Source organism: Episyrphus balteatus, chromosome 3, assembly GCF_945859705.1.
Source record: "Episyrphus balteatus chromosome 3, idEpiBalt1.1, whole genome shotgun sequence".
In the NCBI taxonomy this organism is placed as follows: domain Eukaryota; kingdom Metazoa; phylum Arthropoda; class Insecta; order Diptera; family Syrphidae; genus Episyrphus; species Episyrphus balteatus.
In genome coordinates, this window is record NC_079136.1 from 14,220,091 (window position 1) to 14,355,449 (window position 135,359).

A 135,359-nucleotide genomic window follows, 5' to 3' on the forward strand; every position below is an offset into this window, starting at 1 on the left:
TGTCCATAATAATTGTCTCAAAGCCCTAATTGAGAAAATGAAAGACGCAGCAACAAAATTGAAGAAAATTGAAGAAAAAGTCAGAAACGTAGTGCACCTAGCTTTAAGATAGATGAAGTACCTCCTTCTATGCTCTTTATTATTGTGTAGCCCGGTCTCAAGGAAAAAGTAAGGTCCATTTTAGTGATTTGCATGTTTTCAAATAATGAAGTTGCCTTTAAAACTATTAATAAAATAAAATATTTTAATTTTTGGAAATTTAACTTTTGATAAAATGTTGACTTTGGCGATTGCCTGGCCGCTTAACTCATTGAAGTTGCATGAGTGCTCCATTAAGATAGAGTGGAGTTGCGCGAGCTTAGAGTATATAAAGTTGACAGACAGGCATAAATGCCATTAACCCTTAGTTTTTTTGTTTAACTAAACAGTAAGTTAGTTACAAACTAAAATCGAAATAAAACCTGCGGGGGCTAACTCACTGGACCATTTTAAGAATCTTGAAAACAGAAATTCGAAAAAAACTTTTGATTTTCAAGAATCTTGCAAAAAAAAATCAAATAAAACTGAAAAAAAAAATAAATTTTCCATTCAGAGCAATAAAACCACCACTTTTTCCAGAATCGTTCTATCTTCTATTGTGAACGAAGTCCACTTTAATTAAGTGGATTTAATTCCCATTGACTGATAATGAAACACAGTTACACCTTATTCCCTGTTTTGTCAAATAGGTCCTAAAAAATAGGCCCCAGGGAAAGAAATATTGGAAAAGTCATCTGGATCATCATCATTTAGGTTCTAGGATATTATATATTCTATGATTACAATTTACCCATGCTTCCTTCTTCACTCAAGTGTGTGACCGATTGGCTATTCTTAAAATTATAATTATCAGTAATAAGGAATACATGCACTTTGCGGATCTTTTGTTTCTTTTCAAGATCCAAGGTGCCTATACAATGGACATCCAACAAGCAAATTTTTTTTTTAACCAAACTATTTGACTCTTTGCTTTATGGCTGACTTCATATGGTACCTAACATTTCTAGTGCTTCTTAAATTTTCTAAGGCTTTCCAGACCGTGGATCGAAATAATTTGTGTGGTTTTCTTCTAACCATTAGAGGCGTTCCACAAGGTTTAACACTGGAACCACGTATGTCTATCGTGTATATACCTTAACGAACTTTATCAACAAGTATTATGTCCAAATAAATAATTCAAATGTGCAGCGATAATGTCCAGTTGCTCTAAAGAAGTCCTCTAGATCTTATCGAAGATTGCGCTAGCCGCATTTACATGGATTTTTAAACTCTGTCTGTAAAAGCTGCTTCCGTCTAAATAGGTCGATTAATACACTACAAACTTGGTAAGAGGATTTTTTTAAATAATACTCTTCAACTACAAATAACGGTACTTGCTTCAAAATCTACATAAGCTGTCACACCTAAAAAGTAAAAATTAAGCTTATATGTAATTCCAGCTTTCTCAATAAAATGGTCCACATCACTTTCATATCAAAATCTATTTCCATACTAATCAATATTTTGCACATTTTTTATTTTTTTTTATTTCCTAATAAAATTATGCATCTCTCATGGTGATTATGTTAAAATATTTATAAACAATGTTTTTTATTTTGTTTGTTTCTATTCAAATTAGGTATTCAAAATTATGTTAAAAATATAGTTCTTCAACCTTTTAAAGAGCAACAACCTAAAAATTATCTAAGATATAAATGATCTAAATTAAATATTGATTACGAATTCGAAATTTGCATTCTAATTTTACAAGAAAATGAAACGGGTCTTTGAAGATATTTTTTTTTCTAATCGCTTGTTATAGTACCTACATACACTGAAGAAAAAAACACCATAAAACAATATAAAACCAATGAAACCCACATTGTTTTAACTATTATTCGGAATGATTTTTCGTTGAAGATGTACATTTTAAAATCAACGTGGAAAAAAGGTTGATTTTTTGTTATTTCTTAAAGCAACATAAATCAAAGAAGTTAATTTTTAAAACAAAGACGTTAAAACTTACTCAGTGTAGTAAAGTATAGTTCTCATACAAATTTTATTAAAAAAAAAAAGTCATGTGTGCAATTCACACGTGGTTGAAGTGAAACCTTAAAAAAAAAATTTCTTGCAAAAAAAAAGAAAAAATTTACCTATGCATGTTTTTTATATGACAACCTATATTAATTTTATATCATCTGAAAGCTTATTGTTTCAGCTCAAAATATTTATATCGTCCATGTCTATACAACATCTACAAAAAGAGCTTATTTTTTTCAAACCAAATCACTATTCTTGATGAAAAAAGCAAAAAAATAATCTTTTTTCTCTTTTAACACCATTAAATATATTTTTTTTAAATGACAACCTATAGTAAATTTTATATCATCTGAAAGGTTATTTCACCTTTTATATGACGTATGAATCATATTTCTATCATGCCTAGAAAAAAAATTAGAATTTTTTAAAGCCAGCTATGTCGAAATTTCAAGTTGAGATTACGGTACTTCCTACATACTGGTAGCTGGTCATCGCCAACAGATCTCCACAGGTGTTTTGAGGTATTTTTGATTTTTTCAACTTAAGATTGTGTAACTTGTAGAGCACGTAACGTTATGTGTGATATATTAAATAAAAGGTTATGTTATCAGCATGCGTATTAAAGTTAAATCAAATTTGTATGTGCACTAGATCAAAAGATATAACGTGTGTTGGAAAAGAACATCTTTTTACCGTTATCTCCGAATTTTGAATATGAAATTAATTGAAATTTTGTACAATTATAATTTATTTAATTACCTGTCTACACTACAAATTTCATTTATCTATCTATTAAAACAAAAAATTTATAACAAGTTGAAGTCGTGTCGCGTTTTCGTTTCATCTTGTTTCAAATCACTACGATACTAAAGAAGTTTTCACTTCAAAAATATTGTGTTTGCTGTCACACATAATCTTTTGGACTTTTGCACACCTCGAAATGATATCCAACAGCGGAATGATATCCAAAGACACACCAAAAGGATAATGTCTAAGGACAAAGCAATTAAGCCAATAATGAGGTTAAAGTTTTGTAACTTAATTACACAATTTCCTTCATTAATCTCCCCATTCATGTAATAAGAATTTGAACACTTACCACTTTTATATTCCACCTTAGCCATCATTTCCAAAATCTTCACATTAGCTTTATTATTATCTGTATCACCCGTTAATTTTTTAAGGGCTGTTTCCAACCACGTTCTAGCCAGGTGATATTCTTTCATCTTGAATGAACGTTTCCCCAACACCAAACAGTCATTCCAAGTCATTTGCGTACTAAAAAAATAAACCCATAAGTTAACAAACTTCTAATTAACATAAAACAACTTAAATTATTCGTATGTTTTTTTTTTTATTATTCTCGATTTACCGTAATTTGATGCCATTGAACTCTCCATCATCCACCATCATCTGCTGCTGCTGTGAGGAAACAAGTTGATGAACATCTTCAGCTCTCACTAATCGTTCCAACACCTCATCTAAATCTTCTGCACTGGGGAATGCCAAAATCTCGCTTAATCTCGTTATGTTTTCAACGATATCTGTGTTCATATAAAATTTTTGGTTTGGAAAGAGGAAACATAACATTTTGATGATGAAATTCATGCAAAATTCTTACGTCCTGTCACATCCTGTGAGGCAAGAGTCCTCAAAGTCTCCCAGTCGTGGGACATGCGTTTTATCAAATGAAATGTGTTAATGGGATTTCCAAAATATTTGCCAGTATCATTTTGTGCGACATCGTAAATTCCTTGGATCTCTTGGGTCTTGCTGTTTTTGTGGGATATGATGGTCAAAGAAAATAATGAGATACATTTAGAGAGTGTAGATTTTATTATTATTGTTTTGTGGTTATTACGCCTTAATGTTGGTGATTTTGCTGTCTAAGGCATTTATGTAATTTCTAAGATTCTCGATTATCACTCCCTCAGTATGTAGAAGATCAGCTATTTGACTTGAATTAGGCCAATCTTCAGTAATACTGGTTTGGGACTTGGTGATGCCGATGATGATGGTGATTAGGAATACCACAAGAAGATGGAAGGTCAGTGACATCTTAGGTACTTTTGTTTGGTGTCTGATGTTTATTTTTAGTTTGCTATTTGGCCGGTATGTTTGCTGAAACGAATAAAATAAAATGCACGACTGGGGCCGCACGTACTTGCTCTTGCAGTTCAAAGCACTTTTATGTTAGCTTACTTGTAGGTTATTAGAGCTGCCTCTATATACATTTTTAAGAAATTTGGTTGATGTAGGGGAAGAGCCGGCATGGAGGCCAAATGTTAGTTAAATAAAAATTTTTTTTAATTGACTTGACTTTTTTGAGAAAAACTAAAAACGCAGTTTTACTGCAATTACTTTGAATATTACGTATGCAAAATTTTATCAAAATCCTTAGAGCCATTTTTGAGAAAATTGCAATAACTCCATAATAATGTACGGGAAGAGCCGACATCCGCGATTTAAAAAATTTAAAGACCATATTTCCACTATCCGTATTTTTTGAGAAAAACTAAAAACGCAGTTATGTTAGAACTATATACAGCATTACGTGTGCTAAATTTAATCGAAATCGTTAGAGCCGTTTTCGATAAAATTGCAATAACTCGAAAATTTTGTATGGGAGGTATACGTTCTAAGCGAGATATTAAAAAACAAAAAAAAACCAACCTTGGAAATTACGAAAAAAACATCCATACCAAATTTCAAGAAAATCCGTCCACTCGTTTAGGCTGTAGCTACTTGTACAGATGGACGCACGGACGCACCGACGCACCGACGCACAGACCGACGGACGTCACGACGAAACCCACTTTTTTGGGCTTCTCCATCATCGTAATGTTAGTTTTGATTAAAACCTCGAATTTTTTTTTTTACACGAAACCAATACTTGCCCTATTGAGCAAGTAAAAAGTTAAATGTTGTTGAGCATTGTCATAGAGAGGTTATTAATCGATTTATGGTGACAATAAAATGTCAAATTCAGGTTCGAAATGCTGATTTCAATACAAAAAAAAAAAAAAAAAACAAAAACAAAAAAATGTAGTAATGGATAGATAAAATGATCTGAATGAGAATAATTATGCTTTAAGAAATATTTAACTATCTGATTTTTTTTAAATTAGAACAATTTTACTAAATATGACAAATATTACGGTAAATGCTCACAAATTATAGCTTTAGGGTACTTGGTTTTTTTTTTTTTTTGAGTGAAAGAAATAAAAGTTATAGAATGGTCTCCATTGATAGAGTCTTGATATATGTATGTAACAAGATTACTAGATTATAACTTACACTCTGAAAAAAAAAAACACAAAGGCTTTTTGGAACTTATTAAGTACAAAAATCATGTCCTCAAAAAAAAAAAAATAAAAAAAACATTCTTTCACGCAAGATCAAGATATATCTATATTCTTGGTTTCTTTACCAGATATAAAGTGATGACTAAATTTCGTTAGGGTATCAAATATTATTTACTTATTTTTTTTTTTAATACCAAAAAAAAACACCCTTTTATGCAGGATATTCTTATTGACACTTTAGATTCTAGCCATGAAGTAAATATATTGACTTATTTTAATTGAAATTCCAATGATGAAAACAACCTTTTTAATGAAGTTTGTAAGGGTATCATTTAACCATGGATTTTTTGCGACTTTTCACGGATTTTCTTTATTTTCCAAAAAAACACCAGTACACTTAGAGCCTTTTTCTTCACTTAAAGTTGAAGTCAACTTGAGGATTTTTATTCTCAACTTGTGTTTTTGTTTTTCTTCACTCAAAGTTGACAGTTTCAACTTTTGATTCTCAACTCTCGAGTTTTTCAACTTCTGGTTTGCTCAACTTCCGAAAATAGTAGAAGTTGAGGGAGCAAACCTGAGAGTTTTCTGTGAAATGTCATAATTTGTATTCTCCTTTTTGATGGTGAATCGTGGCAAAAACTCTTTTATTTTTGTTTTCATGGACAAATAATTGAGAATTAAACTTATGGAAACATGTTTTTCAATTTATTCATTACAAATTTTCATCACATTTTCCAACCACACACACACACACTGTTGCCCAAAAATAATTTTTTTCCTTTGAAATTCATTGTTACTGAAAAAGAAACAAAGCAAAATGCATTTAAATTTATTACTAAAATGATTTTGACATTTTGAGAAAAAAAAAATTGCACCAGATTTATACAGAACTTCAATTTAAATGACATACTCGATTGCTTTTTTAAATTTGAAACTGACACTGGGCAGGTTCAGAAACGTTAGGGACTAAATATTTAGGTAATTTTTCGGCCTCTGATTGGTCAACTGTCAAACAAAATTCTTCCAATTTAGGTAATTTTATTGGAAAGCTGACTGGAAAGTTAGGCAAGAAATTTTTCCCTAACAAGCTAGGAAAGTTTTTTTTGTCAACATGACAGCTGATTGTTCTTAATTATATTATTATTTATTTATTAAAGTGCGAGCCAACTATTAGTATAAACTGTCAATAATATCCCAGGGATATTTTTCAAACTGGAAGTTAACCAACTTCTGTTTTTTTAAAGTGAAGAAAACAAATGCTCAACTTTTGATTCAACCTTCGAGTTGAAGTCAACTCTCAAGTTCACCAACTCTCGAGTTTCCTTCAAGTTGAGCAATAGTGAAGAAAATGGCTCTTAAACTGTTTTTTTAAACTACTAAGATTCTTGATTCTGTTTTAAAAAATAAACAACATTTATTAAAAAAAAAACACCCTTCCACCCAAAATTTTTGTAAAGACTTTTTGATCCTTCATTCTTATTGCAAAAGAAACTTGTTTCCCCAGTTTTTTTTAGTATGCTAATATTACCTGTCCTATAGTTTTCTTTCTTATTATTGCAGTAAAAACCTCACATTTTTTAAGAAATCTCAAAATTCAATACAAATATAGAGCTCGTCAAAAAAAAAATGTTCACTGTGGTGTATACGTACTTTTTTGTATTTTTACTCGAATTTTATTTTAATGAATCTTGTACATTACAATTTGCTAAGGAATATATTTGAGATTGAATTTTTATAAACCACAGATTTTGGGTTTATTTCGGTTACAACTACACTGACAATGATATGATTTGAATAATTTGAAAACGAACGTTACTGTTAATCATGCAACTTAAAACAAATACTGATCAAATAGCAAAATTCGTGTGGTATTTTCTTGATATGACAACCTATTTGCTGCTGAATACTTTATTGAAGGGTCAGGATAACAATTTACAAAGTTGACAGTTGGGAAGAAAATAAAATGCACGATTGGGTGGCACGAACTTGCTCTTAGAGTTCAAGTTGCTTACATTTGTAAGAATTTTTTTTATAGAAACTGGGAAAATGTAGGTACTATATAGATAAAAAAAAATACAAAATTCGTTTAAAAAAAAAATAAAAAAAATCTGAAATCAAAATGCCCTCCAAAACAAGTATGCAGTTTTGATTGATGTATTAATTTAGAAAAAAAAAATGTTTAAATCGTTAGAGCCGTTTTTAAAAAAACCGATTTTATTATAAATAATTTTTTGGAAAAAAAGTTTTAAAAATAAAATTGGTATGCCATTTTGTAGAAATCACTTATCAACATCTAAAAACAAAATTTCAGCAAAATTTAATGTCCCGTTTTCGAAAATTTGATTTTTCAAAAATAAATTTTCAAATTTTTTAAAATCCAAAAATTTTTTTTTTCAAAATTTTATTTTTGGCTTATATTAAAATTATATAAATGCTTCTTCACAATAATGATTTTCATTAAAAGATAGACCTTGTCTTAAAACGTACATTTGAATTTTTTTAAACAAAATCGTTGAAGCCGTTTTTGAGCAATTTCAACTTTACCAAAATCGGTATATGATAAGTGCCGTTGTTTTTGGTCCAAAAAAATTAATTAAAAAAACCCAGACGGAGTTCCGGGGACCCACTTGTGGGGTTTGTTAATGAAGAAGTCGTCAAAATTATTGTTTGCATATGGTATTGCGCTGAATCAATAAATTATTACTTGAAATAAACTTAAAAAGATTGTTATAATAGTTATAATTATAGCACATGTAAACAACGTTTTCAACGCCTAAATTATGCACTCATCATGAGATACATATGCTCGCTGTTAATGATTTATGGCGAGGGATAAACAAATAGGTTAAAACCTTATGTGGGCTAGGTAAACATTTATTTCTTTTATTACGTGCTATAGCACCATATTATATTTGACTAGATTAAATTTTAAATGGTTTTTATTTCATAAAATTAAAATTTCGTCTATCTTTCATAAGATGACATAACCTACATTTTAGATTTTTACATTTTAAAGATTACAGATATTTATGTAGGTAGGTACTCAGCACAGATTACACTGGTCAACAAGGCTTTGGCCAAAAGAACCAAAATATACTTTTCTATAGGTTTTAGCTGTGCTGAACTCGAATCTGAAGTCAAAAAATTGTATTGGCCTCCGTTTTTGAAATATTACCGTTAGAAAATGTCAAAAAACGTCATTTTGCCTGTTTTCAAGGTTATGTTATTATGTGGGGTAGTTCATAATGAATAAATTTGTAACTTCCCTGAAAATAATTTTGCATAAAAAATCACTCAGATAGTTTTTATATAAATAAAAAATAAAATTTTGAAAAAAAATAATTTTCGGGTCAGAAAAAAATTTTTTTTTTGAAAAATAGTATTTTCTAAGAATGAACATTGAATTTTTTTGGAAATTTTGGGTTTATGTTTTGATTAATAATAGCTAGCAAAAGGCATATCAATTTTATTTCAAAACTTTATTGTCAAAAAACTATTTATTTAAAATTATTTTATTTTTTAAACGGCTCTAACAGTTTTGAAAATTTTTTTTCAGAAAATTAAGTATAAAAATTAGTTTTTTTTAAAACAGCTCTAACGATTTTGAATTTTTTTTTCTTAAAAATGCATCTTTTTTAAAAAAATTTAAACTGGTTCCTGCGAGTCAGTCGTGAAATTTATTGTATTTTTCTTAATTCTCACAAAAGACAATTATTATATGCAAAATAATAAAAAAAACAAAAAATAATTGATATATTTTATAATAGATAGGACACAAATGTAAAAACATTATATTAATGATTTCAAAAGATTAATAATAACACAACAATAAGCTGTGTCTTTATAGTAACACTTTTCCTTTAATTTTTCAATGAAAAAATATCAAACAACAAACAAATCAATTAATCATTCCAATTTCAATTTACTGGGCTGCTATGAGTTATAGAATTTTGAGTATAATTAATGACAATTTGTCAAATAAATGGTAACTACATAACGTTCCAAGTTAATCATCTCAAATATCCTTCCAAAAAATGATAAATTGATTTATATTTGGGTTTAGAATTTCAAAATTCAGAAGTTTATTCTCTACCAAACCAAAAGAAGAAATCTATCAAACTAAAAGACATTTTAAATCGAAAGCAAAAAAAAAAAAAAATAAAAAATATATTTGATTGCATGAATGCACTTTGTTATTCGAATTGAAAAGTCTCTTTTATCAATTCATCAATAGATCTAATTCAACTCACTTCAATGAATTCAATTAAAATGGAACAATAAGCCTTCATTTTGAACATAATAATCGATTGACTTCTCTCAGTTTTCCAAACAAAACAAATTGAATATTAAGAAAATTGAACAATTATTGTCAGATTTGAACAGTATGTTCGTATTTTCAATTCAAAATGTATGTAGTTGTTGAAACAGTGTATCCATTTTAAGGTTAAGGTATGTCTAAACAATGTTTCTTAAATAGACTTATATCATTAGGACCGAAAATTGGTGAATTTATATTTGAGTTGATGGAAACAATTATTCCTAAAACTATGTACATTTCTTGAAAACAAAATTCTAAATTCTAGTAAAAATTCTTTTTGTATAGTATTTATGTTGGTCAGTTAATGGAAAACCGAAATAATGCCTGTTCTTATTCTTTCAGTGGATTTCATAATACAAACAGTTTATTTATATTAAAAAAATTATTACTTTAAAGGCTAAAGTAAATAATTGAAAGTTTTAATAAATATTATACCATTAAGAGCCAATTTTTCAATCTTCTAATAAACAGTCAGTTAACTGTTCGACGAATAAAGTTATTAGGCTCATAAACAATCAGATAAAAACATTGAATTTTTCAATCAAGAATAATTTATTCTTCAGAATAACAAAAAAAAATTGTCAAATTCAAAAATATTTAAAATTAAACGTCATTTTTATTCATGATTGTTTTTGTTTTCTTGTTTTCCACTGTATTTTTTTCAAAATTCTTTCAAAACAGCTTTGACAACTGACACAATATTTTTATTGAAATTATTCCTTAGAATAATTTTATTCGTCTCTGAAAGAAGCAGATAGAATTATTCTTAGGAATAAGCTATATCTGCCTGTTGAAAAATTGATTTTTTCTCTATCCTTAGGAATAAGTACTAACTGACTGTTTAACTGACTATTGAAAAATTGGCCCTAAATGACAAAATTAATAATTAGGTATTCATAATAATATGATTAGATTAGTATAATTAGATCGCAAACATTCAAAACAAAATTAATTTGAACTTTGAAGTGTTATTTTGCTAAATGTTATTTTTTGAATATTTTTATAATGAAAAATAAAACACGATATAATGAAGAAAATTAAATTAAAATATACAAAACAACATATTGTTTGTTTTAATTTTTTTTTGAAATAATAAAGATTCGCGAAATCGAAAAAATTTGCGAGTTTATACATATAAAACTAAGTCCAAAAACTTATACGCGAAATTAAAACATCTTAATAATGGGGAAGAAAAGATTTATGAGACAGTTAAATAATCATTTCGATGGCCACTCCTTAAATATAGTAACTGGAGAACCTATTCAATTTAATTCTCTTTGCATTGAACAAATCTTATTAGGAATTCAAGTTAATTTTCGTTTTCTTCCATTAGAGTTTAGATTTTTTATTTTAATATTTTTTTTTTATTTCTAAAAAAAAAAACAATAGGTATAGGTACATATAATATAAAAAAATTTATTCACCATTTACCCTTTACAGTTTCTCACGAAATAAAACATGTTATTGTTGTCTGTCGCTATTTGATTTTCGCAAAAATTCTGCAAGTTTTTTTTTGTAGCTATACAATACACAGAAAACCTTACTCAAGTAAATTTTGCATTGTGCTAAAGAGCATCAACTTCCGTTGCATCTATTTCATCGACAATACCCATAAAAGGGGGTGGTGGATAAAACAGTTACTAAAACCAATCATCAGACTCAGTCTAACAATCTCAATGATAAGCGGAATGACCCTGAACTTTGCAGACAATTTAATTTAAATAAAAAATATGCAACGATCACAAAAAAATCTTGGTGCACCATTTTTACTTGCGATATAGGTACTATATATCAAGTTATGCATTCGTACAAAAAAAAAAAGTTGGGATAACATTTTTCCATGACATTACGATGGTAGACAATGCCAAAAAAAAGAGTGTGTGTACACATGTACACGCGACTGAAGTTATACTTCTCATTCAGTATATGTAAATGAATTTCATTTGATATTTTTAATTTCTATTATTAAATTAATTAATCCACACTTCGTTTTTTTACATTTTTATCAAGTGAACAATAAATTAATTCTTTCATCCTCCTTGCGTCCATGTAGTTTTCAATTTATTCTGTGAAATTTACTCATGTTGTGCGGTTCAGAACGTACGGTATATGCTTAACGAAAGTAAATGAATTGCGCATAAAATGTGCGATATGGTAATTTTATGAGAATTGTGTGTGCTTCAGCACTAGTAGTAGCAATATGGAACTTGCAGGGTTGCTACGAAGCTCAAAAGTTAGCTCAGCTCAGCTCACAGCTCAGCTCAAATGTTTTTTTTAATAGTAAATATATTTCTATTTTTTAGTAAAATATTTCTTTTTTTATCATAAAAAAAATTCCGGTACAATCCGGTTTTTCGATTTTTTCAAAATTCCGAGAAAATCGCGTTTGAAAGTTGGGGTAAATTTTTTTTTTTGAAAAATCCCTGAATCTTTGAACGCTCCTGGAAGCTAAACCGCTTGAGAGCAATTTTTGGGAGTGATGCCAAATGATAGCTTGTGTCATGGGCCTACGCTTTGCACATTGTCAGATTTTTAAAAAATCGCCTTCCATGTTAAACCGCCACATCATGCCTATTTTTTCAGAATCGTGCTATTTTTTTTTTTTACTTTTAAGTTCTCCCTGTTTGAGAACGCGTGGACCTACAGGGATGAGAGTTGTACCCAAATGTAGGTTAAAATCCTCGCTACCTTTTGGCATCAAAAAAATTTTTTTTTCATTTTCTTCAAAATTCCGAGATATAGGCGTTGGAAGTTGGGGGCGCTAACTTTCAGCTCAGCTCAAATGAGCTGAGCTATGGTACCTAGCTCAAAAATGAGCCAGAAATTTGAGCTGAGCTGTGAGCTGAGCTGAAATGTGAGCTTTTTGCAACCCTGGCAACTTGCCACATGGAAATTACCACACGCAACTTGCCACATGCAACTTGCCACATGCAGCTTGCCACATGCAGCTTGCCACATGTAACTTGCCACACTCAACTTGCCACATACAACTTGCCACATGCAACTTGCCACATGAAACATGTAACTTGCAACGTGTTGTGTGTTTTATGTTTGCCGTACTGCGGCGTACTGCATTTTTAAATACTAAAGTACTGCGTACTCTAAAGGTGAAACGACAGCCCTGCTACCCAGGGTGATCGCGTCATAATCCCTTTGACATTCTTGTCAAAAAGTAAATTTTCATACTCACCCTCCCATAAGAAGTATAACTTCAAAAAGTGGGTCCCGGAAGTCCGTCTGTCTGTCTGTCTGTATAAGGAGCTACAGCCTAAACGGATGGACCGATTAATGTCAAACTTGGTATGTAGCGTTATTTGGTGACTCTCCAGAGGGGTTTTTTGGACCAAAAATAACGGTACTATACCGATTTTAGTAAAATTGAAATATCTCGAAAACGGCTCTAACGATTTTGTTTAAAAAATTCAAATGTTAGTTTTAAGCTAAGGTCTATATTTCAATGAAAAAAAAATTATTAGGTAACGGTACCTGCCATAGGACCGTTTTTTTTCAAATTCGAATATCTCCGAAACTTCTTATTCGATTTCAACGAAACTTTTTGTGAAGAAGCATTTATATAATTTAAATAAAATTTCCAATAAAAATAATTTTTGGATTTAAAAAAAAAATTAAAATTTTTTTTTTTGAAAAATCAAATGTTTGAAAACGGGACATTGAATTTTTTTGAAATTTTGTTTTTAAATGTTCATTAGTGATTTCTACAGAATGGCATTACAATTTTATTTTAAAACTTTTTTTCCAAAAAATTATTTATAAAATTTTTTTTTTTAAAACGGCTCTAACGATTTTGAAAATTTTTTTTCTAAAAATGCACCTTAATATATCAATCAAAACTGCATACTTGTTTTGGAGGGTAATTTAATTTCAGATTTTATTTTGCTTTTTTTTCCAAATTTCTATATAAAAAGTCTTAAAAATTTAAGCAACTTTAACTCCAAGAGCAAGTTCATGCGACCCAGTCGTGCATTTTTTTTTTGTTTGCCGTTATAGCTAAGTTTCTATTAAAATGGTCAGAAATGCCCTTGCCCTCCTTATCTTTGGACCCCTACTACCGCTACCGTTGTAATTCGTAAGACTGAACCGATTTTCTAAAATAATACGGCGGCGGCGCTCCCTTGATTTTTTTTGAGACGAAATTGTGAAGATATTGCGTGAATTACCACTCTTACTTTGGATTTATTTGTTAGAATTTGGTGATACTAGCAACCATAATCAAAATTGAGTTTTACTGTTTTTAAAATTGAAACAAAATTATCTCGCATAATTTGCAGCACAATGTGTGTGATAACTTATCTAAAAGATACAAATTTATTCACTTTTTATAATCAAAACGATAGGTAATCAAACCAATTTTTATCATTTTTTTGGAAACAAAATTCTATTTTTCTTTTTTGCAGTTTAAATTTTTAATACCATCAGTGCCAGATATTAAACTTTTTTTTAACAAAGAAAAGAAGCTTGTGAAGGCTTTATCGTAATATCTTTTTAATATTTCTAGTACTTATTGGTAGGTTTAAAGGTAATTCGATGTTTGATTAGAATCTGGAGTTTTTACTGCGAATGCATAACTAATTTTTATGGCACCCATAAGGCTTCAACTGGTCTATCACTTCAGCTAAAAAAAGATCTAAGTTTTGTTCTTTTATTACAGACACAAAGTAATGACAACCTCCTGTTTGTCTGCCCTGACTCATAGTGTAGAGTTAATTGTATTATACCCTGATGGCAATATTTTGTACTATACAATGTAGGTACCTGGACAAAAAAACATGCTTTTTTCTAACAATATAGAACAACGCCTCGCTACAAACACAGCCCCGTTTGTAAAACACAATTCAGCTCCAAGTGGCCATATACGACACCTGTAACATGTATTTACAAAACAAGCCCACCACCTGTGTTGAGAAATGAGAATCCCAACATCATACCCTTTAGGTCTGAAAATTTAACATATATGGTAGATGAATTGCATGCGTATACTCCCAGTTTTCATACTTTACAATTAGATATTATTTTGAGTTATTTTTTTTTTAATTTTTAATTTCAAAGATGCCATCACTACAATTTATTCTACCTACAAATTTTCGTGATTATCAGACAAAAAAAAAACCCCTTCAGATAAGAGAAGAGAAAAATATAGAAAACAAATTAAAAAATAAGTATACTCTACGTACAACGTTCTACTAGCTCCATTGTTATCATGCCTTCAAGCTTCATTTGTCGGGTATCGTCGTCGTCGTGGTCGTGGTTAAGATAGCTAAGGTGTTTTGAACAAAAAACAAAAAAAAAAAAAATATTAAAAACATTTTGCCAGAGTTAACTTTGCGATACTTTATACAACGGAAGTCTGTTAGAAAAGTTTCCCCCTGGTGGTATCTTCTTTTTATTTTCATAAAAGTGTTTCAGAAAGTTCAAAAACAAAAAAAAAAAAAAAGATCAAAAAACCACCTCCATCATCCACAACATGAAGGTTACCAGAATGAAACTTCTAACGGTGCTGCTGTTTCTAATTAATCTACTCGATTGCGTGCAACCGGAAGCTTTATCCTTATCCATCATCGGTCTAGAGAGCTTGGTATCCAGGGAAAAGTTATTAATCGATAAGTTGGAACTCTATCTGGGTGCTCTTGAGAAGAAGGCACACGTGATCCGCAGGTGAGAGCCTAAAGACAAAAATGGGTGTATCTTCAAAAACAACATTCTCTCTTTTTGAAAATAACGTTCTGCCTGTTCTTTCGCATATACACAGTAACCTGGAGCTGATGAAGGCTGAAAACCAAAAGGCTCAACTCGAGGGTGACGCTTATTTGATGAATCCCCTACAGGCATTCCCACTTATCCGCCGCCTACACTCGGACTGGGTAAACTGGCAGATCTATCTCCAGGATCCTGTTGGTCATGGTAATGCTTGAAATGGGTTGGGTATCCTCCCCAAAAACCCCTTTTTTGTTTAAAAAGTGAATGAATATTAAAACGGGGTTTTTATTTCATTTCCCTATGCACACACTCCTTCTCTCTAGAATATGTGCTCCAAATAGCAACTGAACGTCAGAATTTACCCTCAGAGGAGGAATTCAACGAAGCAGCCGATGCAATATTTCGATTGCAAGATACCTACGAGCTGATTCCGTTGGAAATGTCCATAGGGATATTAAATGGAGTGCACTATGATGAGTACGTGAAATATACACACACATAAACATTTTGTAGAATGAAATTGATTTTAGCCAAAATTGGTTATAAAAAAAAAAAAACTATTTTTGTTTATTATTGATTGCAACAGTGTCAGTTTATCTGCGATAGATTGTTTCTCCATTGGATATCGGTTGCATGGAAACGGTCAGCATGAGGTAGCAACAATGTGGTTTCAAGCGGCATTGACTGCATTCAACGAAGGAAATTCAATGTATGAAGTATTGGATTTTGATATGGGCAAAATTTTATACTTCTATGCCCAGGCTTTGGCTAAACAAGGTGAGTGTGCGGAAGTTTGGTTTGGAGGATTATAACTTTTGTATAGATAGAGATATTAGATTGAAATAACTGTATTCTAAGAATTAGTGATGTGATCCAATTAAGCAATTGAACTTGTTTGGCAGAAATGTGTAGGTAGAGTTGTTATGAATGTTTAATGAAGACATATTTTTGACTATTTTTGATGCATGAACTCTATGGAAGTTGATGTTGATTTAAAAATTTTTTTAATAATAGTAGAACCATACTAGCAAATTTTTGTTTTTCTGTAAAACAAAACTTTTTTTGAAACAAGATTTTATTGTTTTTGAACAGACAAGGTTTTATCTTTTGGCAATTAAATTGATACTTTCGAGTCCGTGAACTAAAAACTATACTATAGTGTTTTTAACAGTTTTTTTTTTTAATTTCTTAGTTAATTATTTTGTTTTCCAAAGGTTAGTTTAGGTTCGTTTAAAAGGATTTTTAAATTTTGTAAACTATTGACTAGAAGAATGTCTGCCTTCAAGTTAATGATTTATGTTCTTTCTAAGTTTGTATTTTTATTAATATTTCGTTTTATTTTTTTTTTTATTTTTTCTTCAAATTAGATAAACTTAAAGCGGCAATACCACTTCTCGATCATATGATCCAACTTGATCCAAGTGATGCAATTACAATTAAACAACGAGAAATGTGGCAAATGGAAATAAAAGCTAAGGAAAATTTCCCAGAAATACTGCCAGAAGTAAGTAAGAAATTTTACCTTTATTATAAAATGATTGTTTTCTATTTTGAACATGGGTGACAGTTGGAGGGGGTTCAGAATAATAATAACACAGCCACACAAAAAAAATAAAAGTTCTGACCTAGGGTTGCGACTAGATTTTTCATATAGTTTTTGTCAGATAAGAACTTTTTTTTTGAGTTTAGACATTTTTTGAGGATATTTCAAAAACCTGACGTGATACGGCAAAATAAACTTTGGATTCGATTTTAGCGACCCAAAAACTATATGAAAAACCTAGTCGAAAGAACTTTTGTTTTTTTTTGGTTTTGACATTTTTTCGAGGATATCTCAGAAACCTGACGTGATAAGGCAAAATTGACTTCGAATCTGGATTCAGCGATTCAAAAACTATATGATTAACATATTCGCACATCCAGATCAGAGAAAATTTTTTTTGTTTTCGTGACATTTTTTGAGGTTATCTCGAAAACGTGAAGTGATGAGTCAAAACGGACTTCGGATTCGGTTTCAACAACCCAAAAACTATTTATGAAAAACCTAGTCGCAACCCCAGGTCAGAACTTTTATATTTTTTTGTGTTGCTGTGTAATGGGTCAATTCCAATTCTCTACAGGTTGGATGTTTTAAGGTCTTAAAAAAAAGGTTTTTGTTTTATTTTAAATAGAATGAAAGAATGAAATTCAAAACTTATTTTAGTCCCAGAGGAAGAGTTTCCAAAGTTCACTTTAATGAACAAATTTCGAATGGAATTAAACCATTATTATTCTGAACGCCTCAGTTAACTCCTATTGAGATTGTCAATTTATTACTAATTTTTAACTTTAGTTGCATTGAAAACCTTGCAACTAAGAAGCTACTGCATAGATTTTGAAATTTATAGTTTATATACTTATATTATCATTAGATGGTACCTATAGGAAAAATAAGTCAAAAAATAAAACGATCCGAAAATATTTTGCATTCTAAAATAGTCTCTCTCAATATTCTTAAAACATTGTTTAAGAAATCTATAATAGAGCTTTCAATATGATTTTCACTAATAGTTCAGTACCTAATGCTTGGATATTATTTCTTATGAAAACTGAAATCTTTTAAGTTTGATTCACTAATCTAAACTAAAGATTTACAAAAGTAACATCTTTTCATTTTACATCAAAATATTTTTATTCAATTGAATTTTGAATTTTTCTCAACCACTACACAAAACTTAATACAATTTTAATTAAATTAGGAGAGGACCCTTTTTTTGAATTTTTTTTTAGGTCATGATTAATAAAAAAATATTTGTAAAAATTTAATTTTTTTTAAACAACAATAATTTTGATTAATTTTTTATGAAAGTGCAACTTAATAAATGAAATTGTATGTAGGTACCTACGTTTTTTTGAAGTTCAAGAATATTTTATATGTAAGTTGTTTTGTTTTTCCTTTCAATAACGAATTTTTTGTAGGTACCTATGTTCATATTTTTTATTATTTTTTTTTTTTTTAATTTATATTTACTAATTCTTTTTATGTAAAAAAAATTATTTTTTCGAAAATAAAATTACAATTTTTTCAAAATTTTGTTCTTAATTTATACAAACGTTATCTAACTTGAAGAAATATGACTTCAAATTTCTCTTAATAGTTGTTTTTTTTTTTGTCATTTTTGGAATGAGTATTGTTTTTTTTTTTAAATGAATAACAAATGCAACTATAATTTTCTGTTCAAATAAGCAACATACAAATTTCACGGTGTGTAAAAACAAATAACCAAAATAAATTAACCCAATTACAAAACATTTTACCAAATTTGAATCATCAACAGCGCATTTATGTGAAGCAAAAGAAGAATTATAAACACAAACAAAAAAAAACTGAATAAATATAAACAATATTTTTAACTGTGCCGGTAAAATGAAATCAAGTAGTAGGTTATTTTCTTAAACTAATAATAAAAACTAATTGTAATTTAACGGTGACACATTTTAGTTATAAATATACTTGCAATGAATAGAGTAAGGCGTAAAGGTGGTCTGTTTCAGCTATTCAATTCCTTTATTGATTTTGTTCAAAAATTGAAAATTGATCTTCAAATTCAAGTTGCTTAAATTTTTGAATGTTTTGTACTAAAATTTTGTAAAAAAAAAACAAAACAGATTAAAAAACTGTAAAATTATAATCCTTTTTGATTAAAATCTCGATTTTTTTTGACACGAATTCAATACTTGATTTAATAATTTTGATCAATTTTAAGTGGTAGTAAAAATTTATATTTTAGACATTGCACACAAAATAGTTAATACCAATAATAGCAATTTATTATTGCGGGAAGACCTTAACCATTTAAAAAAAAAAACCCATTTGAAAAAAAATTTTTAATCAGGACCAATTTTTCGAAAAATTTAACTGTCAGAATAGCTTTCCAAATGTTATGTTAAAAAAATGTTCAAACGTCATTCGTTATAATTGCATCAATCGAGTGAAGTGTAAAAATTACTCATTAAATAGATCCCAACAAATAGTTTGTGATTAGTTTATGAATAACAAATTACCTATGTATATAATTTTAATATTTTTTTTTATAAATTAATAGCTACTTATTGTAAATAAAGAGTTTTAAAATAAAATTATATCTAAATAAAGTGTTACAATTAATTTATTATAGTTTTATATGAAAGTTACTACAAACCATATAAAAGTAAAAGGGAATTAAAAGTACAATCCGGAGTAGAATTTTTCAAAAACAAAATCATAACAGATTTTCAGAAAAAAAGTTTTCTTTATCCAAACTCGAAAGCGCTAAATTAAAATGAAACTTTAGAAATCTATACATTTACTACCTCCCCAAAAAAAATAACAAAAAAATGTATCACTTTAGATATTTTTATGGACACTTTTATTACGTTTTTCTCATGTAAAATGAAACATTTATTCCAAATTTCATAAAAGCAGTCATTTCAGAGGGTGTTTTGGTTTGAGTTCCACATTTTCTCAATCTTTCTCTGGAAAAAAGAGATTTTACTAAATAATTTTTGTTTTTTATATTTTAATTATTTCAGGTAAAACCAGAAGACATTGGAAAACGAAGATACAAATGGGGCTGCCAAGGTAGATTCCCCGAACGAGTTGCCAATCTGCATTGTATCTACAATACAACCACGGATCCTTTTCTTAAACTTGCTCCCTTGAAAATGGAACAAATCAGTTTAAATCCATATGTTGTTCTTTACCATGATGTTTTATCAGATTTTGAAATTGAAGTCCTTCAAACAATGGCTAAACCAAATTTGCAACGAGCTACAGTATACAGTGAAAGTGAAAAACGATCAGTTCCAGTTTCATCGCGAACAAGTAAATTTGCTTGGTTTTCTGACAATGCAAATAATGTTACTCAAAGAATAAGCCAGAGATTGGCAGATATGACTGGTTTTGGTATGACAACTAGTGAGCAGCTTCAAACTATGAATTATGGCATTGGAGGGCACTATGATACTCATTATGACTTTTTTAATATTTCAATGGTAAGTAAGCAGGGTTGTAAAAAATCATTTTATTTTAAAATGCATTTGCTTTAAATTTAAATAAAAAAAATGTTTATTGCAAATAAAAACAAAAAATTTATTGCAATAAAAAAAAATTATTTGCAAAAATTTTCAACATAAGAAAAATTCAATGCAAAATGTGCGCATTAAATATTTTTTTTAATACTCGTCGAATTTCCTTTAATTTTGGGTATTTGACATAAACTAAGGTCAAAAAGTAAAAATTGCAAGAAGTTCGACGAGTATTAAAATTAAATATTTTATGCGCATATTTTGCATTAATTTTTTTTTCAATGCAGAAAATTTTTATTTGCAATAAATTTTTTTCTTTTAATGCAAAATATTTTTATTTGTAATAAAAATTTTATTTTCAATGCAATTTTTTTTTTCAGTTGTAATAACATTTTTTTTATTGCTAAATATTTTTAGTTGCAATAAATGTTTATTTATTTATTGCAAATAAATAATAATAAATATTTTTTGAATGCAAATTTTTTTCAATTGCAATAAATATGTTTTTTTAATTCAATATTTGTATTTGCAGCAAATAATTTTTACTTGCGATATAGGTACTATAGGGCAAGTTTAGGATTCGTAAAAAAAATTGAACTCGAGATAACAATTTTACATGACATTACGATGATGGAGAATGCCAAAAAAGTGGGTCCGGCAATTCTGTCTGTCTGTCTGTCTGTAAGAACCTCGAGCTACAGCCTAAACTACTGAAGTGTTTTTTTTAACAGTTTTGAGTGATTCCCTAGAGGACAAATTGAAGTTTTTTTTAGGACCAAAACTAACGGTACCTGTCATATAACGGAAACAGAAAAGTTGATTTATTTCAAAAACGGCTCTAACGATTTTGATTTAAATTTGTCTGCTTACTGTTACAGATAAGAGCCTCCTTTGATAATAAAAAAAATAGTTTTTGTACCGTTATTAACGGTACCTGCTATAGAACGGTTTTTTTGGATTTATGAATTTCTCATAAACGACAAAACAGATTTCGACCAAATTTTTAATACAGAAATCTAAAACAATCATTATATAAAAAAATTTTAAATTTTTCAAAAAACACATTTTTGGATTTTTAAAAAATATTTCAAAATTTTTTTTTGAAAAATCAATTTTTTGAAAACGAGTTGGTGAAAAATTTTGAAATTTTGTTTTTATGTGTAGATTAATTATTATTTATTCAAAATTGCATATCAACTTTTTTTTGAAAAAATGTTAGAAAATTTTTATATTTAAAAAATTATTGTTTTAAAAAACGGCTCTAACGATTTTCGAAAATTTTTTTTTAAAAATTCCTTTTTATTCTAGAAATAAAGTGGAATACTTAGTTTTTTGTAAAAGATCATTTAAAACGGTATTTAATTATTCATAAAAACAGATTTTATTTTTTTTGCACCACTAACGAAAATCCGTGAAAATATCAAATTTTAAATTTTCCCTTATTTTATTCAATGAAAAACTTTAACATTAGAGTAACTTTTTCCATACGAGCAAGTACGTGCGACCCCAGTCGTGCAATTTATTTTTTTTATTTCAAATGCATTTTTTTTTTTTTGAATTGATATTTTTACAACTCTGGTAGCAAGAATATCTTAAAAATTAAAAAAAAAATGTCTTAAAAATTTAAAAATATGAGAGCCTTATAATTTGCTTTTATTTCAAATTTAAAATAGTTTGAATAATTATACCTTAAAATCTAAGCATTTTTGAGGTAGGTAAATATTTTTAACCACTTGAACTTGAAATTTTAAGGATTCTTGGATTTCTTGGATTTCTTGTACCTATTCGTATTTAACAACTTTTTTGCTACTTGAAGTCTTTTTCCTTTTTAACCTCTTTATTATGTTCAAAGCTTTTTATTTTCTAATATTTTCTTTTATAGACCAACGAAGTTGTTAAATATGTTGGAGATCGTATAGCTACTGCCATGTTTTATGTAAGTCCCTTTTTCTTTTGTTCCTGACTGAAAGTAAATACATAATTTGAGTTCCTACTTATTTAAAAACTTATTTTTTTTTATCTTTAGTTGAGTGATGTGAAACAAGGAGGTGCTACAGTATTTCCCAATGTTGAACTTGCTGTCTATCCAAAGAAAGGTGCATGCATCTTTTGGCATAATTTGAATACAAGAGGAGAAGGTGATTCGAATACATTACACGCCGCATGTCCTGTCATAGTTGGTTCCAAGTGGGGTAGGTTTTCAAAAGTTAACTTATAAATTTATCTGAGAAATTTTTTTTTTTATATATTTCAAGTTTGTAACAAGTGGATACGTGAGAAGGAACAAATTTTTAGAAGACCTTGTATACGTGAATAATTAAATTCATAATTTTGTTTATCAGTGCGTGTGTATAAAAAGTAATGTGTGATATTTATAGAAATATTTTTGTTTGTTGCCAAATATTGATAGTAATAAAACAAAAATACCTGAAATAAGATTTTTTTTAAACAATAATTAAATACGTTTTTATTTCATAACAATTACCTAAATACATATTTGAGCTTTGTCAACTTCTCAATTTTGTTTGTTTTTCTTAAAAGAATATTTATGAACTTTGTTTGACTATCTTTCTAGTTGATTTTATCAAAAAGCTTAAAGATAAGAGGTTGTTTTTAAACATAAGAAATGCATTTATGCCTTGATAATTATTTTGTGTTTTTTTTATCATTAGAGATAACGATTTTGAAATTGGGATGATATGAACTTCCAATATTGCCAAACATAAAAATATACATACATCTTATCTAAGAATAGTCAATCGGCTTCTAAGTCAATGGTTTGTTTAAAAAAGCAAAATAAGTATATTGAAATGAGTTTCTGACAATTTAATTTTTTTTAAATATTTTATAGCTACACATTTTTTTTTTTCAAAAACGTATCTATTTTGTATTTTAAGAGCCCTCGCAAACTACAAGCTTTCTATCGGCCGACAGTTTAGTCGGTCTCTTAATCAGAATGAAAATGTATGAGAGTGCACACACTACAACGATTAAGTATCGGCCGATCAAAAAGTTTGTTTGATCGGAAAAAAAGTTTGTTTTGCTCAGCGTTGCCGCGAAGAAAAAAGCAGAGAGGGCCATTTCGGAATTTTTTGAGGGACATTTTACAAAAGTGTGGGCCAAAACATCTACAATTTATTTAAAATTGTGTTCATTTTTTTTTGTTTAATGCATTAATGGCATGTTTTTTGTTCAGTTAAATGACAGTAGAAAAGAGTCTGCCACATATAGATATTTTTATTGCTTTTAAGTCTAAGTGTTTTGTTATAGTTTACCCTACTATTCTGCTTCGAAACATAGATTTATGATAACTTTGACTATTTTTTTAATTTAATATCAAAATTCGGGTGCGAATTTTTGCGATTAACAAAATAATTTGCAAATGAAATTTTCACTTTTAGTAAAAATCACTCATACGCCCTACGTTTTTATTTACTGGTTGTTAACATTTTTAAGAAATTTTTTAATTGAACTTAATGCATTTGGATTCACTAAGCCTAAAAATCACAATGGTTCCTTTCTAGAAGCTCTAATACTTTAGATATTTTAATTTTTCACATTTTGGGTGTATGAAATTTCATACTATTTTTTCAGTTTTTCTTATCACAAGCGTTCTTAAAATTTTGCTAAAAAAAATTCATTTCATTGCATAAATAATAATTTTGAGCAAAAATAAATTGTTTTACTTTAAAAAATAATTTTGTCCAGGTTTGTACATACATACCTATTTATTTGTGGTGGAAACATATTGTAGTTTCGATGCATAGTGATGATTTATATTTAATTTTGTAAAGCCTTCTAATTATTACTAAGCACGATATGAAGATAAATCTACTAAAATTTGGATTCGTGGGCCATTTCTGATTGGCCCGGGCAAAGGGCCAAATTATAAAATAGGGGGCCAAATGGCCCGATCGGGCACTTTGTGGCAACGCTGGTTTTGCTACACAATTGCCTTCAAACTGAAATATTTCCTATAGCGACCCGACCGTTTAGTTGGCTGCCTGTGCGCTCACCGGCACACTGGGTGCCCAACCCGACTAAACTATCGGCTGATAGAAGGTCTGTAGTGTGCGGGGGCTCTAAACTCTAATAGTGAATTACAGTGTTTTTCATTAATCACGCATTAATTTTACACTTTCAATATTCGAAATACCTATCAGTTTTAGAATGAAATTTTTTGGAAATCTAAAACATCTTCTGAAAATCAAATTGACATACACAGAGAAAAATAGACCACATAAAATAGAACAAAAACAATAAGATTTCTCAATGGTTTTCATCCAAGAAGGAAACCTTATTTAAACAATCGGGTTTTCCTTATTGTTTTAAAATCTGCACTTGTAGGGTTTTGAAAGGATACGAAAAAAAAGACGACCAGGCCATGGATCGAAATGGGGCCTTTAAATCATGGGTCGCACTGCGCACACCTTACCACCTGAACCAACCTGCCATAAAAATATTGATCGCGATTTTTGTTCTAGTGCCAAGTTGAAAACAAAAATGAATTTTTCACTCAAATTTTAAGAAGATTTTCTCTATAAAAATAATAAGAAATCTCCTTAAAAAAACCTTATTAATCGTTGATTTTAATAAGATTTCCTCATATAATGTATGGACACTAAAACAATATGGCAATCTGTTAGTTTTTAGGGGGTCATATTATTTTCTGTGTAATATTACTCAACTGTCAAGAGTCATGATCCCAACAAACATTATCCCTTCTATGTATAAAGCTTTACAGGAGCTAAATTAACACCTGTAAAGCTTTATAGGGCAAATTTGTTAGTTAGTCGGGATATTAGCTTCCGTTCCTAACCTTATCGTCTCTGTTTTAAGAGAGTTTTCAATTCAGATTCTTAACAAATAGGAAATTAAACAAAACAGTTCAAAACAAAATTTTGAAAAAAAAAAAAAATTCCTCAACCAGCAAATTTATTTAAAAAAGATTGTATTTTTAAGAATATCGATGGATAACCACTTTAGAGGTATACCAAATAGTTGCCAATTTAAATGATCTTAGTTAAAATAATCATTGAATTTGAGAGATTCAAAATAAAATTAAAAAAAAAATTCTAAGGGAAAATGTTTAGGGATTTAAAAAAAAAGCCGTAGTATTTTTTTTAAATATATACCTATTAGATAATTGAAAAATTAATTTAAAGGCTAAAATTACACTTCATCAAATAAGAGATTTTAAGTTATGAATTTCCCTTTCAAGCACTCCAATACAATTTTTTTTAACGCCAGTTGGAGAAAATACCTGAAACTAATAATTTTTTTTCATTTAACTTTGTCCGCTACTACAGATTAAAATGTACGATAATTTTTGGATTAAAAAAAAGTAGGCAGCTATATTTTTTTTTCTGAAGAATCAATTTTTCTAAAAATTTCATTTTTTTATTTGTTTATTTGTTCATTAGTTTTCGGTGCTGATTAATTAATTAATATTAATTACAAAATAGCAGGCCAATTTTAAAGTTTAGAATATAAAACTTTATACTTGGGCCTAATAATATTTCAAGGTAGGTAGTGTATATTTATAGCTTCCTATTTTTTTTTGCACACAAAAAAACATTGTTCAAGTAGGTAAGCATAATTTCTCACAAATACCTTTTTTTTCATCACTTCCTGATTCAACTTCAACAGTCTACTGCAAAATTTCTTTTAATTAATACCTACCAGGCATGGAAAAGTCGATACAATTGTATCGAATTCGATACAAATGAGTTTGCTCGAGTACAAAAATACAATTTGTCTGAATTCACTACAATTTTTGAATCTGTCTCTTAAGAATTCTTTTGCAATCTAATGCCGACTTTTTACGAGTGGATTTTAGCCGCACGATAAGTCGGTCGACTAGGATTTTTCTATGGGGATTGTCACTTTTGTCGCCTGCGACTTACATTACATTTTTGCATTTTTTTTTTTTCATTTTTTTAATACTTCTTGTAGTCTTCTGTAAATAACTTTTTCCCATATATATTTTTTACCGAAATAAAATAAAAATTACTCTTTTACGCTGAAAATAACGAAATGTATATAGAAAACTTAAGAATTTTTGCAATTTATAACATTTTGATTAAATTTTAAATTAATTTCTCGTACCTATGAAAACTATATTTCAATACAATTGCACCCATTTCAGTACAATAAAAATAAAATTTTCAGTACAATTAAAAAATGTCATTTTCCATTCCTGATACCTACCTTCTACCTAAATATATACTCAAAAATGCTTTTCATACACTGTCTATTGGTTTATGGATGCATCACGAGAAATGTTGTGAAATAAAAAAAAAACTTCTTTAGCAGAACATGGTTTCGATCCACGGACCTCTGGGTTATGGGCCCAGCACGCTTCCACTGCGCCACTCTGCTTGTATTTTTGGGTGGCAAATGAGTAATAAGAACTTGGATGATTATTCTGATAATAACAACAGTGTGGTGTTGTGTATTGTGTTTGCTCGCTTTAAATTCTACCTGAACTGTGTATATATTTACATGTATGTATGTTGTAGGTTTGTAGAAAGATATATGTTGGTATGTATTTTCATGGAATTTTCTTCAGTAGACTTCGCCAAAAAGTATACTGTTTAGTTAGGTTTTATTTTGAAACTCTGATTCATAGCTGCCTAAAAGATGATAAATATATGAGAAAAGCATACTTTTCGCAGCCTTGAAACAAATGAATATTATCTCTCTACACCTACAAAAAAAGTTTAAAATTTTAATGAAAAAAAAAAAAAAAAAAAAATGTCAACGAAGTAGGTACCTTCATCTTTTTACATTTCATTGAATTTCGAAAACAGAAAGTTCGTCTTTAAACAGTTTTTATATATACCTAAGAATGAGGAGCTTTATTTAGTTCAATTTACAATGTTAAAAGGAAACTTCAATTCAAACCTCAAAAATAATTATAAATGAATCAGAAAAATAATTCTTTCAATTATTAACCGATTCCTTATAATTAAGTTATCACATAAATTCATTGAACTATTGAATATAAATGTAAAATATTTATTATAGTTTTCAGCAAATTAATTATGAAACACTAAATAGGTAGGTAGTATGTTTTGTTCATTAACTGGTTCTATAAATTTCAATCAATTCGGCCCACCTACCCACCTTCATATGATTTGTCTCAATTTAATTACCTTGGGGGTAGCTTTTGTTGGGAAATAATTAAAAACATTTTTTTTTTAATTTTAAACAATTATAGCAGGTAAGATGGGTATGATGGGCTGTCACAAACATCAACTTTTGAATTGTTTGGTTGAGTTTTCAATATTTTTTTTCTGAAAATTATTTCCTAAGGATTTTATTTATTAAAGTGAAATCAAAAACAGTGTTTTTATAATAAAAAGTTTCGCATTATTCTTTTGTAATTTAAATAAAAATGACTTGTCCTTAATAATTGCACAGACATTTTGCGTGGTTTTACAAAAGGATAAACAATTTTTACTACAATAATAACTGTGTTATTTAGTGCAGTGTGATAACTTCCCAAATACCTACATACTTTTTGAATGTGTAAAATTGAAAGCTTGTAAAGGGCAATTTTCAAATCACTGTCCTAAAATGTGACCGGGTTCAAAATTATACATTATTCTGTCTAAACTTTTGACAAATTAAAAGTTATTCAACAATTGCAAATTACCTATTTACCAATGACGGAAACAAATAAAAAAAAATTAATTTGAACATTTCTTGGTTAGGGCCTAATGGGGACGATATGTAAAATAATTTATTTTTTAAACATAAAATTCTTCTTCAAAGAAGCAAACAAACATCTATAATATCAATTATAATAAACAAGTAATTGGTAAAACTTTTCGGTCAGCAATAAAATTTTTATAATTACTTTTTAAATTGTTCGATATAATGTTACGCATACACCACAGTGACCCGGCAGTAGTTCGATTTTGCACTCTAATGACCTGAGTAAAAAACGTTTTTAATTCTTGATTTTCATGATAAATGTGTACACCAAATTCTTTAACTACTGCATTTCAAAAGGAACTAATATACAATACACAGCTCAGCTTTAAAGAAGAATTAAACACATAGTCTTAATATAATTCTCAATTGATTAAAAAAAATTAATAAAAATACATATTTATTTAAGAACCTACAAGTTTAATGTTTTTAGAAAAATGTACTAAATATAACTATTAGTAGAGTAACTAAAGCAAATTATTCGGGAACCCGGCCGAACAGCTCTGATTTTGACGATTTTTTTTTTCAAACGTGGGTAATTAAAAATACTTTAAAGTCTATAGATTAAAAATTGCCGGTGTTTGTTTTTTAAAATTAAAATTAATTTTTTTTTAACAAAACCATTTTTTTTTTTGCTTAAATTTCAAAAAACAAATGATAGCAAAAGATTCTCTAGGTAATTTAAAGAAAAAAAATATAAGGGAGTAGAGAACAATCTTCCATCATCTAAGCGATAAATGCAATTTTCTCACAATCTGTATTCAAACACAAAAAAAATATTTTGAAAACAACGGCAACACCTACAATATTTTAAAATACATTTTTAAAAAGCCAGAAGCTCATACTTATCTCTTAAATTTAAATCCACTAAATTTAATCAAGACTTTTTGAAAAAATGGTCCTCAAACTCAGAATTAAAAAAAAAAATGTTATTAGAAAAATTTAAAATGACTTTTTTCCAAACTTTTTCTAATAAAATATGAATTTATTTAAAAAAAAATGTTTGGTCATAAATATTATCAGTTGAATTTTGAAGCAAAAAAGGTAAAATATATCACACTTTTGACAAAAAAATGAAAAATTACTTCAATTTCAATGGTTTTTTTTTTTATTAAAACTGAATTTTTGCATTGAAATAATTAATTTTCTCAAAGCCTTTGGTAAATAGGAACTTTAAATTTTTGATATTTAACTTTCAACAATAAGGGTTATTAAATGAATAAAAAATAATTTTATGTTTAGATAAGTTAAAAAAATAAGTTACATTTTTTTTCAAAACTTTTATTAAAAAAAGTTCTTCGAAAATCAAATACTTTTTAATTTTTTTCATAAACCGTAATACATATTGACATTTCCTTTTATAATTTGAAATCATAATAAATGCGGCCAAAAAAATTTGAAAATAAATGCATTTTATATTACGACCAAGTTTAAAAAACGACATGTTAAAATTTTTTCAATAATTTTTTTTTTTTTCAAAAATCTGAGTTCAATTACCACTCTTTCAAAAGCCGTTCATTCAATTAACTTAATTTTAATTTTACAATTATGACTCGGCTTCTAGCTTTTTAATTATTTAAAAATATTAATTTAGTTCAAAACTTAAATGTCTAGAAAAGGTACACAAAAACAAAGTATGTACTTACTTGTGATTAACACTAAATACAAACAATTTATATTGGATTTTGTTACGCTCTTTACTCTTTAAATAAAATTAAAAAAAAAACACCTTTATGAAGAGGAACTCAAGTTAAAACACTGATTGATACAATCACCTTAAAAATAATATTCGTCCACCTAAAATAAAGATAACTCCAAAATATAGAAATTAAATAATCAAAAATATTTTTTTTATTGACATGACATCTAAACATTGAAACTGGTTACCGGTAAACCCTTATGTTTATCATTATAACTTTTATTATATCATTTGACCAGTCAGTGGTAGGATAAGTTCTTTGACCTTAAAGTATCTGCACCGGCACATAGATTAAAAAAAAAAAATATTTAAATTAAAACAAATTAACATCAACTACGAATATTCGGTCCAAGCGTTATAATGGGTAAAATCATAAATGTTTTGACATTCTGAGCCAAAAGACCAAACATCGTCGTAAGTTTAAATAATTGCCCTAGGCTTTTGTGATATAATAATCAAACCTCTCTAAATATTATGAATAAATTTAATCTCAAATTTTATCATCATATTGATTTGCATGAGCTTAAACAGAGTTAGGTATGAAGAATAACAACCTTTAGCCTTCGACACACAAAGCGCCGCGAAATGTTTTCATACTTGATTCAATCCCTCAACTTCTAGTTTCATTTCTAATTTAAACTTCAAAACTTTGACTGCCATAACAATTTTGTGATATAGAAAGAAAGTTTAACTCAAAGAGAGGGACTTTTAAAGTTTAACAAAAAAACACACAAAAATTACAAAAAAAAAAAAAGAAAATGAAAAGCAATTCATTTAGCCAAGTAATCGCATTTATTTGGCTAACAGTGACTTTGGTTAGTTGTGAGTTTTATTCGTCTGTGCATAAGCTGACAAAATTGGTCGACCATGAGCAATTTCTTTTGGAAAAAATGGAAAAATTCATAACACTCAACGAGAACAAATTGGATTATCTTAAGCAGTAATTTTTCTTCTTATATTTCTTTGAGAATTTTCTTTCAAAAATGAAAAGAAAATAAATTCAATAATCAAAAATAAATCTAAAAAAAAATTAAAATAAATTCCAGAAAGCTTTCATTGTTCGAAGGCAATCAAGAAGACAATGCAGAAGATCCCGAAGAGTATTTTAAGAACCCAATTAACACTTATTTGATGATGAAGCGTCTGTCGTTGGATTGGGAGAAGATGAGGAATTTCATGGATTATGAAAGTGGAGCAAGTGAGTGTGAACAAAAAGAAATGTTTAGTATTTCAAGAATTTTATTCCATTTTATGATGCGAAACTGATAGGATAGGAATTTATAAATCACAGATACAAGAAGAAAGAACTATGAACGAAATTATTCTGTTAAGGTTTCCATTTTCTAGTTTGAAAGAAAGGTTGTTTTATTTTCGTTTTTTGGATTGAATCCCCTTAAAATTCTATAGTAAAAAAAAAAAGAAAAAAGTTTTGAGTAGCAGTCTAAAAATTGAATATTGGAAAGAGTTTTGAACAAACGATTTCTTGAAATAAATTACAAAATATTCAATTTATGGATGAATTTGTGAATAAATATTAAAACTGAACAAAAACCGGATAGGGTTGCCGCCATTTATCCCATTATAGTTTTCGAGTCCCAATAAACAGTCTTTTAAACGTAAATTTCTTAAAAGTTTAACGTGAACTTTATACCTTATTAATTTTTCTTTTTTGGTAACAAATAATTAAAAGTTATGAAAATAAATAAGTATTTCATTATGAACATTTTTTTAGGGTTTAAACTCTTGATTTTAGGGAAACAAAGCCTGTTTTTAGTTTTTAAATGTTTAAAAATATAAATAATGTGGTTTTAAAAATTTAGTTTATATTATAATAATGTAGGAATAGAAATCTAGTTACAAAATAAAATTTTTGTTCATTTAACAAAAATAAAAAAATTGACAAATTATCTAAATTTTTGAAAGTTGATTTTTTACTATACTTACAATTTCCTGGCTGAGAATTATAAGGTTGTATGTAAGCTTTTATATAAAACATAAAACCTTATAATTTCCACGCAGCGAATTTACAAATTAACCCTCAAAACTAATTTTAAATATTTATCAAACCACAACAAGTCAGTTTTCGAAAAAAATTAGGTAAAAATTATCAACTTTTATTTTTATAGAAAACAAAAAAAAATGTTTTTTTTTGTAAAGGGTTTTCTTAAGTGTGTTTTGATAAAAATTAAATTTTTTAAAATCAATTATATATATATACATATTAGGGTGGGTCAAAAAAATCGAAATTTTTTTTTTTGATTTCGTACTCCGAAAAATCGATTGCTAGACCCCTCTAGAATATACACACCAAATATGAGCTCTTTATCTTAAAATGGGAAGGTCCTCCGCTTTTCAATTTTCCATTTTACATCAAGCTTCTACTAAAAAAAAATAATTTTTTTATTAATTGACTTTTTAGCAAATTTCTTTTCATATTCTTGGAGAAAATTGAACGCTCTACAAAAAAGGCCTTATACACTTTTTTCGTTTATCTAACCGTTGAATAGATATTTGAGGTCCAAAAATCGAGAAAATTTTTAAAAATTCGTTTTTTGTTCTTAATTTTGTAACAAATTGAAAAATTATAATAATCAAACGCGCAAGACATATTCTTATTGGAAATTGATTGCTCCACAAAAGAGGTATTGTTAACTTTTTTCATTAATCTAACCATTCTAAAGATATTCGAGGTCAAAGTTAAAAAAAATTATAAAAACATTTTATATTTTTAAAAAATTTCCAATTCACTGAAACTTCATTATTTTCAAATTAGCAAGATATATTCTTGTAGGGGCTTAAACGTTCTAGAAAAAATAGCTTGGAATCAAATTGATTGCTTTAACCGTTTATAAGATATTCGTATCCAAACCAATGCTCACTGATTTCAATAGTTTTCTTATGACTCGTATGCATTGCGATTTGGATACGAATATCTTCTAAACGGTTAAAAAAAATAATTTTTTATATATAAAAATTTTCTAACATTTTTCAAAAAAAAAAGTTGGTATGCCATTTTGAAGAAATAATAAATTTACACATATTTTTTAAAAATCCAAAAATGTGTATTTTGAAAGTTTTCTAAACTTTTAATATTGCCTTTACTTAAACGCTTTTATATAAAATTTTTCGTTGAAATCGGGTTAGTTTTGTACGAGATATTAAGAAAGCAAAAAAGCCGTTCTATCGCAGGTACCATTAATAACGGTACTCAAAGGAGCCATTTATGTGTTACACTACATACAAAAATTTTAATCAAAATCGTTAGAGCCGTTTTTGAAAAAAATTAAATTTTCTATTTCCGTTACATGACAGGTACCGTTAGTTTTGTTCCTAAAAACAAAATTTCAATTTGTCCTCTAAGGAATCACTCAAAACTGTTAAGTACCAAGTTTGAAGAAAATTGCTCCATTAGTTTAGGCCGTAGCTCGAGGTACACACAGACGGACAGACAGACAGAATTGCCGGACCCACTTTTTTGGCATTCTTCATCATCGTAATGTCATGTAAAATTGTTATCTCGAGTTCGATTTTTTTTACGAATCCTAAACTTGCCCTATTATAGTACCTATATCGCAAGTAAAAAATGCATTTCAAATAAACAAAAATTATTACAACCAAAAAAAATTTGCATTAAAAAAAATTTTAATTGGAAATAAAAATATTTTGCTTAAAAAAAATTTTTTTTTTTTCAAAGCAGAACATTTTTATTTGAAAAACATTTTTTTTTAATAAGAAATATTTTTAGTTGCAATAAATAGTTTTTTTAATGCAAATATTTTTCAGTTGCAATAAAAATTTTATTTTCAATGAATTTTTTTTTTCAGTTGCAATAAATATTTTTTTTTTAATTTGTAATGGAAAACAAATGCATTTTAAATAAATAATTTTTTCAACCTTGTTCAGTACCTATTCAATAAATACTTGCGAATTTTAAACATAACTTTCAGAAATCTGAAAAAATGGCCATATTCTTAAGCCCAGAGAAGCTTTTGTTCTTAATAAGAAACTACTTTGAAATAAAAAAAAAATGCAAATGTGGTCCACTTTTATGTACTTTTATAAAATACCCTTAATCGTTCAATCTGTTTCTTAAAAATTTAATAAGCAAATCAAAATAACAAAAAAATTTCATAGTTTTAAGAAAAAAAAAAAAAATGCTATAGAACCTTTTTTTTTTAATTAAAAATTTAAAAAGGGAAACTTTATAACTTGTATACTGAGGGAAAAAACGCAACGTAAAATGTTCAACGTTAAATTAACATGAAACTTCTTCAAAATAAAATTGAAACAACGTAAGAAATTTTTTGATTTTTGTCGGACTTCAGCTTTTGTTGCATTTTATCACTCTAATTTTCAACAGTGAGATAGCACGTTGGTAAGGCTTTCGCCTAGTAACCTAAGAATTGTAGGTTCGATCCCCAACGGCTGTCCAGTTTTTCTTTTTTTTTTTAATAAATTGATGCTTTTTTTTAAAGTTGAAACAACTTTGTTTTAAAGACGTTTTATAACGGTAAACCACTTTAAACTAACCATGTTCTACTTTGATTTTAAAATTTTCGTTTTCAACGCAAAATCATTCCGAAAAATAGTTGAATCAACGTGGTTTTCGTTGATTTTAAGTTGTTTTTTCCCTCAGTGTACGCAATTTCATTGTTTTTTTAAATTTTTAATGGCGACTTTAAATATAATGGGAAGTGAATAACTTAGGCATTCGAGCATTAAAAAATTTGTATTTTGTAAATCATTTTTGAAAACAAAAATTGGAAAAAAGTTGACAAGTACGCATTTTTGAAGTTCATAGATAGGTACACTAATGAAAAGAAAATGGTAGTAACTCTGAAAAATTTATGGATCCGAATAAAATTTTGCACTCATTTTTTCTCCCCTCCTTTCGATTGCTAAAATTTAAAAACTGTTTGTGAACAAAAAATGAAGTGACATAATATCTCATCCTTATATTCCAGTACATGTTTTCCCTTCATCGACCTCAAAACAACTTAAATTTGAAATAAACATAAATTATATCTGAAAATCCTTCAAGCATAAATTTACCACATTTTCACAACAAGATTTCTCTCCTCTGTTTCCTCTTTTCATTTTATTCTAGATGTTCTTAAAAATATCGATATAGTCAAAGACAATTACACTCCATCGGGACAAGATGACTACGAAGGAGCTATAGAAGGTATATTGCGTCTACAGCATATTTATCGATTGAATACCAAGGATATAGCACAAGGAGTCTTAGGTGGCATTAAATACAAGTAAGGAATAATGTGAGTTTTCTGTTTTAATGGATGTCATTGCGAATCCGGGTTACAAATCCCTCCTCCCTTCTATCACATCTGTCTTTCATCATTTTTATTACATATTTCATTTTACAGCATTTCAGAGTTGTTGTCAGCAAAAGATTGCTTTGATTTTGGCCAAGTTGCTTTAAAACTCAACAATTTACTTGCCGCACATGCATGGTTGTCAGAAGCTTTGGATAAGACCGAAAGTTACACCAAATGCCAAATTTCAGAAGTCTTGGAAATGCTGGCTGAAGTCAAATTTAAATTAGGTATGAAAAGAGGAGAAGTAATATTGTGATGTTATAAGTGAAATTAAATTGAAGCAAAATCTTGTTTGATTTATTGATACGGCCTATAGAGGATTTTAAGGGTGCAGCGGAAATTACTCACAAATTGAGGGATTGCTTTCCAAATGACATAAGGGTATTGGAGTTACACAAGAATTTCACACAACATCAATTAACTGAGAAATCGAAGGATATTGAGGATGAACATGAGGTGGGTTTTTAAAGGAATTTTCTGGTAGGTAGAAGCTTTCTTTAAGATTGATCAGTTCATCAAAAAAACTTGATGAAAAGTATGAAAAAAGATTAAGGCATATGCCATTGAAAGTTTTTCAAAGTTGTTAAAAGCATACCTTTGAGAAGGATGATTGATTTTCATTTTCAAGAACAAGTTTATATTTATTTCAGCCAATACCTCATGTTTTGAACTCATTGAACAGTTCTATTGCCTACCGTCTAACATGCAGCGAACACTTAAAACCCTCTCCATCTGATGAAAGTTATCTCCAATGTGGTTATCTCACCGAAACCCATCCATTTCTCCTGCTGGCACCTATTAAAGTCGAAGAATTATCATTGGATCCGTTGGTTGTTTTATATCACGATGTCATTTACGATTCTGAAATTGAAAAACTTATCGAAATGGCTAACAATAAAATGACACGTGCCACTGTAACTTCCCAAAATGGTTCGGTAGTTTCGAATGTCCGAACCAGTCAGTTTGTATTTTTCCCCAAAGAAGCTGATAAAGTCTTTCAAATAATTGATGAAAGAGTTGCCGATATGACAAGTTTGAATATGGATGCTGCTGAAGAACATCAACTTGCGAATTACGGTATTGGAGGACATTACAGTCAACATTATGACTTTTTTCCTTTTGTGGGTATTTAGGTTATTAGGTTTTGTTATTGTTTTCATTTTTTTTTTCATTTTTTTTAGGGAAAGAGACATACTGAGGATAATCGTATTGCAACTGTTCTTTTTTATGTAAGGATTTAAACTTTTAAGACCTTATTTAATTGTTTTACAGTGAAATTTCAATTTATTAACAGTTGTCAGATGTTGAACAAGGAGGTGGAACAGCTTTTCCATATATCAAAAGTCTGGTGAAACCGAAAAAAGGTGCAGCAGTATTTTGGTTTAACTTGCATACTTCTGGGGATGGTGATGCCCGGACAATGCATGGAGCATGTCCTGTATTGGTTGGATCTAAATGGGGTAGGTTGGAAAATAATACTACGAAATAAAAGAAAATAACTTTTATTTTTAAATTTAGTTCTTAATAGATGGATAAAAGAAAGAGGTCAAGAGTTTGCGAGACCATGTGATTTGATAAGCGATTCGTTGCCGAGTGCTGTTAAGTTTTAGTCATAGAATGTATAAAGATTCACTAACGATAAATAAATGAATACCTACTATTTGATTTAAAGTTTATTTTACACCGGACAAATTTATATAGGTACAGCATTTTTATTATTGGAAAGTCAGAACAAATTCCATTTGGGGCTTAGCCACTAACGTTAATAAACTGCATCAAAAATTCTTTTAAATTATCTTCTTACGAGATCAAAACAATGTTATTTTTACGGTGAATCTAAAAATTTACTATTTTCAGTGCAACAGAAACATATTTTCAAAAATAAACCTACTTCCCATGATGGTACAAAAATAAAATATGGTATAAAAGTTTCATTTGCAATGAGAATCAAGAGCCAAAAGAGTGCATCGGAAGAATTTAGATAAAAGGGTGGTTTTTTTTTAAATGGAGACAAATTTGAAAAATTTTGTTAAAATATTTGATGATCATTGAGATCAAGGTTGAAGAAAGACTGAAAATACACCCGACAAATTACATAGTGTAGGCTGTTCGTTTGGTGGAATAATGCATACAAATATTTTTGCTATATTTTTAGAACCCTCCATTTTTACTTGCGATATAGGTACTATACATATATCAAGTTATGCATTCGTAAAAAAAAAAGTTGAGATAACATTTTTCCATGACATTTTCTACCATACAATGCCAAAAAAGTGGGTTCCGGAAGTCCGTCTGTCTGTCTGTCTGTATAAGGAGCTACAGCCTAAACGGATGGACCGATTAATATCAAACCTGGTATGTAGCGTTATTTGGCGACTCTCCAGAGGGGTTTTTGGAATTAATTTTTTTGGACCAAAAATAACGGTACTTGTCTTATACCGATTTCAGTAAAATTGAAATATCTCGAAAACGGCTCTAACGATTTTGTTTAAAAAATTCAAATGTTAGTTTTAAGCTAAGGTCTATCTTGCAATGAAAACATTTTTTTTTTGAAAATCATTATTAACGGTGTACTGTTTTTTTCAAATCGGATTATCTCCGAAACTGCTTAGGGTAAAACTATACTATACGCCCCACTTTTTTTGAATCTTCAATAAAACCAAAAAAATAAAGGAAAATAATAGTTTTTTTGGTATATATAAAAAGTATAGTCTTTTTTCTTACTTTTGGAATATTCATATGTACTAAAATATGTCAGCATATATTTTATATAAATCGTTTAAAAAAAGTTCAAGTGGGGCGTTTTGTAACTCATTTGCTGGGTAAAACGACCCACACCAGTGACAAAACGCCCCTAAGGAAAAAGTAGGTACAAATGTATTAAATTAGAAAAAATAAATTATTTGATTTTGGAATATAGAATTTTGCGATGCTTTGCGGCCGCAAATGTTGCAATCTGGTATGTATACATGGTAAAAAAAACTCGTTCAACGCCATATGGCAAGATATGCGCTGAATACTAAACTTCTTTTAAACGGTCCTGTAATAATTTTCGTTTTTGACCATAATGGCCGCAGTGTCGTCCTTTTGTAATTTCATGCAATTCTTAAGCATATAGCAAATAAAAAAAAATATTGGTCAGTATTTTACTTCATAATCTACTGGGGCGTATTATACTCACTGTACTGGGGCGTTTTGTAAATTTCGAAGTGCAATACGCGCATTCAAAAATATAGCAACCCAAACTTATTTCAAGGAATTACCAAAAAAGAACTAAGAAGCCCATTTTTTGAACTTTCTAAATATATATACCAATTTGATATGGTCTTTATACTTTCTGAAAAAATGAAATTTTGTCTGCGCTCTCCGCAATATGTTTTGGTGCCAAATTTTTGTTTTGCAGTTTTTTTCTTTTCAGGGTACACAGAATACTACAACTCAATAACACAATTGACGAGCAACTTAAATTAGTTTGAACAGTTTTCGCTTTGTTTGCTTAACAACACCTGTGTGCGTACGAGACTGGTGGGGCGTTTTGTAAACTGGGGCGTATTGTATGGTTTTACCCTATTAGATTTCAACGAAACTTTTTGTGAAGAAGCATTATTTATATAATTTAAATATAAGCCAAAAATAAAATTTTGAAAAAAATAATTTTTGGATTTTTAAAAAAATTTTGAAAAATTTTGTTTGAAAAATCAAATTTTCGAAAACGGGACATTTAATTTTTTTGAAATTTTGTTTTTAGATGTTGATTAGTGATTTCTACAGAATGGCATACCAATTTTATTTCAAAACTTTTTTTCCAAAAAATTATTTATAAAAAATTTGTTTTTTAAAAAACGGCTTTAACGATTCTAAAAATGCATCTTAATATATCAATCAAAAGTGCATACTTGTTTTGGAGGGCAATTTAATTTCAGATTTTATTTTATTTTTTAAAAAAACGAATTTTATTTTTTTTTTTCCAAATTTCTATATAAAAAGTCTTAAAAATGTAAGCAACTTTAACTTTAACATCAAGTTCGTGCGACCCAGTCGTGCATTTTATTTTTATTTACAAAAAAACATTTTTACAGACTTTATGAGGTAATCTATCAATATCTTAGTAATTTTTTTTAACAATTCTCAATATGTTATATGTTATATGCAAAATGGGTAAAGTTGAAAGAAAAATGAGAAAAAAATCACTTTTTCAAGATTTATGGGATAAAAACCTACACTTAATTTGTTTAAACAATAGACTCATATACATCACTCAAAAGGTCTGAAAACCCTCTTTCCAAAAACATTATAACATATTGAGAGTTGTTAAAAAAATGACTGAGATATCTGTGCTATTACCATTAAGATCCAGTATAAATTTATATCAATAGAAAAACGATCTTTTCACCGATGATATGGTTATGGGTTTTATATTCTCGATTATCTTAGAACTATCCACTCTTGGAGCCCACAAAAAGATTGTCGAAAAAATCATCTTTTAGATCTTGGTTGGAGGATACTCAAATCAAAATGATATTAGTCCAGTCAAATCCCCATAAATCCGAAACTTGCATTACATTATTCGACTCCCGAAAATAACTTTAAGCCCGTTGACTGACTTGTTTCCATGGTAGATAGCACCTCAACCAAGATAAGGTTGTACCTCTTAATTTCTAGGAAAAGAAAACCCAACGCACTCCCGGGTAAAAATTAAAATTGATCTTTTAAAAAGTAATCTTTTTTGGCCGACACAGTTGCTGCCGTTCGGTGTTGGTTCGATGAAATAGAAATTTTTAATCATGGCGCGGCTGTTCGGAGGTGGTTAGTTGGTGTTTGCGATTGTATGGAGATGGTGTTGAGTTTGCAGAACAAAGGAAAATGGTAATTTTGGCCCTGAGACCAATAACGATGTGTCATATGTCATTGGAAAGGTATTTTTGCGTAGATCAATTGTTTATATGGCGCCAAGACTCAATTCGCTGTGGGAAAAAAGTTATAGCTATAAATGTAGAACAGGGTAAAAATAGTTTAAAAGACGTATAGGCGACCGTCGTACGACTTAGCTTATACGGATAGAGGGTAAAACAGGTGTCAAATGGAAGATAAGTTGAGAGAGAAAATGAGAAAATGAAAAAAATAGAGTTGAAACTTTTAAACCGTTTTTAAAATGGGAACTTCTATGTGGCAACCCTATTTTAAAAGAAAAAATGGTTTATTACATATATTTGTAGCATGATCAAGTAAGACAATTTTTGAAATGCCAAATGAAAGCTTAAATAAGGAAAAAATTAAAAATATGAAATAAGGAATGTTGGCCCACAGATATGGCAACCCTACTTAAATTGAAAAAAAAAAAAAAAAACAAATAAAATAATCTTTTTGGAACAACAGAGTACAATTTTTATATGGACTAAAAAGATAAACTCTGCTCTCATCTTTTGCTGTCAAAAATACGGGCAAATACTCGGCAACCCTACGCAAATGCTTAGAAATACTAAAAATATTATTTTTACTAGCCAAAATGTGTAATATCATATGTTATATTTTGACCTTTAACTCTATCAAATTCCATACATTTTTGTAAAAAAAAAAAGTTTTACTGTGTTTCTTAGCATTCATATAGGGTTGCCGAGTACTTGCTCATATTTTAGAGGTGGCAACCGACAGGTTTAAGATAGAAAAGAATATCCCAAAGGTTTGTACTTAATCTTTTAAATAAAAAAGCTCTTTTGGTGTGTTTTTTTCGATCGTTTTAATAGGGTTGCCATATTTGTAGGCCAACATTCCTTATATTATTTTATTAATTTTTTCACTATTTTAGCTTTCATTTGGCATTTCAAAAATGTTCTTATTTGATTCTACTACAAAGATATGTAATATACCATTTTTTCTTTTAAAATAGGGTTGCTACATAGAAGTTCCCATTTTAAAAACGGTAACCCTATTTTTTCATTTTCTCTATCAACTTATATTTCATTTGACACCAATTTTACCCCCTATCCGTATGAGCTAAGTCGCTCGACGGTCGTCTCTCCGTCTATTAAACTATTTTAACCCTGTTCTACATTTATGGCTATAACTTTTTTCCCACAGCGAATTGAGTCTTGGCGCCATATAAACAATTGATCTACGCAAAAATACCTTTCCAATGACATATGACTCATCGTTATTGGTCCCAGGGCCAGCTCCCATACAAAAATTACCATTGTCCTTTGTTGTTAATGCAATAAAGAATACGTTTTACAAACGCCACTCCCTTTTTTATATGATTTATAGGCGTATCTTTGCTACCGATAGATCGGAACAAAAAATTTTCCCAGTTGTACGAAATGTAAGAATTTTGTATTTTGAAGTGTGCTTCGAAAATCTTATATTCATACAAAGTTTTTTCCAATCAATGCGCTTTGTTCTCTCTTCGGTTCTCACTGACTTCTAATATTAAAATTCATGCATTGCTCTGCGATTTTCTCTTTTAGATTCTCGTTGAAAACTAATTTTATTTTTTTTCAATAAATTGCGCTGTTCTCTACGGTCCACACAGGTAAATTTTCCCAAAAACATGGCCAAAATTATTTTTTGTGTTTATTCAATTTATTATTGCATGATTATATCAAAATAAGATAATTTCCATAAAATTCACCATTTTTAAGTAAATTTACACGAAAATTCACAAAAAAGAAGCAAAAAATGAAAAAAGTCGTTTTTTTTTACTTTACGCTATAGGGTTTCTTTCATTTGACATTTAATAATACAATATTTATACATTCAATAGATTGAAAAAAACAGTTGAACAGTCGTTATTATAAATAAATAAATAATGCAGGCATAGATAACAACTATATACATAAATAAACATGAGTGTGAGTTTGTATGTGTGTATATCATTCAATGACTTGTGAGTTGTGAAACTGTAACTATAAGTCTGCTTGCTCGATCTCTGGTTCTATTAGAAACTGAAGTATTTCAGAGGGAAACACATTTTTTGTTTTAGGATTTAGTTTTCTCAAACCACTTATTAATGGGTCAGAAGAGACCAAGAGATTATAAAACACATCTTCCATATTTTGCTGCCTCGAAAATTTTCTTGAGAAACTTTCTCGAAACGCTTTATATCTTTGTTTCGTGATTCTTGGGCTTCTTCGCCGAGCTGTCCAATGAATGAATAAATTTTATTGAGGCTTAAGTTTGGATACATATGGTTATTATGAAACTAAGTTAATTTTCCTTCAACAACTATTGAAAGTGCTTCTTCTGCTGTATATGGAATAATTTTCTGGTCAATTTTTTTCAAAGCTTTTGATATTTTTCAGCACGTGAAGGAGTTGAAAATATTATATTTTTCATTACATTTGATGAACAAGTTTCCCTTTTTCTCGCAGTTGCATGGCGCAGCATAGCTTAATTCTTCGGCATTATAGTTAGAACGTAAATCTTCTGTTTTACGTCTCTTTGACCGTTCGCTTAGGTCTGAAAAATCCATTTGAGTCCGTCCAACAAAGCCATGGGCTCAGCATGGAAACGATATTTCATATTGCAACCAATTTATATTTTGTTTTAAGAAGGTGTTGTTATTTCTGGAGGCACTCCAGCCATCTTCTTCTATGTTCATATATGCAAAATCAAAATCCGTTAAATTTTTCTCTATTTGCTCCGAAATTTCAATATTTCAACCTTTGGTACCAACAAAATTAATTTTTTCTGTAATGTCACGTGACGAACAGCTTTTTAAAAATTCAGAAAGCTTATTTCTTGAAAGAAAAATGAAAGTTAATTACGATCCTGTGTCAAAAAAGAAAAATCTAATTAAAAAAAAAAAAAAAAAAAATCACCGTCCCCAACACCTTTTGAAGCCAATATTATAAAAAGTCGCAAAAAACCGCAATGTTTTAGGATTGTTTCCCATAAAGGAAACATTTAACTATTTTTCAACACTATTTTCAGTACAGAAAAACGCAAATCAACTTAACTTTTTCATTATCAAAGAAAAAAAATTTGTTTGTTTTTACTGCTCAAACACATTATCTTAAAAAGCTTTAAAATTTACTTTAGACTTAAAATTTTGCATTATCTTTGTCATTATCTTTTTTTAACATACCACTAGCAACAGAATCCATGTTAATTATTTTAAAAATCGCCAAAAAAAATTAAATAAAAAATAAAGCAAACTACTTCTTATAAGAAACCAACCTTGCTACTGCACTCGTTAATTAAAATGTTCTACTTTGAAAGCATCTACTGATTAAACAGTTACAATTTGCATCGCATGATCAATCAGGTTCTAAGCTTATGTTATTTGTAAACAACTTGGCATTAAAAAAAAACAACAAATCGCAAATTTTTTTTTTGTAGTTTTGGCCATGAATTTGGGAAAATTTACCTGTGTGCGGTCCTTTCCGCCAGCAAATAGTTGCAGAACCTTTTCGTAGAACACAACAAATATAGAAACTTCTTCGAACACATACGATGATAGGGTTGTATATCTTAAAAACGGATTTTCTAGGTGAGTTCAATAAAGACAAAATTGTTTCGACACATCCGCCCACTGCCACACCCACTTTTTTATATTATTTAGTTCTTATAAATCGATTGTAAGATTTTCGAAAACTTAATTTTTGACTTTAAATCATTTTTAAGAGATACATAACAGTAGGTAATTGAAGAAAAACAGTAGTTCTAGTAATACATATTGCGAAGGACAAAATATGAATTCTAAAGAAACACTCTAGTCTAAGGAATTGGCAATAGGCTATTTTTGAACCAAAGGCCAATAGATGGCTAAAATGATATAGGAGAACTCTTCATTGGAGACTTACCTTCAAAAATTGGCTTCGCCAATCTAGAAAATAAAAACAGTCTCAAGTTTTGTATTTTACAGGAGTTTTCTACTCCTTTTTGTTTTATTTAATTTTTATTAGTAAATCGATCAGTGTTACATAAACATTTTTTTTTTGTAAATTCAGTTTATTTCTTTTTTTTTTATTTAAATTCATAACAAAGATTAATTTTATGTTTTTTTTAGGTTTTATTCTTTGATTTTTTTTATATTTATCACACACATATAAAATAAAATATTTTTTTTTTTTTTGTTTATTAAAGACATCTCTTATAACATTTATTATATTTTTTTTTTTTTGGTTTATATATTTTGAAGTTTATAATTGTCTCTTTTTGTGTGTGTAAGTGTGTGTTTATGTAGAAATGTGTGTGAGAGAGAATAAAGGACACCAAGTGAATTGAGATAAAATTCTCTTTTACATTTAACAGCTCACAGTGAGAAGATGAAAAATTGATATAATTTTTATTTTTTTTTGTATGTAATAATATATTTTTTCTTAATTTAATACTGAATGAATTTTTTATATGAATGATATATTTTTTTAGTGTTTGCATTAGAAACCATTTTTTTTTTTTAATTTTTTTAATTGTATTTTTTATTTGTTTTAGATTTTTTTCCAGCATATTTCTTTTGAGGGTATTTCATTTTTTTTTTTTTGGAGATTGTCTTATGTTTTATAAATAATTATGTTATTTTTTATTCAAATCCATTCATCTCCTTCTTAATTAATTATAATATAAAAAAATATTTAACTAAATTGTTTTACTTAACTTTAATGATACGACTTCTTCTTCTCATTTGTATGTTTTTATTGAAATTACAGTTTCTTAATTGTTTTTTTTTTTCTTATTTTTTTAACATTGATTATACATTTATGGATATATATTTAATTCATATATTAGTAATTAACAAGGTGACTTAAAATTATGTATAGTTTTTTTGTTATCCAATTTTTTTTTTATATAGAAAGTTTACATAATATATTTATTTTTTTCTTATATTCTTTTTATTTATTTTTTTTTTTGTATATGTATATATTTTTTTTTCTAGTACACACAAGTCTTCTACATTTCACACTAAATATGTTTTTTTTATATATTTTTTTTTATTATTTTGTGCTAAAAATTGGTTCATTAGACAAAAATAAAATAAACAACATTCAGAAAATATACACATAAGAAAGTACTTTCCTTTGATAGGTAAATATTTTTTTTATTTGTTTTATTTAAGAATTATACTTCTTTTATGTAAAATACATTTTTTTTTCTTTTCTTTTTTGTTCTTTATAATATAAATTCTAGCAGTTACAGTTTTTTTTTTCAAGATAGGTTTTTGTATATTCTTGTTTTTATTTTAATTAAACATAATTAAATATATATATTTTTTTCTTTTTGCCAATGTCTATAGCAGAAATTATAAATAATAAAAAATACTACATACTTTATTTAAAAAAAAAAGATATCTCGGTGGAAAGACTTTTTTTAAATTTCATAGTTACGGAACTTGTTGGCAACTTCAGTGTTGTCTGTTCCCCATTCAGATTTGCGACTGCCATAATAGAGTGCAGCTCCACCTTCAGAAGCACGACGATGAGCTGGATTTGGTGCAGCAGCTGATAGGCCGCTAGTAGCTCCAGCAGTGGCTGCACCGGTTTCCTCCAACATCCGATCTTTGGTTTTCGGAGTAGCCCAGTGCATAGACTGAAAAGAAATAAAGAAAGAATTTAAAGTTTACTATAGGTAAATTTTTTCAAATTTAAATTTTACTTTGAAGATAATAATTTTATTTCTTAATTTTAATATTTATATCAAACTTAACACGCATAAAACCAAAAAATCTAATTCAAAACTCCTAATGCTAATGTCTTACGTAATTATGAAACCAATTTATCCAAATTTAAGTTGATCCCCTTACTTCATACTTAATCTCATTACGTAAGTCTTTAGTGATTGTTGTCACGGTATTTTATATACCTTATTTTTATTTTTTAAACTGCGTTCAACTACAAACGTTTCAAATAACGTAATGGATAGTGAGAAATTTTTTAAATCTATAATGCAGAGATAATAATCCTATTATTCTTAATTTAATAAAGTTCTTTACGAAATCCTGAATTATTCTAAGGATTTAGTTTTCTTCATTAAACACAATTCAGAAATATTAGTTACGTTAGGGTATTGACTACGAGAAATTAAAGAGTAGGGGAGAGTGGGGCACTTTTGAACACGGGGCACATTTGAACACTGCATATAAAATTTTAGTTTATCAATCTTTTTTAAAAGTAACTCGATATTTGAACCGTCAAATCCATAAACGTCAATGACTTTCCTTGGTTATCACAGCTGGCATTCAGATTTATAGGTGGAAGGTGATTTTCATAGTGGTTTTGCAGTATTTCAGTTTTTTAGTTGTAACAGTTAAAAAAAAATTTGGTGCGTGATTTCAAAACGCAATACAATTTTTGTTAACTAAATCACGGTGCATTTTTGAATGAATATATTATAAATGAATATGATATAATTTAAAATAAAAATTTTCATATTAAAAAAACCAATAAAAAGTTGAGTGTTATTTATTCATTCCAACGAAATTAATACTGATGTTCAAAAGTGACCCTTCCATGTTCAAAGCTGCCCCATACATGTAGCATTTTTGAACATAAGAGCCTATATTGGTTAAACATCAATATTTAATATAAATATTTCGTCTAACTAACCAAATGTTATTTAAAATCGAAGTTCAATGTTACTGTTCAATATTAGTAAACTTTACAGATCAAGAAAACGAACATATTTCGTTCACGCAGCTGCGTAAGCAAAAAGTTTTCAAATGTGCCCCACTCTCCCCTAAATAATTCGAGGAAAAAATATTTTTTGTACCAAAATTTTCATCTTTACAGGGGTAAAACACCTGAATGCTGAATAAATAAGCAAAAAATGCTAGAATAACATTTTTTGCTTACTTAAAAAGTTTAAGTAAAATGAATCAAAACATTATGAAAAATCGTTTTCAATTTATGAACTCAAAGAAAAATTTTAAATCTTTTGAATTCTCGACGTTTAAAGTTTTTGTATGTTATAGTACAGTCTTATTGCTGGAGTGCTTGCTTTTTAGAACCAATTACAGATTTTACTGTCACTTCGAGAAAAAAAAAACACACCCTTAAACCCAATTTTTTTTTATGAAAACTCTTTGTTCGTGCTATCTATCCTAGTAGAGTAACTAAAGCAAATTATTAGGGAACCCGGCTTTGATTTTGACGATTTTTATTTTCAAACGTAGGTAATTAAAAATACTTTAAAGTCTATAGATTAAAAATTGCCGATGCTGCCGTATTGTTTTTTTAAATTAACATTAAAATTTTTTTGAACAAAACCATTTTTTTTGCTTAAATTACAAAAAACAAATGATAGCAAAAGATTCTCTAGGTAATTTAAGGAAAAAAAATATAAGGGAGTAGAGAACAATCTTCCATCATCTAAGCGATAAATGCAATTTTCTCACAATCTGACTTCAAACAAAAAAAAAATATTTTGAAAACAACGGCAACACCTACAATATTTTAAAATACATATTTAAAAAGCCAGATGCTCATACTTATCTCTTAAATTAAAATCCACTAAATTTAATTAAGAGCTTTTGAAAAAATGGTCCTCAGACTCAAAATTAAAAAAAAAAATGTTATTAAAAAAATTTAAAAAAGATTTTTTTCCAAACTTTTTCTAATAATATATGAATTAATTTAAAAAAAATTTTTGGCCATAAATATTATCAGTTGAATTTCGAAGCAAAAAAGGTAAAATATATCACACTTTTGAAAAAAAAAAAAAAATGAAAAATTACTTCAATTTCAATGGTTTTTTTTATTAAAACTGAATTTTTGCATTGAAATAATTAATTTTCTCAAACACTATGGTAAATAGGAACTTTAAATTTTTGCTATTTAACTTTAAACAGTAAGGGTTATTAAATGAAAAAGTTTAAAAAACGACATCTTCAAATTTTTTCAATAATTTTTTTTTCAAAAATCTGAGTTCAGATACCATTTTTTCAAAAGCCCTTAATTCAATTAACTTAATTTTAATTTTACAAATGTGCCCTTAATTATGAAACTGGACTAAGTCACTCCTAAAAATGGCATCAAATCTAGCCTAAAAATAATTATTATTTAAGGGGTAAAGTTTATTTCAAAGCGAAATTGCAGTAAATAAACTTCTTTATTGCTCCTCTAGTGATTTCATAAAAAAAAATATAATTAAATCGTTATAAGAAAATTATTATGTAAGTTTTTCTTTAAACAATGCAAAAAGTGACTTAGTCCACTTTCATAATCATGGGCACAAATATGACTAGGCTTCTAGCTTTTTAAAAATGTATATTTAAATATTGTAGGTGTTGCCGTTGTGTTCAAATTTTTTTTTTGTGTTTGAAGTCAATTAATAAAAAAATTGCATCTATCGCTTGAACGATAGAAGATTGTCCCTCACTCCTATATATTTGTTATCCTTGAATTTCCTAGACAATCTTTTGGCATCAATTAGTTTATGAAATTTAAGAAAAATTTGTTTGTTCACAAAAATCTTCAATTAAATTCAAAAAATCAAAACGGCAACACCGGCAATTTTTAATCTATAGACTTTAAAGTATTTTTAATTACCGACGTTTGAAAAAAAAGATCATCAAAATCTAAGCTGTTCGGCCGGGTTCCCTAATATTGCCAATTTTTGAGCTTTAGTTACTCCACTATCCCATATGCAACGTTTTTACAAAATTTGATCAGGGCCCTATTTCACCAACTACAAGTTACAAGCACAAATTTGTAACTTGTAGATCATAAGTACAAATTTGTACAATGGAATTCTGTTTCACAAAGTACAAATAAGTAATTCACAAATTTGTGATAATCGAGAAAAAAAACTACAACTAACTTTTGAAAACCACATGTTTGTAGAATTACCGTTTCACCAAATATATTTTTTTCTTGTAAACAACAAGTTTATCTCACAAACTTGTAAAGCTCTTTATAGTTTTAGCGGTGACCGTTGAGTTACTTAACTCATAATGACAGAGTTAAAATTGGTTTCAAATAAAAACTAAGTTGATATTGAATATGAAAAAATAGGATTGCCATTTTTAAAACTTATGCAACCCTCTTTTAAACCAAAAATTTTCAAATAACTAGTACAGTCATATCTTAGTAGTTAGATCAAATAAGAAAATTTTGTAAGTGCAAAACAAAATTGTAAATATATATTAGGATTTTTGTATTGCTGGATTATTTTTATAATTATTTATTATTTTATAATGACATGGATTTATAGAAGTAAAACAAAAGGTAAAATGATAAAATTGTAAATAGTGAGGAAAATTAATAAAATTATTTAAGGAATGAAGAACTACAAATATGAGAAATAAAAACAAGCCTCTTTGATCAAAAGAGAACGAATTTTTACATACTTAAGAGACAGGTAATAGCGACCAGGAAAATTTTTTAAACAGATATTTGTGATGTTTTCATTCGATTTGAAACACAAATGCTCTACCAATTTTTAAAGCATTTGTTTTCCATTACAAATTCAAAAAAAAAATATTTATTACAAAAAAAAAAAAAAAAATTTGCATTAAAAAAATGTAATTGCAACTGAAAAATATTTGCATTGAAAATAAAAATTTTATTGCAAATTAGAATATACTAAAAACAAATTTTATCGCAAATAAAAAATTTTCTCAATAGATAGAAAAATCAAAGCAAAATGTGTGTGCATTAAATATTTTTTCTTAATATTCTTCGAATTTCTTACAATTTTGGGTATCCGACCATACCAACATTAGTTATTTCAACTACCTATACTATTGAACATTATCTAAGGCCAAAAAGACAAAACTGTAGGGGATTCGACGAATATTTAAAAAAATATTTAATACACACATTTTGCAATTATTTTTGCAGAAAATGTTTTATTTGTAATATAATTTTTTTGCAATGCAAAATATATTTATTTGCAATAAAAATATTATTTCAATAAAAATATTATTTTCAATGCAAATATTTTTCAGTTGCAATAATATTTTTTTAAAGCAAATTTTTTTATTTGCAATAAATATTTTTCAGTTGCAATAAAAATTTTTGTAATGCAATTTTTTCACTATGAAATTTTTTTACTTGCAATAAATGATTTTTTTTTAATTTCAAATGCATTTTTACAACCTTGAATAACAATAACACAGCTTTTCTAAAAATAATAATAATGGCCATCGGCGTAAGGCCATTTAATACGTCAATCACTCTAAATACGGTTTTTACAAACTTGTAACAAAAATGACATACGTCTTGACTCTTGTAGAAAATTTTCACAAATAAATAGAAACTTGTAACTTTTTTTTTTTGTGAAACAGGAACCCAAAAGAAACTTGAAAGCTCACAAATTTGTTACTTGTAAAATACAAGTTTTGGTGAAACAGAAAATGGATTTTTTCACAAATTTAAAATTGTAAATTACAAGTACAATTTTGTGATCACAAGAAACTGGTGAAACAAAATTTCTCGATTTTTTCACAAATATTGTGAAAATTACTTGTAATTACAAATTTGTAAGTTGGTGAAATAGGGCCCAGGGCCCTATTTCACCAACTACAAGTTACAAGCACAAATTTGTAACTTGTAGATCACAAGTACAAATTTGTACAATGAAATTCTGTTTCACAAAGTACAAATATGTAATTCACAAATTTGTGATTATCGAAAAAAAAAATTACAACTAACTTTTGAAAACCACAAGTTTGTAGAATTACCGTTTCACCAAATATATTTTTTTCTTGTAAACAACAAGTTTATCTCACAAACTTGTAAAGCTCGTTTTAGTCTTAGCGGTGACCGTTGAGTTACTTAACTCATAACGACATAGGTTAAAATTAGTTTCAAATGAAAACTAAGTTGAAAATGAATATGAAAAAATAGAATTGCCATTTTTTAAAACTTGAGCTCTTATTTGGCAACACTATTTTAAACGGAAAGTTGTCAAATAACTAATACTGTCACATCTTAGTAGTTTAATCAAATAAGAAAATTTTTTAAATGCCAAACAAAATTGTAAATATATGTATATGTATTAAGGTTTTTGTATTGCTGGATTATTTTATAATGACATCCATTGATTTATATAAATAAAACAAAAGGTAAAATAATAATATTGTAAATAGTGAGGAAAATTAATAAAATAATTTAAGGAATTATGAAGAACTACAAATATGATTTTTCTCATATTTGATAAAAAGAGAACGAATTTTTCATACTTAAGAGGCAGGTTATCAGGAAAATTTTGTAAACAGATTGTGATGTTTTTATTCGATTTGAAACACAAATGCTAAACCAATTTTTAAAGCATTTGTTTTCCATTACAAATAAACAAAAAAAAATATTTGCAACTGAAATAAATTGCATTTAAAAAAATACTGCAACTGAAAAATATTTGCCTTAAAAAAAAATATTTATTGCAAAAAAAAAATTTTGCATTAAAAAAAATATAATTGCAATTGAAAAATATTTGGATTGAAAATAAAAAATTTATTGCAAATTAAAATATACTAAAAACTAATTTTATCGGAAATAAAAACATTTCTCAATAGAAAAAAAATCAAGGCAAAATGTGAGTGCATTAAATATTTTTTCTTAAATTCGTCGAATTTCTTACAATGGGTATCTGACCATACCTACATTAGTTATTAGTTATTTCGACGAATATTAAAAAAAATATTTGATACACACATTTTGCATTTATTTTTTTTAATGCAGAAAATGTTTTATTTGTAATACAATTTTTTTGTAACGCAAAATATCGCACCCTCAGTGCAAAAGAGCGAAAACTCAAAAAAGTTCATTTCGAGAAAACGCTTCTGAAAATACATACCGACTCTAAACTTTCGCCTATAACTTTCCATGGGACAGCAATTTCCACAATGTCAAAGCTCTATTACAAGAACCATTATGTTTATTTTGTAGTTTTAATAAATTTATTTTTTTAAATTGTTTAAATTAGGAAAGAATTTGACTTTTAATATAGTAGGAATTGGATAAAAACAGTCATAATCTTTCGAATTTTTCGTTTACGTTAACAACAAGCCCTAGATTCCGAAGCTGCAGTGTTTCTAGTCCGGAGATTTATCTTCAGACTAGTTTAATATGTAATGTAATGTAAGATAATTTAAAAAGCAATATTTCCTCATCATTATCTCAAAAATGTCATTTTTTGACTTATCGCTCTTTTGCAGTGAGGGTGCGATATATTTATTTGCAATAAAAATATTATTTTCAATGCAAATATTTTTCAGTTGCAATAACATTTTTTTTAAAGCAAATTTTTTTATTTGCAATAAATATTTTTTTTAATGCAAATATTTTTCCGTCGCAATACAAATTTTTTTAATGCAATTTTTTTTCATTATGAAATTTTTTTACTTGCAATATATGATTTTTTTTTAATTTCAAATGCATTTTTACAACCCTGAATAATAATAACATAGGTTTTCTAAAATTAATTATAATGGCCTTCGCCGTAAGGCCATTTTAAGCACTTTAATCACTCTAAATATGGTTTTTACAAACTTGTAACAAAAATGACATACGTCTTGACTCTTGTAGAAAATTTTCACAAATAAATAGAAACTTGTAACTTTTTTTTTTTTGGTGAAACAGAAACCCACAAGAAACTTGAAAGCTTACAAATTTGTTACTTGTAAAATACAAGTTTTGGTGAAACAGAAAATGGATTTTTTCACAAATTTAAAATTGTAGATTACAAGTACAATTTTGTGATCACAAGAAACTGGTGAAACAAAATTAATCGATTTTTTCACAAATATTGTGAAAATTACTTGTAATTACAAATTTGTAAGTTGGTGAAATAGGGCCCAGGTGTTTCACTCAAAAATCACCTTTTAATGATATTCTGCGCAGGGTTTTGCAGTTCAATTTAAGAAAAATCTTTGCCCACGCCACGGTTAGTACGTTTAAAAAAAATCAGTAGTACTTTTTAAGACAGCTTTTGAATTAGGAGTTTTTCTACTTTCTTGAGTCAAACATCTCTATAACTAGAAAATTTATTGAAAACATTGCGTTTTCCACTTTATTTTCATTAATTTTGTCCTCCATAAGTCAAACTTCTGTTATTGGAATTTCTCTCTTTTTCGAATTTTATTGATTGCATTTGATGAAAAAAGGTCTCTTCAACTCAAACTTTTTCTCTAAATCAGGAAAATTTAGTTTTTTAATTTATCAATCTAACAGCAGTTTATTGTGATTAGTTTGGAGGTATTTGAAGTAATTAAAAAATAATTTTATCTCAAAGTTTTGCTCTGAATCGAATAAAAAAAACTCTTTTGTTTCAATTTGTTTGATATTATTTTGAGTCCAGTGTGATTATTTCAGAAGTTCGTTTATATTAAGAAGAAATGGTAGCTTTAATAATAAAAGTTACAATCTTTTTCCCTTGAATTTCAGTTTTAAACCAGAACTTATTTCTAATTTGCAGAAATTCGTTGCTTTTAATTTTGGGGTATTTCTGTTTTTCACAGTTTTGAAACATTTTTTTTACTTATTTCAAAAACCGATAAACCTTATTTCGAATAGAAAAAAAAAACATATGAACAATAGTATGAAAAAAACAAATATATAAAATAACGCATAATTTAACCTAAAAAAAAAAACAGTTCCATATTACTGCCTTTAATAAAGTGCCACCTGGAGCCTGTGTCCCCATTGTCCGCTTCCCTCACAACGCATCTACCCTTTGGAATTATTTAAGGCAAAGCAAAAGTGACAGAAAACCATATAACACCCAAAAATGAGCTGGTGAAAAGATTAAATGCAGCACAATAACATCAAGTTAAAAATATAACATTTCAATCACATATACAAAGTATTTCTGGAATTGAGGAATAAATGCAGCCAAAAGAAGGCATTACAAATATCCAAAAAATGTGATGTTCACATTTGTACGTACTTTTCTAACAAAATTTATGTAACTCCTTTTTATAATTTAACCCAAATGTACAGTACATTGTACATTAGGGTGGGTCAAAAAAAATCGAAATTCTTTTTTTTTTTATTTGGTACTAAGAAAAATCGATTGCTAGACACCTCTAGAATATAAACACCAAATATGAGCTCTTTATATTAATGGGAAGGTCCTCCGCTTTTAAATTTTCCATTTTTGCATCAAGCTTCTACAAAAAAAAAATATTTTTTTTATAAATCGACTTTTTTGCAAATTTCTTTGTAGGAAATTGAACGCTCTACAAAAAAGGCCCTACACTCTTTTTTCGTTTATCTAACCTTTTAATAGATATTTGAGGTCCAAAAATCGAAAAAATCTTTAAAATTTTAAATTTTGTTCTTAATTTTGTAACAAATTGAAAAATTATAATAATACAAGAAAACATCTTGTTTATTTGAAAATATTGAATTTTCAGTGAATTAAAAAATTTTGAAAAGTAAAAAATGTTTTCATATTTTTTTTTTAACTTTGACCTCGAATATCTTTAGAATGGTTAGATTATTGAAAAAAATTATTAAAACCTTTTTTGTGGATCAATCTGTTTCCTACAAGAATAAGTCTTGCGCGTTTGATTATTATAATTTTTCAATTTGTTACAAAATTAAGAAGAAAAAACGAATTTTTAAAGATTTTCTCGATTTTTGCACCTCAAATATCTATTAAATGGTTAGATAAACGAAAAAAGAGTGTAGGGCCTTTTTTGTAGAGCGTTCAATTTGCAAAAAAGTCGATTTATATAAAAAATAATTTTTTTTTGTAGAAGCTTGATGCAAAAATGGAAAATTTAAAAGCGGAGGACCTTCCCATTAATATAAAGAGCTCATGTTTGGTGTTTATATTCTAGAGGTGTCTAGCAATCGATTTTTTGGAGTACCAAATCAAAAAAAAAAAAAATTCGATTTTTTTGACCCACCCTATTGTACATGTTATAAATTTTGTGGAAAAACTATAAAATGTTGTGTAACTAAAAAAAAAGTTTAACTTTTTCCTCTTGGGTTTATATGACAACGTTGGGTAGTTCCGGACCTAAAAGTTCGAAAAACTATCCCTCATCCCCCTTATCGCATAAGTTTCCATTTATTTCACCTACATCCTAAATGTATCAAACAAAAACATGCCGAAATCTACAATTTGGCTATGAACTTCGGGTACACAACATCAGTTTATGTGCATTTAGGGAAATTATGTTGTGTTTCTTAAAATTTGAAACTATGGATATGTTCAGTTTCAATATTTTTGAAAGATAAAAAGATTAATTTTTATAAAAAAAAGAACAAGAATTATCTAAAAGTTGTTTTTTTTTTTTTTTGTAGTTTCATTCTTTAACATTCATACAACATATACTAATTTTGTACTAACATTCTAAATTGCTGCTTTTAACTACTTTTATGTGTTCAGTACCTTATAAATTATTCAAATTAAAAGTTAAAATTATTTTAAACTTTTATTTTAAATAAAAATTTATCTTTCCTGGGAAATAATAACTATGTTATAACTTTAAAACTCTATCTTAATTGAGAGTGTCATGAAAATTTCAGTATTTAATTGTTGGAAAGTTTCCACAAAATATAATTAAGATGATAAATTTTCAAAAACGAGATTGAAAAATAAGAAAAAAAAATAAATAAAATAGAATTATAAATCAAAAGAAAGTTGGAACTCAGATATACCTCACTTAATTCATAACGATTTTTATTCACATCATCATATCGACAAAAATAAAAAAAAGAAAAAAAAAAATAGAAAGATAAGTGTCAGCTATCCATTTTGCCAAAAGCAATCAAATTAAGTTTACCATCGCATCGAAATAAAGTGGTGTCAGTCACATATCGTGTAGCATAGGAAGAGGATATGCCAAGCGGTTCCTGTTTTGCCTTTACTCTTGTCCGTTCCTGGGTCCCGTTTCCTGTTCCATCCACATCAAATAACCAATCATAATTCCATTTGGTCTATTTGCTGATGTAACTATTTCTGCCTCGTTCAGTTTTCCCAACCAACAACCAGACAACCGCACCCAAAAGTATTATTTCCATTTCCATCATTATTTTTCTCTCTGTTGGAAATGATTTTTATTGTTGTTTTTGCTCTCAAAAACAACCATGACGCTAGCACTCGTTCTATCAACTTTTTGGAATATTAAGTTGTTATCATCATGAAACCACTCAAGTGTCAAAAACGCATGATGGATAGACAAGTAGAGTGTAGTGGATAGTCGAGTGCAATATTATGTGGGTGAACGCACGAATCCTACCAACAAAATAAACAAAACACTGGTTTATCGCAGTTATTATGCACATGAAACCGCATTTTGTGTTAACAAAATCCGGAATGCTATAGAACCTTTTTGTTATCAATCTACATAATACTTAGTTATAGTTGTTATTATCCTCTGCGGTCTAGGTCAAAATGAATATTTTCGATCAATTTCAAAGGAGGAAGGAACATTTTGTTATAATTTGTAACTGACTGAAAGAGGAAGAGGAAATAATAATTCATGAACCGAAAACAGATATCAGACTGTGTAATGGCCGATAGCTTAAATTTTCAATTAATTTCATTTGAAATATTAATTTTTGTTCATTTATGGTTGCAACATTTTTCTATCAAAATTGTTTTTGAAGTGTCTACGTATTAATTACATTTTTACTTTAGGCAGATGGCATTATGTAGGTTTCAAAGCAACTGCTAAGAGTACCGAAATAAATATCATAATTCATTTATTTTTTCTCTCTTGAAATATGCAACAAATAAGTTGAAAACTTTAAAAGCATTAATTGAAAGAAAATAAAAATGATTTACTAAGAAACTTTTCAATCATCTTCTATTTTAATGAAGGAGGTATTTTAAATTTAGTATTGCTCAGAGAAAGTTGATTGAAAAATTCACTGAACTCAAATTTTTGGAAAAAAAAATAAATTCGATTCGTAGAAATTCAGGAAGAATCTAAATAAAAAAAAAAGTTGTTACACTCATGAAACTTGGCAAAAAGTTTGCTTTTGGGATAAGAACCAAGTACAAAAAAAGTCTATAAAAAAAAGTTGGGTGGAAGGGTGTTTTTTCGTGGACAAGAAGGAGGGGGTGAAGGTCAAAAACATACTGAAAAAAATTGTTTGTCGAATATCATCATATGACACATGTTTTCAAGGTATTTTTGATGCTGAATCTAATGACATAAAAATAAAGTTATATAGCCGATTGAAAACAAGGGTGCTTGTTTTTTGACTTCAACAGGTAAAATATAACCGAAAACCATGGGAAAAACATGCTACACTGATGAAATTCGGGATGAAGGTCTTAGTTAAAGCAGGGACAAAGGATTCACAAAGTTCTTAAAACTATTTTTGGTGAAAGGGTGTTTTTTTGATGGGTTAAGTTGTGTGTGAGGAAGGTATAATAACAGCTGACTTAAATTTTATTAATTTTTAAAACTTCTTGTAAATGTTTTGGTTGGTATAAGAATTAAGAATCTAAAAAGTGTACAAAATTATCTTGAGTGAAAGGGTGTTTTTTTTTTTTTAAGAAATGATGAAATTCGGAATTAATTCCACAAAAACTAGGAAAAAATTGTTACACCAATTAAATTTGGTAAAAATGTTTCATTTATAACAGAAACCAAGAACCCGAACAGTCTATACAAATATTTTAGGTTAAAGGGTGTTTTTTTTTGGGAAATAGGGAAAAATCCGCGATAAGTCCGATAAAATCAATGGTATAAATGTTACCCTTACGAAATTCATTAAATATGTTCTCTTTCGAATAGGAATTACGAATAATGTAAGTCTATAAATTTTTTTATGTGAAAGGGTGTTTTTTTTAGAAGTAAAGAAAATATGGGTATATTTGAAAAAGTGTGTAATACTAGAGTAATATTAGTTGTACCCTATTGAAATTTAGCAATAATGTTACTTTTAAGATAAGAAACAAGAATCTTAAGTGTCTATAAAAATATCACGTAACAGGGTGTTTTTTTTGAGTGAAAACAAAAATGATGGGTCACCCTAATGAAATTTGGTAAAAACATTGATTTTGGGATAGAAAGCAAGAATAAAGAGTTTTCATACAAAAAATTTGGTAAAAGGGTGTTTTTTTCGAAGAGACAGTAAAATCTGTAATTGGTCCCAAAAAGCCAATGATTCGCGTAAAACGTGTAAAATCTTATTTATAAATGTTTAAATTGTCATCAAAACCATAAATAAAATGAATAATTGGCTTTTTGGGACCAATTACAGATTTTACTGTCTCTTCCCTATTTCGCAAAAAAAACACCCTTTAACCTAAAATATTTGTATAGCCTGTTCGGGTTCTTGGTTTCAGCGTACTGGTACCGAGTTATTTTATGAAAAGAACCCAAATTTTTTATAAAAAATCAATATCCAAACTATATTTTCAAAAATTAAACGAATTCATATATTTTGAATGGTAAAATTTGCTACTGACTGGTATCTACCTTGTGATAAAAACAGCATACAAAATTATTCGGTTTCGACTTAATTGACGAGTTTAGTCATAAAGAGCTTAAATTACTGAAGGCTGAACATTTTGGAAATGTACTTTTTAATTTTGTTTGCTTTATTGTTTTATTGATTTTGACAATCGAGAACTAAGATAAATGAGAACTAAGGATATTCATAAGATCAAAATTATAAACCTGCCTATGTTTGCCAAAAATCAGAACTTTACCCCTTTTAATAAATGTATGTCTTACCTAGAGTTTTTCAAACTTTTTAGAGTAATTAATTTTAAAGTAATAAAATTTTTAGGCATTTTGTATGTTGACTTTTATATTAATCCCAAAATTTTATCACTGAATCACACCCATTAAATAGATTTTTAAAGACTTAAATGAAAAATTACTCATATAACAAAACCGATTGGTGATGCAGTTGGATTCTAAACACTCGTTAATGTTCATATAATTAAATATTCATTTATAAAAATCATCTTTATAGCAAAATAACAGCAGTTTTATATTTTATCAGGGAAACAATATCAATTTCTGATTCAGCGAGTATCAATTAGCATCAATAAATTTTGTTTGAATATTTTGGTGGTTTCATTTGTTGAAATTTGATATACTTATATCAAAAAGATTGAAATAAAATTGTAAACTATATCTTTGAATGTAAATGGGTCACTGTGGCGTATACGTATCTTTTTTGTATAAACAAAATTAAACAGTTAATCTTAGTTTTAATGTGTATTTAAATCTTGAATTCTATCAACCTATTAACCTGTTTTGCGTTTGCGATGTTTAACGTTCGCCATTTCCGGTCAAAAGACTGAGGGGTTAGGTTTGTCTACTATTTTCTTTCATAAACATTATATGCTAAAAAGTAGCCTACCGAGTATTACTTTTCGAGTATTCATTTAACTTCCTTTATGGTTTAAAAAATCAGCACTTTACTACTGCGAAAAAAAACAAATTCCGTTCTGAGAGGGTACACATTTTTTTTAGAAAAACATTGCTGTTTCTGTTATTTATGGAATAATCTTAACAAATTTGTAAAATTTTGAAAAGAGAATTGAACACACAAACTTTTAAGGTAATTTGGCAAAATAGCGTTGTGCATTTTTTTTACACTAGATACAGTTCATTGAATTAGGGTCATGTAAAATTTTTGATTATAGGTATTTATAGCTGGGCAAAAAAGTGATATTTTTTATAAAACTGATTAGTTAAAAATTTTGAATGCATTTGTTAGCAGGGTTATTCAAAGTTCGGTAGCAAAAGAAAAAATTGAGAAAACTTTAGATTTATAGTCGCGGCACATGGAAGACCGTCACAGGGTGACCATTTTAAAACTTTCCATTATCAAATAAATATCAATTTAATAGGTTTTTTAAAAAGAGTGTAGAATGGCATTTATATACAACTAGTTTCAAATAAAACGACTTATATGTCTACTAGTATACCTAAAACTTACACAAATTAATAAAACTCTTAATCAATTATATTCATAATGTCTGCAGTTCAGTCAACAGAAACAATGATATTTAAAGTTTTTGTGAGAAATCTTTAAAAAAAAATCAATTTTCGATTTTGTTACCTTACTACAAACGTCATCGATAAATTAAAAAAACTCCCTATTACATAAGTTATATAAGAAAATTAAGTCTACAAAAAAGTTAAATAGATCATCATCAGTCATCACTGGTAAATCACCACAAACATTGGGTACTGTTACTGTCCCACCTACACATTTTTCGAAATGTCAGATGTTTATAAATTTTCCTAATGCAAATAACGTGTAATTGTCTTTGAAATGTTTCAAATTAAAACAAAACTCAACCTTTTACAAAATCCCTTATTTAGAAATCAAATTAAAAAAAACTCTATTTAACGAGCAAACTTAAATCAATGTCCTTTTAATTCCGCATTTTGCTTCGTACAATTCCATCCAACCCTCATTCCAAACGTGCACTGTTTTTTTTTTTTTTGTAATTTATCTTTACAGATTATCCCCTTGTCACTTACCTGTCCGACATGCTCTTTCATTCCTAACCAATTTTTGTAGCTCATTGCTATGCCACTGTTGCGCCATTTATCATAATTGGCACGCTTTTCTGGATCACAAAGTGTTTCCTTGGCTTCCTGCAAAAGGAGAAAAAAAAAAATAATATTTAACAAGGATTGAAGGATTTATTCTAAATATAAACAAAAAGGTTTTCTTTACTTTCTCTGTGTTTTTGAAATTAAATTCTTTTTTTTTTCGTTTTTGTTTCATTTAATTGAACATTGTCAGAAAGTTAAGTCAATTATAAAGTTTTTTTTTTTTTTTTTGTTTCTAAATATAATTCATGTTCTAATAGAATTTCAAATGATTTGGGTTATTTTTTTTTTTTTTTGAACTTTTTAAACATGGGTTGAAACGAATTGTATTGATTTATTACGCATTTTTCTTGGAAAGTTTAAAAAAAAAAGGTTGAAGGCCATAACCTTTTCCACTAAATTCATGTAACATGAAAAAAACTTAATATGCCATAAAGAATTTTTAAAGATTTACAACTTCAATTTAAAACAATTTTCCTAAAAAAAATCATTAAAATCAAATCACACCCTTTAGAGAGAGGGTTACATGAAACAACGCCCTTTAATTTTTACTTTGACTCCATCATAACCTGAGTTTCCCCTACAGCGTTTGCGAGTTAAAAAAAAATGAGATGAGATACAAATTTGCATCTCATTTTTAATTCACTACGCACCAGTTGTTCTTGCTTGTACACTATAAAATATGGAAATTATTTTTCCCCAATTGGTTGTGTAAAATTGTCAGAATACCATTTGCCAAAGTTATGCAAAAAGCAGAAATAAGGCAACCATCATATTTTCATTATTATTCGAGGCATAAAACGCGCCAGATGATTTTTCTCGAGAAAAATCAGGCTAATCATTTGGTTAAGTTGTGATGTTTTTGTTTGGCTGTGTTATATTGTTAATGGCAAAGACGTGCGATGCACAGATCAATAAATTCGAACTTTACTCGCATAATAAACTGAAATTGACGAACAAGATTGTTTTTCGATTTTTTTTTTTTTTAGAGGGATTTTGATGGAAATTTTTTTCTCCATCAGACAGAGAGGAGAGTAGATTATAAAGAAAAATGTATATTAAATGATGAAAAATAATGATGGTGAAGTGGGGTTGTTTTCAAGAAGAAGAAGGATATTTTTTTTATTCAATATTTGTCTAGACAACTCATCAAGATAAACACTTGTGAAAATAAATTGTTGCTAATAAACTTGAACGATGCAATTTGTCAAGGTTCTATTTTACAAAATTGAATGTTGTTTAAATTGACGATACCTACGTAAAGTCACTCCAAAATAACATAATAAAGTCCTCAAAAATCTATACTTTTTTACATGTTATAATTAAGGACATGTTCTAAGGTGGTCGTTAACAATAATATATCTTGATCCAACATGGATAACTTTTAAATAAAAAAAATTATGTTTACCATTCGAGTCGATGATGGATGTGAGCAGTTATTTAAGTTTCTAATTTTTGGTTAAAATTAAAAACAAAAAAATATTTCCTTGAAAAAAAAAACTGAATATTATTGCAGTTTATGTATCTACGACAATTCAAGTTAACAATTGCGTCTTTCTATTAAAGTGACGCAACAAACAATTCGTATTTAGACTGTTATAGCACAGCTTAAATTAATTAATTTGTATGTCATCATGTCACTTAGAGAAATTAACCTGTCATAACTGGAAGTCAAGCATATGCGTGCATTTTACTGCGGAATAATTGAAGAGATTATGTGATGAATGTGTTAAATGATATTTCGTCCCGTTTCTGCTTGAACCTCGTATAAGTACATTTTTTAAAGATTTGTTTTTTCTCTTAAACATTGCTCTCAAACTTACAGAAAGAATGGATACAATATTGTTTTAGTTAAGAAACAACTCAATCAATATGTCTTAAACATAACTTGATTTCCTTTTGTTCAATTTATATTTTTAATTTCAAGAAAAATGTATATTTATTTCAAGAACTGAACAAAATTTTCTTGGTAGATACGTGGTTCACGCAGAAACGGGACGATTTATGAAGGCTATATTCCTATGGGCAACTATCATAACCGGTGCAAAATAAGCAAAGAAGAAAAATATAAAGGGTGTTTTTTTTTTTGTACGAGCATAGTTATGAACATTTCCAGGAAGTTAGCATAAAATCTATATTTACAATTAAGACTTTCAAAATTGTATTTAAAATAGGTACCTATACTTTTTAGTTTATCAAAATTGTTTTAAGATCGAATTATACAAAATTTAACAATCTTTAAAATATTCCAAGGTCCAGTTTATTCGCTCTCTACTATATTTGAAGTCCTAGTTAAAAAATTAGAAAACTGCAAAATCGGTTTCAAACTTAATGGAGTGTTAATAAATTGGATCTTAGCAATTATAATCAAAAACATAAATTTTTCACGAAAATAATTGACGAAAAACTGAAAAGAGGTTATAAAAAATTATCGTTTCTTAGAAAGCAAAAGCTTAATCAAAATTCAAAACTACATAAGTGTTAAAAAAAAAACTTTTTAAAAATTCAAAAAATCATTAAAATCGAAATTTGAAAAAATAGTTTTGATGACAAAATTGTATTTGACTTATTTAGCAGCTTTTAAGATGGTAGCATGAAGCAAATTCAAAAATCGGTGTGAAAATAGAAAAGACTAACGAAAGCTATTGTATTTATGTTTCTTCTGTATTTCCCATTCGAAATTCTTTTTAAATTAACGATGAAGGTCAGGGTTCTCATACTTTTGTATAGTTAAAAGAATAAAACAATGAAGATGCTAAGACTTTATGTCATCTACATAAGAAGTTCACAAAAATAAAATGCACGACTGGGTCGCACGTACTTGCTCTTGTAGTTCAAAGTGTCTTTATCTTAAATATCTATTGTAAATTTAAGATTTTGTTAAGTTTCGAAAAAATTTTTTTTTTTTAAATCGAATGTTAAGAAAATTAAATTTTTCAATTTTTTAAAACTTAAAAAAAAAAATTTTTATTTTACATTTCAAAATGAAAAGAATTAGTTGTCTGTTAATTTTGAATAAAATTAGCTTATGCTTCGATTGAATATATGAACCTAATAGTCCAAGCGGCGACCGTCGAGTTACTTAGCTCATAAGGTTAAAATTATATTAGTAGGGTTGCCGAGTACTTGCCTGCATTTGCGAGGTAGCACCCGACATTTTTTAGATAGAAAGGAGTATTATCTAAAATATGGCGTATAGTTTAGCTTTCTAGTGCATAAAAAGTTATACTGTTTTGTTCAAAGAAGATTTTTGTCAGTGTTGTATTCATTTGAATGGGGTTGCCACATTTGTAGGGTTACGTTCTTTATATTATTTTATTATTTTTTTTTTAATATTTTGACTTTCGTTTAGTATTTATTTTTATCTGGCCAAATAACAAAGATATGAATGTATTAGTTAAGTGACAATTTTTCCTTTCAAATAGGGTTGCCACATGGAAGTTCCCATTTTAGAAGTGGCAACCCTATTTTTTTATTTTCAGTATCAACTTATCTTTCATTTGACACCAATTTTAACCTCTAACCTTATGAGCTAAGTAACTCGATGGTCGCCTCTCCGACTATAAAAAATATGTCAATTTTTGCAAAATGGCAACGCCATATCTCCATTCTCCGAATTTTTTGAGAAAAAATAAAAACGCAGTTTTGTTAGGATCTATAAGACCATTACGTATATAAAATCGTTAGAGCCGTTTTCTTGAAAAGTGCAATACCTCGAAAACGGTATATGGGAGGTATGCGTTAAAAAGGAGATATTAAAAAAATAAAAAAAAAAAGACCTAGGAAATTACGCAAAAATCATCTGTACCAAGTTTCAAGCAAATCCATCCACCCATTTAGGCCCTAGCTCGATGTACAGATGGACGCACAGACGCACACACGCACAGACGCACAGACCGACGGACGGCATGACGAAAACCAATGTTGGTTTTGATTAAAACCTCGAATTTTTTTTTCTGCACGAAACCAATACTTGCCCTATACACAGAGAAAAATGAACCACATAAAATAGAACAAAAACAATAAGATTTCTCTATGGTTTTCATCCAAGAAGGAAACCTTATTAAAACAATCGGGTTTTCCTTATTGTTTTAAAATCTGCAAAAAATAAAAAAAACGATGACCAGGCTGGGAATCGAACTGGAGACTTCAAATCATTAGTCGCCCACCTTACCACCTGAACCAACCTGCCATGAAAATATTGATCGCGATTTTTGTTCTAGTGCTTAGTTGCAAAAAAAATCAACTTTTCAGTCAAATTTTAATAAGATTTTCTCTATAAAAATAATAAGAAATCTCCTTAAAAAAACCTTATTAATCGTTGATTTTAATAAGATTTCCTTATGAAATGTATGGACGGTAAAACAATATGGCAATCTGTTAGTTTTTAGCGGGTCATATTTTTCTCTGTGTAGAGCAAGTAAAAAGTAACGAATTTAATAGTAGTCTTTATTTTAAAATTTCGATTGATTGAAATGTCTTTTTCAAGACTTTATTAATTGAATTTTTAAAAATTATAAAAATAAAAAAAGAGAACATCCATCTGCAATAATTATAGATTTTAATAAATCTCTTTAAATGTCTTACACTAAAACATAAGTCCTGAAGAAGCCTGTAATCACAGCCGAAAAGTCGAGGAAAACTTAAGAGAAGTAACAAAAATTACCTCAAGCCCACATAGGAGTTTATTACTAATAACAAAAAAAGTCACGAAGATAGAAATCATTTACTAAACCAATTTTATCGAAAATTTTTATGTCAAAGCATTTAAATAACCGTCATATTAAAATTTTAGAAAATTTTCAAAAAAAAAACACATTATTGGATTTTTAAAAAAAATTTGAAATGTTTTTATTTTTTTTGAAAAATCAAGTTTTTGAAAACAATTTCGTTTGTGTAAATTTATAATTTCTTCAAAATGGTAAAAAAAAAGTTTTTTATTGGAAAATATTAGAAATTTTTTATATTTAAAAAATAATTTTTTTTAAAACGGCTCTTTTTTCTAAAAATTCCTTTTTATACAAGAAATTAAATGGGATACTTCGTTTTGTGATCAAAATAATTTCAATTGGTGTTTCAATTATTAAAAAAAAAGGAGGAAACCTTAACATTTTGCAGCTGTTTTGGCGGTGTCGAATATGTGTTCATTCCACAGGAGATGTTTTGTCGTTTGCTTGGTTTCCTGACATGTTCCGCTTAAACAATATAGTTAGCACCATCGTGTTTTCGAAACATTAAATTCGACTCGATTTCTAATTGGAAAATACTTTCAAGACCAATGTGCTTGTATAAAGCCGTTCAAGATCTACATACATACATCCGAAGAACACACGAATATGAAAAAACTAGGGTAAAATCATCACATCAGCAAAATAGTTGAATGAATTAGAAGTTTCAGAAGGGAGATCATAATAAAAAATGAGAAAAAGAGTCGGAGACCTAACGGAGCCCTGTGGCATTCTAAAAAATTCCTAAAAATTGTTAAAAAAAAACATGGAAGATTGAAAAGAGATTAAGGCCAACAAGGTCGAAATATACAAGAACTGATTTCTGAAACTTTTGTGGGCTTTTATCTTTTTTGTTAGTCATTTCATTGAATTGGATCTAAAACAAGAAATGCTTAAAACTTTTTTAACCTGGAGGCGGCTTTAAAGTTTTTCATACAAAACTATGACATACAAAATTGAACTTTAGGAATTTTGAAAACCTCTATCTTCTAAATGATGGTTTACATAAAATGACTAAGCGCCACTCTTTGGTTCAGGCTTCGCTGCCCTATCACGTAATGCAAAGAAAACTAAAGAGAAAATAAATTCAGCAACCCATACATTTCCTCAGTAGAATGTTGTTTTTTGTTCGTTTTCGGAACAATTTTGGAAATTGTCGCTCAAAACATTCTAACGGAAAAGCATCGATATGTTCAAAAGATTAATGCGAATATTTCTTGCTATTTTTTCCTTATCATCTGATTGAACTAAGTCTTAAATTAACCTAATTTCCATATCATGCTTGTTTTAAAGAAAGTTATCAGAGAATCCCATCTATTTTCAAAATAGATGCCTAAATGCTTTTCTTATGAACATTTTAACAAATAAATTTAATCTCAATCCATTGCTATTAAGTTGCCATATTCTTATCTTCACCACAAAAAAAAAAAATAAAAGCAATAATACTGTTCACAATCCACTAACTTTAACCTTGCTTATATAACTTGATGGAGAATTAATTGGTTTCCTATATACCGCAGAGTAACCCAAAACAAGTCATTATTGATAACGAAATTTGCTCATAGCTTCTTCAATCCTTTTTTTTTTTTGTTTTTTTTTTCGACCCAAATATTCAGTGGAGAGGACATAATTATTATTAAGCAAGCCACGTGCCATTCCACAACATAATCAACATACATTGGTTTTAGTATGTTTGTATATTGTTTTATGGTCCTTGTAGATATTGTTTTGTAATATGCCTTTAGTCCCTGGGAAGGATAATTTCTCTTGTTTATTCGTTGAAATTTTACCGATATAGCACCTCATTTGCCTTTTGTATTTCATGTGAATTAATTTTGAGAAAAAAAAATGTATTCCGGTTTTTTTGTATTTTTGAAGAAATAATAATTCCGAGATGGTGTTTTCGAAGGATTTTCACAATAATTATGTCCTTGTTTTGGTCTGAATCAACAAATAACGATGCTAATGTTATATAAGTAATGATTAAGGTGAACAGCGTTACTGTTTTTGAACACATGCTGGTGATAAAATTACCGGAGAAATCCTTAAGAACCATATAACAATTTATTCGTGGTCAATATTGACTTATTTCTTTTTTTTTATTTATTTTAAAATTATATCAAAAACACGTTTTATGATGGTCACCATAAAAAAAAACAACCAACAACTAAACTTCCATTAATATTGTTTGTTGATTTCACATCCCTGAAATTGAAATAACTTTTTATTTTGCAAAAAAAAACGTGTGTTTCTCCTTGTTTTTAAAATAATATTTTATTGAAGGATTATAATGAAAAATATTGGATACTGATACTGACTCGTGAATTTTTATTTCCATTTTTGTATTTTCATTTACAAAATTATGAATAATATTAATTATTATTTTTATTTACTTTAATGGATCTCTATACGATACAGGACAGGATGTTCAAGTTCACTCTGCGTATTATAATTTTTTATTATGGCGGATTTAACGTATACGTATACCGTAAAAAAAAGGACTTTTACTAATTATACTCTGGAATATGCTAATTACTTCTGAAATTCGAAATGACTCTGAAAGTTTTTTACGCTTATGCACAACGAACATTGGGCTGATGATGATGAGGTTTCACGTAACATCAATATTAGTGTCATCCCCTTACCGCTGCTATATACGTTGTTGGATGGAATCCACTAAAGATCCAATTATCCTGATAAATTTAAATCACTGACTTTCACCTTTATATTTCTTTATGCCATCATCATAGGTATTTTATAGTTTAAATTAAGTAGAGTGTACAGGGATGTATATGTATGAAAGTCTGTGCTCTTTTTTCAATGTGACAGAAAAAAATAGGCAACGAAAATGAAAATTACATTTTCCATTTAATATTGTTTACGTGTGATGTTGGAGAAATTGTCGTAAAGGCCTACACTTTATACTTTACTTTCTACTATATTTAACTGAATGATAAGCACACAGGGCCGGTTTTAGGGGGGGGGGGCAGTCAGGGCCGTCGCCCAGGGGCGCAAGAATTGAGGGGCGCCAAAGGCGCCCCGAACTTTTCCAAAAGTACTATAAATAATGAAGTATTTCCAATCGATGTTTTATTTATTTTTACTTTCTCAAAGGCGCCCCAATTTTTTCTATTTTACTTTTTCAACAGCGCGCTAGTATTTTTTGTCCTAAACTTTTTAAAGAATGAAGGCGCCCCTCAATTTTGGGATAATTTGTTTGGCTTCCGGAAGGACAATGGTGTCCAAAATCTTCTTTCATCTTTGAAGAACAAGGCGCCCCAATTTCTTTTGAAAAACTAAAGCAATCCCAATATTCCTGCAACCAATTTAATTTTTGCAAAGGCGCTCCCATATATAAATCACTAAATCATACCTGGTAATATCTGGACTGAAATAATGAATAAAGAAACAGAAGGGAGACGGACAGAATCCCGAAATTTAAAATTAAGAAAGCCCAAAATTCAGAAAACCCTTAATCCGAAAACTCAAAAACCCGAAAACCCAAAATCCCGAAAACCCAAAATCCCGTAAACCCAAAATCCTGAAAACCCAGAATCCCAAAATCCTGAAAACCCAAAATCCATAAAAAAAATCAGAGTTTCTCGGGTTTTCATTTTACATCGAACAACTCAGAGCTTTACGTTTGCTTACAATTTTGGTGGGCGCTGTTTTTCTCCATGATAGTACTATAGATTTTATATACAAAGACGTAGTTAAAAAAGTTTTTGAAAAAATATTGTTCAAATAAAACCAACTGTACCTACTCTTTAAATTTGTTTAAACAAAAGTCAGAGATAAAGGTAAACTTGTTAATTGAGCCTAAAAAACATGAATATTTAATTTTTTTTAAGTTAAGCTTATGTACCTTAATAAACTGCACATTGTTATATAAATGCATTAATAAGTATATGAGAGGTAAGACATAATCTGCTATTGCTTTTTTTCGTGATTTTAAAAAATTGTTTTAAAATGAATTTTTTTTTAGAGGCGCCACTTACAATCTTGCTTAGGGGCGCTGGTAGTGCTTAAACCGGCACTGTAAGCACACGTACCTAACAACATTCATTTTATAATGAGAAAAGTAGAAAAGTTACGGAAAGTGTTTTGGTTGTGTTGTTCTTTTTCTGCGTAATTATTATAGATATAGATATAGATAGGGACCTTCATTTTTTGTTCACCTTTAACGGCAATATGTTGAAACGAAACTTAAATATATAACGTCAACATAAACAATTATGTTCTAAGTTTTCCTCAGTGTTAACTGTCATATAAAAGATAATGTTAAAAACAATTCGAAGATCTGCCAATATTGACGGACTTTGAATTCAAAGACTAAATTGATTTTTTGTAAAAAAATGTGCCAATCTCTTCCCTTGTGAACAAGGCCTATAAGTGAATTAAAAATAAACGCTTTTTCACGCTCTTCAATAATTGTAAAGCAAATTATTACTTAGAACTTAAAAGAAAATAGAAGTAATTAAAAGATCTATATTTTTTTGTGTTTACCGCATGCAACTATAAATTTTACTAAAAAAGGTTATAAGAGCTTCATTGTATAAGTTTAGCGAACTTAAGTTGAAAAATTCAAATGTATTAGGTAAACATAGGTAGAGGAAGTGTGGGCAAGACCGCCTATGGTTTTCGTACTTTGTTGTATGAAAAAAAATTGGCAACACTTGCAATATAAAACAGGTGCCATTTGGCAATATCGATCACGTCTGTAAGTTTTAGCAATTTCGGTTAAGAATCCGAAGAGTTACGGCAAATTTTGTGATTTTTCATCAAATTCTAATCGTTCATGTGAAAACTCAGTTGTATTTTTGACACTGAAATAATTAAAATTTTTAATTTTTCCTTTTTTTTAAAATAGAAATATTAAAAAGTATTTTCTGCGAAAGAAAGAGTCATAAAGATAAATAAAAAAAAAATAATACAGAAAATCAAATATGATATGACTGGGGCAAGACCGCCCATGGGCGAAATTGGATGCTCTGGTAGCTTAAACAAAGTGAAAAAAGAAGTTCACCGTTAAATCTTCCAAAAAGTTAAGCAACAAACGCCAAACAAAACTGTAATTGATGATTCTGATTAAGAGGACCAAAAAGCTTGAACTAATGAAAATATAGCATAATTGTGTTATTATCACAAATAGGTTGCATTTAAAACAATAGAAACGGTCTTTCAACAAAATTTGATAGGGCGGTCTTACCCCCATGACAAGACGGTTTTTTGTTTGATGTTTTTTCAAAACGTATTATCTTTAGTTCAGTATTTTTTATTTTTTTTTTATAATAATGAGAGTTTCTGCAAAAATATTAAACTTAATGAATAAAAACTTTATTCTATTTAAAAGATGTTTTTTATTGGTTTTTAAGACAGTCAAACACTAAGTGGACGGTCTTGCCCCCACTTCCCCTATTTCCTACAAAAAATTTTTTTTCTTAAACAGATTGTTTCAAAATATTAACAAGAGGTCCAAAATAAGGACTGCACAATCACAGGTGTCTCAATATATAAAAATACACTGGTCAACAAAATTGCACATTTTTTCTGTTTTATGAATTTTCTTAGGTAACTGTTTTTTTTTTTTATTAATTTGGCATCGCTGATTTCAAATCTGCCCACATTTTTTTTCTAACATCTCTCGTTTGGGTGATACAGGTACTAGGAAAATGCTAAAAAAAAGTGGCAAATAATCGATTATTGAGATTATATAATGTTAATATCTCGAACACGGAAGCTGTTAGGAAAATTTTGATTTTCGGTTCAAGCTCAGCACATTCAAAGCTTATAGAAAAGTTTTCTTTTGTTTCTGTTACAAGACCACTGTAAGTTTAAAACCACGATAGCTTAAAAAGTAGTTAAATTCAATTATTGAGGTTGACAATCTGATAATTTTGATTTCGGGTCCGAGTTCAGCAAATCTAAGATCTCATAAAAAAATACCAATTTTTCATAGATAGGAATGTTTTTTTCATTGCATTGTTTTGATTCCTAATAATAATGGATATGAAAACCTTCATGCAAAATTTGGTTCCTCTAGGTACTATAACTTTTAAGGGTTTTTCGGTAGTAAGTTTGCAACTGTTATAATAATATGGGTTGATAGATGAAAAACTGGTAGAACTTTTTTCAGAGACTTCAGATTGTCTTGATTTTAGATTTTTTGGCATCAGCATTAAAAAATACCTAGAAGACATGTATCATATGTGTATATAATACCATTGTCTATTACCTATTGCTAATTTTGAAAATCTCCTTTCGCGCTTTGACCTTGAAAATCGCGACTCGCGGACATTAGATTTTTCTAGACTTTTGAGGTATGTTATAGAATGCCAAAACGAAGATATTGAGCAAAAAAAATTCTATTAGCATTCATTCCGAGATTTACCAAATTTTTCACCTTATTTTACTGTATTATTGTTTTGTTCCTCAATTATTGTAAGCTTAAAAGCACTGTAGCTTAAAAATTAGCAAAGATTCTATAATTGAGATTTTACATAGGGAATATTTCAAAAACGTGATTTTATTTAACATATTTTTTACTTCGGATTCAAGCATAGCAAAACCAAAACTTTTATAAGACTATTGTTTTGTTTCTAAAACAATACCTCTGTAAGCTAAAATCCACTGTAGCAGAAAATTGATTATTGGGATTTTACATATAACAGAAATAGGTATACCTCAAAAACACAAGCTGATAAAAACGTTCTGTTTTCGGATTCGAGCTGAACACACAGAAATATATTGTTTTATTGATGAAACGAAACTACTGTAGCTTAAAACGTAGCAATGAATCGATTATTGAGATATTATAAAGGGAATATCTGGAGAATGTGAGCTGATAGAAAATTTTTGACTTTGGATTCGAACTCAGCAATCCAAAAACCTTCATCATAAAGTTCATCAAACTTTATAAAACAAAACCCTTTTGTTACCCAGTGTTATAGAAAAACATAAAAAATCAGTACAAACAAGGGCTTACTTCACATCTGCTGCCTAACAAATTTAGATCCAATTATTAATTTTTTCGAGAGAGATTACAAATAAACAAAAAGACACACACTTGAATACCAAGAGCCATCATCACTATCACAGTCAAAATTTTTGATTTGTCAAAGTTTTTGCAATCGTGACCAAACCTAGAAAAAATCAACAAAAAAAACGCAATTTAAACATTTCATTAAAAACGTTCCTGAAATGTTTTTTTGTCTCCTTTAAATATTGTATTTAGGTACCTTAATTTAACATTGGATATTTCCTCGGGATTATTTGGCTGAGTGGCGAAATAATGGATACTTTTTTTCTACCTACATACATCAAGTAATAGAAATTTATCGATTTCAAAAGTTAAACAACACTTACATTCCATAAAAAGTATGTGTATGCACTGTACGTCCTATGTGCATCACAATACCAGGTTGCTAAGCACTTTGTTTGTATTTTAAAACTCGTGCCAAAGTTTCATAGAATTGTGTGTAGGTACCTTTCTATGTTCTTGTTTTCCCATATTTTCGCTTTTAAAATTTCCGTCGTGTCGTGCAACCCGGGTAAACGATAATTTTAAGGGCTTTATTCCAAGAACTTATTTTCAACATCTTTGAAGAGTTTATAAAGAGATAGATCTTTTATCTATAAAACTTAAAATATGAAGCTCTTTAAAATATTTAATTCGCAGGAAACGAATAGATTTTTTGAAGTGAAAACTTCTTTAGTATCGTAGTGATTTGAAACGAAAACGCGACACGACTTCAACTTGTTATAACTTTTTTGTTTTAATAGATAGATGAATGAAATTTGCACTGTAGATAGGTAATTAAATAAACTATAATTGTACAAAATTTGATATGTTATATTAATACAGTCAAATAAGGAGAAAAAAGGGGTAAATCTCGGAATGAATGTTAGTAGACATTTTTTTTGCTCAATATCTTCCTTTTGCCATTCTATAACATATCTCAAAAGTCTAGAAAAATCTCATGTCCGCTTGTCGCGATTTCAAGGTCAAATCGCGAAATGGAGATTTTCAAAATTAGCAAAAATAGGCTATGGTATTATATACACATATGATACATGATTTCAAGGTATTTTTTAATGCTGATTCCAAAAAATCTAAAATCAAGACAATCTGACGTCTCTGGAAAAAGTTATACCTGTTTTTCATCTGTCAACTCATATTATTATAACAGTTGCAAACTTACTGCCGAAAATCCCTTAAAAGTTATGGTAGATGAACCAAATTTTGCATGAAGATTTTAGAATCCATCATTATTAAAAATGAAAACAATCCATTACAAAAAATATATATACCTACGAAATAATGGTATCTTTTGATGGAGGGGCAAATTTTAGGATATGCACTAAAGAAGATTCTTGTTCATCTTAGGAATAAGTGCTAATAGGCTAATTTTTTCATTTTAATCTTTGTTTGGATATTCTTTAACTACCCTCAAAAATCTAAAAAAAATCTCATGTCCGCAAGTCCTAATTTTCTTGGTTTGAAAATAAGGTGCAGATTTTAAAAAATTGGAAAACTACACTTCAGATATTTGTGTCAGATCAACATGAATAAGGTGCATTACTTTTCAGGGATGGTCAGGTTGACTTGTTTGTGAGTTTTGTTGGAATTAGTGTTAAAAAATACCTTTAAATCATGTCGCTTATGTTGGTATACATATAAAAATTTAAACTTTTCTTATTAATTTTTTAAAATCTGCACCTTATTTTTAAACCAAGAAAATTAGGACTTGCGGACATGAGATTTTTTTTAGATTTTTGAGGGTAGTTAAAGAATATCCAAACAAAGATTAAAATGAAAAAATTAGCCTATTAGCACTTATTCCTAAGATGAACAAGAATCTTCTTTGTGCATATCCTAAAATTTGCCCCTCCATCAAAAAATACCATTATTTCGTAGGTATATATATTTTTTTTAATGGATTGTTTTGATTTGTAATAATGATGGATTCTAAAATCTTCATGCAAAATTTGGTTCATCTACCATAACTTTTAAGGGATTTTCGGCAGTAAGTTTGCAACTGTTATAATAATATGAGTTGACAGATGAAAAACAGGTATAACTTTTTCCAGAGACGTCAGATTGTCTTGATTTTAGATTTTTTGGAATCAGCATTAAAAAATACCTTGAAATCATGTATCATATGTGTATATAATACCATAGCCTATTTTTGCTAATTTTGAAAATCTCCATTTCGCGATTTGACCTTGAAATCGCGACAAGCGGACATGAGATTTTTCTAGACTTTTGAGATATGTTATAGAATGGCAAAAGGAAGATATTGAGCAAAAAAAATGTCTACTAACATTCATTCCGAGGTTAAACCCTTATTTGACTGGATTATATAAAAAGTGAAATAAGCTTTCAGATGATATATTATCATAGGTTGTCATTTAAAAAAATAGATTTAATGGGAGAAAACTAATTGATTTGTGTACTTTTTTGATGAAAAAATTGATTAGGTTCAAAAAATTCTAGCTCTTTTTGTAGATGTTGTATAGACATGGTCGATATAAATATTTTGAGCTGAAACAATAAGCTTTTGTGTGATATAAAATTTACTATACCTAGGTGGGTGGATTTAAAGGTGATAGAATAAAAAAAGGTAGACTTTTTCGATTAATATATAAAATATATTTTTACAACAAATCTTTTAATTAATCAGTGAAGTAACAACGAAATATCTTTTTATCTGAATTTAGAAATTTCTCACTAATTCCATGTTCATTCATTTACTTAACCAAATCATGATCTAATCAATATTTACTAATTAACAAGAAAAGGTGGTTTTTATTTTTTTTTTTTTCAGAATGTCAATTCAATTTTTTTCTCAGAATGTCAATTCAGGACATGGTTCAATGCACATCACAATAAAAATACAGTTATTCTTGTGAAACCTTAGACCGTCCCCATTCCCCAAAGACAAGAAGTGCACACGGCTTATTCGATTAGAATCCATTTATTATTCATCATAATAGGTACCTATACAACATTCTGTTCGAAGGGCATTCAAATGAAAACACAAAGCTAACCGAAAGGACTGCTAAACAGGATGTACCATCTCTCTCTTCAACATGAGCTTTTCCTTTCTTGTTATGGTTTCGAGTGATTAAACATGATAACAATACTTCTTCATGTGAGGAGAGAGGACGAGGAATGGTTTTGGGTTCTAGTCTTCGTGGTATGTACATTTGCTGATTGTTCTGTTGGTTTTAGGAAATTGGTTTTCATTTCTTCGTTTTTTTTTTTTTTTTTGACAATAGCAGACATTGTTAGATTTGCTGAAATGAGATATAAATTCCTTTGTGTTACATTAAGATATCAAATTCTGTATGGAGGTAAGGTATACCTATTCTATTGGTCTAAGTAATTTCTTCTTGAAACAATTTTGCCAAAAATAACAGAGTTTTGTGTACCTTTATTTAAGAAATCAAATAAGAAAAGGGATATGGAGAAGGTTAATTAAGTCGAAATAAGGCCAGAAGGAGAATGATTTTGATGTTGTTAGAAGAGTTGGTAAAAATTATCAGAGTTAATTTTTTTTTTCGAGTATCAATAGCCAACATTTAGGTACCAATTTTATTTTTGGATGAATATGAATTCTCGGAATTTCTGCAACCGGGAGAAATAACCTTAACTAAAACTAACAAAAGGAATGAAACAGACGAAATGTAGTAGAGTTTAGTAGTTCTGGAACTAGTTCCTGAAAATATATATAAACTCATGAATACATTTGTACTGGTGCCATTTTCATCCGAAATTTACAAACAATAGTAGCAATCCTAATATTGTGCATTAGGCTTTGAATATACATCAGCTTGTGTGCATTAACTAGAAAGTGGATATACTTCTTGGAACTATTATTTATGTTAGGAAGAAACCAAGATGGATAATAATTTAATAACTTTGTAGAAATAATCTACGATAATAATAATAGGAGGAAGCATTTGATTGTTTATATCCATAATACTCGTAGGTTTATTTTTAATCCTATTAAAGTTAGACAAAAAGTTTTTTAGCATAAGAAATATTCACGTTAAAATTTTAAACATTGTATGTTAAGGGTTCGTTTGAAGCTTTATATTTACTGGTTTAGAATAGGCACAATTATAAATATTTTATTTGATGTTTTAACACCATTTTAGCATCGTAAAATTAAAAATAATATTAAAAAAAAATATAAAATATTCAAAATTTATCTTTAAAAAATCATATTTTTTTGAAAAAATGTTAATGAATTTTCTTGAAAATTTGTTGTATAAATCGATTAATGATATCTCTGGAATGGCATAGCAATTTTTTTTTTAATGAGAAATTCTAAGAACTAAATATTCTTAGAATCGAAAACCGGGTTTACAATAACAATTTTCGAAAAAAAACAAAATTAAAATCAATCTAGATTAAATTGTTTTAGTATTTTACTACATCATTTAAAATTTTCTGCCATTAATGTATCTCTTTAAATTGTAGTTTAAAACTTTTATAGAAATAAAAGATGATCTTAACAAATTGCAGAAGAACTTAAAATTATGAAATACCATTAAAATCGAAATATATTTAAATTATTTTAATTAATGGGTGCTTCATCGCTTTAATTTTAAATTCGTTGGTATTGATCACAACACAATGCAATTATTTTTTTCTTTAAAAGTTCTCAAGTTACCTCTTGGATATATTTATTTGGAAAGATAAATCGATATTATTTCATTTTGTTCGTTTATAGTGTTGCTGTCTGAGAAATATTTAATTAAAGTCTCTCATTTCATTCCTCGGATTTTATTAAAGAGTGATGTTCCAAGTATTCGTTTATCCAAAGGGTTCAAGTCAAAATATTTAAAAATAAAGGATTCAAGTTTTGTTCTCTCAAAGTAAATTTTAATGTTGAATGTTGATGCTAAAAAACGTGTTTTATAACTATGTTAACACTATTTTATAGGCTTCAGTGGTCCACTTAAAAAGTTCATTCGCGAGGAAGACGTTAGTATTATTAGATTTTTTTTATTAAAGATTCTAAAAATTTCAAAAGGGATCGTTCCACAAATACAACTTTGTTTCTAAATTTAAATCCAGCATAACATTTGATAATTTTGCGTTATTGTTTTTATTAAAAAAAAATATTAATTCCACATTTAACCCTACATACATATATTGTTAATTTATAGTAAAATACAAATTTGAAATTCCAATAATTGAGATTTTTAATGCTCTCTATGGGACGAGACCTTTATAACTAAATGGTCACTCTGGCGTATGTGTAACATTATTATGAAAAGATTTTTGTTGGCAAAGAATTATGACGTGTCTTTTGATAAACAAATAATGGAATCTGTTGACATTTATGAACATAAACATTATGTAGTGGTCAGTCAAAATCTTGCATTATAAAATGCGGGTATTGTATTGTGGTCTTTTCAGGGTAGATGCACTTTAAAAAAAACGAAGACGTAAGTAAATTGATTACTGAATATGTTTTAAATTAAGTTTTCATTAAAATCAACAAATTTTATTATAGTGGAGTAACTAATGCTCAAAAAATGACAATATTAGGGAACCCGGCCGGACAGCTCGGATTTTGATGATCTTCTTTTTCAAACTTCTGTAATTAAAAAACTTTAAAGTCTATCGATTAAAAATTGCCGCTGTTGCCGTTTTTATTTTTTAAATTTAATTGAGGATTTTTGTAAACAAAAATGTTTTTTTTTTTTCAAAAATTTTGCTTAAATTTCATAAATTTATCAAAGCCAAAAGATTGTCTAGGCAATTAAAAGAAAACAACTTTATAGCAGTGAAGGACAATCTTCGATCCTTTAGGCGATAAATGCAATTTTTTCACAAATTGACTTCAAACACAAAAAAAAATATTTGAACACAACGGCAATACCGACAATATTTAAATATACATTTTTAAAAAGCTAGAAACTTATTCATATTTGTAAAAATAAAATTAAGTAAATTGAGTGAAGGGATTTTGAAAAAATGGTAATTAAACTCAGATTTTGAAAAAAAAAAAAAATGATTGAAAAAATTTTAACATGTTCTTTTTAAAACTTTTTTCAAATGTTTTTTTTTCAAATGTTTTTGACCGCAAAGTATTTCATTTTCGGAGAACTTTTTTAATAGAAGTTTAAAAAAAAAATTAACAAATTTTTTTTAAAGTTCAACATTTAAATATAAAGTTAGTTTTTATTCATTCAATAGCCCTTATTGTTGAAAGTTAAAAAGCAAAAGTTTAAAGTTCTTATTTTGTCAAAGTCTTTCAGAAAATCAGTTATTTCAGTGGAAAAATTCAATTTTTATCAAAAAAATTACATGAAATTGAAGTAATTTTTAATTTTTTTTTTTAACCTTTTCAGCTTCGGAATTCAACTGATAATATTTGTGGCCTAAACATTTTTTGAAATAAATTCATATTTTACTACGAAAAAGTTTAAGAAAAAGTCATTTAAAAATTTTTAATAACATATTTTTTTCCAAAATTCTGAATTGAGGACCATTTTTTCAAAAACTCTTGATTAAATTTAGTGGATTTAAATTTAACAGATTGAAATGAGATTCTGGCTTTTTAAAAACGTGTATGTAGATATTATAGGTGTTACCGTTGGTTGTGATGAAAATATTTTTTTTTTTTTGTGTTTGAAGTCAGTTTGTGAGAAAATTGCATTTTTCGCCTAAACGTTGAAAGATTGTCTTATACTCCCATATATATTTTTTTTTCTCTTAAATTGCCTAGAGAATCTTTTGGTATCATTTATTTTATTATATTTTAGCAAAAAAAAAATGGTTTTGTTCAAAAAAATTTAATTTTAATTTTAAAAAACAGTACGCCATTTTTTAACATATATAGACTTTAAAGTATTTTTAATTCACGACGTTTGAAAAAAAAATCATCAAAATCAGCTTTCGGATCACGGCACACGATTACGATCATACGTTAACGTTATTACTATTTCTGTTTTTTTTTTTGTTTTAGTTACATACTCCACTATATCAATTCCTTTCTTACTTACTAGTCAAAATTCAGTTATAGTATACATTTAATATATAGGAGATTGATACATATCTATTATATGTATATATTAAAGTTTGGTTTTGTGTACGTTCGCTAACCGGCCACACCGACTGACCTATTTTCTTAATTTTTTTTTAAATCAAAGAGGCATAAGAGGAAAAGGTTTAAGGCAAAAAAAATTTAAGATTTTATGGGGTAAATAGGGGTAACAAGACATTGAAAAAAGAGGCTATTTTCTAAACGGTAAGTCGTAAAGAGTTGACTTTTTTTTTTTAATGATAGACAAATTTATTCAATAGTTAAAAAAGGTATTGAAAAAATTCAAAAAAATTTCAAAACCAAGTTGTGAAGGTTTTTTTGCAGTCATAGACCTTCGACAAAAGACTAATTACAGGTACGCAAAATTTTGCACAGAAATTTGAGTTACACCATGAGAAAGATATTAAAAAAAAAAAAAATTAGGGGTCTAAGACGGATTTTTTTCATAGGCCCTGTATTTTGAAATAAAAATTTTTGAAAAACAACCTAATTTTTAGGTACATTTTTTAGTAGTCTTTTATTTTTTTGGAATTTTTAAAAGTCTGCAAAAAATCTCAAATTTATAGAAAATATAGGTTTTAATCATGCGCATGCATGAGTATTTTGCATAGGCCACTTTTGCTAAAAATTTAAAAGTTAACATTTTTAAACTCATTTTATGAACTTTTCAAGTTTTGATCATCTTTTTCATTTGAAAATTAACTAATTACAGAATCGAAAATGAGAAATAAATACAAGAAATGGCGGAACGAAGTCCGCCGGGTCAGCTAGTATCTATATAATTTTAGCTTTAAGAACTTCTGATATTAAAATGCTGATGACACTTTATGACATTTTAGAAAAATATTTCTTGTGACAACTTAAAAAGCAAATTTTTTTGTATGACGTGTACAAACTTATTAAGAATATTATTTATTGTATAGGCAAGTGGTGGTAAGAAAAGAAATACTTAAAAATGATTGGCCTTAAAGTGTTTTTAAGCCAATGGAATTTCAGTTTTTGAGTTATGAAAGCGTTCCGGGAAAACTGTTTTGGGTACATAACATGAAATAAAAAAAATTCTGAAAACATTTCTTTTTTCATACCAAACGAAATATAATTCTAAATGCCTATTACTTTAATTGATTATGTGAAATAAGTATAAATAAACTTTCAACTTCCATGATTTTGGTACTTAAATCCCTCGACTTTTAGTCTTTCAATATAATAAAAATAGCTTGAATTAATTCTATATTCAAATTTTTTATACGAACTAAACCTCACATGTTGGTCACTAAAGTTAAACATTGGTTTCCGTCTCTATGAATATACTAAGCCATATATTTTTTAACAACTTACATTAACAATGTTATGCAGCTGGATTTGCTAACTAAAACAAATATAACTGCAGCTAAATTATGAACAAACAAGCAAATTGCATATAATTTTGTTACTTTCGTTGCTTTTAAATGTAAATTGAAAACTTATATTCGAACTTTTCTTAATGTAGGAGTCCTTTTTTCCCATGAAGTATTGCCTCAAAAAAAAGTTTATTATATTTTTTGACGATGATCAGGTTACTGTACACAACCCAAATGTTATAAACTTGCATAGCTATTTCAAAACATTCTGAATACATTTCAGTTTTTACTTTGCAACAAAATTTTTCATATTTGGTAACAGACCAATATAATTATGCTTTGCCTTTTAACTGCACTCAAAATACTTAAATAGAATAACAGGTAAAAAATGGGTAGTAAAACCCTTTTCTAACAATTTTAAATATAACCTGTTATTTTTATTTTTTACTGTGCCTGAGGTATAACAAAATTAAATCAGATTTTTTCTATATTTAGACACAGAATAAAGTAAGAGTAAACAGCTTGACCCTTATCCATAATTTGGTTTATGTTTCAAAGAATTACCGACCATTTTTCCTATCGACATAATGGTTTTCGCTCAGGTTTCAAAGGCACACATTCATCCCTTAATTGCATTATAGGTACCTACCTATATAAATTTTTTAAAATAAAAACCCCACTTAACATCAGCACCCCCACTTACTCTCTTCTCCGCCAATTCAGATAAATATCTCACTAAAGTAAACACTGTTCACATTGTTAACTAAACAATTCAACAAAAAAAACCTCCTGATGGGTCGTGGTTTATCAATCAATTTCTGTATAATATCTACCAATCTCCAGCAACAGCATAACCAACCCCCATCATCGCCACCACTTGACCTTAATTCCCCGTAAAATATATAATAATAAACAAAATCGATTCCAAAATAAAAAAAAAATTAAAGAATACAAAACAAAAACAAAAAAAAGCTAAAAATTTCTGAAGAACATCAAAGACTGACACTTTACAAAACACTGTCATTAGTGTTTGTAGCCTGTTAGCACCAACTAACGGTCTCCACTACAGAGTCAATAAGAAAATGATTGCTTTCTCGAATGACTGACAGCCCAATCCTTTGTAGATACCTTTCTCTCTTTTAACTTTGTATAAAGTAAAAAAATGTGTGTTCTCCTACACAAACTTCTCTATACTCTTGCCTTACTTACACACTCTGATCGATATTCCAACAATGATTGACGAACGTCCTTCAAGTTAAGGAGTTTTTTTTTTCTTCTTTCTTGGAAATATTACAAACAGGGTGGAATAAAAGTTTTGAAATTACTTTTTAATACTTTAAGGGTCAATTTTTCAATAGTCAGATAAACCTCAGATAGAGCTTATTCCTAGGAATAAAAGTTTTTTTTATATTGACATTTATTCTTCTGATAGTCTAACTGACGATTGAAAAATCAGGGCTAAATTTACTTTCGAAAAAAATAAAGAATAAAAAAACTTTTAATTCACTTGCGATGGAAAATGACAAAAATTATATCCCAAGTGTAAGTTCTCGTGCGCATAATATTCCTTTTGAGAGGGATATACTAGCTAGGTAAGCTTTTTTCCCTATGAATTATTCAATATTTTTATTTTCTGGAAACACGAGTGAAAAAAAAACCTTTTAAGTTTGTGGGAATGAAATTAATTGGGTGTCCTGTTTACACATAATTTATATTATCTTAAATGAAAATCTGGGCTAGATTAGCAATATGGTCATTTAACACCCATTTAATGTGGTTTTAGTATAGAATTTTAATTAGTTTAAGGCTTCTTTGTATATAATTAAATTATCCAGAAAAATAAAATAAAATTGTCGTTTTTTTTTTTAACATAGTAAGGACAAAAATAAACGTTGGAACATAAATAGAATTGGTTCTCACAAACATAATTTTTTAAATTCTCGGATTAACAGCGTTTTTTAAACAAAGAAAGTACTTTTGTACTCACCCAGAACGTTTCGCATCAAGTTTCATTAAGCGTGGTCACCGGTAGCAAGCATTTGCTACCCAATTGTGAATTCTATTTCTTTCATATTACATAAAAATTATTCCAAATACATTTCATGATGAAATTGTTTTTTGCGTGTGACATACATTTTTTTATGCCATCTATCAATTCCAAAAAAACATGTTTAAATACCGAGAAACGCGTCAGATTATCATAGAAAAAGAGGTTGTCTGTAAAGCCGGTTTACGGACGATGATTTTACGTGATAACGTCGTCAGAAAACAGGTTGTGTGGTTTTGTTTAAAATAAGTCAATTGAAGGGTTTACTTTTTTCAAACAATCATAATTTACAAGAAAAAGAAAAAAAAACAAAGAAAAATACCTTTTTTATTTTCTCATTATATTAATTTTTTTATTTAAAAAGTTTACAAAAAAAATTATGCAATTTAAAAGAAAAGTATTTCTTCTTTTATTTTAAAATTTTTACAATTCCCAAAAAGTATAAAAATAATTTATTGAAAACAATCATTTTCATCAAAAAAAGAAAAAAAAAACATGAATTTTTATCTTCTCACGTCATTCCATTTTTTTCCCTAACAACCTATAAAAAATTTTATACCATCTGAAAGCTTATTGTCTTAGCTCAAAATATATATATCGATGAGACATCTACAAGAGCTACAATTTTTTGAACTCGATCAAATTTCATTAAAAAAAGCAAAAAAAAACATTTTTGTTTATGTTCTCAGGCTATGGAATCAATTTTTTTGTTTGACAACCTATAAAAAATATATACCAAGTGAAAGCTTATTATTTCACCTTTCATATGACGTATCAATCTCATTTCAAAGATGCCTACAAGAGAAGTTAGAATTTTTAAAAGTCAACCATGTCGAATTTCCAGACTGAGATTACGGTACTTCCCACACTGGTGGCTGTTCGGGGGGCAACAGATCTCTACTGGTGTTTTGAGGTTTTTCGCAAGTTTCTTGATTAAACATTGTGTAGCTTGTAGTTAGTCTACCGTTATGTGTGATATACCAAATGAAAGGTAATTGTATCAGCATGCTAATAAAAGTTTAATAAAATTTCTATCTGCTCTTGATCAAAAGTTATAATCTGTTGAATTCTAAAATTTTATTTTACGGTTATCTCAAAATTGTGTTTACATTGCAGAAAAAAAGATAAAAATAAAAAACGATGAAAATCGGTTAAAAACTGTTAAAAAACGTGTTTTTTTTAACTTGTTTCTTCCGTTATTCAGTCAAAACTAACTAAACAATTCCAAGTTTTTGCACATGTATGCATAAAACCATCTACATGTCCTATAAGTTTGAGATTTTTTGAACGCTCAAAAAAAAAAGCTAAAAATTAAAAATTACCCAAAAATACCCCTAAAAAACAGGACGCCTAATTTTTTTCCCTCATCTTTCACCTGGCATCTTTAGAATTGTCAAAAAAAAAATGTCCGTTACTCAAAATCATCATTTTGTCATAGCCCCAACATGTGTATTACGTTCAAACAAAACGTTATAGCTTAGTTTCAAAATTTTTTAGAATTTTTTCTTAAATTCAGTTATTCTTAAATTGATCTCATCTACCTTTAGCAAAAAAAATCAATTCTCTACGACTTCGTGGTTAGATTTTAGTCCAAATTTCATCTTTCCGTTTTACCCCTGTTCAAAATCAATACAGTTTGTTCATCCAAACTTAAAAAAACTTTTTTTTTCTTAGATTATTTTTTCTAGAGAAATTTTTTAAAATTTTAGTTTTAATTAAACAAAAAATGTAGCTATATGCACCAAATATTTTCGTATTCATGTTATTTTAGTTTTATTTTTTTTTTGTGTAACGATTCATTTCAATTTATTTTGTCTGTATAAATAAAATCTCCTTCGTAATGAATTAATTGCACAACAATAATTATCCCATATAACCTCGTTTGCTTACCTTCAATTTCTGAAATTTCCCTTCAGACTCCTTATCGCCACTATTCTTATCTGGATGGAATTGCAAAGCAAGAATTTTAAATTCAGCTTGAATCTGCTCAACCTGAAAAAAAAAAAAAATAAACAAGAAAAAAAGAATATTAATTATAATCTATGATACACAACACAAACAACTTTTATATAATCCAACAACAACCAAAATCTTCAAAAGGGTTTTTTTTTTATTAACAAGAAATTTCAGTCTAAATTGCAATCAAAGGGATTTTTAATTTGCATATAATTAATTATGTTGAAATTTCTTTAGGTTTATTTAGATACGCTTTGGGATGGGTCTAAAATGAGTTTATTTTTTTTTCCCCCTTCAAGCATAAAGAAAAAGACAACACTGTATACCTACTTAATTTAAATTTAAGGACTCCTTAAAAAATAAAACCACCTTAAGCGATTTACCAAGATAATTATTCGAGCCTTTTTTTAACAAAAAAAAAAAAAAAATATAAAGAAAAAAATAATATGTAAATTAAATATAAAGCTCTCTTAAAAAAAATAGAAACATATCATCAGAAAATGTACATACTTTTATTTAAAACACCTTTTATCTGTGAAAGGCTTGTTTTCCAGGAAGTATTGATATAGAAAAAAAAACAAATCAAAAAATTAAATCAAGTCTTGAGACCTACCTCAAAGTGAACAATTTTTATTGGACACCAAATAGAACCCGAATTTTTTCCATTTCCAGAGATTAACGAATTTAAAACCCGAAAGGACCTTTCAAAAGAAATCCAAAGAATCTATTTTATTTTGTTTGACAATAAAAGAGAAATCCCAATTCCCATCTCCAAATTGGATCTCTAAAGGAAGCATCAAACTTTCCTTTTTAATAACAGAAATACAAAATAATCCCTTCATGAGGAGGATGGAGAGGATATATTATATCTATTATATAGGGAAAGGAAAAAGGAAACCCATGACCATTATCAGTTTTTTTTTTTCTCAAGAAATTTCTCACACCTATTCTCCTACTTTTATCCTTGCCGCATCCTGAACAACAATAACAAGACGACAGATGATGGTTGTTCTATGAAAAATAATCTTGGATGTTGGAAAAAAATTCCTTCGGAAATAATCATTTATCAGAAGGGTGGGAGTGATGTTGTTTTCCTTTGTTGTTTTCAATAAGGATATATCCAACAACAACTTAAACAGCTAGAAAAAAAAATCAAAAAAACAAATTTTTATTTTTTCAACTGTTTACAACGAAATTGAAGAACGAAAATTTTCTATTAAAGTTTCTTTGTTAAAAGAAGAAGAGAAATGAGTCTGACACGCCAATTGATATATCTTGGCCAAAAGTTTTTGTGGTCATCATCTCAGAGCATCCCACAATTGAGAGACAGTGAGTGGGAGTTCTATCTAGAAAATATGTATGTTGTTGATATTTTGAGACCACAAGTTAATGGATACACTGGTCAACAAAATTTAACTTTTTTTTTGCCACAAGAACCAAAATATACTTTTCTAGTAGATTTTAGGGTGCTGAATCCGAATCTGAAGTCAGAAAAATTTGATTGGCCTTCGATTTTGAAATATTACCGTTAGAAAATGCCAAAAAACGTAATTTTGGCTGTTTTCGAGGTTCTGTTTTTATGTGGGGTAATTCATTATAAATAAATTTGTAACGGTTATTATAAGAACAGATATTCTTCTTTCAAAAACTTTTTAAATTTTCCCGATATCTCTTTTATTGCTCGAGATATCTTAAGTTTTCATTTAATAAGTCAAAGAGAAACTAAACTTAATTTAAAGTTTAAGTCACTGGTCACAGAATTTTTGCCACAAGAACCAAAATATACTTTTCTGAAGGTTTTCGAGTTGCTGAACTCGAATCCAGAATCAGAAAAATTCTATTAGCCTTCGTTCTTAAAATATTACCGTTATAAAATGCAAAAAAGGGTTTTTTTTATAACGGTTATATTTCAAGAACGGAGGCTAATAGAATTTTTCTGATTGTGGATTCGAGTTCAGCAACCCAAAAACCTTCAGAAAAGTATATTTTGATTCTTGTGGCAAAAAAAGTGTAATTTGGTTGGCCAGTGTTGTTTCTGATCCAAAGACCGCTACTTAAATTTTAAATATCTCGGGAAATAAAAAAGATATCGGAAAGATTTAAACATTTTTTGAAAGAATAAAACTAGCTCTTATAGGCACCGTTACAAATTTATTCACTATTAATTACTCCACATAAAAACATAACCTCGAAAACAGCCAAAATTACGTTTTTTGACATTTTCTAACGGTAATATTTCAAAAACGAAGGCCAATCAAATTTTTCTGACTTTAGTTCCGGATTCAGCGCCCTAAAAACTACTAGAAAAGTATATTTTGGTTCTTGTGGCAAAAACCTTGTTGACCAGTGATAGTTGATGATGATGACGGGCATGATTTTGATGAAAATTTCCCTAAGTAAACTAATATTGGTCAACACAATGAGGCAATTTCAAAAGCCAACACACTCACTCGCATATCCTTCGAGGTCGAAGGAAATCCGGGAGTGGATGAATTTTGATGATGATGATGATTATTATGGTGGGTTTTGGTTGTGTTTTGTTGGTTATGTTTTGTAATAAGCCAAGGAGATAGAAACTAATTATTTTTAAGGAACCGCATCACGAACTATATGTATATACACAAAAGAGGAATTTTGAGATTTTGAACTAAATTGATTTAAGAGATCAAAAGATGGAAAGGCCTCAAGGGATTCAGTTGTTTCCGAAAGAAAGTTAAAATTTTTGAATGATCTCTGCCAAAGTTGAAACTTTGAACAGGATTAACAATGTTATTTTGGTAAAGCTTTTGAAGGAACAACTTTTGGTAATTATTAGCAACTTTTACCGAATCATTTAAAAAATGTATAATTTTTTTTTTCACAATACCAATGTTTCTTATATAGAATGTGGTAAAAATCTTACTTTTACCTAATTTTTAGCAATTGTATGAAATTTTATTTAGTGGCTTTTGAAGCAGTCCGATATTATGTTGACCTTTGAAATATTCTTTGCTTAGGTAAAATAATATTAATATAACAAGTAGGCGGCAATTTTTTGTGAACAAGAGCATGTGTGAGCATTGTATAAACATCCGAATATTAAAATTGTTTTCATATCCAATATTAAGAGATGCAAAAATGAGATATTTAATTTTTTCTGGATTATTTTTTTTTTTGTATCTTTGTTTGACTTAATAATCACAAAAAACAACAAGAAATTCTAATACAAATTCTTAAGTAAACAAATTAATGAATTATGTGGGTAGGCACACATAGAATTTTTTTTTTGGATTGAAGTTTTACGTATGTTTATTATTGTTATCCAAATAAAAAAGGCGTGTTATTATTTATTAATGTGCTTAGTTAATTAGGTAAGTAAGGTGAAGATAGCCTGATGTACAACAGTACATAATGAGTTCATAAGGCTTAAATCAATATTAATTAATTAAAAATGTGTGGAAGGTGGATATGAGTATGAGGTTGGAAAATTCTGTAGAAGTAAATACACTAGCCCAAAAAATTAAGGGAACAAAAAAAAATCGTGATTTTTTTTAGTGATTTTTGATAGGCTGTATCTCAGTAAAAAATTATCGCATCATGACAAAATAAAAAGCATGTGAAAGCTCTATTCTTTTAGTTAGGATTAAATGTTAAAATATTTTCTTTCTAACAATAAAATAGCTAAATTGTTGAAACTGTTCAAAAACCAAAATTTTCCAATTTTTTTTCTATTTTACTGTTCCCCTAAGAAAGTGGGAAAATTTTTTCTGATAAAATGATTATTATTTTTAGAAAGGCTATTTATTTAGCTTTAAGATTCATTTTGTTTCAAACTTCTACGATTTTTTTTTAAGCTGCAATATAAGTCATCAAACCAAAAACCATACTTTTGACTTTGACTATCAATATCTTAACAACGGATCACTGTACAGAACATTCAAGGACACATTCTAAAACTTCATTCAATTCTCTACAAAGGAATTGAGTTTGCTTTGTTAAACGAAATGTTTTCTTATTTTTGAAATTAATTTAGAAAAGCTATCAAAATAGGCATTTTTACGGTTTTTTAGAAAATTTACCGTTTTTGAACAGTTCCAAAAATTAATATTATAAATAACATTTAATACTGAAACTAAAAGAATAGAGCTTTCACATACTTTTTATTTTGTCATGATGCGATCATTTTTTACTGAGATACAGCCTATCAAAAATCACTAAAAAAATCACGATTTTTTTTTGTTCCCTTAATTTTTTGGGCTAGTGTAGTTTATATTATGGCCAACAGCCAAAAGATTTTACTTGTTTTATGGAATATATGTATTAATTTACCGTCAGAAAAAAATCTTTCTAGCTTTTCATCAAAATTAAAAATGCAACAGTGATGACGAAATCTAATTGTACATAATTACGAGTGAATGGATTTGATTGAAACAGAATATAGATGATTTTTGTTAATGTACGATAATGTACTTTTTTCATCCTTTATATGAATTGATTTATGTAGATTTTTTTTTTAAATATTTTTGTAGGGAAAATATTCGTACGTGTAAGGCAGTTAATGAACTTTTAAATAACTCTTTTCTTATGTCAAGCAATCAAATGTTGAAAATTAGAACTTTATAAAAGTTTAATGTAGAAAGGGATTTACTAGGTAGCTATATAGGCTTTTTCATGTCATAAAACTTTAATTATCAATATTTTTTATTTTAAAATTCACAATATTGATATGTAAGTTATTTAAATAGGCTCATTTAAAATACATCGGGTTTTTTGTTTGAATTTAGGTACATATCTTTTTCAGGTATTATTAAAAAAAACTGTAGATTTTTACTTTTTGCTAAGAGCTACGAGTATCTTTAAAATAAAATGCACGACTAGGTCGCACGAACTTGCTCTTAGAGTTCAAGTTGCTTAAGTTTTTAAGACTTTTTATATAGAAATTTGGGAAATGTAATTATATTAAAACAAAAAAAAAAAAAACAAATAAAAAAATTAAATTCATTTTTCAAAAAAATAAAACAATATCTGAAATCAAATCGCCCCACAAAACAAGTACGCAGTTTTATTTGATATATTAAGGTGCATTTTTAGAAAAAAAATTTTCAAAATCGTTAGAGCCTTTTTTTAAAAAACTACTTTTTTATAAATAATTTTTTGAAAAAAAAGTTTTAAAATAAAATTGGTATGCCATTTTGTAGAAATCACTAATCAACATCTAAAAACAAAATTTCAAAAAAATTCAATGTCCCGTTTTCGAAAATTTGATTTTTCAAAAAAATATTTTCAAAATTTTTTTAAAAATCCAAAAATTATTTTTTTCAAAATTTTATTTCTGGCTTATATTTAAAGTACATATATAAATGCTTTTGTATAAAAAATTTCGTTGAAATACAAGAAGCAGTTTTGCACAAAATCATATTTGAAAAATGCGGTCCTATGGCAGGTACCGTTAATAATGATTTTCAAAAAAGTTTTTTTTTCTTCAAAAGATAGACCTCGTTTAAAAAGTAACATTTCAATTTTTTTTAACAAAATCGTTGGAGCAGTTTTCGTGAAATTAAACTTTTTCGAAATTTCTGTATGACAGGTACCGTTATTTTTGGACCAAAAAAATTAATTCCAAAAACCCCTCTGGCATTCTCTACCATCGTAATGTCAGGAATAATGTTATCTCAACTTTTTTTTTTGTACGAATGCATAACTTGATATATAGTACCTATATCGCAAGTAAAAATAGGTTTTGTAATATTTTTAATATGATTAGATATGATATTTTTAAGGTTTAAGATAATTTTTCTTTTAATGTAAAACAATGTAAGGAAAAAAAAATTGAAAAAAATCTGCCTCTATATAAACAAACAAAAATTGCATTTGCTTTCAATAATACGTATACAAAGTTTAAGCATAATATTGAGAGCCGTTTTCGAGTAATCCGAGAAAATCCGTCCACCCATTTAAACTGTGTAAATGTGTATAGATGGACGCACAGAGCCCCGAGCGGAATTGCGAGACATATTTTTTCGGACTCCTACATCGTCGTAATGTTGGTTTTGATTAAAATCTCAATTTTTTAACCAATACTTGCCTTATAGACTTTAGAGCAAGTAAAAAAAAATTAAAAAAATTGTTTTTTAATTTATTTTGTATACATGTATAAAATAATTTAACATTTTAATATTACTTATATTTGAAAAATAAATTTAATAAATAAATCATAATTCAATATTCAAAAAATAAAGCTCAATACATACATATAACCAAAAAGGACATCAAATGGATAAATGAAAAATATGAATTTAGTAACCGAAAGACAAACAAAGTTTTAATAATTGTATTTTTGATTGTTTTCTATTAAAGAAATCCAATGTTTTTAAAAATAGGAAACAAAAAGTATTTTTTTTTTTTTTGTAATAAGTACACAGTTGATGGTTTTTATCTTATTCCAAGATATATACAAGTAATTATTTATAAACCATCTTTTTTTCTGTTCTTCACTTGCATAAATGTATAAAGTCACAGTAAACAACCCCAAATTGTTATTTCAAGCAAACCGAACAAAAATACTTTAGCTACCTACGTTTTCATAGTCTTCTTTAGAATTTTAAAATTTATAAATTTATAAATCAATGAAGTCAACCATCAGTCAATCTGCAGCTGTTCTAGAAGTTTACTTTAAATTCTGAATCTAAACCCTTCGCTTGCCAAAAAAAGCTAATTGAAATTTAAAAGAACGTGTTGTTTCAGTATTTCTTAAAGGATTCTATTTTTATGATGTACCAACCTAATTTTAATATTTTGCCCTTTTTTCAAAGAATTCAAAAACCTTTCTTTAAGAAAAACAAAAAAGAAAAAAAAATCAACATCCACCTACAGTAAATTTTGTATTAAGATCGGAAAGTATGGATCTCATCATAATTCTTTTTGTGAAGGTGTCTATCTTTCTTTCCTTTTTCATTTGTAAGGGAAGGATGTCGTTAAAAAAGTACAAAACGTCAAGTCAATAAATTTCTACTTGAATCGAAAACTTTTGAGACAAACAAAAAAGTGATTGTTTATATTTTTTAAAGAATAAAAAAAAAATCCTCAACTCTTTTCTGGGATAATTTTTGTTTTTTGTCCTTTTACCCTGTTCTCTCTCATTTTTCTAACATAAAACCACATCCTTACCAAAAAATTATATGAAACAGAATCACGTTTCTAATAAAACCATCTAAAAAAAAAACAAACCACTTTCACCATCATAGCAAAAAAAAAAAAGAGAAAAGGATTAATTCATCTTATTTTTCTCCTATTTTATAACATTTTTCATCAAAGTTAGAGTACCCATGATAAAGTTGCAAGGTTGTTGCAGCTGTTGTTGTTTTGGGTTGAGTTGAGTAGGGTTGGGTTGGAATGGTGTGTATATATAAGTTGAGTTAGCGTTGAAAATATAAAAATATATTTTCTATGCTTAAGACAAATCTAAAGGGAAAACAGCACTCAAGGCTAGGGAATACACTTTCTTTCTATTTTTTTTTTTTTTTAATAATAAATCCTTTTTTTGCGTTCAAATGAATACGGGAAAGAGAAAAAATAAAAGTTTAAAAGCGTAAATGAATACACCCACCTTTTCTATCACTCTCTCCAGCACAAACACAACTACACAAGTGCTTAAATGAAAAATGTTAACTGCTACAATTTGCTGCTATTCTTTCTTTTCAAGAAAAATTGTGGCAGAAAAATTACATAAATTAAAATTCTGAATAAAAAGTATATATTCAAAAGATAGAGTAAGCACTTAATTGTTGAAATGAGGAAAAAATTCTTTATTTAAAAAATAAAAGAAAAAAAAAATGTCCTTACCAACCATATCTGTGCGGTTATAGTGGAAAAGAAAGTCATCAGGATTTCTTTGGGGCTTCGACAGTTCAAAAATGCACAGGTTGGTTATTCATTATTGCATTTTGATTTCATTTATATTCCTTTTGGTTTTTATACAAAAAATCAGTGGCAGTAAAAAACCGTTCACTGTGGCGTATACGTAACAATTAAAACGAAAATCGACGTTTAAAGAAAAAATTCACGGAAACGGAAATAGTTTTTATTTTTTTTTTTACAAAATACATGCAGTTGACCTTAACCTTTAAAAAACTCATACCATAAAAGAGCAGACATACAATTCAGACACAAGTATGATTCTAATCTTCAGTTTGATTTTTTCTATGCAAACATGCTTTACAATATTGACCTCAGGCATTTTTAATTAATTTTATTCAAAACCTTTATTGCACTGAGACTAAACCATAATCAATATTTTTATAGATAGATTTATATTTATTTTTTAATTACCAAAGGCTCTTTGAAGAGTCCTTAAAAAATTAATAAAAACTTGTAAGCCTTAAAAAAAACCATCTACCTTCTGATAAAAGTTCATAATAAGTATTTTTATATATTTTTTATTTATGGGATCAACGTCAAATCACGCACTTCATGTCCCGCCATCATGTCACTGAGTACAGTTCAATGTGCTTTAATATTATGGCTGTACGGTGGAGGTAGGAAAAACTCTTCCGGAAGAATCAACATCAACTTTGTGGCTCTCATATGTATGTGAGTATATATCGAATATAGCCGCGAAGTTTCCAATTTAAAATGCCACTCCTCCCTCCTTTGCCGTTTCCGTCATGAAACTCATGAGTTTGGTTTGGAAACAGGTGAATGCATAACACGTAACTTATATTTTATTCAGGTCAAAGTATCCAGGGATATATAAAATAAGCGTTCTTGTGTGTATAAGTCTATAGGTGAATATCCGCTTACCTTTTAAAAATGTACTCGATAATGGTTGGAGCTATATATATTCCGTGAGATAGGGTTTAAATTGATGGAAATTAAAGGAAAAAATCAAAGTACTACTTTAAGCAAAAAATATTGTGAAAATATAAAATTTTTGGGAATTCGTGATGAGTCCTTCGGAAAAAAAATTTGTATACCTTAGGAAAGATATCAATTTCGACAAAAAGTTTCAATATACTCAGAAGAATGAACATTCATCAGCTTAAAACACTACCTCTTGAACTATAATTTAATGGTCACAAAGTTTTTATATTATACTCATTCTACAAGGAATAAGTTAAAATAGAACGATTAAATGCGCGTTACGTAAGAACCTTTTATTGATTAGGAGGAGTAAACTTAGAGCGATAATTTCGCACGTTAAGATTGATGAGATTATATTTATGTATCTAAAGAGTATATAAATAAGATTGATGGTTTAGTGAAAAGTCATGTTTTTTGGTTCAAATCGTTTTTCAGTGAAAAGTGTTTTCAACTTATTGTTATCGAACTAATTAATAAGTATGAAATTTTAAAAAGGAACTTTTTTTTTTAATTTATTTTAAGTAACGAGTATATTAGCATTCTTTTCGAGGTTGAATTTGTATTCTTATTTGACTGAAAGAAAAATAATTCCATAAAATGTAGGATCGAGCAACAACAACTACACCACACCACTTAACCGCTAAATACGTATGTATTTGGAGACAAAATTTAATAAAATTGCAACTTCCTATTTTTGTATCTATTTAAATTTAAAATTAATTCCTTTCTCTTTTTATTGAATTAATCAAATTCTACGAATTGGGGCTTATTCTTTTAAAAATTGTATACCAAAAATTGATTTTCTAATCAAATTTAAACGTAGTAGAGAAGTGTGTTTCATAATTTAAAAAAAATTTACAAATACTTGGACGTAACGTTATTAAGAGAGAGATTAAGGACATCAAAAAAAATGATGATTAGATTTAGATGATAAAAAAAGACAATTGAATAGACTGCATTGACGTCAGATTTTTTGGCGGTTTTAGAAAATTTGGGGTCTAGCAAAAATAAATGGAAAATATCCATGCACTTCCAGAAAGGCATCTTTGGAGGACTTCCAAATTGACTTGTATAATGATGTAGTGGAGGCAGTTTTACATACGTTAGAAAAGGACATGTGCGCAAAAAACACAATTTACTTGAGAAAATAATCTATTTTGGAAGTTGTTAAAAAAAATAAGGGAAGCAATTCAAGTCGTAATGATGTATTTATTAACTAGCGATAAATAAAAATATTCCTTACTGAGAAAAGAGGTGAAATTCAAGCATTTATGGAATCCTATGAGGACTCTCTTACACTGAGGAAAAAAACAACCTAAAATCAACGAAAACCACGTTGATTCAACTATTTTTCCGAATGATTTTGCGTTGAAGACGAAAATTTTAAATTTTAGAAGTAGAACATCGTTAGTTTAAAGTGGTTTACCGTTATAAAACATCTTTAAATCAAAGTTTTTTTAACTTTAAAAAAAGCATCAATTTATTAAAAAAAAAAAGGAAAAAAATGGGCAGCAGCTGGGGATCGAACCTACAACTCTTGGGTTACTAGGCGAATGCTTTACCAACGTGCTATCTCACTGTTGAAAAAAAATTGATAAAATGCAACAAAAGCTGAAGTCCGTCAAAAATAAAAAAATTTCTTACGTTGTTTCAATTCTATTTTGAAGATTTCATGTTATTTTTTTCAACATTTTTAAATCAACGTTGAACATTTTACGTTGCATTTTTTCCCTCAGTGTAATGGTGTATCAACGCCGAAGTCGACGAGTTTGAAACCGGTATCTTCTGTGATGAAATGGTGAAAGTCTGCTATTGGAAAGAATTCAAAAGAAAATTCTTTCTATTCCGTTAGATCGTTGTAAAAGTTTCTGTATATACCGTAGAGTTTTGACCGAACATTGCCAAAAAAAAAAAAAATATTAATTTTTTGTCCCCAATATTTTTGCAGAATATATTGTGAGACATTTTCAATAAATTTCACATTTTGAATGCAATCCCTTGGGATTTCGTCCAAGTCCCATTAATTTTACCTAATCTACTTTGTGGGAAAATTTTATAATTTTTGAAGTGATTTAATACAAGAATTTTTAGACCTACAGTTTGTACCAAATTTAATGCTCTTTGGCTAGTTCTCATAAAATGTATCGTTTAAACTAAATGTGCTAATCTAAAAAAACAAAAACAAAAAAATCCAAACATTGTGCGATTTAACGCGTCTTTAACGCGTATCATTCAGTTAGCACATGTCTTTCCAAGCTGCAAAAATAGTTTTGTACCCTACTCATTTCTTTTTACTCAATAGGGCAATAGGGCAAGTACTGGTTTCGTGTAAAAAAAAAATTCGAGGTTTTAATCAAAACTAACATTACGATGATAGAGAAGCCCAAAAAAGTGGGTTTCGTCATGACGTCCGTCGGTCTGTGCGTCCGTCCTTGCGTCCGTGCGTCCATCTGTACAAGTAGCTACAGCCTAAACGAGTGGACGGATTTTCTTGAAATTTGGTATGGATGTTTTTTTCGTAATTTGCGGTTGGTTTTTTTTTTTTTTTATATCTCGCTTAGAACGTATACCTCCCATACAAAATTTTCGAGTTATTGCAATTTTCTCGAAAACGGCTGTAACAATTTCGATTAAATTTAGCACACGTAATGCTGTATATAGTTCTAACATAACTGCGTTTTTAGTTTTTCTCGAAAAATACGGATAGTGGAAATATGGTCTTTACATTTTTTTAAATCGCGGATGTCGGCTCTTCCCGTACATCATTATGGAGTTATTGCAATTTTCTCAAAAATGGCTCAAAGGATTTTGATAAAATTTTGCATACGTAATATTCAAAGTAATTGCAGTAAAACTGCGTTTTTAGTTTTTCTCAAAAAAGTCAAGTCAAATAAAAAAAAATTTATTTAACTAACATTTGGCCTCCATGCCGGCTCTTCCCCTACATCAACCAAATTTCTTAAAAATGTATATAGAGGCAGCTCTAATAACCTACAAGTAAGCTAACATAAAAGTGCTTTGAACTGCAAGAGCAAGTACGTGCGGCCCCAGTCGTGCATTTTATTTTACTTAGAATGTTTTAAATGACTGACCTATTAGTAAAAAAAAAGAAGTTTAAATAAATGAACCTAGGCTTTTGAAAATCGTTTAATATGTTTGGTCTTATGTTATGTAGATATTTCTCACTTCATGGATGCAGTAATTTTCTCTTCTTGTTTTTGGGCTCTGGCTTGAAGCTCACACGTTTCAGCTGCTCCTTGTGTTATTATCCTTCTTTGGTTGTACCGGTTTCTTTCCGCTGTTGTTTTCCATTTTCCTAACACCATTTTAAATGGGAAATTGTCACAAAAGATGTGAAGTCTTTTATAACACATGAAAATTTCATTATGTGTGATTCTTTCCAGATTATACAAATAAAAAAAACTTCCATTTACGCCCACTCAGTTTTTGACAGACGAAAAGACGAGGTGAAAAAATATTTATATTTTATTTTCAACGAAAAAAAAAAAAAATCACAATCAATCCCACAGTCTTCTAAAGTCAAACCGAACAATAGTCATACCCTTACGCTTGAAGCAAGAAATACAAAAGACATAATATCCCTTCGAGTTGTTGTGCTCTGCTAAGCAGACTATTAACAAAATTATATTTCCTTCAACTCAATACATTCAAGCATCAACAAAGTGCGTTTTCTTTTTTTTATCGAAAAAAAGGAAAGGCAAAATCATACCCAAAAGGGAGCTCAAAATATTCATCATGCGTGAAACGTAAATTTGATTCCATCAAGTTGGCACAAACAGCTTCTAAAAATATCCTCAAATATCCTACCTGGGGTACCTACTACTACTGACTGGGGTATATACACGCATACAAAGCTCCTTAAGTGGCATAAGGAATCTTAAAGTACAAAGTACAATTTCCATCCATATACTGGTTGGCTGAGTGAATATTTACTTTTACCCAGATTTTCTGAAGAAAAAAACGGAACTCCTTTTTGTTAGATATTTACTATTTGCAAATGAACATACATGTATAGGTTTTTTTTTTTTTGTAAAATATAGGTACAAAGGTAAAATGTACACCTGTTTACTTTTCAATGCGCATCACCAGGTCCTTTCTGTCAGACCAATACCTTTGGCAAGAGTTCAAAGTGAGTTTTCAATTCAAATAAAATATGTTGTGGAAGTTTATATCCTGTTTTGAAACTTGAAGATTGCTTTTGGCCCCCTTCCTGCCTTTTACTTCAAAATTTAATTTTTGTTTTTGTTTTTTTCTTTTATTTTTTGTCTCGAACTTGGGTGTTGTTTGGGACTTGAGATTGTTTTGAATTTAAATATCTTAAAAATGTCACAAACAAGCCTTCATGTTAAAAACACCATCTCCCAAAAAATTGAACACGACTGACTCAGTTGGTATTGCCATGTTCAAAGGAGAGATCCTGAGAACCCCGTCAAAAAAGCAATATCATACAACGTTCCAACACGAAATAGAAAGAAAGGTAGGCCTAAAAACTCCTGGTACAAGCAAATGCAAAACCACCAGCATTCAGTTGGCCTTAGAAATGGAACAATACAAAACCGGGAGGCTTGCCGCCGATTTCTGAGGTCAACCCGGCGAACCCCACAGGCGGATCACTAGTGTGAAGCAGTTACGTGGGATAGTTATGATCCCCTCGACATCGAGATCATAACAGCGCCGAGAAAAAGGAAGAAGAAGAAAAATGTCACAAACATCTGTGCAATTGAAGACATTTCCGAAAAAACAAACTTTTTTTTACAAAACAAGATTTAACTTCATATTGAGTTGTTCTTGAAAGAAAAGTTGTTTCACAATAATGAGGGTTTTTCTTAAGAAATTTAGATACAACACTTACAGATGGAGAACTCAGGAAGTAAGCAAAAATGCCTTGAACAATAAACAACACATCCTTTTTAATATTTCAAAAAAAAGAAAGACAACAAAAAAATTAAGTTATCTAAATTCATGTACACGAACGTTAGATACATTTCTTTTGTGTGATAAAAAGAACATAAAAGTAAGAAAAAAAGAAAGAATACTTGGTCTATAAACAAACACTAAAACATGCAAACAAAATTGCCAGATGGGAATCACAAAGCTATACGTGTAAGGAATGCACGATATCGGGCGCTAGGGGTGCTAACTTTTATACCTAAACCTAAACAACACCACAACAACCCATCAGTAACAAGAAAAAAGACCTTACAACAAAAGAAAACAAAACAAAAAAAAAAGTTTCGAAGTGAATACTTTTTGAATAATGTATCCCTACCATGGCATCAGGATCCTACCAATACCTACCAATCATTTTGCTCCTATTGAAGTTTTGTTTTTGCCAGACATGCAAACTTTTAAAACATTTAGGGAATGCGAGAAGCAATAAAAGATATTTTCTTTGATCAATAAACCAATATCCCAAATAGTTAAATATCCTCAAGGAATTAAATATTGACACATTTCGTTGAGAGAATAAAATAATAACAAACAAAAAAGGAAAAGGAAATTGCCTGCCAATATTTACCATGAATCAAAGAAAGCATCGACATTAAGATAGGTATACATACATATTTCATTTTAATTAAGCAACTTTATGAGAAATAGTGCTGACAAGAAGGATATAAATAAATAAATACCAATTGATTTCTATCAATAAAATTTATGTTTTTGTGATATGTATAGTGTAGAAATAGACTAATTAACCAAGTAACAACATTGGGAACATAAGGAAAGAATTGATAGATTTTTTCAGTGTTTTAACTGCACTTGCCGTTAGTTTTCGAGCTTAATATAATGTTAATAAGAGTTTCGTGTCAAACCAAAATTTCGATTGGATAGATTAAAAAGAAGCGGTTTTTCGTCACCCCCACTGATAAGTGATTTCGTGTAATAACTGTTTTTTACATTTTTTGTGTAAAAAAAAACCGCAAAAAATGGTAAATAATGTGTAAAAAATGTAAAAAAACGTAAAAAATGGTAAAAAAAAAACCGGTTGGGGTCTAAATTCTGTATGTTGGAAAATTCTGTATTCAAAATACTGTATGCCAAAATACTGTATGTCAAAAATTCTGTATGTGCAAAATGCTGAACGAACAAAATTCTGAAAGTCAAAATTCTGTATAGTAAAATTCTGGTTGGTCAAAATACTGTATTTCAAAATTCTGTACATCAAAATTCTGTATATCAAAATTCTGTAAAAATGCTGTAAAAAATATTGTTTTGATAATGTAAAAAAGTGCGCGCGCACTTAGACCACATAAAATAGAACAAAAACAATAAGATTTCTCTATGGTTTTCATCCAAGAAGGAAACCTTATTAAAAAAATCGGGTTTTCCTTATTGTTTTAAAATCTGCACTTGTAGGGTTTTGAAAAGAAAAAAAAAAAAACGACGACCATGCCGGGAATCGAACTGGAGACTTCAAATCATTAGCCGCCCAGCTTACCACCTGAACCAACCTGCCATGAACATATTGATCGCGATTTTTGTTCTAATGCTAAGTTGTGAAAAAAAATCAACTTTTCAGTCAAATTTTACTAAGATTCTCTCTATAAAAATAATAAGAAATCTAATTAAAAAAACCTTATTAATCGTTGATTTTAATAAGATTTCCTTATGAAATGTATGGACTATAAAACAATATGGCAATCTGTTAGTTTTTAGCGGGTCATATTTTTCTCTGTGCAGAATTTTGAAATACAGATATATTCAAAAGAGGGTTTACTATGATTTTCTAGGAGATCAACTTAATAAACAGGCAAGCTTCTAATGCTGATTAATCTAGGTACTTTATTAGGAGCTACGGAAAAAAGAGAGAGAAAAGAAAACTACACTTATTTAAAAAAAAAAAAAAAAACAATCTGAATTAAACCGCGTTGCATACCTAAAACGGATTGAAAAAAAATTAAATTTATATTGATTTTGACATTTTTTTTTGTAAAATGTATTTTGTATGTTTAAGAAAAGTTTGATTTGTGTTCCTAGAATTGATTTACTTTTTTACTTCAATAATTATGTTTGTATAAAATTACATCTTTACTGTCAATAATTATATTTAAAGCTAGTATTTAGTGTTTTTTTTATCAAAGAAAATTTCTTTAAAAATACTTTATTGAAAATACACTATTTTGCCGTACAGAATTTTACAAAACAGAATTTTGCAAGTCAGTATTTTGTTCATACAGTATTTCGACGTACAGAATTTTGTATTTACAGTATAATGACGTACAGAATTATGGTCTTACAGTATTTTGACCCCACAGAATTTTGTCGTACAGAATTTTGACAAGCAGAATTATGACCCGCTCCCAAAAAAAAACTTAAAAACGCATTCATTTTGACAGCTTGCCATTCGAGGTACATAATATTTTGTATAGAATTATTATAAACGTTTATAAATCATAATTAAAATATTTCCAATCATTAATGGTCTTTTTTTCTAGGGCCTAAATGAGATAATTTCACAAATGATCTCATTTGAAAGAAATTTCCTTTAAGATTTGACATTCAAAATGAACTAATTTGTGAAATTATCTAATTTGAGTTCTAGTGAAAAAATGCTGTAAAGTTCCAGTTCCACAAACAATAAACTTTGAAGCGTTGAATTTTGTACTCCTCAAATCCAATACAAAATTTTTGGCAAACCTATCAGAAAATGGATTATGCTCTCTCTTTATATTATTTGTGTACATTTTTCTGCAGCAAAATTCTGACAAATTTATCAAACAACTTAAACTTTCTTCTAAGAAACTTGAAAAATGTCATAATTTTAAGCAAAAAAGTGGACAAATTGAAAAATGTGATGTTTTTAGAACCACGACTGAAATAAAACGCGGTAGGCTTTCTAAATTAGTTTTGAGGTTATTAATAGTTGCCCGTTTCATCAACCCAAATTACCCAAAATTTAAATTTGCTAAAAGTCAATTAACATTTAAAGGTCGAATTTTATGAAATTAAATAAGGAACATAGTACAAAAATTGTAGTGTTTTTCTTTTCCTCCAAATAGTTGCAAAAAAGCATAATGATTATCAAAAACCAAAACCGACTTCCATGGCTAAAACTGGGTTTTAATATATATTTCTAAATTGATTCCTTATCGAACAGTGAACTGAAAACTATATGTTTCTTTGTCTTCTAGTTTTTGAGAAAATTGAAAAATTATTTAATCAGATTTTTCTTTTTTCAAAATATTTTTTGTTTTTATTTGTTTTTATTTTTCAATTTCCCATAAACTAGAAGACATAGAAACATATAGTTTTCAGTGTTCGATAAGGATTCAATTGAGGCAGTTTTCTGTGAGAGTAATTTTTTTTTACTAAAATTCACAGTCTGGACAAAAATAGTATAAAATGATAAAAAAAAAAAAAATTCGCCTATTTTTAACTTTGAAATCGATTTTTTCAAAAACCATTGGTTATATTATATTGATTTAAAAATTAAAATTAAATGTACAATTTTGCCTTTCGGAAATGGTATAATTAATTACTGTAAGTGTTGCCGTTGTTTTTTAATAATTTTTTTTTATTTTGATAATTTTTTTTTCAGAAAAATGCCCCTCCCGCCTAAACTGGGAGAGATAGACCCCCCTCCCAAAGAAAAAAAAAATGTTTGTATTGAGCTCTTCTACAAAAACCCGTTATCAAATCCTGGCGCCCAAGTTATCCTACTACGTGCCGAAACAACATTTTTGTTCTATACCTAAAAGTTCGAATTTCTGTATCTGGGTTGAAATCGAAAATTTTTTTTTTCCAAGCCAATTTGAAGTGATTTTCATAAAAAATACCTCGATTGATTTTGAAATAGATATAGTTTTAGAATATATTTTTTAAATAGCATGTTGTTTTGAAAACATATACTTTAAATTGATGCCGAAGTTGGGCAAATGACGAAAAAAATGTAATTTTTGAACTTTGACAGCTTATAAATTCTAAGTGGTTTAACCGAGTTACATGTTTTATACATTGTTGAAAAGGTATATATCTTCTATCAGACACTGTAAAAAAATCGAAAATGGGTAAAAAATTGACGAAGCTAGAATTTTTTCAATGGGTGAAGGTCCAAAAAATCGTTTTTTGCCCGTATCTCCAGATTTTGGGGGTGTTTGGGGATTTTCAAATACCGTTTCGTAATCAGTGCGACTTATATTTTGAGTATATTTTGAGCCACCAGCTTTCCAATACAAAAAGAATTATCAAAATTGGTTCACTCAGTCCAAAGTTATGAGGTAACAAACACAAAAAAAAAAAAATACAGTCGAATTGAATACCTCCTCCATTTGGAAGTCGGTAAAAAAGAACTTTTTGTTTTGGTTTTCTAAGGAAATTTCATTTTTTACCATTTTTTACATCAGTGAGTTTTTAACATGTAATTTTGTAGTTTTTTACATCGAGTTTTTTACATGTAAGAAACCCTGTAAAAAATTCGATGTAAAAACCGGCACATTACTGGTCAGTGGTCATCCACTGCCAAATTTGGTTAAAGCATTTTTTTTTTTATTTTTTAATTGTTAGGACAGCCTTCTTCTTGTATTCTGCATTATTTTATCACTGTTTTAGACATAAAAACTAGAAATTTCTTATAACTTATAACTTTTTTGTAATCTTGCTTTAAAAAAAGATGGATGACCGCTTTAATTATTGAGTTAACTTTTTAAATATTATATAATTTTAAACCGATAAAATTAAAATACAAAATTATTTTAAATGAGCTATTTTGAAATTTCCAATTAGCAGTAACATCACTTCTATTAAATTTCTTTTGAAAGCAAAAGAATGTAAAAGTAAGATAAGTTATTTTTTTAAGTACGAATATTTCAATCAAATACTTCCTGTTTTTTTACTCGCTTCCTGCTTCTTTTAATTTTTTTTTTTGTTTTTCAAAATAACCTTGTTCGAATAATTACAAACTCTTAGAAAAATTCTTTTTATTTAAATAAATTCTATTAAAAAAAAATATATAAAACACAAAAACCAACATTAATTGATTTCTCATCGTTTTTCCAATAATTTTACAATTAATTAATTATTATATTTAAATTGTATCATCAACCCAATTACAGCTGAAATGACACTATCTCTATTGAGATATATAAAAAAAAATTCCATATCAATTAAACCACAACTCTATTATAAGCATAAATCTACACTATAAACCAATTCAAAAAGGCCAATTAATAGCAATTAAGTATAGTAATACTTCCACGTTCTACTTCCATGTGATTATTTTTTTTTTATTCTAACCACATAAATTGATGGGGATTCCTTTGGGAGTTAAATAAATTTGCGTCTTTTTCAATTGTCACACAAAGCCTACTTATTTTTTTATATTCGCTTGTGTTTTGATTCTTTTGTTGAGCTTGTTTCTAACATAAAACGTTTTTAAAAACTTATTTGTATGTACATTATGCGAGTAGGTTAAATACAAATCTATTCGTTTCATACAAATCTATTCAATTTTATGAGATTCTATTCTAGCTATTTAACATTTATTTATAGGGAGCTGGTGGGAGTCATTTTAATACGATTTTATCGACGTCGTTTGAAGTTTATATGCAACTATAAGAAAGCAATTATTTTGTCAAGAAAAATGAATCTTCTAATACAAAAATAACAAAGCTAAGCTTTAACCTCTTTTAGAAATATACGCAATTTCAAACTTATTTAATTCAAACCCTCTACTCTCACAAGTCCCCTGCTTTTGTAACAACCTACTGCCACTTTGAGTGAAGATCATAAATTTTGTATCTATTTTATTTGCAATTGCAATATGTGTAGATATATCTTCAAATTAAGTCGGTTTCGTTCTTTAGAATTAATGACGACGACAAGCCGCATGTGCTTTTTCCATTATTTATTTTGTTGAAAAGAGCTTTATGTAATTTTGGTTAGAGTATATTGCAATATATTCGTTGTTGTGCTCTCTTAATCATATTGTATATAGGAAGGAACTCCATCAAGTCGAAATGAATCTATTGTTGGATTTGCGTTCCTCGAGAAAGTCGCCTTTAAAATTAACATAACAATTCACAAACAACTATAGTTAAGGTTGTGTTGTTCTTATGTTTAATGTACGGGACTGGGGTGGTCCACAAACAATTGGGTTTCTGTTATTTAGATTAATTTAGCTTCTGGGCTGGAACCACACTCATATAGAATAGGTAGGTTAGGTTCTTACTCAAGCTTTCAGCGCTAACAATACAATCAGAGAGAGAGCTGTTATTTAGAAATGGAAATTTTGCAAAACAATATGGTGTTGTTAAGATCTATTACGTTGAAGTATGTTAAGTAAGAACCTACTGAAGAGATGGGAAGAGAAGGGATACGTGTTTTCATTTTCCAAAACCTTTTTCATGCTTTAACGAATTTTGTTTATTTTTTGGTTTATTTTTATTTTTATTTTATTGTGTTACGTCTTGAGGCATTTGTTTACATTACAAACAAAAATATGGGACTTGAAAAGTATTTCAGACCAGACAAAAGGATTTAATTTATACAGTTTTAAGGGTGTATCTATGTATTTTTTTTCTTTGAAACGGAATATTAAGGACATTTTTGTTGTTTTTGTATAATTTTAAGTATCATCAAAATGAATAAATACTTATAAAAGATGGAAATAAAGAAACACTGTGTTTTAAGAATATTAAAAGCTGAAAAAAAAATTCTTATGGTTTTGCAGACTTCAAAAAATATCACTTTTATATATTTACTTTATTATAAAGTCTTCTTTAAAACGCAAAAACAAAATTTTAGCTCTATTTTCATTCATCCGAAAAATTAAAAAAAAAAAAAAAATTACGTATACACCATGGTGTACACATTTTCTTTGATAATGTTTTTCTTTCTATATATTTTAATTTTTTTGATATTAAAACATTTTTCAATTGTATTAAATAATTTTCAGAGGTTTCTTTACTGCTGTAAGTGGTTAAAAGTAAATTTGGACTTCTTTTCTCTGTCATCACTGATTTCAAAGAAAAAAAAAAATAGATTTTTCCATCATAAATTCTCTTTACTCTTGCATTAAACTTTTATAAAAGACTGAAGTTTATCCATCCATTTTTTATTCAATTGTGTATGCTTTTATTGTGAACTCGAAACAAACCCTAGAGATGTTAAAGTACCCTAAAGATGTCTGCACATTTGCTTCTGCTAACTTCACTAAGCTTAAGTACTTTTTTTAAAAACTTAAGTGATGATGACAATGAATATAGTTTCTTTTTTTTTTTTTTGTAATAAAAAAAGACATCTTACAAGTTGGGGTTAAATTACGTTTAAGAGAGCAACTGAGGATTGACATTTTAAGAGCATAAAATGCAAAATCAATTTATTGAACAATAATATGCCACTGAAACAAGATGAAAAGAATCAATTGTCAAAGATCAAAAGAGACCCTTATCAGGTTATTAATCATTTATCTTTTTCATAAACCTTGAATATTAAAAAAAAAGTCTAGGAAAACATATACATAAATCAAAAGAGAAAGAAAAATGATTCCTAGAAACTTTTTAATGAACCTATTGGATTATTTCCTTTATAACTTTTCTTATATCTTTCCTTCATCTATGTTTTTTTTTTTTTTTTCTTTCATATTTCTAGTCAAAAGAAATATGGAAGAATATGATATTACTGTTGTCTTTATTGCTTTGATACAACACGTTTCGATAAAATTGATGATGTTGTACTAACATATACACATCAGTCATATTGTGTGTGGTGTGTTTTTTTTTCCTTTTTTTTTAAAGAACAAAAGGATTTTTTTTTCTTTTTGGAAAAAGAATAAATAAATATTGGGGTAAAAAAATATGTATCTTCTTGATGTCTTTACATTCTTTGTTATTTGTGCAAATATTGTATGAATTCTATCTTAAATTGTATTTCATGGGAGCTTAAATTTGTAGAACATTTAATTAAGGGATATTTTATTGAAAAGATGAAAGCAACCAGAAGGAATTTAATTATTAAATACATCAACTTATAAGGTTTTATTAAAAAAGAATATGATTATTAAATTCTAATGTTGACATAAAGACTGATAAAGGTACAGAAGGAATTTTTAATAAATAAAATAACTTCTTTGTCTTAAGAGATTTGACAATAAGAAGTTCCATAAGGAAATATTTTTTTTTTTTTTTTTTTTTTTTTGGCTTCAAGTATGAGGAAATTTGTTTGCAATGTTATTTATTTAAATGATATCGGTAGTAAAATTTTTGTTCATGAAGAGTCTTATTATGCAACAAAAAGTATCATTCGAAAACTTAAAACTTTATTTTTTTAAGGAGTTAAACTATTTCTATCTACTTCTTCAATACAAAAAAAAATTTAATACAGAATTTCTGTTTATACACATTACACATACATATACGGTGACCATATTTCTAGGAGCGAAACTCGGGACAGATAAAAATGCGTTAGATCGTTTTGAAAATTTTTATTTTTCAAAAAAAAAAAAATAAAATGCACGACTGGGGTCGCACGTACTTGCTCTTATGACAAAAGTAGCTTTTATGTCAAAGCTTTTTAGGAAAATATTTTCAATTAGTTATAATTTGATTTTTTGAGGAGTTTCATAAGAAATGCAGAAATATGTAATTTGTTTTATAATTTCCTATGCCATATTTCCGTTACCCGTATTTTTTGAGAAAAACTACAAACGAAGTTATGTTAGATTTACGTACAACATGTACAACATAACGTGTGTTAAATTTAATCAAAATCGTTAGAGTCGTTTTCGAGAAAATTGTAATAACTCATTAATGGTGTACGGGAAGAGCCGACATCAGCGATTTAAAAAAAATTTAATATCATATTTCCACTATCAGTATTTTTTGAGAAAAACTAAAAATGCAGTTATGTTATATGTACGTATAGCATTACGTAAGTCAAATTTAATCAAAATCGTTAGAGCCGTTTTCGAAAAAAAACACGTTGTATGGGAGGTACATGTTCTAAGCGAGATATTAAAAGACAAAAAAAAAAACAACCTGTACCAAATTTCAAGAAAATTCGTCCGCCCGTTTAAGCTGCAGCTTCATGTACAGCTTTTTTTGACGACGCACAGTGGGGCAAAAGTAGTGGTTTTGTGCGATAAATTATTTTGAAGAGTCTAAAGTGACTTTTTGTGTTTAACAGTTATGTAAAATAGTAAAAATGAGCTCAAATTTAATTTTTACTAAGAAAAGACAAAGTTGCTTAAACATACACTTGCGTATTTACACAGGAAAAAAAGGCACGAGTACGATAACTTAGGGGAAAAGAATTGATAACAGTATTTTGTAGAAGAGTTCAATACAATTATATTTTACTATGAGAGGGGGGGTCTATCTCCCCCCGTTTAGGCGGGAGGGGCAATTTTCTAAAATATGACGAAAAATTAAAAAAAAAATTATTAAAAAACAACGGCAACACTTACTGGTATAAATGATACCTTTTTCAAAAGCAGAAACTGTACACTTAATTTGATTTTTAAAATCAAGTTATTTCAATCAATTGTTTTCGAAATAATCGATTTCAAAGTCAAAATTTGTGAAAAAAAATTTGAAAAAACAAATTGAATACTATTTTAATCAAGACTGTGAGTTTAAATATGAAATTAATCGATGAAGTAAACTGCCTCAACTAATTTTTTATCAAATACTGAAAACCATTTGCTTCAATGCCTTCTAGTTTCCGAGAAAATTGAAAATAAGAGAATTACCTTTGTATCAGATTTTCATTTTCTTGGCTATTTTCGCTAATATTAACACCTTTTTAACTTAACTCCCTTTTTAGGACCCTCTTTGTCCCGCATGCTATCCCCCTGCAACCCCCCTGCTTGGGCACACTAAAAGATTTATGGTGGGGGCAAGGTTGGGTATGTACAAAGTTTCTTTTTGATTCGAAAAACTTAAATTTAAAAAAAAATTTGCCTACACCCAAAATCGCACTCACCCGAAATACTTTAATAGTAAGCCTAAGTAGGGGAGTTGCTAGGGGGCATACTGCTTGCAAACATTATGTTTATGTAAAAACGAAAACAGCTAAAAAATACAAATCTGATAAAAAGGTAGTTTTTTAATTTTCAATTTTCTCAAAAACTAGGAGTCATAGAAGCATACGGTTTTCAGAATTTGATAAGAGATTAAATAAGGCAGTTTATTTCATCGATAAATTTCATATTTAAATTCACAGTCTTGGTAAAAATAGTATTGAATGCGTTTTTTTTTTAATTTTTTTTCCCAAATTTCGACTTTATAGTTGATTATTTGGAGAACAATTAATTTAAATAATTTGATTTAAAAATTAGAATTAAGTGTATAATTCTGGCTTTTGAAAAAGGTATCGTTCATAACTGTAAGTGTTGCCGTTGTTTTTTAATAATTTTTTTTTATTTTTCGTCATATTTTAGAAAATTGCTTCTCCCGCCTAAACGGGGGGAGATAGACCCCCCTCTCCCACAGTAAAAAATGATTGTATTGAACTCTTCTACAAGATGCGGTTATCAATTCTTGTCGCCTTAATTATCGTATTTTCCCCCATCGCGAACACTATTTTTCTAAAATGAAAAAAAAATATAGGCGGCAGAAGTTTAGCACTTCTGCTTTCACATTCATACTAAGGAAGTATGTCTTAGTCTTCGCCAATTATTAGGTTTGCTAAACTTTTGCCGCCACGGAAGATATTGTACAAAAACTAAAACAACGTCTAAAAAAAAACACTCGCACTTCATATCCCTTAATTAATTACAAGAATTCTTTTTTTCATTTTTAAAATAAAAAAATTAATCTTCACATCTTTACCTTCCATGGACATATTTTATATTTTAAATGGCACAATAAATAACAAAGTTATTAAAAAAACAAAAGGAACTTATTTATGTACTATTTCCCAATTGCGAATTTCACAACAAACTTGTCAACTTTGATCGCGTGTCTAACATAGTGCAAGGCATGAAAATAAAAAAAAATGTATTTTTCATATCATAAATACTGTATACTTTCAGAAAAGAAAAAGTTTTTTCTTCATTCGACAACATTTAAAAGTGACCTTTTGCGCACTGATCTCTATGGAGCTGCCCCAGTGTGCGACGCACAGACGCACCGACGCACAGACCGACGGACGTCATGACGAAAAAGACTTTTTTGGACTTCTCCATCATCGTTTGATTGATTAAAACCTCGAATTTTTTTTTTGACACGAAACCAATACTTGCCCTACTGAGCAAGTAAAAAAATTTAAAATGACTTTTCATAATTATTCCTTATTTGAGGCCTAGATTTCTTAAACGATTTTAATGGTACATTTTCGTCGTCCTCTGGACGACAGCTTTTTCAATAATTTTGTTTGGAAAACCGAAAACATTTATTGAAATTTGGAAAAGTATATGATATTATTGACATTATGAAGTATTGATACATTTTTTTTTTTCAAGTAAAAAAAAAAAATGGTGGCTATTCCAATAAAATATATTTATAGGCATTGCATGAACCTTAATTTACTAAAAACAAGTGTATAATAAAAATTAGAGACCAAAAAAACGAAAAAACACAATGTTTCTTTAAAAACAAATTGTTAAAAAAATATTTATTGCAAAAATTTTGTTGAACTTTTAGGTTCATGCAATGGCCACTTAGTTAACGAGTAATTTGCACTTTATTTCAAGTCGAAAGCTTCATTAATTTTTGAGTTACGTTGCACGCCGCGGAAAAAAACGCGTTTCGAGAAAAATGCGTTTAAAGTTTTCGTTTTCGTACTATGGAAGGCTCGGAGCGCATGGATTTCGGGACTATTTAGGAACTTATGAGGCTTCATTTAAGGCTAAGACCACTGAAAATAGTTTCTTCGGTTGATAAATGAATTTATTAGGGAAAAAAAATAAGGCAAAAATAAAAAATTCCAGAGGGATTTCCCCCCTTAAGTCGTTTACAAGGAAGTCAGAAATAAGAAAACGGTTTTTTAATGACTTTTTTTTAATCAAAATCATGGGAGCTGGTTTTTAACATTTTAATTTTATTTAAATCGAATTTGAAGTTGTGTAATCTTTAATTCAACTTTTAACATACCCTTAAAAGTTTTATTTATTATTGGAAAAAAAAAAACTTCTTTTGGGGACTAAAAATCTTATAACTAAAATGCTTTTATCCGAAAAATTAGAAAAATTTTTATCTTCAAACCACGGTTTTCTTGTTTTCCTTAATAACTAACATTTTGAATACAAAAATCAAAGACATTGCAAACACGGGACAATCACGGGACAAATTTCAAAATACAAAGCACTATACTGATAGGCCAACTCAAGGGGTCTCAGAATTTGGCAACTTGTCCACCGCAAATCCGTACGGTTTTCGATTGAATGCAGTTCTTGTGGAATTTTGAATTAATTTTTTCTGAATGTGCAATGTTTTAATGAAAGAATTGTAAGAAACAAAAATCGATTAGGTATGGCATGGGCGGAGGAAACAAAATACTGTTGCAATGTAGGGATTTTCGAAATTTTACAAGAACTGCATTCAAGTTACCAAATTCTGAGAGCAATTTTTAATATATGTATACATACTATAGGTACATGTGCATATATTTTTTCTGTTCGAACAACTTTTATAATGACAAACAATTGTGTAACTTTCCCTAAGACTGAAAAAAATACCAAAAACAAAAATAAATTAGATACCCTCAAAAATAATGTTCTCAAAAGACAAAAAGAAAATAGTTAAAATAGTGAACAAAAATCAATTTTTCAAAAAAATGCACAAAAACAAGAATTTGCTTCAATTTGTCTTTATTTGCCTATATTATTTGCTTCCAACTTGTTTCCTATTTTTGTTTCCAACTTGAAAATGCATTTGAATGACATATTCTTCTAATATGGCAACACTGCCAATCTCCTACCTGTCTATTCATAAGAACCCAGCATCTCATCAATAAGGGTTGTTCAACACACATTGACATAATAAATAATGTATGTACCTACACAAAATGCTCATTTTTATTTTGTATTGATTTTTGCACGGATAGAAAATGGGGATTATTATTATTTTTTGTGTAGCTAATGGCTTGAACTAATTAGCTACAAGCTACGACGACGTGTACCTTAACGATGAGAGCCTATTAATTTATTATTTTTATTGAGTGTTTGTTGCGTTGAAAGGCCATTCTGGAGAATATAAAATATACCACACACTGGTTCTAACTTAACCATGATTTATTTATTTGACTTGGCTATTAAATGTGCAAATGGGAATACGAGGGGTAGGATTGTGCTATTTTAATGCGGAACTAAAATGTATTATTTGCCTTGTTTTGACAAAGAATATTTTCTAGGATTTGTTGGTTAAAGTTGTAAGGTTAAAGTCTCATTAATAAATTAAATTGATAGGTGTTATAACTCTAACTTTTATATTAATTTTGATTAGGTTCTACTCAAGTGGTTTTTAATATCTTCTAATTCTATTATATCTGATATTGGAATCTTTAACCTATAATGGCTATTCAAAGCAACGTTAACAAAGTTGATTAAACATATAAAAAAAAATAAAACAAAAACTGGAGTTTTTTTTAAATAATCTTCAAAAGTAGGTACCTTTTTTTCTCGAAAATAGTAAAAATGTTTTGAAAAACTTGAAGTGAAGTTAAGAAAAGTTCTATATAAACCACATCTTCCTATATTTCAGTGATTCAGTTCAATCAAAATGTTAGAAATCCTAAATGATTCTGTAAGAAATTGCGATTCTACAGTCTACACATCCATAATGGCTACTAATATTGATTTAATTAATATAATAAGCTCCTAGTTAATTGGATATTTCTACAATAGCTTATTTGTTGTTTTTCTTTTTGTTTTTCCAGTACATGTGTATTTACTGACTAAAGGTATTATAGTATTAGTTTTCGTCTTAGTAAACTTGTGCTTAAATTTCATCATTCACGTTAAGCTAATTTTCTTTATTTATGAATTTTTATTATTATTTGTAAAACGCTTTATTCAGTGCCTGTAACATGTATTAAATTTCCCAGAAAAATTCTCATATGCATTGAGTAATACTGAAAAAAAAAGAGTTTGTCTGTAAAGCCGGTTAACGGACGATGATTTTACGTGATAACGTCGTCAGAAAACAGGTTGTGTGGTTTTGTTTAAAATGAGTCAATATAAGAGTTTACTTTTTTCAAACAATCATAATTTACAAGAAAAAGCTAAAAAAAATAACTTTTTTATTTTCTCATTATATTAATTTTTTATTTTAAAAGCTTACAAAAAAAATTATGCAATTTAAAAGCCAGATATTTCTTCTTTTATTTTTAAATTTTTATAATGCACAAAGAGTATAAAAATAATTTATTGAAAACAATCATTTTCATAAAAAAAAGCAAAGAAAACATGAATTTTTATCTTCTCACGTCATTAATTCCATTTTTTTCCCTAACAACCTATACAAAATTTTACTTGCCTGAGATATCTACAAAAAGAGCTAGAATTTTTTGAACTCGATCAAATATCATTAAAAAAAGCAAAAAAAACATTTATTTTTATGTCCTCAAGCTATTTTATCAATTTTTTTCAATGACAACCTATAAAAAATTTTACACCATATGAAAGCTTTTTATTTCACCTTTACGTATTAATCTTATTTCATAGATGCCTACAAGAGAAGTAAGAATTTTTTAAAGTCAACTATGTCCAATTTCCAGACTGAGATTACAGTACTTCCCACAATGGTGGCTGTTCGGGGGGCAACAGATCTCCACTGGTGTTTTGAGGTTTTTCGCAAGTTTCTTGATTTAACATTGTGTAGCTTGTAGTTAGTCTACCGTTATGTGTAATATACTAAATGAAAGGTAATTGTTTCAGGATGCTTCTAAAAGTTTAATCAAATTTATATCTGCTCTTGATCAAAAGTTATAACCTGTTGAATTCTAAAATTTTATTTTACAGTTATCTCAAAATTTTGTTTACGAAAATGATTGAAACTTCGCACACATTTAGTCGTGGTCATGGTCTATCATTACCTTACATACTTTCTTCCTCTATCTATTAAACAAAAAAAATATAAAAATAAAAAATGAAGCAAATCGGTTAAAAACGGTCAAAAAACGTGTTTTTTAAAAACTTGTTTCTTCCGTTATTCAGTCAAAACTCACTAAACGATTGCACATGTATGTATAAGACCAAAACCTACATGTCCTATAAGTTTGTGATTTTTTGAACGCTCCAAAAAAAAGCTAAAAATCAAAAACTACCCAAAAATACCCCTAAAAACAAGGTGTTTTTCAAAAATTCATATTTCCAAACGCAGAGTGTTGGAAAAAAATCCGTGTCAGACCCCAAATTTTTTTTCCTCATCTTTCACTTGGCATCTTTAGAATTGTCAAAAAAAATTTCTGTACCCAAAATCATCATTTTGTCATAGCCCCAACACGTGTACAACGTTCAAACAAAACGTTATAGCTTAGTTTCAAAATTACTTACAATTTTTTCTTAAATGCAGTTATTCTTAAATTAGTCTCATCTATCTATAGCAAAAAAAATTAATTCTCTACGATTTCGCGTTTAGATTTTAGCCCAAATTTTACCTTTATGTTTTACCCCTGTTTACCCTATTAAATGACGGAATTTTTAAAAACCCTTCATTTGGATTGAGCTTTAGGTTATTATCTTTCAAATAAGCTATAGGAGATTTTTGTATCTCTAATAGTTTACCTATTTTTTATTGAATTTTTTTGCCGCACTTCAAAAGTGCGTCAAAATGGCGTCACTTTTTTGTGGTGGCTGCCATGGTTCATCGATTTATAAGACGTTATCAGGTCAAAAAGAAACAAATAAAGACAGAAAAATATATTACGTCAGTTGCAGATATACAACATACTCGTAGTTTATGTCGTTAACAGTTCTTTAATTAAATCGAAACCCGTATAAACTTAGCATGACAACTTTTGAAAAGTTAATTTTTTTTTTGGCTCAGTAATTGCCGCATAATTGCCGTGTTTATGCCGTGAAGTCAAAAAAATTGCCGCGCGCTTAGTTTGGTCAGAATCGGTAAACCAATTTTTTCATGCTAACTTTATATAAAGTTAGCATGACAAATTTTAATTTTTGATCAATTTAAATTTTTTTTTCGCTAATTATTTAAAGTTTAATTGCCGTAATTATGCCGTGAAATCGAAAATAATATATCTCTTTTGGTTTTCTCAAAAAAAAATAAAATGTATTTTTTGTTAACCCTATTCCATATAAAGTTAAGATGACACACCCTGTATTTCTTAAATCCTTGGTCAATTTTTAATTTTTTTTGGCCAATTAATTGCCGCATGGGTTAATATAAAAACTGCAAACTCAAAAAAATTGCCGCGCTTTTTGTTTTTTCAAAAAAAAATTAATAACTGTTTTTGGTCTCATATCGTATAAAGTTAGCATGACAAACCATCTATTTCTTAAATCAAGACCGCGGCAATTTTTTTGACTTTGCGGTTTTTATATTGACCCAATGCGGCAATTAATTGGCCAAAAAATTTTCAAATTGACCAAGGATTTAAGAAATAGATGGTTTGTCATGCTAACTTTATACGATATGAGGCCAAAAACAGTTTTTAATTTTTTTTGAAAAAACAAAAAGCGCGGCAATTTTTTTGAGTTTGCAGTTTTTATATTAACCCAATGCGGCAATTAATTGGCCAAAAAAAATTAAAAATTGACCAAGGATTTAAGAAATACAGGGTGTGTCATCTTAACTTTATATGGAATAGGGTTAACAAAAAATACATTTTATTTTTTTTTTGAGAAAACCAAAAGAGATATATTATTTTCGATTTCACGGCATAATTACGGCAATTAAACTTTAAATAATTAGCGAAAAAAAAATTTAAATTGATCAAAAATTAAAATTTGTCATGCTAACTTTATATAAAGTTAGCATGACAAACTTGGTTTACCGATTCTGACCAAACTAAGCTCGCGGCAATTTTTTTGACTTCACGGCATAAACACGGCAATTATGCGGCAATTACTGAGCCAAAAAAAAATTAACTTTTCAAAAGTTGTCATGCTAAGTTTATACGGGTTAAATCGAATCCTTTGTTGCTGACTATTTTTTCTATGTTACCTATGTATGTATTTTTTTCACAAATGAAGAGCCTTTATGAGAGCTTATATTTCTTTACTTATAACTTTTTCTTCTTCACTTAGCAACTTTTTCAACTAACAGGTTCAATTGTTTAAGTATTAGAATAAAATTGGTAACCATTATTTATTTACTTAAGATATCTTAATAGAATAAAACGTTTTGCTTGGTCCTTTAACAAAATACCAAAAGAATCACTTTATTTCCTCTCAAGTTCCATCATTTGTGATATTTAATTTGATTAATTATTATCATTTTCCTTCCTACAACTTTAACCTCTACAGTTTTATACTTTCAAATTAATTTTCATCGAATCTTTTCTCGATGCAAAAACTTTTTACGAGCATCATTTCCATCAAAGTTCAACTTCTTCTTTGGTGTTATGAGTTTTTTAAGTGATTGATTTTGACTAGTCTATTATCTTTCTCTTCTGTAGGGCTCTCTTAATTTAAATTTAAATTTTCATTTTCACTTAGATTCTAATTATTTGTCTTTTTTTAATGGTAAATGATTTCGTATGAATATTTGAATTCTAATTTAACTGAGAAAATAGTTGCCTTGAAATCAGAGAGATAAACTAGATCACATTTGGATTTGAATTCGTTTCCAACTATACAATTTTTATCGGTCACATCTTAGCGGATAAAATGAGTGTAAAAACACCAAGAAAAAAATGTTATTTGATTTTCAGTTGGGAAGACAAAATAATTTGTTGATTTTCAATATTAGGTTATTCTAAAGGTTTGTTTTGAATACTGTAAAGATTTTTCCTTGAAATCCACCAAACGTCATTGTAATCCCACCTCTTGGACCTACAATAACATACATACAGCTGAATTGACTAATAGAACTGGTAAATAGCTCATTCAATCGATAAGTTCATTTTCCACAATTTGTGTAATAAGTTATTTCATGTCAAACGGATATCAACACAATATTCCATAAACAAAATTCTGTCCCGCTAAAAACGTGATTTTATAGCAATACTTTAATTTAGCCAACGGAGCTAAAAAGTTAAAACAGAATTAAAAAGTGTTTAAGTTTTGTTTTTCGCAGTACTTGTAAAAACCTATATTTAATTTTAAGTTTTACTATCATCGAAATAATTATTATTAACAAAATGGAAAATATTAACTTAGTTATAAAAAAAAATAATTAAGTTAAATACATTGTTTAAACTCCCTCAAGATACAAAATGCAGTAATAGCGTCGAAAAAAAACGGCCTTAGGTACTTTGCGCCCAATGGCATAGATACCGTTAAAAAAAAAAAAACACTTTTGTTTTTCGGCAAAAAATAATGAAGCCAATTATAAATGAAATAATTATTTTATATAACATTTACTGTCAAACACGAAAACAAATATATCTTCTCCTTTTTGGAAGTCAGTTAAAAATGCATTCTTGTCCATGTCCATAACTCCAATAAAAACAATGGTCAGGTAGTTTAAATAAGGTACTGTTTTATGATATACGCGTATTGATCCATCAAAACGACTCTTTAACTAGGAGTAACAATCATTAAAATACAATTTCTTTCACATTTTGTATTTTGTAAAAATATATCATTTGCTTCGGTTGAAAGTCATTAAATTGCCATTTTACAATAGAAGAACATATTTATATTTTTCAAAAAAAAAAATATAAAAATCAAGAATTCCAAAAATTACACTTTATGTGTTTTTGTACTTTTTTAAGTTGATTTTTACAAATATCGCCTAGAACAGATACTCCCAAACATTTTTCGAGGTATTGGAATTTTCTCAAAATCAGCTTAAACAAGTTTTATAAAAAAAAAAATGGAAGTACACTTTTTGGATAAAATAAAAATTTTGATAAAAAATGTTATTTTACTCTTGGAACATTATTCTGTCAAATAAATTATCCATTTCTTGTTTTTAAGCTATTGCATAGATTTTATCACATGCTTTGAAAGCAGGGACCTAATCAATAAATTTCGTATCGAAGAAAACCCAACGCTTAACGTGTATGTGTATGTACTGTACAAAGTTTAGACGGATAGAGACGAGCGAGAATAAAGCGCCTCCTGTGGGAGATTGTTTGCCGACACCAACTTTTTTTTACGTGTCGTACAGATATGGTTGATGCATATTTTTAAAGGTGAAATGATAAGCTTTCCAATGATATAAAATTTATTATAAGTTGTCAAATAAAAAATGAACCAAATCGATATGGAAGAAAAAAAGTTTTATTTTTTTAATGAAATTTGCTTGCATTCAAAATATTCAACCTTTTGTTGGATATCGTACAATCATGATTGAGAATATTGAAAGTTAAAATAATAAACCTTCAGATTATATAAAATTTATTATAGGTTTTCATGTAAGAATATTGACCATTATGATGTGTAAAGAAAGAAAAGTTAATTCTTTTCGCTTTTTTCCGTGAAAAATTTATAATTTCATAATTTTATAATTTTTACAAAACATATAGGTTTACTTTTGCATATACAAAAAATTGACGTAATGATTTATTTTTAATTTAATTAGTTTTAATTAAATTTTTCGCATTTTTATAATTTATGTACCTATTGAGCTTCAAAAATTATAAATTTTGACGTTATCAAGTAAAATTATCGTCCGTAAGCCGATTTTACAGATTTGACAATATTTTTTTTGTTTGATTTTAATTGTAACTTGAATAAATCTCAAAGAAAAAAACTTAAATTAATATCAAAGAAAAAAAATAATGCATAAATAAAAAATAAATATCTATTATACAGGGTGTCCCACAGTCACCGCCCCAAATGAAAACCATGGATTCCTGAGGTCATTTTAAGTCGAAAAACTTAAGAGGTAATTTTCTCGCTTTCGTCCCGTTTTCGAGTTACCACTATTTTTATGATTTTTGCTCTCTTGCCCTTTAACTGGCCTTATCTTTGCCAAACTACGTTTGATTTGAAAGATTTTTTTTACAACCAATCAAAAATTTATTACAGTTTAAGTTTGTCTCAAAACTTTTTTTTCTGCGGACAACCGTTTCTCCACAATTTTGCATCAAACACAATTTTCTTCGTTTTTTAAGTTGTTTTTTACACTTTCATATCATTTAAGTCAAAAAAACACGTTAATAAGTATTAATTTTTTGTGCTTTTTATTAAAGCCCAGTTTATTTCCATAAAAAAAATAAGTTTTATTTCATAAAAAAGGCTACTGAAAGTAATTAAAAAAAAAAAAACAAACTGAGTGAATGAAAAAAAAAAAAAAATTTTAAATAAAAAATTAATTTAAATGAATTAAAAACTTTTTCTGAGCAATTGTGGTTAAGAAAAGAACAAATAGATAAAGCTCAGAAAAAGTTTTAATTCATTTAAATTAATTTTGTATTGAAAAATTATTTTTTTTTTTTAATTCACTCAGTTTGTTTTTTTTTTTAATTACTTTCAGTAGCCTTTTTTATGAAATAAAACCTATTTTTTGTATGAAAATAAACTGGGGTTTAATAAAAAGCACAAAAAATTCATAGGCCCTGTATTTTGAAATAAAAATTTTTGAAAAACAACCTAATTTTTAGGGACATTTTTGAGTAGTCTTTTATTTTTTTTGGAATTTTTTAAAGTCTGCAAAAAAATCTCAAACTTATAGGAAATATAGGTTTCAATCATGCGCATGCATGTACAAACTTTTGAATTTTTAATGATTTTTGACCGAATAACGGGAAAAACAATTTTTTTTGTCCCAAGTTTTTTGTCCGTTTTAACAGTTTTTTATTTTTATCTTTTTTTCTTTAATAGATAAATGAATAAAATTTAAAGTGTAGATAGATAATGGGCAAGACTATATTTGTACAAAGTTTCAATTAATTTTGTAATGACAAATTTGAAATAACGGTAAAATAAAACTCTATTTTTCAACATATTACCTACATCTTTTGATCTGGAGCTTATAAAAATTTGATTTATCTTTATTGAGCATAATTATAATATTACCTTTTGCTAAAAGTTTAAAAGTGAATATTTTTAAACTCATTTTACTAACTTTTCAAGTTTTGATTCCCTTTTTCATTTAAAATGTTAACTAATTATAGAGTCGAAAATTAAAAATAAATACAAAAAATGGCGGAACGAAGTCCGCCGGGTCAGCTTGTATAATTATAATTGCATAAGTTGATAAAAAATGCTATGCAATAGCTTAACCGCGGCAGTCCTCGAGTACGACAATTTTTTTTTTTAATTAATTTTAATTTTTTTTCTTTGAAAATCATTGTTTTTGAAATTTTGGTTATTGATTTATTAATCTCCATTTATATGCATTTTAATGACAAGAATTTAGTACCTTTCTCGAAGCTCAAATTCGATCTAATTTTTTTTTTCAGTTTGCATTTATAAAATGAAGATTAAAAGATTTTGAAATTAGTGCAACTTTAATTCTGAATTTTTTTAAACTAACAATTCCAAGGCTTGATTTCGACTGTCCAAGTTGAATTTAAACAAAAACAAATCTAGGAAATCCGAATCTAAGAACACATGAAAACTGAAAATCATTACCTATGAAAAATTGCAATTTTCCTGTTTGTATTTCATTTTTCTGAGAAATGACAAAAAGTGTTTTTATTCCCTTTTGAAAGGGCATCAACATCAAGTACATACGGAAATCAGATACAACCTATCCACTAAGTTAAAAATCAATCTAATTTAAATCCAAATAAATTCTCATTCAATTTCCAAGAATTCACAATAAAAATAAATAAAAAAAAGAAAAATATCCCCTTTAGTTATTTTTTTGATGAATCAGTGTAAATGTTTTTATCACGGCAATTAAGTTTTTTTTTCCACTGAGACACAATATTTCTATCTTTTAATGAGATACAATACAAAAAAAAAATACTTACAGATGAATTTTCATCGCAATTGAGCATTGCATAGAACTCCTCATCGGGGTTACGCTTATAGCTGATAATACTATCAACTCCGCCACTCATTTTGATCGGTTTTAGATTTTTTCTTCTTTTTTCTTTTATTATTTCACAAAATCTCAATTTTATTCAACACAACAAGAATAACAACAAAACAGAAAATACTCAATGACCGAGATTTGTATATTTTTCAATGCCAAACAACAACTTGCAACTGGTTCTATTACAAAAGCACTCACTAGTTGAGCTACAAGTTAATCCACACAGCGCACTTTCACTTGTCCGGTCGAATGATTTAGCTGAAATTCGGTAGAGTGCTGAAGGGGAAGTGATAATTTTCAATCACTTATTTTTCAATGATAAACCGCCAAATGGATTTGGATTGGGAAAACCCTTTAAAAATACCAGAAAAAACCCAAAACAACTCAACAAAAAACTCAAACAATTTAACAAGTTTGAGAGTAAACTCCCGATCGTGTTCTAGAATCAATTTGAAAATATTGGTTTTAAATCGAGTTTTTGGATGACCGAATAGCAGACCTAAGCTGTAGAGCGGCTCGTCAATGACTAAAAAACTTAAGTGGCAATGGGTTTGTGTTAAGCCCGTTTATGCGCAAACTTTTGCTTATTTTTTGCCCAACTTGTCGTCTGGTGAGATGGGGAAATTGTTTGTGTCTGTCTTTTGTTCGACTCAGTTTCTGATTTTGAAGGAACACGATGATGACGATAATGATGGTGGGAAGTGACTGGAACAATGTGGTTGTCTGTCGCTGCTGCTGAGAGATGATTTGAGTGGGATTTCGGGACAAACTTTTTCATCAAGCTTTTAGTGCACAAAGTTGTTGGTTTGGGAGGTTTGGTGGGGTTGCATCAAGGGTTTTCCCGAAAATCACAAGGCCACTAGAAGATTTATTGTATGGTATTTTACAAAAGCTTATTGCATCGTGGGAGTAAACAGTGCAGGATTGGGTGGTGGCTATGGATTTAATATGGGTCAAACTTTAAATGAGCTTTCGGGAGAAAAGTTTTTATGTTTTCGATTCGGCGCTGTAATTAGTTGCTGAATAGCTGAATGTAGGTAAGAAAAGAGCTTTTGATACATTTATTTCGGTTTATAATTTGTTGAACATAATGGTTCTTGTTTTGGATATTTTAGCCATGACACTAAACACATTTGTTTGAACTGGAAAATTCAGTTTTGTATTTAAAATTGAAAAAGTTTTTTTTTTTGTAAAAAGGTATGGTTATTTTGATTCATAAAATCCCTTTTCAAGGACTTTGGTATTATTTTTATTATTATTATTTTTTTTTTCATTTCTTAACGACTTACATTTTTATACAAAAAATTTTGTATCATAATTCCTAAAATACCTGCTGTTCAAAATTGGCAACTGCAAATATAGCAAAAACCTTCTCAATTTTGTATGTTCATAAAAATTCACATGTGAAAAAATAAGAATTTAAGATGAATTTATGAATGATACAATAAAATCTATATATTTACAAAATACGATTTTTTCATCATTTTTCAAAACCGTGCCTCTGCGCTCAAGTTTGAATGATGTTTCTAAATAATAAAAAAAAAAATCCCGTAATTTTTTCAGATTTTTATTTTGACGCTAGATGGCGCTCCAAGAGGGTTAAAGTTTTTATCTCATTTGAAATAGGTATATGTTGACTAATTAGGCCATTTTTTTAGATAGGTATAGCCTAAATGTAAAATTTTTTTTGATGAGGTTCTATTCTATATTAAACACCCTTTTCAAAAAGGTATAAACCATTTTTCTAGGACTAGGGGGTTTAGTCAGGACATGTATGTTTAATATAGAATGGAACCTCATCAAAAAAATTTTAAATTTAGGCTACGTTTAAAAAAATGGCCTAATAAGTCAACATATACCTATTTCAAATGAGAAAAAACTTTAACCCTCTTGAGGCGCCATCTGGCGTCAAAATAAAAAATTTGAAAAAATTAGGTGATTTTTTTTTTTATTATTTAGAAACAGTTTTTCCACTTAGGAACTTGATTCCTGAAAAAAAAACCTATATAACGAACGCCCTAATGTAGATTATGGTGTGTCAAAATGCTATAGTATGGACTTTCCAAATGTAATAGATTTTAAAAGTTACATTACTTATCAAAAATAAATCCTGCGTTAACAATTTTCATTTTAATTAATATCTTTGGCTCGCTCAAAATATACGAAGAAATTTAAGAAATTTGAGTTTTTAGAGATTTTTGAGATATATGTTTTTTTTTAATTGCGCGCCGTTTGAATACAAAAACAAATACATATATTAAATATATATCTTTATAAGAAAAAACTTTTAAGCTTATATAAGTTGGAATTGAGCACTTAGTAATGAAGCTGGGAAATAATATGCGAAGGAAAAAAACATTTTTTCATATAAAATAGTTTTTTTTTTTCTAACAACTTCAACCGATTTGAGCAAGCCAAAGACGAACGATGTTATGATTTTTTTGTACTTGTTATTAAACCTTAGATCCTAATAAAACTTTTGACCACTTTACATTGCAAAATTAGAGTTCTTTGTTTTGGCCATACAAAAGTGACACACCCTAATGTACATGTATGAAGAAAAAGCATTCGTTTTTTTAAATAAATTTGATGCATTTTCGTTATTATTTTTTTATTTAAAAAATAAGTTAAAATTGAAATAAACTTTGGTAATATTAATACAAAAAAAATCATCAAAAGATATAAACTAAAAAGATATAAACTAATTATTATCTTCATCAAAATCCTTTGAGTCGTTTTCGAGAAAATTAAGCTTTTCAAAAATTTGGTCCTAAAAAATTAATTCTGGAAAGTCTCCAAAAGACACTACATTCCAAGTTTAAAGTTTAATGTACTATGTGTATGGAAATGTATGGAATATTTTAAAGAAATTCAAATATTAATGAATTCAATAAAACATCTAATTTTGGTTTTCTCAACACAGAGAAAAATATGACCCGCTAAAAACTAACAGATTGCCATATTGTTTTACCTTCCATACATTTCATAAGGAAATCTTATTAAAATCAACGATTAATAAGGTTTTTTTAAGGAGATTTCTTATTATTTTTATAGAGAAAATCTTATTAAAATTTGACTGAAAATTTGTTTTTTTTTTGCAATTTAGCACTAGAACAAAAATCGCGATCAATATTTTCATGGCAGGTTGGTCCAGGTGGTAAGGTGGGCGACTAGTGATTTGAGGTCTCCAGTTCGATTCCCAGCCAGGTCATCGTTTTTTTTATTTTTTTTTCAGATTTTAAAACAATAAGGAAAACCCGATTGTTTTAATAAGGTTTCCTTCTTGGATGAAAACCATAGAGAAATCTTATTGTTTTTGTTCTATTTTATGTGGTCTATTTTTCTCTGTGAAAAATCGAATAGCGGAAAACGCGAATCATATAATCTCATAAATAATTTGTTTTTTTTTTGTATCTTCAACAGTAAATATTCAGTAAAATTGAATAATATTAATGACTGGGAACTTGCTCTTTGAATTCTCTAGAAAAAAACTTAAAATTATTCTTTCTTCAAAGGAAATAAACAACTTCTTAAATAAACTTGAGCTTCAAAATTTTTGCTACGGCTTTAGACAAAAAAAAAAACAAAATTGGTGGAGCATTATTTTTAAGAAATAATTTCTAATAATTTTTTTTTTTTTGAACAATAAAATTTCCAAAATGTAATTATGACATTGCATTTTGTAGAAATGCTTTCTTCAGACCTTAATAAACATTTTAAAAAATTCAATGCATTTTTAAATATATATAGATTTTTCAAAAAATTTTAATTTTTTTAATGGAAAGTTTTGGAGAAAATTATTTCAAAAATATTAAATGAGAAATATCGTTTCTAAAAGAGACTGTACCAAAGGAGAATGGGCAAGTTTGTATGAAACGTGGACGTTACGCGGCCAGGAATGAATTTGTTATTTTTTGATGTACTTAAGGTTTACATACATTGTGCAGAAGTTTTAATCCCTGTGACGTATTTCAATAATGGGTAAAATGCATTTTTGCATTTAACACTTTATATATGTCTCAATGTTATAACTCAATTGTGTATTTTAAGTGCAAAATATTATTTTCTGTCATTTTCCCTGAGTCTGAAGACCTTTATCTTGAATATCCAACCACTAGAACCCAAACTATAAGCATTTTAAAACAACAAATTCAAGAATATTTTTAGAGTTTTGTTGTTCAATTTTTTGTTACTTTGAATTGTTTGAAAACTTTCGAGCCTGAAATGGTTGTCTTAAAAATCTTATATTATGAGTTCTATTGGTCGGATTTTCAAGATTAATGTCTTCATGTTTAGGGAAAATGACAGAGCATCATATTTTATATTCCATATAAAAATATAAATCAGTTTTTCCTTCATACATTGAACAATGCATTAACAATACTAATACTGCATTATCTTGCATTCTTAACGCAATACAGCGAAACGTCCATAATAAAAGTTTTTCCTGAGCTATAATTCTTTCATTTGATACCAATTTTATTGATGGCCGCTCAACGTCCAAAATGCCCATTCTCCTTTTACGAAAATACACCAATCCAACGTAATGCCTTTACCAATACTTTTACATCAGAACAAGTTAAAAAGTAAATGCAATAAATTTTTGAATTTTTCTTCTTACGCAAACCAAAATCTAAGATCTTTAGCCCAAAGCTTAGGAATAAACCATTGCCTAGCTGAACTGAGTACCTACATAGCCTAAAGTCATTTATATGCTTTTGCTAAGGACCATTTATTCTGTATTGCATTCAGTGTCTATTTTTGGGCTTAGTAAAACAAAAACTGTAGAGAATTTAGTACGTAGTACCTACATAGTTTGAAGAAATATGATTACCCCAAGAATAAATTTATTGCATTCTTGCTTTTTGATGTACATACATATGTTTTTGCATATGTTTTGAGAATATTTATTGGAATAACAATTATGAAATTACTTGAGGAAATGCTTAAGTTGAGAAAAATCTCAGCTTGAGCAACGACTATGAATTCGGCTCTAAATATTCTAAAAACATAAGCAAAAAAATATCACTGAATCACTTTTCAATCTTCAATCTTCAGAGGACATTTTTTCTACTTCATTAAAAGTGTATGGGTCATATGGTTTCATAACTATGTAAATCAGCAAAAAAATCTTTTTTTATCGCTTAAGTCAATTATAGTGCAAAAGAAGTTACGTATACACCAGAGTGACCATTACATTTTTTACCGCTGGCCAGATTAAATTATAATTAGAGTTTCGGTGGCCTTTTTCTAATTTTTTATATATAGCTTTAACAAAATTTACATAAATAATAATAATATAAAAGCCGAAAGCAAAGATCATCACCTATAATTTTTTTTATAATCATTTTATTTAATTAATTCTTATTTATAAAAAAAAAACTAGTCAATTTGCAACACTCTTTGTAATATTCGACGGAACTTTGAAAATTTTAAGATCGACTTTAACAATTGGCCAAAATGTAGTGTCTTATACACATAATGAACCAAACGAATTTATCAGTAAAACAACTTTCTCTAATCATTCGATATAGCAAAATAAAGCCATTTGAGTACCCACATTTTTATTGTTTAAATAGAAAATCAATTTGACAATAATTTAACACCTTAATCTACACATTAATAACACCTGATCTAATGTTCATTTTTTTCCTTTTATTTTAAAATAACAAAAAAAAAAAATAAAAAACAATTCAAACCATAATAAAGAAGGGAAGATTGCCCAGAAACCAATTCATATACATTTTTACCCCCATTCTCTTTCCTAAAATTCAAATGAACACACATACCTTCATTACCATCATCCCCAAAATCTAAATTCTAAAGCACACTGTGCTGCCTTCTTCCCTAATCAAATATTTACGACAAAATGTAATGTGTCCTTGGAAAATAAATTCTTATCGAACAGGTACGAAACAAATTTCTCAAGTCCTCGCCCCCAACAACAACACCCCATCAGTAAACCGTAAGTAAACGACATGAAAAACGCCTAAGACTATACAACCATTTCTGTTTATCACCCCATTAAAAAACCAAAAAAATAAAACCAAAAAAAAAACGAAAACCTTTAAAGAAGAAGTAATTGTTGCCTATTTTGGTGGGAGGAAATGATCACCCTCCATTTTTGGGGCGCCAGAATAGCAAAAAAATTCAAAACGGTATCTGTCCATCACCAACCTCGTCGAACTGGCCGTGCGTTGTTGTCGTTATAGTGCCGATGACGTACCCGAAGCCGTACGTTATATACGCACTCAAGAAGTGCTCCCTCCATAAACTAAAGACAAAAGTCTTGTTTTTGGGGTTCTGATGTTAAACTCTGGTGACTCTACCCTCAAGACCATCGTACTCGTAAATAACACTCACTATTTAGTCAGATGGAGGGAGAGTCGAGTCGAGAGTGGACTATTTTTATCCCTTGTATCTTAACGGAAAATTGAAAAAAGAAAACAACACAACACAGAGCTATATCTTTATCACTGGTGCTTTTAAGAATGAAAGGTCAGCTACGCCCGTTGTGGCTTATGTGATGGCAGCCAGCAAAGGCATTAAGGATGGGAGAAGGCAGACTTCCGTTTCGAAAAAATCGTGCACTTAAATTGAATGAAACGTTCAACAAGTAGTACATTTTGATTCATAGTGTATATTTTCTTCAAGGAGTTTTTCCCTTACTTTTTCTGATGCTGGGTGTTCAAGTACCTCGAGTGGGATAGTGATGATGCGATGGACGCACACTAAACAGTAGGATAAATACGTATTGAATTTGAACAAAAATTGATGGAAAAAATTGATAAAGGGAAATTTTGAAAATATTGGTTAGTATTTACAAAAACAATTGGCATAGATTTATATACAATGATAGAGAAATCTTTATTTTTATATAAATAGAAATAACGATGATATCTTTTTTCGTTTGTTTTCAACAATATGATAACAAAAAGTAACAACGTTTTAAGACCACAAACTTCTAAATCTATATTATGTAAATGTTTCTTTATTATGATCATTTCAATGCATAAATAAACCAAAAAGTGTCAGTTAGCAGCATCAGTCATGGAACTATATTTTTAGAAATACAAATTGCAATGTTTCCTCTGCTAAAAATTAACGCTAAAATTCTCCATTGTTGTTAAGGCTTTTGATGTTGCCAAGGAAGTATAGGAAATTTCTACTTTGAAGCTTAGAAAAATGCGATCACGAACAGGGGGTGAATTCCCGATATGTAAAACTGTGAAGTGATAAAAAATTTATCATTTCAGTTTTCATATGAAAAGTTTTTGAAGTTTGTTTTAAATTTTTTAATACATTTTTGAAGTTTGTTTTATTTTTTTTTTTTAAATCCAGAATCGAATTTATTATGAAAACGTAATAAAACTTATTACTTCACAGTTTCACAGATCGGGAATTGACCCCCAGGTGACAGGTCGAAGATAATTGCATACAATTTCTGAATCTTTTACAAACAGAAAAAAGAACTATCGGCTTTTTTGGGTGTGGGCTGTTGTTGTTAAGAGAGACTAAACTAGACTTAATCCTGGAGAGTTAATGTTTTTTTCCTTTAGAGAACATCATTTAAAAGATCATTATATAGCATTATATAGGGAAGAAACAAGATGCTTGCTAACGATATCTCGTTTTTCAAATCAGGAAGGTGGCCTAAAATGCCCCCCCTAAGGAAAATGTCCCATATCTCGAAAAAAAAGTAAAATTCAAACTTAAATGCAATATACTTTTCAAAGTTTGGTATATTAATCTCACATTTTTTTCGTTTGCGAGGTAAAAAAAATCTAAAAAGTATTTAATATTTTTAATTTTCAAGACGTCTACAGATTTAACTGATCAAATTTACCCGGGTAAAATGGCACACTGTCATAACATTCGTGATTTGAAATGAAAAATCGAGTCAAAGGGCTCCTTTTCCATTTTCTTGGAACAAGCGTTGCTTAATCCCCCCAGATCTTTCTACGAGTCATTCAAAACCCTGTTCATGTTGGTCGCTCGTCTCCTTACTGTAGTTTTTGCAACTTCGAATGTTTTGGATGCTTTTTTCCAGATTTTGCACGGAATCAAAGACTTTCCTCAGTCCAGGACTTCCTCTCTGTAGATCGTTTATAGCTATTTAGCAACCAATTTCACTTTAAAAAAATGAAAATGTGAAAGTCAGTATAAAATGCCATGTTAAAGTAAGTACGCCATTTTACCCATTTTGGTTTTTTTTTTTAATTTAAGTTTTATACCGAAAAATCTTAAATCGTTCTTAGCCAACTTATTTCATTAAATTATTAAGAAATACTTCATGCATACATACGTTAACTTCATTTTCCAAAATTCAATATTTTGTATACTGTTTTTTGCAAAAAAATTTTACAAAATTTTAACTTAGAGACAGTTTGACCTGTAAAATTTCAAATAATGGCTTGAAGTTGCTAAAATTTCGTATACCTATGTCAATTTTGCCAGATAAACTAAAGAATCGCATTCATAAATCTTTCTAACTATGTTCGATTCTACGATTTCTAGCAAGGGGGCCATTTTACCTTGGGTTGCCATTTTAGGCCACTTTCCCCTAATACAAAGTTAAGAGGCTATTAGTGAACAAACATGATCAGATGCTCATATACATAAAAACCGATTGAATATGTTGCCTAATCCGAACAAAGTTAACTGCATCAAACGCTTAAAAAAACCCCATTCACAATACAAATTATTATCGGTGCAAACCCAAATTTGAGCAGATTTTTTATCAGCCGGCCTAAGGAGCAATCTTATTTTTTCATCCACAGGATCAAATTATAATAACAATTAGACATGAAATTACGATGATAGAAAAAGTGAAAAAACGGGTCCCGCAATTCTGATATCAATGTCTCTATCTTGAGAAGGAGCTACACACCAAGCCACTAATATCACCTTTGATTCAAACTTATAAATTTTAGGAGGTTGCCTAGAAGAAGGATTGAAATTGTTTTAAATGGACAAAACTAACGTTATAAGATCAATATGGAAATTTTGTTATTCAAAAAATCGTCTCTAACGATTTTAATAATACAAAAATTTGGGGTTCAGCAAATAAGATCCTAAACATACTTTTGAAATGAAAAAAATATACCATTTTCTTAATTTCTGACTCACTCCTAAATAACAAAACCGATTTCAACAAAAAAATTTAAACATAACCAAGCCATAAAGTTGAAGCTTTGAAAAATTTTCTAAAACAACATGTTTAAAAAAAGACAGCGCCAAAACAATGTTTTCAAAAAATTCTTTGTTGTTAATGAAATTAAAAGGTTTCTGTTACGTACAAATCTTAAGCATTCAAAGCTAATTTGACGAAAGAGCAAGGACTTGTGGCACATTTTATTTGTATTTTATATGTAGGGAAGTTGTACAGTATAAACGCGTCAGTGCCTAATATTGTAAAATAAATGACTTGAAACCAAGAAACCTAGTTACAACAAAAACTTCAAAAACTTTTACAGATTCATTAAATTTCAGTTTTATAACAAATTTAAATTGATTTTGTTCATAATATTTCTACTTCTTCTCCATTTTCGATCAGGTTTTCGTATTCAATAACTCCACTGTAATGGTATCGTTTGTTGCTATTTATTTTTTTTTTTTTTTCCTTTATTGAAATAATTTTATTCTGACACTACAAAGAAATTTGCTAATTTGTATTGTCCTTCTTGGTTTTTCTCGAACAAGAAAGAGGAAAACGTGTATACAAATAAAAACAAAACAAAAGAAAAGACAACCAAGGCGTTTCAAGAAAAAGTCACTGACAATCTTTGTGTTCTTAAATTTTTGTTCTTGAGCATTTTTTTTGTTTTTTTTTTTGTTTTACTGAATTTTTCTGACTGTCACAATTTTATAAAGAAACAAATGACCTGTCAGTGCAAATAATGATAAAACAATGTATTGGTTTTGCCTTGCAAATAATTTTTTTTCTTCGAAAATGTATTAAATTTTTTTTAAATAAGTTTATTATCGATAGAATTTTTTTTTATTTAAAATGTATATATATATTTTTTTTTTTTTTTTGAAAAGATATGAGAAATTAAATATCTACAAAGTATGTTTTCGAAGAAAAAAAATTCTGTGCGAAAATTTATTTTAATTTTAATTTTTTTTGGCAACCTCATCCTCCTCTTATCTTCGACGTGTCGGTCGTCGTTGGTGTCGTCAACGAAATAAAATTTATTTGTGCGTCTTTTGTGGCTTGTCACAGCTTGAAGTCATCAATTTGAACTTGTTTACTCAGTGACAGAGTACTGCCGATACGATGGGTATTTTCCAAATAAGATGGCTTCATTTATTCGTATGAAAATTCGGTTTTCTTTTGAAAAATAAACGCCATTAACAATAAATAGGAGCGACACAATATCAGTAACACGCAGTCTCATAAATTTAATACTAATTTTATTTTTTATAATGACGCAGTAAAGTGAAAAAAAAAATAATTAAATAAATTAATATGAATGTACTTTATAGAAAGTTAGGGAAATTAGGTAGCTTATCTTACCACAAAAATGGGAATAACTTTACCCCGATAAGTTAAACGTTTTCCACCCTTCTTAAGAACAAAAGGCTATTGAAATAATTTTCTTAAAGTTTTCCAATAAAAAATAAATTCTCATTCATTGTTTTTTTCCTATATATTTTTACAGTCTTAAACCAATTTTTAATTTTTTTTTACAATATACAACTCTTCCTCCAGCTTCTAGCTTTTGTACTTCATAGAATCTACGAAGCATATCAAAACTGTTCGTTTTTAATGGTTAATAATATAAAAACAAGAAAACAACCCTTAAAAGTGCAACGAACAGCCAAGGTTGTCTTGATCAAGTTTAAAAATATGAATTTTTTCAAAACAAAACAAAAAAACTACTACACAAGGATGCAATTTAAGTAGACAAGCTAGTTAAACAAACTTACAAGAAGAACGAGAAAAGCAAAAAAAACCCTTGGTTCATTGTTCATAACATTTTATTTACTTCAAAAGTTTTTCATTGCTATACACAAGGATAAGAGTGAGTACAGTAGAGTGCATTTTGTTTTCTATGTAGAATTTACTTTAGCCACAATGCAGAACCGTTTTGTGCAGTTTTAAACACAAAGGTCAATGAGAAGACATTTTGGTTTTTTATTATTTTTTTTTTAATTCAAATGGATTCTGTCAAAAGTTTTGAAACTAATGCGGTAGTGATTTGGATTTTAAAACAAAAGAATTACGAGTACTATAGATATTAGGGTGGGTCAAAAAAAATCAAAATTCTTTTTTTTTTTTATTTTGTACTCCGAAAAATCGATTGCTAGACACCTGTAGAATATACACACCAAATGTGAGCTCTTTATATTAATGGGAAGGTCAAAGTTAAGAAAAAATTATAAAAACATTTTTTACTTTTCAAAATTTGCCAATACACTGAAAATTCATCATTTTCAAATCAGCAAGATATATTCTTGTAGGGACTTAAACGTTCTACAAAAAATTCCTTGACATCAAATTGATTGCTTTAACCGTTTAGAAGATATTGGTATCCAAACCAATTCCCACTGACTTCAATAGTTTTCTTATGACCGCTATGCATTGCAATTTGGATACGAATATCTTCTAAACGGTTAAAGCAATCAATTTGATGTCAAGGAATTTTTTGTAGTATTGGCAAATTTTGAAAAGTAAAAAATGTTTTTATAATTTTTCTTAACTTTGACCTCGAATATCTTTAGAATGGTTAGATAAATGAAAAAAAGTTAACAAGACCTTTTTTGTAGAGCTATTTATTTCCTATAAGAATATGTCTTGTGCGTTTGATTATTATAATTTTTCAATTTTTTACAAAATTAAGAAAAAAAACGAATTTTTAAAGATTTTCTCGATTTTTGGACCTCAAATATCTATTAAACGGTTAGATAAACAAAAAAAAGTCTACAAACCCTTTTTTGTAGAACGTTCAATTTCCTACAAGAATATGTAAAAAATTTGCTTAAAAGTCAATTAATAAAAAAATGATTTTTTTTTAGTAGAAGCTTGATGTAAAAATGGAAAATTGCGAAGCGGAGGACCTTCCCATTAATATAAAAAGCTCATATTTGGTGTGTATATTCTACAGGTGTCTAGTAATCGATTTTTCGCAGTACAAAATCAGAAAAAAAAGAATTTCGATTATTTTGACCCACCCTAATATATATACAACATATTTAATTAAATAAAGACTATAAGGATTTTGTGTGACATAATGCCGGTATAGACTTAACCAAACCAGGTGCACTTGATAGAGAAGGTTAAATCAAAGCATTTCACTTCACTTTCAAGACCAAGAACTATACATTTGAATTTATTTTTTCTTCTTATTTACGGATAAATTAACTTGGATACTATGAAAGCTAAGGTCATATTCTTTTATTCCATGACATTATGTTCTAGTTTTGGAAATATATTTCAGCCTATTAAACGTTAAGCCCATACTTGAATTTCTTGGTTCTTTATTAAGGGGGGGAAACCCTCTGGAATTTTTTAATAATATTATTTTTTTCCCTAAAAAATTACATTTATCAACCAAAGAAACAATCAAAAGCCTTGAATGAAGCCTCAAAAGACCCCAGATAGTCCCGAAACCCATGCGTTCCGAGCCTACCACAGTACAAAAACGAAAACTATAAACGCATTTTTCTCGAAACACATTTTTTCCGCGCCGTGCAACGTAACTCAAAAACTAATGAAGCTATCGACTTGAAATTTGAAGAAAATTACTCCTTGAATCATTGGCCATTGCATTAACCTAAAAGTTGAATTTAATTTGTACAGTAAATATTTTTTTTAGCTACTTCTTTGTAAGAAAAACACCTTTTTTTTCGTTTTTTTTTTATTTATAATTTTTATTTTTCATTTTTAAAAAATAATTTTAGGTTCATGCAATGCGTATTAATATCATATAACGGAAAAAATTTTCCCTTTTGATATAAGATGGTTTCCTGGACCTGTGCTTTGCACGGCGCAAACTAGAGCTGCCAAATTTGAAGGGCTCTAGAGCCGCCATTTTGTTAATTTTTGATTTGAAAAAATTTGTATCAATACTTAATAATGTCAGTAATATCTTGTTCTTTTAAAAATTTTAATAAGTGCTTTCAGTTTTTCATAAAAAATTATTGAAAAAGCTGTCGTCCAGAGGGTTTTCCCCTCTTAAGTTCCATATTAGTCTTCAGGCGAAGAAATAAAATTATTTAATGACAAAATTGTCGAAAAAATCAGTTTTTCGAATATGTTCAGTCAGAAAGCTTACTAAATTTTTAATTTTTCAAAAATAAAAAAAAAAATAGGTAGGTATAAGATAACAAATTGTTCAGTAAAAATTTAAATTTGGCCGTACGAACAATTTGTTTTCTCATAATTTTTTTAGTTTTGAAATTAAATTGTAATTATTTTATTGAAAATTAAACTAAATTCTAACTATTAAAATACAGTTTTTGTAAAAAAAAAAAATGGCTTAACTGTAACATAAAATTTCATTTGTTCATGTTGTGCACTGTTCTGAAAACATCAATACCCATCTTCTAATTACTCAAAAAACTTAAGATTTCATGTAACATTGATTAATCTTACGTTTTTTGAGTAATTAAAGTGTAAATTTGAATAAATAGGCCAAAATTGTAAACAATGATAACAAATTTTTTTCGAATTCAAGCTTTTTTCATTTTTTGAATTTTACTAGAACATGTTCTATAGTATATTAATATAAAATTTTTGTTACACCATCAGAAAATAGACATTTTAACGAACGAAATATCCACCGGCTTTTTGAAAAAAGCTGATATTTTGACACGTGAATTTTCGATTGAAAATTAGGGTGTTTTTTTGGTATTAAGTCAAAATAAGGTGAACAAATTAATATTTTAAATCAAATAAATTACAGTGTATTTGGGACATAATAAGGTAAGTTTTCACCAAATTTCGTAGAAAAAAACATTTTATTGAAAAAGATAAAAATAAAAAACCAAAAACTCGGTTTTTTGAATTTTTCACCTAAATTTTGAGGTTATGTGAAAAAATTGTTCATACAAAAGTTGTAGATCTTTTTATTACCTACAACTTTGCCATACAACTTTTTTCTATAGGATTTGTAGTTTTGCGGGAAATCGAGATATACCATTTTTTACCATTAAAAACTCAACCCACCCACTTCCCGAACTCGGCTCGCCCGTAATTTATTTTTCCTTTAATTTTTATCATATTCACCTCCTTTTCCAATGGGTTTTATTATACTATGATTTTTTTGTACTTTTTAATGTTTTTGTCATCGTCATCGGCACTGGTCTATAAAATATACTTAATTTTTATATTTTTGTAAGAATTTTAATTCAAACTAATTTTTAAAATTGTTTATTTTGATAGAAAATCAAAACTTTCAGCTATGTTCTGGAAGATTGAGTTAAATTCTTTAAATTTAAAATTAACGTACCTACATAGCTACCTACCTTTTTTTTTAAGTCAACAAGCTTTCGTTGTTAGAAGCAACATCTGGATTAAAGGTTAAATTTACTTATGAATTTTTGATTCCCATTTATGTATTTTAATTCTATTTTTTATTTGCATTTAATTTGTAAATGAACATTATAATTTGCTTTTAAAATATTCATTATTTATTTTTAAAAACAAAGGTACACAATAAATCTTAACAAAAAGCTATTTACAGACAATAAATAAAAACAATACAACGCTTATTGTCATGTTTACTTATTTCCAATTGCGTTTTAT

At 28.3% G+C, this 135,359-nt stretch overlaps 4 protein-coding genes and 1 non-coding gene across 5 annotated transcripts; 2 read left to right on the forward strand and 3 right to left on the reverse strand.

Moving 5' to 3' along the window:
• Positions 1–818: 818 nt before the first annotated feature.
• Positions 819–4,116, reverse strand: LOC129913531 (prolyl 4-hydroxylase subunit alpha-1-like). The gene is made up of 5 exons (XM_055992262.1): positions 3,920–4,116; positions 3,680–3,831; positions 3,431–3,602; positions 3,158–3,336; positions 819–949 (listed from the first exon to the last, which is right to left on the reverse strand). The coding sequence occupies exons 1-5, from the start codon at positions 4,114–4,116 to the stop codon at positions 819–821; spliced, it is 831 nt and encodes a 276-aa protein (XP_055848237.1).
• A 10,815-nt stretch (positions 4,117–14,931) lies between these two features.
• On the forward strand, positions 14,932–15,611 carry LOC129913532 (uncharacterized). Its single transcript, XM_055992263.1, has 2 exons — positions 14,932–15,354; positions 15,449–15,611. Exons 1-2 carry the CDS (start codon positions 15,164–15,166, stop codon positions 15,609–15,611), a joined length of 354 nt encoding a protein of 117 aa, XP_055848238.1. The 5' UTR covers positions 14,932–15,163.
• An 80-nt stretch (positions 15,612–15,691) lies between these two features.
• On the forward strand, positions 15,692–36,840 carry LOC129913533 (prolyl 4-hydroxylase subunit alpha-2-like; the record flags this gene model as incomplete). The annotated part of the gene is made up of 14 exons (XM_055992265.1): positions 15,692–15,873; positions 15,983–16,173; positions 16,764–16,900; positions 19,948–20,409; positions 22,325–22,378; positions 22,469–22,634; positions 22,698–22,751; positions 30,927–31,058; positions 34,968–35,124; positions 35,478–35,652; positions 35,847–36,317; positions 36,378–36,425; positions 36,491–36,656; positions 36,715–36,840. Coding segments are annotated over 14 exons (2,487 nt in total), but the record flags the coding sequence as incomplete, so codon positions are not given.
• Trnam-cau (transfer RNA methionine (anticodon CAU)) lies at positions 26,752–26,823 on the reverse strand. Its single transcript has one exon. It is a non-coding gene; the product is annotated as a tRNA-Met (tRNA).
• Positions 36,841–45,186: 8,346 nt separating the features above from the next.
• Positions 45,187–121,325, reverse strand: LOC129915635 (J domain-containing protein). Its single transcript, XM_055995267.1, has 4 exons — positions 120,543–121,325; positions 84,690–84,791; positions 60,545–60,661; positions 45,187–45,717 (listed from the first exon to the last, which is right to left on the reverse strand). The coding sequence occupies exons 1-4, from the start codon at positions 120,630–120,632 to the stop codon at positions 45,499–45,501; spliced, it is 528 nt and encodes a 175-aa protein (XP_055851242.1). The 5' UTR covers positions 120,633–121,325; the 3' UTR covers positions 45,187–45,498.
• Positions 121,326–135,359: the final 14,034 nt, after the last annotated feature.

Excerpts from the sequence above, each read along its gene's own strand:
- LOC129913531 (XM_055992262.1), bottom strand. The coding sequence starts at position 4,116 with ATGTCACTGACCTTCCATCTTCTTGTGGTATTCCTAATCACCATCATC. Across the intron at positions 3,337-3,430 it reads TTCAATGGCATCAAATTACG|TACGCAAATGACTTGGAATG; the intron begins GTAAATCGAGAA and ends TTATTTTTTTAG. Across the intron at positions 950-3,157 it reads TAAGGTGGAATATAAAAGTG|GCACCTTGGATCTTGAAAAG; the intron begins GTAAGTGTTCAA and ends TCCATTGTATAG.
- LOC129913532 (XM_055992263.1), top strand. The coding sequence starts at position 15,164 with ATGAAGGTTACCAGAATGAAACTTCTAACGGTGCTGCTGTTTCTAATT. Across the intron at positions 15,355-15,448 it reads AAGGCACACGTGATCCGCAG|TAACCTGGAGCTGATGAAGG; the intron begins GTGAGAGCCTAA and ends GCATATACACAG.
- LOC129915635 (XM_055995267.1), bottom strand. The coding sequence starts at position 120,632 with ATGAGTGGCGGAGTTGATAGTATTATCAGCTATAAGCGTAACCCCGAT. Across the intron at positions 84,792-120,542 it reads ATTGCGATGAAAATTCATCT|GTTGAGCAGATTCAAGCTGA; the intron begins GTAAGTATTTTT and ends TTTTTTTTTCAG. Across the intron at positions 45,718-60,544 it reads TGAAAGAGCATGTCGGACAG|TCTATGCACTGGGCTACTCC; the intron begins GTAAGTGACAAG and ends ATTTCTTTTCAG.